Genomic DNA, 144,179 nt, shown 5'->3' with positions numbered 1-144,179 from the left:
AAAAATGTGGGACCAAATACACCACAATCATTGCAGTTGAGGCTACATTGAGATGCCATACCAAGACCAAATATCAATAGACATGGTTATCTGGTCATCCCAGGACCAAATGCACCACCACTATTCCCATCATATATGTATTTCAGTGAAGGTCAAGGACCAACCGTTAAACCAACTACAATAGGGTTACCTTTTGCAGAAAGAGTAGTAATCAAGAGAGAGTTCTGGGAAGACTCACTTGTTGTGAGACACTCATGAGGATATGAGCTAGAAGATGAAATCAAAGAGGAACCTAGGCATAGTAGAAGGCCTAAAAGCGAGAGAACGATTGGGAGAGTCTATTGTTAGACTTGTAGACAATCGATAAGTTAGACTGTCCCCAGTACAACCTATTCCAATAGCACCTACTCGACCCAAATACATTAGGGGGAATGCACCAAGTCCAGTACGAGTTTCAAGGACACAGCTTGTCTTAGGACAACAACATCCGCTGCCACATGCTAGAATGCCTATAGACATGAGATACACACCAATGCTGAAAGCATCTAGTAAACAAGCACTAGTTCCAAATGCAATGTACTATAACAACCAAAGTGGGTATTGCCCTTCAAAGCGATAGATGATGCGAGAAACACATGGAGTGGTGTGGCCGGTAGAACCTCCACCTGTTGCATTTTGACCTAAAGAAAGAAGGTATGAGATGGACAAAAAGACATTGTGGTTCATTGTGAATAGCGGCTTAGCTAGGTCAAAGCCTATTTACAGCCAAGAGGAAATGCAAGAAGAAGCTCCTCAACCATAAACAGATTGTCACAAAAGCTGTGACAACCACTTGGTCAAACAATGTCCTCAGACAGAGATCACTCAAGTAAATGCCTCATCAGGGGAATTTTGAGGTCACTTTTGTGCCCTGTAAGAATATGTAGAGAGAGAATATATACTTAATTTAAAAAATAGTGAAATGTTTGTAAAAAGGTGAGTTTGCGTCCTTTTTACCTCCGCCGAAACATGTCATTGTCAAATCTTCCTAGGATCTTTAGTAGTCTAAAAAAAACTCCCTCCAAAACTAACGAAAACGTCAGTTCTGGCCCAAAATTCAAAATTTCCAAAAGCTGAAATAAACCTTTTCTGTGTCGTCTTCTTCCTCGTATCTGCAGATCTTTTCCCTATAGTACTATCTCTAACAAATACTGCTAACAAACTTCCATGGAGAAGAGAAGCTTATACCATCTACACACTGAGCTAAATGAAGAATATTGTCCAGTGCGTAAGAGAAACAAATGTGCAGAGGTGTCCTCGTCCATATTTGAAGCAATTCGGCAAGATTTAAAAAAAACACATTGATCTATGGACTGATGGAAGATTGTATCCAGTGGACCCAATGACAAAGATCACTCCCCCATTCTCAAATTGTTCATCTTTGATAAAATTTGTGGGTGATGGTCAAAGAGGGTTGCTGGGTTATACACAGAGTCTTGCGGCAGAGAGAGATATTTTGAAGTTAGAAGATCATTTGGCCAAACAAATGATAAATACTCTTAAACAACAACTTCAGGAATGTAAAGAGAGTAACGGAAAGCTACAAACTCAGCTCAAACAAGCTAGAAGAAAGAATACAATGTTAGGAAACAGACAAAGAGAAAAGAAGTTAAAGAACATTGAAGCCTTGAGACGTGGTGGAGGAGTTTGCAGCAGGAGAATCAGAGCAGCAAGGTATATATGCTTATTTTATATTGTTAAGTTGCTACTATTCTTTGTTAATATGCTTAGGTTACTTTTCTTTGTTAAGTTGTATTATGATTCTTCTCCACATTATTATGCTTCTGTTAGGTTGTTAATCTTTTTGTTAGGTTGTTATTATGACCCTATTGCTATTGTTCTTTATTAAATGATTAATATTCAGTTAACTTTAATTTAGTTGATCACTGTTTGTTTATTTTGTTGGTGTCATTTGGACAAGATCAATAATCAGTTAATTTTGTACCTTTTGATTTAGGACTTTGCTACAACCAAACTCTACATCAAACATGGAAATGGCAGCTAAACATTATTGTGATTTTTTACCTCCCAAGATTGCCAAAAATATTTTCACAGAGAAGAAGTTTAAAAAGGCAAAGGAGCGGTGCATTGAGGGATTTTTCAGTGATCTTGCTTGGACAAGGAGGATGTGCAATATACTATGGATAAGGTAGGCATTAGCAGAGATGCTTATAGCAAGCTGTTCAGAAATATGAAGTCAAGGTTAAAGCAATGTAAAGTCGGGTCCTCTTTGCTTCCAAAGCCATCCATTGTGCAGCAGGCAAGGAAAAACATCAATGAGAGGATAATGGAGATGTTGGGTGAGCCTCACCACATTCATGGTACCTATCATGGTAAAAAGAGGGATCTTCAATTTGACGAGTTCAATAATATTTTCCTTGACTTGAAGAAACTTCACAAGGAGATGATCAGATTCTATGAGCTGGAGCATACAGAAGCAAATGGTGTTGTCAGTTTTGTGATAAAGCTTGATGAATGCGAGATTGTTAAGAACATAAAAATTGAGAGGATTTCCATAACTTTAATGAATAGAGCATTGAAACCGAAGGATACCAAGTACTTCAGCGTGCAATCGGAGAAGAATGTCTAGTGGCTAGGTGCTTTTGAAGTAGAGAGTGAAGACTTTGATGTTCTGGATTGGGTTTTCCATCAAACAACAATACCCGAAGTCATTAATGCACAAGAATTAGGGAAAGAGCTTGAATTTGAAGGGTTTGGAAGTTACAAGGTGGAATGGCACATGGAGGAGACCTTAAAACCCTTAAATGTATGTACAATGTCTCCAAAGGAGCTATGGCAAAGAGCCCTTTTCTGTATTGTATGGCATTAGCAAAAGAATGTAATCCTGCAAATTGGAACAAAGCACCCAATAGGCATACTCAAGATCCAAACTTCAAAGCAGTTTTAAATATTCCACTCGCTAATGTCCACATATGCACTCTACATGCTCTTTGCAGAATTGTGGAGAAAATTGTACATCTGTATGTGGGGTTTGCATGGAAGTTACAGCCAAAAGCAGCTAGAGATGCTGCAATCAAATGTATTGAAAGGGTTTTATCAGAAATTGGCCTTCACAGTGGTAAGGTTAAGATTGAAACAGACCTGAAGAGGTCTTCAAATGGAAACAATGTGCCTAGAAAGGTCTCTGTTGGTGGTGTGAAGTCCAGAGCTTTCCTAGGGTTTCATGGCAAACTAGGAAAGGTAAATGCCAAGAAGGGTTCATCCAATGTGAAGCATAACCAGTGGAAAGCTCTCCACAATGCCATCAAAGATCATGGTCTTGAAGGTACATCAAGAAATAAAAAAGCAGAGGTATGGGAATCGCTAGACAAAGTATTTTCCTACTGTGATAAGACATCCTGGGGCAAAAATGATCTACCAAATTTCAAGAAAGTGCTCAATAACTTCAGAAGTGCAATGAAAGATGCTTGGGATCAAGAATTCACACATTACATGGTAAGTTTTTTATTTATTTTCTTACCTTTTTAATATGTACATACTTTTAGTTTGGCAGCATATGATTAATCTCATACTTACTAATTATTGACACACTTTTACTTTGCCAGCATATAATTTACAATCACACTCCCTGGTTTGTAAAGAGATGGGGCTCCCTGTCCATATGGTCTACACAAGGCATGGAGAAATCCCATTATCAAGCAAGAACCAAGTTTTTCAAGCATACAAGACATTGAGGAGGTACAGTGAAGGCAAACAGCTTGCTTGAGGTTTTCCAATGGTTCTATAGACAAATATGGCATAGAACCAGATCAAAAATGACAAAGAAAGCACTACTGAACTCAGATTTAGCAAATGCCTTACACAAGAACAAGCAGAAAAGACAAAATTCATATAATAGTTCATCTGCAAATGAAAAATTCTTACAATGGCTAGCTACAAGAGAGAGACAAGGTAGAAAGTGGGCCAAAGTACAGGTTTGAGCAAAGTCAGTCTTCTTATGAAGGTACATCAACTTCACCCCTAAACTTCAGAAACTTTTGCTTATTGTAGCCTATCATTTGTCTCTTGAGGTCCCCAGAGTGGGCAAGCACATAGGATGCCATTGTGGCAAAATAACCAGCTCTAGAACCAGTAAGGCCAGGGAAGAATCCAAAAATTCTGGTGGCTTCCTCCTTTTCCACCAATATTAACTTCTCTAACCCTGGAGGAAGCTGATATGAACCAACAACCTTTGCAAGTGCTTTAATTGCAAGCATTGGCAGCAATGGTTCTCTTGTAAACTTGTTATGGAATATAATGACAGTCTCTTTGTTGAGCTTCCCAATAAAGTGTCCCAAGCTCTGGTTCCTTCCTAAATTTAAGGGTCTGGAACCCTTCCCCCTGCCAAGGAATTTTTCTGTGTCCAGTATTTCAATCTGCAAAAATATGTCTTGGTTAATTGTTCAGCACATTAATTAGACAAAGCAAAATGGTCATAAACATACCTTAGGAGACTCATCCTCCTCAAACAAGGCAGGTTCCCATATATCAATGGATTTAGTTGGCCTTACTTCATAATCTCTGGTCTTTTCCTCTCCCATATGCTCTATTTTAAGCCTTTTCTGGATCTCATTGAACTCCTCTTCAGAAGGTACACCCTGTTGCTCATATCTCAGAACAATGTCCTGCACATGCTTTCCAACACTTGAGCTGTCAATAAAAATTTTTGCCTCTGTGTCCAAGACTGCTAAGGGGCAAGGTGAGTAATCAATAAATCCTATGTCATTAGATCCCCACTCAGTCAAAACTTCCAAAGCATAATCTTCCCTTAGATCAAAAAGATGTTGAATGTCATTCAGCAAAACATATTCCTTTTTGTTAACTTTGTATGTGGGAAATGTTGTTGTGCAATGCAAAGGATCAACATCTTCATCCTCAATGTCAACATTCTCCACTTTAGTGATGTTTTCTGCTTTAAATTTTGCAATGTCCAGCATCTCAGTGCTTTGTAGTTTCTCTTCCTCTTCATGGAACTCCATCTCTATCTCCTCTTCCTCCTGGTCTTCCTCAGCCTGAGAAATTTGCTTTGGAATCTGTTTGCCCTCTGGTGTTGGGAGTACACTGAAGAAAATGATAAGTCCAAGGTCATACTCTACCAACTGGCAATGCATATTACCATGAAATTTGCAAGGCTTTATGATCTTTTGCCAGTCTGGATGAAGTCTTGACCACTTCTTTGCAATACCTGTCCTTGACAAGCTACCTGCTTTGCATATATCAACAAAATGAACAAGATTGTCAAGCATGTGATCTCTGGTCAATGTTGTATATATCTCTATCAAGTCACTAATTTGTGTGGAGAAGCCATCCACAAGTACTTGAAGATCAAAGGCAGCATTAAAAATCTCTTTGACACTTTGAAATCTTGACATAAGTTCATTAACTTTGTAAAGAAAAGACATCAGCCTGTCATCAGCGGTCTCTTGTATATCCTCTGTATCCATTATGACAATCCACAAATGTCTGAGAAAGAGAAAAGAGAAGTCCATCAAGACATTAAGAAATAGACATGACATGGTGTGTAAATTTCTTCTATGACTAAAATATATAAATAAACCACCCTTCCTTCATAATGCAAAAAACTAATAATGGTTTATAAACAAGTATACAAGTTGTAAATCTAAGCAAGCAAGAAAAAATTACATCAAATTGTGTCACTTGCTATGCGAGCTGTGAGGGTTAGGAGAAAGTCGGCACTCAATAAATTCGTGCACGGCGTGACACTTGGTACGCGAAATCCTAGTGCTATGAAGAGGTCGACACCTTCAGAATTCGCGCACGGGATGTCGCGGGGTGTCACTTGGAGGGATGGAGGCTTTATTTCTAAGCCTTGTGAAGCACAATAAGCGGAAAACGGGTTGGGTAAGTTGTTTATATGGCCAAAAACGCCGCCTCGAAGGGTGTGCGAAGCGGTTTCCGCCTCGAAGTGTGTGCGCAACGGCTAGTATGCGCCTAGGGAGAAGCGGTGCGCCTAGGGACTTGCACATAGTGCCCTATACAAGCCCAAGAAGCTCCTCAAAACCCAAATCGAGTGCATTTTGAAGGAGATTTTACCCGGTTCTAGCGGCGCTTCCACAACCCGATTCTACCCGCGCTTGGATCAACAGTCACCCCGTGCGCGATCTGTGTATGTGTGAAGACATTAATCCCTTCGTCATTTCGTGTATGGGGTGTCACATATAATGTGCACCCCCAAGTCCACAAGGAGGATTTTACCATGTGTTTGTATGCATGTGTTTGTATGCCTACAGCTTGTCACTCCGTGCGCGAGCCGCTTGGAAAGCTGAAAGCTTCCAATGCTATGGTTATCGCACACGGGGTGTCACCATCCATTATAATAGTAAAAATTATATATACATCTTTTACTTTTATTACTAATGTTTGTTGTTTGTTGTGCAGCAATCATTCCTATTCCTTTTGAAGATGGCAAGGACCAAGAAGACTGCAAGGAAGGTTGATGAGCCTCTATCCAAAGATGAAGAAGAAGTTCCTCAGCCTAGCAAAGCTTCAGCTATTACTTTACCAAACCAACCATCCACTTCCAAAGTTCCTAGCAAACCAACCTCTGCTGGCACAAAGAAGAGCACATCTCAAAGGAAGGATTCTTCTCTACCTGACCCTAAACCAAGCAAAAGGAAAGGTACACATCAGAGGAAAGCTTCCAAGCCTCTGCAGCTTAAGCCTCTCCTTACAAAGAGAAAGTTCAAGCAGGGGGTCAAATGTCTAAGAGAGATAAGGAAGTCCATAAAGGCCATCAATCTTGCAATTCCCAAACTGCCCTTCCAGAGACTGTGCAGACAAGTTGCAGAGGAGTACAAGATTTCCATGAGGTGGACTAGAACTGCATTGGCATGTATCCAGGAGGCTTTTGAGGACTTTATGATTGAGCTTTTCCAAGATGCCTATATCTGTGCAGCTCATGCCCATAGGGTTACTTTGATGGACAAAGACATGATCAGTCTCAGGAGGCTGAGATACAGGTTTTCAAAAATTTTGGAGCCTGTCCCTATGTATGATATAAAGGCATTCAATATTCTCAACATTCCTCCATGGAGGAAGCCCAAGGAGCCTAAAGTAGGAGTTGTTGATATTACTGAAGAAGAGTAAAAGGAAAGGAAAAAGAGAGCCAAGGAAGACAAGGAAATTGCAGAGAGAAAGGAGCTTGACCTGTTGGAACCTCAGCTAGTGCCCCTCTTGAGGAGTGTCAACCCTATTGGTTTTGTTGTCAGTCTATTCAGCGAGGAGGATCCTAGGGAGGATTACAATTCACTTGACTCTGAGACCTTGGAAATTCTCAAGGACTAGACCAAGGAGATCAATTCTCCACTCCTTATCACATGCCTCAAGTTGTTTTTGTTTTCCTCTGTATTTTTGTTTATAGCAAGAACTCTTTATACAACAATATCTTGTACCAGGTTAATGATGCATACATATGAGCAAGACCTTCAACAAAAGGTGGAATTTTTAGACCCTTCTATCTCCCACTTTCTCAGGACAGAGACAAACATTAGAGAGCTCACAAAGTGGTTGACTCATGTGGACTTGGAAATCTGTGAAATTATCTTGATTCCTTATCATGAGAGGTAAGTTTTCTACCTACACCTTGTGAAGAGAATTTGCTCAATCATGTTAGAAGGTTAACTGAGGCTTGTTTTTATAGCTCACATTGGAGTTTAATTGCAATTGATATTGTGAAAAGAAAATTCTACTTTGTCAATTCTCTTGCTGGAGTACATGGTCAAGCAAAATTGTAAGTATAGCAGCAGACACATTTTGTAAACCACAAGCACATACTTTTAGTAAAGCAGAACCTCATTTATAAAGAATTTTGGACAGTGCTGCTAGAAGATTTATAGAGACATTGGAGAATTGTCCACCCATGCCACAGATGCTGAATGAAATTCAATTTGAAGTTGTGAAGGTTGGAATTCTTTATGCTTTGTTCACTTCAATGGATTATCCTCAAAGATTTTTTCCCATAAATACATGTAATGAATTGCATGTTCCAATCCAGCCTGAAAGCCATTCATGTGGATGGAGGGTAGTGACAAATGCCAAGCTCCTCTCGGACTTCATATACTGCAATGACAATCAGGATATAGAAGTATAGCATATTTCATATTTTCTAGCTGTATTTTTTCTCATTTTATTGTTCCTAAAACTTGCTTTCTATTGCCTTGTATAGATCAACAGAGAGTGCTATAGTGAGAACCATGTATGGTTGATAAGAGCAAGGATTATCAAGTATATGATTGAAGCAAATGGACAACTGCAAGAGGTATTTAAAGATGATGATGTTGAAGAGAAGGGGAAAGCAAAGTTGGAAAAGGCAAGTGAAGAGGAAGAAGAGAGTGGTGAGCAGGAAAAGGCAAGTGAAGAGGAAAAAGAGAGTGGTGAGCAGGAAAAGGCAAGTGAAGAGATGGATGATAAGAGAAAGAGGAAGCAGCCTTCAAGCCCTCCTGCCAAAAGAGCCCTTTTCAAAAAGAAAATCTCCCAGGACAAAAGAGCCCACTTCAAAAAGAAAATCTCCTGCAAAAGCACCAACCCCATTAAGGAAGTCCCCTAGGGACAGGAAAACTCCTGGCAGAAAACTATTCTAGCTTATTGTAGCCCACTTGTATCAAGCTTATTGTAGCCCACTTGTATCCAATTGTCTATTCTATAGCCCACTTGTAACCAATTGGCCCTTGTATGGACCCTTGTATGGAGCCTTGTATGTAAGTGCAAATATTTGAAATTGAATACATTTTGATCACCTTGTTTTAAGACTCTTTTACAAAATCAAATCATTGAAGTAAAATCAAATCATTGGATGTTTGGAAAAGTTGCATTTCAATAACAAAATAAAGATCCTTTTAGATCATGTGATACAAAATAAGATCCTTGCAGGTCATCTGATACAAAATAAGATCCTTGCAGGGCATGTGTTACAAAATTGCCTTGAAGGATGTTTAAGGCACCAAATGTACAATGCCATCCAAGATGTCCTTGCACTGTAGCCTCTTTTCATTCCTTTTTGATCCCTACAAAAATAGTCCAAGTTAAATAAAGAACCAATAAAAGAACAAGAGAACCAATAAGATAACAGTTACCTTTCCACCATTTACTTGAAAGCAAAATGTTGTGGGCAGTTCAATTTCATCATTTTGCAGGTCCAATCTCAATTGTTGTAAGCTACACATGCCTCTTATCTTTACAATTGACAGATGCTCATTGTTTACCCATATATCAATGTCTTCTATTGGGCTGTCAATGAAGTCCTCCATGTCTTGATCAAGTGGAGTTAGTTGACCACCAACATAGTGCCATCTTCTGTAATAAAATGACATAATGAAGTTTTGTGTCCCTATCATGTATTTGCAATCAATTGAGCCAGCTTGCACATTACAAGTGATTCCATTCACTGTTTTGGTGTTCCAACCCTCATCCACAAATTCAAGTACATTTGTTGAGTCTAAAGTCTTCACTAAAAACATTGTTCTAGATTTTCTCACTTCAGCATTAGAGAAGAAGTCTACAAAAACTGTAATGGGCATGAATATAGAAATTCTACTCTGTTTTCTTGCTATGTTTGCTTTCAAACACTTTTGAATCTCACAAAACAGTTTGCACCTATAGCCCTCACTTGTATTTGAGCTAGGGAGTGACCATTCTCCACTTTTGAAATCAGGCAAGTCTAGCTTGGTTGTGGCTCCAAGTTCTCCAGTCCTTCTAGGTGGAACATAATAATGGTCAAAGAAGAATATTCCATTCTCTGCCAGTGAACCCTTAGTCCTTCCCTTGTATATTTCTTCACCAATTGATCCATGACACACATCCAGAATATTTATAACACATTCTACTGGCTGCCATTCCATAATGTTTGAAGGATACAAATCTGTACAACAAATAACCTTATACAACATGCATTACAAATAAGGATTTAAGTTAAGAGACTTACAGTTTGGTCTATGTAATGGCAAAGCAGAACTCTCTGAGTCAATACACAAATCTTTATGCATGTACACATGCTGCACCAGCACCTCTTTGATTGATTTTTTGTTGTCGCCAAAGCTGAAATCTTTAACAATACCCTTCCATCCCGCCAAGAAAGAGTTTTTGGTGGAAGACTTTATCCTCTTGTTCTGTTGCATCAGTATCCACGTTCCTTTGTGTATAGTTATTGGAATCCATTGTCCATTTTGATCAGTCGTGTTGTAAGTGACAATGGCTTCAATGGAAGTTCTTGGTCGTTTTGATCGTGATGAAGATTCCATGGTGAAAAAAGAAATGAGCAGAGAAGTTTAGTCTGAGTTCAAGAGAAGAATAAGCAGAATGTGCAAAAAACGGTTCAAATATGGAAAAGATCATGAGATAGAATCCAAACGTTGTTTTATGATGGCAACGTGCAAGACAATCATTAGGGGAACTTTGCACTTTTACTTGTTTACATTGCTATTTACCAACTCAAAGTTGCGGTAAAGATAGAATATTTGCTTTTTTTGTGAGTTTTCAAAAATAGAGGTTCCGTAACGGAAGCTCTTCAACCATTGGTTGAGACCACTCTCTCTCTACACGCTAAAAGGCACAAAAATGACCTCAAAATTCCCCTAATGATTGTCTTGACTGCAACATCATTCACTTGATCCCTAATCGTCCAAAAAACCCAAACCAAATCAAAAAGATAACAAAACGAATGTCTCGGGGATGATTCAGCTACCCAGTAGCTCAAAAAACAAAAACGATGTACCAATTCAAGTAGTTTACGAGAGTGCAAGCTCAAAAGGAAGATGATGAAAACCCAAAGACAGAAAAAAAAAAAAACGTGAGACCAGAGACGGATGATGAACCAAAGACTGGTGCACCTAGTCAAAAAACCAAGAGAAAATGGAATAGTTGGAAAGATGGAAAGGCTAGGATGAAAGCAAGTAGGAAATGAGAGAAAAAATCCGTAGCTAGGGAACTTACCCAAGCTAAGGAGAAGATAAGATAACATGAGAAAAGGGTTGCACTTTCTCTTACGTAGACGTCTCAACCTCTAGAAGAACCATCCATGGAAAGTAAACCAAGAAGTGCTACTTCAAGAGGATTAGTGTTGGTCAAGAAGGTTAATGAGTGATTAGATGACCTCTTGAAAGCCTATGAAGCGTGGCTTAAAAACAATCAAACCCAAGAGAAAAGATGGATGACATATACATATGCTAAATTAGAGAAACAGAGACTAGAAATAAACTAAAATTTAATTCAATCAGCACAAGTACTACAAGAACTTCTTACAAAAAATCCAAGTCCACACTCAGTCATCCCATCCGTGCAAGAGCCTACGCATCAAGAAAGGGTAACTCAAGTGGTGGAAAGAGTGCATGCGAGCGAGCTGACATGAGAAAATACAAATGATGAAAGACCAAAATTAGAGCCATAGGATCTAAGGATTGTTCCAAATATGACAGATCAATCTTTTAGGGACTTTTTGCCATATGTACCAGTAGTGGAGGACCACTGGCGAGAGGATTTATGGAGAGTAGTGACAGAGGCAAAAGATGGAAGCAACACATTACCTTCTGCTCCCATAGAATTGCTTCCACCACTATGAATGTGATATAAAAGATAATTTTCTCTTCCTCCTGTGTAAAGTTGATGTATTTACTACGATCTTCAAGAGCTTGTATGAGCAGATCTTTGAACTCTAGCTTATTCAACCTGGGTAGGCTCATCAAGTCCAAAATTTCATGACCTTCATAATTTAGGAAATCTTGGCCCATGCCTCCAGCTTCTATCTGAAGTTGTTGCCAAAAGTTTAACACATAAGTAGACAATAGACAAGGGTTTCTATTGCTTCCAACACCTTGGAAGAGAATAGATTTTGATAAGGACCTACACAAGATCCACATGTAGCAATATACAAGTTTTTCATCCATGAAGAATACCAAAAGCGTCACAAGGTGAGACTTCCATGCGCCATAGAACCAAATGTAAAAAGTTTGGAAACATCTATCGATCACCAAGCGTTTATGTTCTCCAAAAATCAAGAGGGTATGCTGTCCAAGATGAAAGGTATATGTGAAGAGAGGAGAGGTTGAATTTGACAATGTGAAACTCAATGTTAAGCCAGTTGGAGATTCAAAAGATTGGATTTTCTTGCTATGAGACTGTCCCATGAACGACAAGCCATCCACTGATACACCATTGGAGAGAATGATACCCTTTTGATAGTTTCCTTTTGTGATCTTGCTTTTTGCTACTCTCCCATGTTCTTCATCCACTTCTAAGCCCTCCCTTGGCAAAGTTGAAACTCCTCACATTGTACCACCTCAAAAGTTGATGGATTACTTGTCAAATCCTTAGCTTCTTGTATGGTAGGTTCTTCCATGTTTAGCACACGTGGGTCAGACCAAAGATGTTTGACACCATCGCACACTTCTTGAATATCATCTTCACATGAATTAAATTTACACTCTTCTAATCTGTTTTGGAGTAGGCAGTCCATGTCCACATTCTTTTGTCTATGATCAATGTAGTCCATGATGTCCCCAGTTTTAAGGTCCTCATTCTCCATAGAGTTACATTGCACAAAAGCTTTCTCTGCTCTGACTATAAATTGGACATTCAAAAGGTTGTATGTATCCATTATTGAATCATCCTTAAGACCACTTAACACCAATTCAAGAATTTTGGGAAAATTCAAGTCCCATTTTTAAAATTGGCACTTCCAAGTGGATACAATTTGCTATATACAAGGGTATGTGTCAATTTTCCAATATTATGTAACTCTTACATTACATAAAACTCTACTTTGGTCAAAATATATAGGGGCCAACCATGTAGTTTATGCACCAATTCCCAATTATTTTGTGATTCTGTTATATAGAAGTCTACTTTAATCAAAATTTTCCACATGCTGGATTATATATAACCACCAATACATGGCCTTTCTTAAAGATAAAATGATAGAATCTCCTTTGTTAGGAGTCAAATCATAGAAAATGCATGCTCTTGACTTATAGAAATTTGCAAGTGGGAAAAAAATTTCTTGCAAAACTAGTTCTAGGTTGTGAGTCATAAGAGAGTTCTATCATCTCAAGTATGGAAATCTTCAAAAATCCCCACCTAAAGATCTAGTAGTGATCCCTGATTTCTGCACCCAAAATGGGCATCAAGCTTGAACTTCAGTTCAAGCCTCCACCTCACTTATATAAATAGCAGACATGACGTTTGAATTTCCTAAGCCACCTTTATCCATTCGAAGTACTTTTTGCACTCAAAATAGACATGAGGATCGAACTTAAGTTCGAGCCTGCACCTCACTTACGTACATAGTGGGCATGAGGCTTGATCTTCTTAAGCCACCTTACATCCATTTTGAGCTTTCTACGCTCAAAAATGGCCATGAGGCTTGAACTTAAGGTCAAGCATCCACCTCACTTATATACATAGCAAACATGAGGCTTGAGTTTCCTAAGCCACCTCATATCCATTTTAAGTGCTTTCTACACTCAAAATGGGCATGAGGATTGGGCTTAAATTTGAGCCTTTACCTCACTTATATACATAGTGAGCATGAGGTTTGAGCTTCCTAAGACATCTCATATCCATTATGAGTGCTTTCTACGCTCAAAAATTGCCATGAGGCTCGAACTTAAGATCGAGACTCCACCTCACTTATATACATAGTGGGCATGAAGCTTGAGCTGCCTAAGCCACCTCATACAAGCTTGCTATGGGCATGAGAGGAGAATCCCCTTATTCACATATATACTAATGAGCATGAGGCTCAAACTTAAGTTCGAGCCATGCTTGCTAACAGGTGCAATGCCCGATACAAGACAACAACAAAGCAGTGATTGAGACCTACCTTAGAGAAAGAACATGGATGAGAGAGAGAGAGAGACGACTCCATTTAGAATTTTCCTTTGAGTGTAGCCTACACATCTCAAACCTTATTGGCAACCAAAGTTAGATCTAACTATATTGGTTAGCTTCCTTACTACGGCCTATCATGATGATCATCTTGATAGCATGAGGTGCCACCCGCATTTTGATGATTGTGTGGATCATTACTTATGGCACAAACACATTGGAATGGCGACAAACATGATGGTTGCAAGGGGTACACCCTCCTAGAGGTGGATGTGGGCAGCCTTGTGGGGTGACAAGATGACTAATAGGGTTGCGACCTCTTGCACATGCAGGATGTGGATGGGACACCATGAGGACAGAAATGATGACTCCTTGATGGATTGTCATGGATGGTAGGTTTTGGAAGGAAAAGTGACTCATGGATATTAGCTTGAGAGGATACAAAGTTGAAGAAGAAGCTTTGTGTTCAATATGTGTTCCAAAGAAGATGCCGATACAAAGCACAAAGGCAATCCTCCTTGAAGTATGGTGGATGCACAAAAGATGAGTACTAAAATTTATAGAAGATCAATTTGTGCCACCCGCACATAGGCCCCCCTTGAAGAATGGTGGATGCACACGGAAAACTTAGGAGGTGGTGCTTATGACAAAGATTTTGCGATGTGCTGCATGACATGAACATGCTAGAAGAACATGCAGGACACACACATGTCATGATGATTACGACAGAGGATTAGTGCCATAGCAAGACCACCAAGGTGGCGGTGATAGGAGGTGGGAGAGTGTTGAGGCAAAAGCAGAATGGGGTAAGTCTAGACGTTAGAAACCACATCGAGGTGAGTGTATGAGTTAAGAAGTGTGTGGCAGGTGCAACACAGAGGAACGGCATGTAGGGCAGTAGTGAGAGATTCAGGATGCCTCTCTATGCGATTGAATCCATATCATATACTCGGCTATAGGAGGCAAACATCATAGACTCCGACATTGACTCCATACAACTGCACCCCCATGATGGGGCTTTTCCTCCATGGTTATCTGAGCGTTATTGGACAAGGACTGCAATATGGGACTGGGCATCAACAACAGTGGACAACACATGATGGCTAGCAGGATCAGGACACCCACAATCTCAAAGCACACCATTGCGGAGGAGATGCGTAGCAAACGATGGAGGAATAGGAGGATAGGGGTGACGCCAGCCAGTATGGATTTCAAATTAAATTTCAAATTGAAATTCAAATTAAAGTGCCTAGCCCTTACTTTTATAGTTTGTCGTGACTTGTTTTGGGCTTGAACCTTCAAACTTATTTTGAAAGTTTTGAATGTCGAACGGCATATGATGCCACCTCCACTTGGTTTAGAGTTTTGAATGCTTGATGCATGGTGTTGCCACCCACTTGTTAATACTTTTACTACTCTTGTAGCCTCCCTTTGCTTCGACCTCAAGTTTGAGGCTTGAACATGTTTTTACTCATACATTTGGTTTTGTGCTTGGAGAGAAGCACGATGCACATCACTTTCTTTCACTACAGACTACATTGGGCTCCTAAATTTTTATGCATTTGTAAGGAGCCTCAATCCAAAGCTAAAGCTTCCATGTTTTTGGGATGGGGACCTATAATCTATAGTTGTTGCCCTCAAAGAAGCTTTTGAGACTCTTTCTTTTAGGATAAGCACACTTTGAAATGCAAGAATAGTCATCATTGAAAGGTTTTATATCCCTACAATTTTAGCCTCAAATACACACTTTGGATTTTGTGTTTTGGTTGGCATAAAGTGCATTAGGAAAAACCATAAATTCCACCAAAACTTTGAGCTATAATCTATGTCCAACAAAAAGTGCACATCTAGGTGCCTGTAAATATCTCTTTTAAAAAAAATGTGGGAGTGCATCAAGAAAACACTATAGATCATTCAAGAATTTGAGACAAGAGATATGTGCATTATGGATCATCATTCAACTTTCCTCAATCAGCTTTCCTAAAAACATGGCAACAAGAAGAATAGTCCCATTTTCATGTATTTTTCCCAAATTTCCTAAATATGTTAGCACCATAGATAGTAGAGACAATGAGTGTACGACTATTGGCAGTTTGTCAATGCATAAAGTGGGCATTTGAGGTGGTTCTGATGTGCATCAAAAGCGTCCAGCAAGTGTTTGGTGGTGTGTGTGTGTGTGTGTGTGTGTGTGTGTGTGTGTGTGTGTGTGTGTGTGTGTGTGTGTGTGCGCGCGCGCGCGCGCGACGTTGCTTGCCAGCATGAGGGAGATTGAGGGAGCCAGGCTAGACAACTATGAGAGAGATTGAAAGTTGTGTGTGTATTTCTCATATTTTATTTTTCAAAGTTCTCTTTTATTTTTGAGAATGTCCTTTAAAGGGAGGTTCCACAAGATTGGTGGCCAAAGTGTGTGACAATGTGCATGGCCATGGCCAAATCTCATGAGAGGGGGAGACGATGCACATAACCTACCTAATCTTGGCATGCATAAAAAAATTTAGGATGAAGTAGGCTTGCAAAGCTATATTACTTTGAACCCAAGTCTTCTAGTTTTAGATTGATCTATAAAATTCGATTGGACCATTTGATATTGCATCCACAAAAAAAACAAAAAATATATATACGTCCAAAATATATGCACAATTTCATTCAATCTTTATCCAATTGCAAATTTGTGTAGGAAAACACATCATGCAGTGGATCAACATAAACCCAAAGTAAACCTAAGATCTTTCATCCATTGGTCCACACTATTAACCCATCCTTTGCACGTATAGCTTGGATATCATTTTGTAATGCACTAATTCTTGCAAAAGGTTGATTCAAGTCATTAATTGTGTGATGCATTAACACTAAATGTGAAAAAAAAAAATTCCTTCTCCAATTGAATTTTGATTCTCCATCATTGCAACATAAGTTTTTGATGTCTAATATCCCTAATCATCCAAACCTCAATAGGTTTGTCATTTTGATTTGCAAGGCTACACGCTCGTGATTATGGCAATCTACAAATACATTTTTTTAAACCATGTCCAATTATTTTTTCATACATCACAATGATAATATGCATAAAATCATCCTCAATTGTGTATCATTTGAGTCACCCCCAATTGTGTATCAATTGAGTCTCCCAAGTCAATTAATCACACACACACACACACACACACACACACACACACCAATATTTAGGTCTTGCAATTATTATGATTAGTGATAGACACTAACCATTCATTCTCTTATTGGATATATAATGCCATTGAGTGGAATATACACCCAAATCTAGACCAAAATTTATGCAATTAATTCATCAATTTTCAGTGAATCAATACATTTTCTTACTTGATCAAGCATAAACAAATGTGTGCATAATCAATATCTCAAAAATTAATCTTAATTTGACATAATCAAGTCATGCACACGCTCCAAAAATATATCCTACACAAGTTCAAATTTTGGATCAATAAGTAATGTAGTTCAACCCACACACGATGATTGCTTGATGTACATTTCACATTTCAAAAAAATCTTGGTGTCCCAAATCGACCATCAATCATGAAATCAAGTGGTCTTAGTATGTGCACACACACTCACATTTTGGCCATGTTTCTTGGAAATTAGGCATAGCCAATGAGCAAATTTTCCTTGCATACACATCAATTAAGTGGTTACACACTCACATATGATCAATTACTTCAATTGCTTGGATTGCTTGGCATGCAAGCACTAAACATTAGAGGCACACACATTTGATTTTTGGAAGTTTTTTCCTTTTTTTGAGCTATACAAAGTATAACCATTGTGTACACAAATGAATTCTTGATAAAAAAAACCAAGCATTATGTTGTTACACACAAGAGTCAATCATCAAATTGAGAGTCAATTTGACTCCAAGTGAATCAAATTAGGTACAAAGTGTAGGTCAATTGATTTACACACCTAATTTTAGCACACATTGAACCACATTAATCAATCAAGAATTGAATAAGAAAGTAGTAATTGAAATCCAAACTATTCCTTGCTCCATGCAAAGGCTTGTAATTGTAGACACAAGTGTGTGCACTAACAATTTGGTTCCAAAATTGATCAATTTAATCCAAAAGTCAAATACTCAAATAATAATATTAGGCATAAATTAGCTCAAAAACATGATTAGAGTGATGAAACATCCTCTAATTAGAAGATTAAGCATACATTACACATAAAAAATTAGTGATTAGGTCACAAAAAATAGTCAAATGTTAGTAGAAATTACTATGAATGTTAGCATGAAATTAGTAAAAATAGGGTGAAATGGAAGCAAAATTAGTAATGGTTATTGTGAAATTAGTAGATAAAATAATTCCAAATTAGAATTTAGATCTTTCACACACATAATCAAATCAAACTAAATTTGAGTTACACATGCACTCAAAATCAATAGGATTAGTGATGGAATTACTCTTATTTTTGCATCCTATACTCACTAGCTTAGGTTATCGTCCATGAAAATGGTGCCAAAGATTGGGGTTATTGTAGCATAGACAATGGCACAACCCATGATCAATAAAAATGTCAATCCATGTAACCATAACCCAGTTAAGGCTGATGCACGAGCATCATAGTATGCATAGAATGAGAGGACTCAAAGGATCCTTCTACCCTCATAGTGGCAAGCCATGGAATAGTTTTTCTCTAATCAAGATAAAAAATCAACTTATCAACCTACATTGCACACATTATGACATTGAAGTTGACCTCTACCTTCATCCCGCTATCAATACTCTTAATCCTACTACACAGAAAAGTAATGCAGTTAACATACCTACTTTGCATTAGCATTGATGCAATGGTCCAACCACTCAATGCGCATCACATGCACAAACACTAATACCTATACTTTGTGGAGAGAGAGAGAGAGAGAGAGAGAGAGAGAGAGAGAGAGAGAGTAGGAAGGCATTGCCCTCACACATTCTTGCCAATGATATGGTTAGGAAATATGAAATCAAGAGAGATTGGAGATCTAGAATCAACTGATTTACAACTACACTTGCATACAATCAAAGCACAAAGTAGGTTAACAAGAAATAAAGAGAATTTGATGAAAAGAATCAAGAGTTAAAATAACATGGAAAGACCAAGGAACTCATAAAATTTATTCCTACAAAGAGCATAGTTCACCCAAGAATGATTTTCTCTTAGCATAGTGCTCTTTTATAGACATGGACTCCAAGGCTTTTTACAATACATTTAAATTGAGCCCTTGACCTATAGTTGGGTACAAATTGGATCTCAAATGAGCCCAAGGACCTCTACAATATGTGAGTGTACAATGCGTGTGGAGTGTGAGGGAGAAGAAGAGCAGAAACAGAGTTGGTGGAGCTCAGAGTGAGGATTAACCCCTCACCTCTCCTTATTCTTCTATATGATCAAAAGAATAGATAAGGCTAGTATGGTCGATATGATGGGTGTTTGGCTAGGTGGTTTGAACCCTAACAATATCCCACTTGAAGGCCAATGTGACCCACGTGGCCTATGTATGTACAACTTGTACAATCATGAAGCATCTAAGTGGTGTCACCCTACACCCATGATCTCCATGCAATGTGCAAACCATTCTAAGGGTAGGCTCTTTATGAGAGCATCTACATGGTTATCATCCGTATGAACCTTGGCTAGTTCAATGTGCTTGCCAGCCAATATGTCACATATCACATGATAACAGACTTCTATGTGTTTTGACTTGGAGTGAAACAAGAGATTATTTGCTAATGAGATAGTACTTTGACTATCGTAATGCAAAAAAATGGAGTCTGAGTAATGCCAAGATCCCCCATTAGCTGAGCTAACCATATATCTTCCTTGCTAGCATTAGAAACTACTCATACTCTGCATCTATGGTGGAAGATGATGTACAATTTTGGAGACATGATCTTCATGTCAAAGCTACTCCAGCAAATAGAAGAACATAGCCAGATGTAGATCTTAGACAATCCATAGAATCCGCATAATTCGCATCCCTGTAACCCAAGATGGATGCATTACTATTCCCAAAGCATAAGCACTTGTCTATTGTACCTTTCAAATACTCAAGATGTGCTTCACTACTTCCCAATGCTTTCTGCCAAGATTTGTCATAAATTTTCTAACCACTCCCACTGCAAAATCAATGTCTGGTCTTGTGGCTACCATGGCATACATAAGACTACCGACTGCTGAAGAATATGTCACCTTCGCCATTCTTTCTTTTTGAGCAGCAGACTTGGGAGAATTATTCTTGCTAAGTTTTACTTATACCTTCATCAAGATACTCAATGTAGCTTTCTCCCCTGCATATTAAAACATTACAAGACCTTGTGGATATACGTTTCTTGAGACAACTCTAGTATTCCACGTTTTCTATCCCTCTTAATACACATACTAAGAAAGTGACTTGCATCTCCCAAATATTCCATAGCAGACTGCATGCTAAGTGACTTCTTCAAGATGGAAATCTTGTCTTTAGACTTCCCATCGATGATCATATCCATTGTTCAACTTTCAAGGATACAAACAATGATCTTCTTGGCTCCCTTTATACCCTTGGGACTGCATGTACTTGTCAGACTTCATGTAACACTACCTTGAGCCTTGTTTTAGGACACACAATGCCTTATGCAATTTCTACACTAGTTATGCCCTCGTAGGCTTGTTAGATTTGACTTCAAATCCTTCTCGCTATTTCATGTAGAAATATTCTTCTAGATCCCTATGAAGGAAAGCCAACTCGACGTCCATCTGGACAAGCTCCATGTCCTTAGTTACTAATCCAAGTATAAGATGTAACATAGTCATCTTGACCACTCGTGAAAAAATCTCATCAAAATCCACGCTTTCTTTTGCTTGAAACCCTTACCATAATAGCAATCAATATAGCATTGTACTTAGGCTTGGGATCCTCTACCATGTACTTCTTCTTATACACCCATTTGCAAGGCAAGGATTGTTTTCCCTCTAGAAAATTTATCAATTTCCAAGTTTCATTAGCCACAATCAAGTTGTACTCAAATTGCATTTCCTTCTCCCACTTCATGCTATCTTCCATTTCAATAGCCTCTTGGTAGTAGGTAGGCTCTCTATAGTCTTTCACAATAGATAGTCTAATCCTGGCTGAAATTGCTCAAGTATACAAGAGACATGTGTATATCTCCTCACTGCATGTCTGGCTATTGGACTTTTCTCTCTCAAGAGTAGCTCTCTCTGGAGCACTACGAGCACTAGGTACATCACTAGTAGATTGAGCTATTTGCATAGTTGGACTTGAGGCTATGTCCTTCAATCATACTTTGCGATACTCAACATCTTTCACGGGCTGTTTGTGCATTTTTGATACATTGAAGATCACTTGTGAGCTATGAATAACTCTCCAAGATTTAGAGTGCCAGAGAAGATAACCCATCTCTCCATCTACACCATATCTAATAAAGATGCATATGTGTTGCAAGAGTGAATACACCACCTATAAAGTGCATGCAACACTACCTAGATCAACATAATGTCAATCGAGGACACAGATGACATGATAGGCACATGGAGGAAATCTCTATAGCTTGTCAGGCTGAGACCATCCCACACATACAACACTTTGGAAGGCCAACTAAATCAAAAATCAAGAATCTCATAGCTCTCAACTACACCACTCAACTACACATAAATCGAAGGAAACTCACCAAATCATACCATAATTGTATGAAACTTTAGGAACACCATCCCCTCACTAGAATACACCAACCCCAAAGCCTCTACACTCAAAATGCTCACTCCAAACCCATTTGCTGCAAACGCGTATGGAGACAGAGCAGAATTTTGAAAGTGCCGGGAACTGAAATCTATGAGTACTCATGCATAGATTATTTCACCACCATGACTCCAATAACTACTTGCATGTAGAAAATAGAAATTGTTTGATACACTTACAACCACAAATAGCTCGTAGATGTGTTAGTGTGTGTGCTCTGTTTCGCATGGAATGCTTGGCATTGTTGCGTAACTCTCTCCAAGTCTATCACAATGGTGGAGTTGGATCTCCAATGCAATGAGCAAGTAGGAAGTAGCATCAAGATGAATCTCACACTCTCTCTCTTTCTCTCTCACACACAGTCAATGACAACACAAAACCTTGATTAAGATTAAAAGTTCTCTTTACAAAATGACCTAGGTACCCTATATACTAAGGCTACCATAGGTTAAACCAAAAATAGAATTCAATGCCTGGTCAAATGGCTTTGTATTTACAATGTGGAAGTGCCATGACACCACGGTTTTTGCAACTAGAATAGCTACTCATTACAAATGATGTTTTTAGCCATAATCCACATCATTTCATAACTCTCAAAATATAAGAGTTTGGTACAAAAATTGAGTTATGCCGTACTGTTGACCTATGGTTCAATACTCCCCCCCTCCAAATTCATGTCGTCCTTGACATGACCTGATTGTCAATGTCGGTGTGGTCAGTGTTGTTGTTTTTGCTTTTTTTCCTCCACTACTTGTACATTGTCTTTTGGATGCCTCTATAAATTACTTACTAGAATCTCTTTTGATGTCCAGTGCTTGTCGACCTTACTATAACTTCGAGAATGACTTATTCTTCATCCGGATTATGGATTTTTTTCCATGTTTTTCTCAAGAAAATCTTAAAAAATAACTAAATCACTACAAGAGGCTATTCATATTAGCGACGCTCACACAGCGATGCTCAAAAAAAAAATCCCGACGTCGCTATGAGCGTCGCAAATTTCTTTGGAAATTTGCGACGCTGGAAATTTGCGACGCTCATAGCGACGCCGGCTGAGCTAAAAAAATAACAGAGCACGCCCAAAAACTCAGATCTCATATCTGAGTTTTTCGGCGCCCTCAAGCAAGGAGTAGGTAATGCTCTCCCCCTCTCTCTCTCTCTCTCTCTCTCTCTCTCTCTCTTTTTCTTCTCCACACACACACACACGAGGAGAGGAAGGAGAGCCAGGTATGCTCCTTCCCTCTCCTCACTCTCATGTTCCCTTCCCCTCTTTCTCATCTCTCCCTCTCTCTCTCTCTCACACACACACATACACACACACATAGTGTTTTTGAGAGAGAGAGAGAGAGAGAGAGTACAAACATAAACAAAAACGCACACACACATACATAAACAAAGAATGCACACACACATTGAGAGAGGAAAAGAGAGAGAGAGAGAGAGAGAGAGCATGCATAAACAAAAAACGCACGCATTGAGAGAGGAAAAGAGAGAGAGAACATGCATAAACAAAAAACGCATTGAGAGAGGAAAAGAGAGAGAAAACATGCATACGATCCAAAAAAACGCACACACATTGAGAGAGAAAGAGAGAGAAACTAATTTAACGTCGTAGGAAACTAATTAAAATTAAAAGACCTAAAGATCTAGCCGACGAGGAGTTGAACTCAAGACCTATTATTCAAGAGGGAAATGGCATAACCAATCTATCATACTTGGCATGGGTGATAGAAAAGTTATACCATTTATCTCTTTTTATTGGCACACACATCCACACACACGCACACACACAAGAAGAAGAGAGTTATAACGTCGTAGGAAACTATCCTAAAAGACGTTAAAGATTAGGTTAGATGTAGACTTACGTTAAATTAGATTTAGGTTTATTTAAGTTAAATTAGATTAGATTTATGTTTATTTTTAATTAGATTTACGTTTATTTATGCTAGATTTAGATTTACGTTATATTAGATTAGATTTAGGTCTCCATAGACTGCGATGCCTGCATGAAGCGGGTGAAGAAAGCCCTCAATGGAATATAGGGTATTGCTGCCTTCACTCATGGTGGGCTCCGTCGATCCAAAAGTACTGGTGAAATGTCTTCAGAAGATAGGGAAGAAGGTGGATCTTCAGGGCGGCAAGAGTCACTACATCCCCGACACAATGACCATCTAGACAACCTCTAGTCATTCAACAGCAACTTCAAAGTTAGTAACAAGAGCAAGAACGGTCTAAAGGGCCAATTGCTGTCGTCAGATGTGGATGGAGATGAGGCAGCGTCACCGCCGGAAGTTAACTCTCACATCTTTAGTGATGAGAATGCCAACTCTTGCCGAGTTATGTGAAAAATTATGTGTTAAATCAGTTTTAAGGTTCTTATAATCCCTGTTAGTTTAGTTCTTTGTTTTTAATATAACATAATTTACGTTAGATTTAGATTTATGTTATATTAGATTAGACTTAGGTTTATTTAGGTTTACCCACACACACACACACACACACACACACACAAGAAGAAGAAGAGAGTTTTAACGTCGTAGGAAACTATCCCAAAAGACGTTAAAGATTAGGTTAGATGTAGACTTACGTTAAATTAGATTTAGGTTTATTTTTAGTTAGATTTACGCTTATTTACGTTAGATCGAGTCCACGCAAGAATTACTTACGGTTTAGGGTTTAGAGTTAGACGAACAGTGAAAAGATCTACTGTGAAAAGATGTTAAGATGCTGTGAAGTGCTACAGCTAGAGAAGAGGCAAAGGGGTTTTGTCCACTACTCCGCCAGGAGCCACCCCACTCGACACTCCTCGCTTCGGGGCCCAGACGCCGGTGGAGACACCTGACGTCCGTACCCCCATCGACACGCCGCTAGAGACCCCTGCCGGGACACCCTGGTTCACGCGTCACCGGCCAGAGGGCTTGCCTTACTCCGTCGACTTCAGCGGCGGCATCATCATGGATGATGATGGCAAGAAGGTGATCTCACGCATGCGTGGTCTTTTCTCTCAGCTGTTTAGACACTGCATACTAAACAAATGGAGTGAAGTACCAAGTGATTTAAAAACAAGAGTCATCAGCATACTTCATGATGAGTTTCCCGTTCCAACACGGGATCAGCGCTTCAATGAAGACCTGATGAAGATTCAAATGCGCGAATACTGCAAACACAAGCGTTCCGAAGTGCAAAAAGCAATCAAGAATGGGTGGAACAGGCCAGATTGGCTGGCCAAAGAAGATTGGAAGAATGCGAAGAAAGTAGCGAGCGAGAATCCCGACAAGTGGAAGCAACAAAAGGATGCAGCCAGAGCGCGAGTAGAGGCAAGGAGCTCACACCACTTGGGGAGCGGTGAATGGGCATCATTTGAGGCCGATTTTGTAAGTGTTTTCGCATTGCTCTTTATGTTCGATAGTTTAGGGTTTATGCGTTTTTTAATTCTAACATAATGAAATCTTTGTATGTTTTGACAGTGGTCGATGACAGGATGTGATCCCACACCGTACGAGCGCGAGTACGCAGGCAGGAAGGGCTTAAACGCCCTGATGGACATTCTCAGTTCTCGCGGCGGCATGGTTAGTATTAGGGTTTACTCTTTTCTATTTTTTGTATTGTTTTATAAATGTCGTTATATGTTTATACTTACTGAAAGCTGTCTTATTGTCTTTTTTGCAGAATCCAACAGATACGCCGCTTGGACGCGATGAGACGTCTGACTAGACAACGTCAGTTTAGCCGTAGCTAGATAGCATTAGTTTAGGGTTTCTCATAGCTTATGTATCATGAGACGGATTTTATACGTCTTTTTGAACCATGTATATTATTACATTTGTCACCGCAGTTCCTTTTGCCAATCAATTCTTTATGCCTATGATGTTGTACAATTGTCATTATTACATTTGCCAATCAATTCATTTTGTCTATGATGTGTACAATTGTCAATTTTACGCTTGTCAATTTTGCAAACAATGCGTCTTGTAAGTGACTATTTTGGGTCTATTATCTACCCTTGCACTTTTTTTAAAAAGTGAATCAAGTACAATATGGTTGATGGGTGGCAGGGCATTCAATGCCCTGTCACCAAAAAAAAAATCTCTCGGGCGTCGCTATAACCGTCGCTATTTATGGCTCTGTAGCGTCGCTATGAGCATCGCTATAGTCTTCTGTGTAAACGTCGCTATAACCGTCGCTATGAGCGTCTCTATATAGCGACGCTTATAGTGACGCCTATAGCGACACATATAGCGACGCTCGTAGCGACGGTTTTAGCGACGCCGGGGGTTATAAAAACCCAGTGTATTTCCGTCGCTAACAGCGTCACAAGAACACACAACCTCTTGTAGTGAATAAAACCAAAACTCAACTCAACAAAAGAAAAATAATTTGAATAGAATTCTAAACGCTATGTACATTTTACACATGTTTCTAGGGGCTCATATATGGCTTTTGTCCCCGTACTCCTCTGTAATTCTATTATGAGGGCATATACTCTAAATTTTGTCAAAAAATTATCACAATCAAATGCAAAAATTCAATGTACCTAACAAAACATTGCCCTCTAAAATTCATAATATTAGGTCCGCATTTAGAATGCCTCCCCCCCTCCTGTTTGGAGTCCTCTTGGACAACAGGGTATCATCAAGGGTATGAGCTATGCTTGGGCAATTAAAAATTGTGCCAATGGAGGCCTTGTAATGTAGCCCTATTACGCATACACAGTCAATGCATGGAAAAAAATTATGCTATGCAAGATTTGGTTATAAGCAATTTGCTTATTGGCATTTGCTGGCGAGGCTTCCTATTCTAAGCAATGTGATGTTCTTTGAAGCTCCCGTGCCGTTTTCTTGATTGAAGATTATAGAGATTATTTGAAGGCTTACTTATCTGTTTGATGCTTCTTTGGGATCCATTTTGGCCTTGTTGTTGGTTTTCGTATTTGGCATTGTTCCTTAGCAGTGGGTTTTGGCTTGACCTTTAGTATCCATATGTATTCTTGATTATCCTATGCCTTGACCAACTTCTTTGGTAGCCAAATGTGCTTTGTTCTAATTTTTGGAGTCCAGTGTGATGACCTTGATAGCTACGTCTTCTTTAGAGTGGGTATGCATGACTGTGTTTGTTGACCGCTAGGTCAACAACACAACATAACTCAAGTTTCGTACCAAAGTCTTATCTTTTGCGAGTTATGAAATGCTGCGGATTATGGCTATAAACGTCATTTGTAATGAGTAGTTATTCTAGTTTTAGAAGCCGGGGTGCAATGGCACTTCCAGATTGTAAATACAAAGCCATTTGACCTTTTCAACCCCATTTTTGGTTAAACCTAAGGTAGCCTTAATTAGTATATAAGGTACCTAGGTCATTTTGTAAAGAGGACTTTTAATCATAATCAAACTTTAGCGCTGCCGTCTACTGTGTGTGAGAGAGAAAGAGAGTGAGAGTGAGCTTCATCCTCTCGCTACGCCCGGCTCGCTCAACGCATTGGAGATCCGACTGCACCATTGCTGTAGGCTCGAGGAGAGCTATGCGACAACGCCAAGCATTCCACGCGAGACGAAGCACACGTCGACGCATCTACGAGCTATTTGTGGCCGTAAGTGTATCAAACAATGTCTGTTTTCTGCGTGCTAGTAGTCTATAGAATGGTGGCGACATAAGCTACGCATAGGTATTCATAAATTTCAGTTTCGGGCACTTTCAGAATTCTGCTCTGTCATCCTACACGTTTTTCGCAGACGGGTTTAGAGTGTGGGTTTTGAGTATAGAAGCTTAGGGACAGGTGTATCCTAGTGAGGGGATGGTGTTCCTTAATTTTCGTACGAATCTGGCATGATTAGGTGAGTTACCTTTCGTATGTGTGTATGTGGCTAGGTGGTGTAGTTGAGAGCAGTGAGGTTCTTGATTGTGGTTTAGTTGGCCTTCCAGAGTGTTGTATGTGTAGGATGGTCTCAGCTTGACAAGCTAAAGAGATTTCCTCCGTGTGCCTATCGTGTCATCTGTGTCCTCGATTGACATTATGTTGATCTAGGTAGTGTTTGCATGCACTTCATGGGTGTGTGAGACTTCCCGTCCAACATTGGCGCCGCTGCCGGGGACACAAGGACCTAAGTAGGTTTCCTACTAACACTCGTGTGATGGTTGCTTGATTTAGTTTCGGCTAAAGAAAGCGTTTTTCTTAAGTGGATCCGGAAGAGGATATTCCGCGATCAAGTGGATAGCCAGGAAGCGTGTGTCTTGCCGAGGGTCTGCGACTAGATAGGTTTGGTTAGGATCTGTGGATTAGAGTAGTTGTTGGTGGTCGAGTGATTTGTGAGGTGATAAAAGCGTTTACTAGTTCGTGTGTGGCAGTGAAGCGTTTTTCTACTCATAGATGCAAAACCCCATATGACTTGTAGGAGTAGCTTTAGGTAAGTGATCCAATTCTGATCTAGAGCTATTCAACACTGACTTATTTGCTAAAGTGCTTGATTGCATTTGAAATCACGGAAAAGTGTGCTTTTGAGGGTAAAAATGCATTAAACAAGCTTTTGTGGATAGTTTTGTATGACTCATTGATGTTGTGCATATAAAAGGGCATTTGCAAGGGTTCTGTGAAGAAAACCTGCAATTCTGTAAACATAGACATCCTACGCGTAGGATGTCTCAAGGGGGTTCTGGAGACCAAATTTGAAATTCTGACTGCACCAGTGGGTTCAGAGGGTAGGTTTTACCCTAGTAACATATTGACTTGGGTGTTTTTCCCTATTTTTGTTGACCAAAAGCCAAAAGGCGGGGTCAGAAAACGTAAAATTTCAGACAAGGCTTAAATTGAGTGATTTTTGCATGTTTTTGCAATTGTGAAGCATACTTGCACTTGCTGAGAGCATAAGGAAGCATCAAGGACACTTCAGTCTGAAAAAATCAGTAGTAGACATCCTACGCGTAGAATTTCTACAAGGTGATCTGGTGGAAATTTTAAAAATCTGAGGTTACTAGTGTGTTTAGAAGGTAGGTTTTACCCTATTTTCACCTGGAAAGTGGAAATTTGACCAAATTTTCACAGATCAAAGCCAAAAGACAATAATTGCCAGATATCCTACCTAAATTGTGTCCAAGGCATAATTTTTGAAACCAAGCCATAGGATGACTCCAAAGGCATGTTCTAAATGTTGTATTGAGTGCATGTGATCAATTTCATCTCATTTGGGTCATTGAAAGGAAGATTGAACAAACTTTAGCACTTTTGACTGAAAAAGGCAAGAATAGCTTAAATCTGGGACTTTTGAAATCCAAACCAAAATCTAAGCATACCACTGTGTTGCTGACATCAAGGGGAAGCTGTGGGACAAGTCTGGGGTCAAACAGGCCAAAAAGACATCCTACGCGTAGTATGTCTTCTGTGTGATTTTGAACTCTAAACAAAATTCTGAGCATACCACAGTAATCAGCACCTTAAGGAGAGTCTGTGGTTCAAATTTGGGGCAATTCTGAGCATTTAGACATCCTACGTGTAGGATGTCTAAGGCATAATTCTGAAACCAAAGTTCTATTGTGACCATATTATGCTATTTCTATTGTTCTGGTCACAATAGAACTTTGGTTTCAGAATTCTGAGCAGTTAGACATCCTACGCTCTGGTCACAATAGAACTTTGGTTTCAGAATTCTAAAACCTTTCAGAATTATCAAGTGCTCTGGTCACAATAGAACTTTGGTTTCAGAATTCTGAGCAGTTAGACATCCTACGCGTAGGATGTCTAAGGCATAATTCTGAAACCAAAGTTCTATTGTGACCATATTCTGAAACCAAAGTTCTATTGTGACCATATTGTGACCAAGCCAAAGCTCTTAAGCCTAGAAATCATGTCTACCCTAGATTCAAACGCAGCTTACACAAGCTTGGAGAGCCCGACGATAGAGGAATATCCTCCCACAATGGATCTTCCAAACTTGCAATTGATAAAGACCCATCTTGTTGAGAGAGTTTGGATGATTGGTCATGAGAGTGAAGGACTATATAGATACATTGACGACAATGAGGTCAATCTTTATAGATGCTCAGATCCATACCTAGAAGAGATAACGGATTACAAGCTCTTATATGTCTACACATACGGAGTCAACTGTCAATGGAGATCTATAGTTGTCGACAAGTATGGACAAGAATACAGAGTTGTAGAAAACACAAATCCACAGACTGTACTAGAAAGAGGTGGATATTTGGTCAATGAAGGACCACAAATGCCTCCACCAAACATGAGAATTCCTATAGGAATTCCAAGAAGAGAGCCACCAGGATTCCCTTCAAGAGCGATAACGAGAGAAGGATTGGGAGAGTCTCTGGTTAGACTTATAGACAATCGACGAGTTAGACCATCCCAAGTCCAGAAATGGGTAAACAGAAAATACTCCGGAGATAAAGATCCGAGAGATCACGTAACGGCTTTAAGAAGAGTGATTAGAGCAGAGGAAGTTTCAAATTTTGCGACACAGTTTGCGGGATTTGGATTGACCCTAGAAGATGATGCAGCTACATGGTTCGATTCGGTGGAAAAATGGGATTTTGAGACCCTAGATTAGCTATTTGAGGAGTTTATTGAAGAATTCTCACCAAAAGGCATTGCTCACAACACGGTCTCGCAAATCCATAGATTCAAACAGAAAGAGGATGAATCAGTACGCAAAGCATCATTACGGCTCAAGAGATATGTTAAGCTCTGTCCGAGAGCAGAATTACCTACGCAAGCACGACTGATGCTGATCTTTATCCAGGGAATGAGACATGCGGGCCTTCAGAAGGATATACATATGATAAGGACGATGACGCTAAACGAGTTGATCAAAGAAGCTCTTTATCTAGTGGATAACTGTGAGGCATACAAAGAAAAGGACTTAAAGAGTCAAGGAGATGACACATCCTCTCAGCACAGTTTTTCACAGATAAGTGAGTCCATTGCCAAGCCAACGGCACCTATTGATCAAGAAAAGCTTATTGAAGACTTGGTCAAGAGGTTGATTCCTCTTGTAAGGTCTGATTCGGGAGAGCCGAAGTGGTGTGAAATTGAGAGAAAATGGACGAACCATACGGGGGAAGAGTGCTATTATAGCATGGAAAATGCTACGGAAAGGTATGTACAACCTGTTCCAGAAGCACCTATTCCACCTAGATACATTACAGGGAATGCGCCAAGACCAGTAGGAGTTTTAAGGCCACAGCTTGTCTTAGGACAACAACCTCCGCTGCCAGGTGCTAGAATGCCGGTAGACATTAGATACATGCCAATGATGGAAGCATCAAATAAACCAACACCAGTACCCGCTACAATGTGGTATAGCAACCAAAGTGAGTACTACCCTTCGGAGCAACAATATGTGAGAGAAACACATGGAGTAGTGAGGCCGGTACAACCTCCACCTCCTGGGTTTCAGTCGAAAGAAAGAAGGTATGAAATGGACAAAAGGACATTGCGATTCATTGCAAATAACGGCTTATCTAGGTCAAATCTTGCTTATAGCCAAGAGGAAATGCTAAAAGAATCTCCTCAACCACAGACAGATTGTCACAAAATTCGTGACAACCACTTGGTCAAACAATGTCCTCATACGGAGATCACTGAAGTAAATGCCTATTGTCTTGAGTGTGGCATCACTCACTTGATCCCCGATTGCCCGAAAAAACCAAACCAAATTAGGAAAATCACGACAAATGTATCAGGGATTGTTCAGCTCCCTAGTAGCTCAAAAAATGAAAATGTTGTACCAGTTCAAGTGGTTACGAGAACACAAGCCCAAAAGAAAGCTGATGAGAACCCAGAGACAAAGAACACGGAAGGTGACATGAGTCCAGAGACAGATGATGGACCAAAGACAGACGCATCTAGTCAGAAAACCAAGAGCAAACGAAATAGTTGGAAAGCTAGAAAGACTAGGATGAAAGCACGCAGGGAACGAGAGCAAAAATCCCTAGCTGAGAAGCTTACCGAAGCTGAGGAGAAGATAAAACAACACAAGGAAAAGGAGGCACCTTCTCTTACACAGATGGTTAAACCTCTAGAAGAACCATCCACGAATGAGAAACCGAGAAGTTCTAGTTCAGGATGATCTGTGTTGGCAGAGAAGGTTAATGAGACATTAGATGCCCTCTTGAAAGCCTATGATGTGAGGCTCAAAAACAACCAAACCCAAGAACACAGGTGGATGACATATCCCTGTACGGAACTAGAAAAGCAAAGGTTTGAAATGTGCCATTAAATGATTCAAACAACCCAAGCTTTACTAGAACCACCAGGTGCAAAACCTGAGGATGTGATCCGTGTCATGCCTACACAAGTAATTCCACCAAACCAGGAACTAAAAGAGCCAGATTCTAGTCATGAGCACATACCAAAACTCAAAGACCCAGCATTAGAACCAAGGATAGTACTAAATACCATGGATAACTCTTCCGAGGGATTTCACCAAGCTATACCTGAGGATTGTAAAGAGATAGATGGTCTTGACGAATTGTGGAAACAAGTCAGAGAGGCCAATGAAGCCGATGACCTAAGAAGACGAGTAGACAAGACTGGTGATGAACGAGGAGTGTTTCTACCACCAATAGAGGAATTTGAGACTGGATCTCAAATGAATCTAGACGTGCAATCGTGTTGGGACGACAAAGGATCTGTACAATCTATGGATATTCAACCCCATTCACTAAGAACACTACCGTCCTACATGGGAGAGTACGAGACCAAGTCAGATGTGGTTGCAGTCCCATCAAAGAGACTATCTCCCAACAAGGCCATCGATTCAAAGGGGCTAGTAGATATTCTATCTACCCGAGTCACCTGTACAATAATGTTAGCCGAGTTTCTCAGAATAAGACCAAACATGTGGGCTAATGTGGGTAAATGTCTAGAGAAATTTGGTGTAAAAACCCCAATGACTCAAATCGAGGAAGGCATCAAAGAGCTTGAAATGCCTCAACTAAATACTAGGCCAGTGCCATTAAACAAGGTAGGTGAGTATTACAAAGGAGAAGATGGAAACACCACCATTCCTGTGGAATTCAATGGTGTAAAAACCATGGCAATCCTTGACAATGGAGCTGGTGTGGCCATTGCAACCAAAGAGGTTTGGAAAAAATGGGGAAAACCTACCTTGAGATCCACATGAATGACCCTGCAGCTTGCAGACGGACACAAGGAAAAGCCCCTAGGACTGCTAGAAAAAGTAATTGTTACTTCTTGTGGCATTGAATATGAACACACTTTTGCTGTTGTTGACTTTGGCAAGAAGAACAACTATGACATCATTCTCGGAAGACCATTCATGCGACAATTGAAAATGGTCCAAGATTGGGGTTATGACCATATATACCTGAGACATATGGAAACCATAACAAAGATAAACTTGAGGGACCATAGCTATAGGGATGTGACGAGAACACCGGTAGAGGAGTTTGATTCCGCCACAGTAGCAGGATCAGAACTTCCAGCTTGGTTGGGTAAGCCTAACGAACTGTGGATGTGTGGAGCTTCACAATGTGGTAGCTTGAAACGTGAGGAATGTATCCTAGAGCGGGTTATAGAGGATATGGACTATATCCCAGAACCATTTCCTGAAGAAGAGTTAGAGCCTTTTGGATGGGAACACATCTTGGCTACTCTGGACGTGCGCGCCGTGGAGGATGCTCCCACAACAAAGTTTTGTGATGAAAATGGCTATGATGTTGTTCCTTATTTTGCTGTGAGTGTAATCCAGGAAAACGAAGAGAACCAGACATCAACAAGCTCTCAAAATAAGGAGCAAACAAGGAAATGTGGAGAATCAAAAGATGGAGAAGACGACGAGTTCTATGATTCTGTAGAACACTTCGAGCTTCAAGAAGATCAACGATCCGGGAATCAATGTCATCGCTACACGAATAAAGTGCATCAAAAGTGGATTCCAAAGTCCTCGGTGAAGACACAGCCACCACAAGCATCCTCATACATGGCTCCTAATAAGGATGCAAAGACTCAGCTACTAGGAGGAATACAACCAGAGCAACAAGCTAACAATGCTCTAATCAATGGGCTAAAAAAGTCCTCCAAGAAACTACCACCCACGAGCAAACAGATAGTAACTTTCCACTACCATCCAAAAAATCAAGGGAAAGTACAAGAAGTCAACCTTGCTGAGGATAGTAGCGATAGTGATGACTCTTACGACATCCCCTATCATCAACTCAGGCCATCACTATCACCAACCCCTTCAGCAACAACCATGACAGGTCAAAAGAACAGAACAACAAGTCAAAGCCAAAAAGATTGACAAATCTGGATACCAAAAAGCCAGATCGGCCAAAAACAGATAAGGATCAAGAAGACAAAGATCTCTAATGACAAATCACAAGATCCAACACCAAAACAAAAACAAGGAAAGCGTGCACGAATGGGTAAGAATATCACAAAGTCGCAAGCTTTCACAACTCAGGTTTGGGCTCCAAAGAAGTTGATTCAAGCACAAAAAAATCAGGAATTCATTTGGATTCCAAAACAACCACAGTATCAATTTTCAAAGCCTGAATCCCGTCCCCAACCAAGCGTACAAGGGCTGAAGCAAAGACCACTGTTGACTCACACAACAAAAAGTGGATCCCAAAGGAGTCTCTTCAAGCACAAACGAAGCACGGGCAAGTATGGGTTCCCAAACGAGAGCCAGCAACAAAACAGCCAGTAATCGCAAAGAAATGGGTCCCAAAGAAGAACAAAAAAACTACTGTCAGTGCATAGCCGCTTGAATTCTACAATTCTTCCTACGATTACAGTACAGTTAGAAGAGAGCAAGTCGCTTCAATCAAGCAACGATACAGGAGCTTCAAAGACCATTACATTGCTTAGAATAGGAAGCCTCGCCAACAAATGCCAATAAGCAAATTGCTTATACCCACATCTTGCACAACATAAATCTTTTCCATGCATTGACTGTGTATGCATAATAGGGCTACATTACAAGGCCTGCATAGGCACAACTTTTTGCCCAAGCACAACACATACCCTTTGCGATACCCTGTCGTAAAGGATGACTCCAAATAGGAAGGGGGGAGGCATTCTGAATGCGGACCTAACATTATGACTATTAGAGGGAAATGTTTTGTGAGATGCATTGAATTTTTGCGTTTTATTGTGATAATTTTTTGACAAAATTTAGAGTATATGCCCTCATAGTAGTGTTACAGAGGAGTATGGGGACAAAATCCATATATGAGCCCCTAGGGACATGTGTATAGTGTACATAGCATTTAGATTTCTATTTGAATGAGTTTTCTTTTGTTGAGTTGTTTTAAGATTTTCTTTGTTTATTATTAAGAAAAAAATTTAAAAAATCCATAATCCACATGAAGAAAAGACTGACGAGAGGCCTGAGCACTACAAAGAGAAGAAGGTACAGGAAAACGATGAAACTTCACGAAGTATGTCTCAGCAGCCACTACAACAGCTGAAGAACTTGTCACAAAGCAGTGTCAACAGGCAACCGACAAGTCATACAAGTCAGAGTCGATTAGCTAAGCCACAAAATGAGTGAGGTATTAGTCCCAAAGCTTCAAATAATATTCTCTGTGGTCTAAGCGTCTTAGCTATTCTAGGTACTGCTCAAGCTGGAAGAGTTGAGCATATTTACGTTGTGTCGCTCATGCTGGTATAGGTGAGCAAAAGAGTCGAAGTCTGAGTACTTAAGTCTGGTGAAGTCAAGGAGAAGGTCCCAAAGACACTCACGTACTGAGCAAAGTGAGATACGAGTGGAGAAACTTCTACGTCGACAACCCTTCTTGGAAAGGTGGAAGCTATTGAGACATCTTTTTATGTCACATGTGCTACATTTATTCCTCGAAACACCCATCATCTCCTTCTTTCACATTGCATGCTTTTGTTGACAAATTTCTCATATGCATATAGAGTGTCCCATAATTGGCACTTGCATCAGGCACTCTTTCCATGTTTCACCCAAGCACTCGCCTTTCATGAACATGTACTTCACGTTCAACTGCTCAACTCCAATAAGAGCGTATACCAAAGGCATTTTTTTCCCACCGGGTTTTTTCCCTTTGGTCATCCAGGTTTTAGACCCTAATCTAAGGACACCTATCACCATCCTCTTGTACATATTCCTTCTACATCAACAATAAGGAAATGCTACTCAAATCAATTGACAAATGAATTGGAGCACCAATTTCAGATCATAGCATACTTCTCCTCAATGGCGAGTCAAAGAATGGCCTACAATGACAAAGCTGCAGACAACACTAACAACATGATTGCACAGGAACAAAGAAGTCCCCACTGAAGAAGAGAAGACATAAAAGTAATCAGAGGATCTCAAAAGATGAATGGTTATGATGATAGATGTCCGCTCTAATGGATTATAGTTCTTGTTGTGGTTCGACAAAGATACAATCAGTCCTGGATTCAGCCTGACAGACAAACTTTGCATTGGAGTGCAACTTGGCCTAAAGAAGTTAAGGGTTTATCCATACAATTTCTACAAAATCCTTACAAAGTTGTCATTGGCTCACAAGATCAGAAACCCAATCACTCAATTCTACAGATTGTAGAAGTTGTTTCTGAGAATCACAAATAATCCAAATTGACAGATTTGCCGGAGCAAATGATGGATGGAGCTTTCTCTATCCATGATGATAAGAGTCAAGTTAAACGACATTGGGTTCTTTTTTAATTTAGATCTTGCAGTAGACCTATAATGACAGAAACAGATGTTGCAGCTCGGAGCGTGGAGGTGAAAGACATAAACTTCGTCATCAATTATGATTTTCCTGAATCATGTGAAGACTATGTACATCGGAGTGGACAAACAAGACAAGCTACTCCAAAGGCTATAGTCTAGACTTTCTTTCCAACAACAAAACGACAGCAAAGACCACATTGCCATCGACAATCAGGTCATGTCGGGGACGACATGAACGCGGAAGGGGGGAATGTTGACCGCTGGGTCAACAACACAACATAACTCAAGTTTCGTACCAAAGTCTTATCTTTTGCGAGTTATGAAATGCTGCGGATTATGGCTATAAACGTCATTTGTAATGAGTAGTTATTCTAGTTTCAGAAGCCGGGGTGCAATGGCACTTCCAGATTGTAAATACAAATCCATTTGACCTTTTCAACCCCATTTTTGGTTAAACCTAAGGTAGCCTTAGTATATAAGGTACCTAGGTCATTTTGTAAAGAGGACTTTTAATCATAATCAAACTTTAGCGCTGCCGTCTACTGTGTGTGAGAGAGAAAGAGAGTGAGCGTGAGCTTCCTCCTCTCGCTACGCCCGGCTCGCTCAACGCATTGGAGATCCGACTGCACCATTGCTGTAGGCTCGAGGAGAGCTACGCGACAACGCCAAGCATTCCACGCGAGACGAAGCGCACACGCCGATGCATCTACGAGCTATTTGTGACCGTAAGTGTATCAAACGATGTTTTTTTTCTACGTGCTAGTAGTCTATAGAATCCTGGCGACATAAGCTATGCATAGGTATTCATAAATTTCAGTTTCGGGCACTTTCAAAATTCTGCTCTGTCATCCTACACATTTTCCGCAGACGGGTTTAGAGTGAGGGTTTTGAGTATAGAAGCTTAGGGACAGGTGTATCCTAGTGAGGGGATGGTGTTCCTTAAGTTTCGTACGAATCTGGCATGATTAGGTGAGTTACCTTTCGTATGTGTGTATGTGGCTAGGTGGTGTAGTTGAGAGCAGTGAGGTTCTTGATTGTGGTTTAGTTGGCCTTCCAGAGTGTTGTATGTGTAGGATGGTCTTAGCTTGACAAGCTAAAGAGATTTCCTCCGTGTGCCTATCATGTCATCTGTGTCCTCGATTGACATTATGTTGATCTAGGTAGTGTTTGCATGCACTTCATGGGTGTGTGAGACTTCCCGTCCAGCAGTGTTGTAGGGTTGGCTTGTTTTTGGATCCAAATGTATTCGTGACTTTTTTGTTCTTGGATCACGTTCTTTGGAATCCATACATGTTTGTAAAATCCACTTTGCCTCAAAGGATTCATCTTACTTGTTTGAGATTTGGAATTCCTCTTTGGTTGCCTTTGGTTATTTTGATTCCAAGCTTTTCTGTGCATTCACTTTATCTCGTGATCCATAAGCCTTGTATAGCATGCAATGGTGAAGTGAGCGACTAGCTCTCTTCTGAACGTATTATACTAAAATTGTAGGAGGAATTGAAAGAACTCAAGTGGCGGTGCGGTGACAATAGTTTTATTGGTTTCCTTTGGGACCCACTTTTTTGTGATTACTAACTGTTTTGTTGATGATGCTCGTTTGGGAACCCATACTTGTGCCTGCTTTGTTTGTGTTTGAAGAGACTTCTTTGGGATCCACCTTGTCTTTATGTGAGTCAGCAATGGTCTTTGCTTCAGCCCTTGTACGCTTGGTTGGGGACGAGATTCAAACTTTGGGAGATGATAGTATAACCATTTTGGAATCTAAATAAACTCATGACCTCTTTGTGCTTGAATCAACTAATTTGGAACCCAAATTTGAGTTTCGAAAGCTTGCAACTTAGTGATTTTCTTAGCCATTCTTGCATACATTGATTCTGGGGGGGTGCAACCTTTAAGAAACAATTCATATAATGTGTGTTCAAAGGGTATTAAAAAAAACCCATTACTTTACATTCTTAAGGTAATAAAATGGACTCTATTTCTTCAAAAACTTATGGGTTTTTCTCTAACGTCAATTAAAACCCCCCATTTATTAATATAATCCTATTAAAATTTTAAAATTTTGGCAATTAAAAAACCCATTCATTTGAACTCACGTGGTAACGTACATGTCTAAGAGGTGAACCCCCGAGCTTTGATTGTTTTTCTTTTGGTGTTGGATCTCGCGATATTTCATCAAAGATCTTCATCTTCTTGATCCATACCTACTTTTGGCCTAATTGGCTCTTTGGTATCCAAATTTGTTGAATTTTTTCGCTCTAACTTGTTGTTATTTTCTTGTGGCCTTCCATGGTTGTCATGGAAGCTGCTAGTGATAGTGATCCATCTTCTTCTTGGCTGAGTCTTTTGTTCCTGTATAGGAGTCCCATATGAGGATGCTTGTTGCGGTTGTGTCACCACCAGGGATTTTGGAATCCACTTTTGATGCAATTTATTCTTGTAGCGGTGACATTGGTTCCTGGATCTTTGATCTGGATAATCATAAAATTGTGTATTAATTAAGGTGTCATTCATGTCACCTACTAGGTTGTCCAAATTTTTGTTGTCTGCATCCTCTTGAAGCTCCAAGTGTTCTATGGAGTCATAGAACTTGTCTTCTTCTTCGTCTTTTGATTCATGTCATTCCTTTGTTTTCTCTTTATTTTGGGAACTTCTTGATGCCTGGTTCTCTTCATTTTTGTGAATCACACTCAGTGCAAAGTAAGGAATAAAATCAAAGCCATCTTTACCACAAAACTTCATTGTGGGACCATCAACCACGGCACACACGTCAAGAGTAGCCAAGATGTCCTCCCATTCTAGTGGCTCTAATGCTTCTTCAAGGAAATGGTTCTGGGATATAATCCTTATCTTTGATCGCCCTCTCTAAAATATACTCCTCTCATTTCAAGCTACCACAATGGGAGGCTCCACACATCCACAGTTCTGTAGGCTTACCCAACCATGCTGGAAGTTTTGATCCAACTAAATTAGCTGAACCAAACTCCTCAATCGGTGTTATCGTCACATCCCTGTAGCTATGGTATTTCAAGTTTATCCTTGTCGTGGTTTTCATATGTCTCACGTAGATATAGTCATAACCCCAATCTTGGACCATTTTCAATTGCCTCATGAATGGTCTTCCTAGAATGATGTCATAGTTGTTTTTCTTGCCAAAGTCAACAATAGAAAAAGTGTGCTCATATTCAATGCCACAAGAAGTAACAACTACTTTTTCTAGCAGTCCTAGGGGCTTTTCCTTGTGTCCATCTGCAAGCTGTAGTTTTATCCTAGTAGCCTTCAGTGATGGTTTTCCCCATTGTTTCTAGATCTCTTTTGTTGCGATGGCAAAACCATCTCCAATGTCAAGGATTGCCATGGGTTTTACACCTTGGAATTCCATAGGAAGAGTGGTGTTTCTATCTTCTACCTCATAGTACTCCCCTACTTTGTTTAGAGGTACTGATCTTGCGTTCAAATTAGGTCTTTCAAGATCCCGGATCTCCTATCTGATCCTCATTGTTGGGTCTCTTACTCCGAATTTTTCTAGACATTCTCCTACTTTTGACCACATGTTTGGTCGGATTTTCAACAATTCTGCTAATGTGATTGTACAGGTCACTGATGCTAAAAAAATATTCACTAATCCCTTGGAAATTATGACCTTTGGTGCTAAATGTCTATGGGATATCACAACCTTGATGTTGGACTTTGATTCATAATCTCCCATGTAAGATGATAGAATCCTTAATGACTGTGGTCATCGATGGACAACAATACGAGCTACAAGTTTCTTCAACCGGATTTAGTAAGTGATTTCTTACCATACATTTCTCTGGGAAAGAAACTTCAAGATCTTTGATCCTTGGGGTTACTTATGAAAACGTTCATCTAATGAAGGGGTTTACTCAACCACTTTATTGCATCATGCTATTGGCTTTGGAGACAATCTTTCATAGCACACAAAGTTTTCTAATCATACAACACAAGTGCTTTTAGAAAGATGAAAGTAAACAAAGAGAGACGTTACAAGATCTACATGTTGTGCGGTCAAATAAATGGTACATGAATGTACCATTATCTAGAGTTTGTTGGGGGGGGGGGGGGGGGCTAATGTTAGCCATATTTTGGCAATCTGAAATTGCCATAGTGAGCTAGCTACCTCACGCTACCAACATCACCCAAACATTGTGGCTATCCCCACCTTTTCATTGTACATGGACATGTGTGAGTTAGGGGACTTTCCCCATATCTCCTTAAAAGCCTCAGCTAGCTAGTCATTGTGCTAGTTGAGCCAAATATATATATATATATATATATATATATATATATATATATTATGGTCCATTTATGTGTGAATAAATATAGGGCCTAAATATAGGGGTTTTTATTATAATTATTTTGTTATTTATATAAATAATATTATCTAGGTGTGTGTTATTTACCTAAACATGCTATATACATTGACTCATCGTTACCTAATTCTTTTACCACTATACATTCTCTCTATTCTATAAATAAACCTTTTCATCCAAGCCTCTCTAAATCTTGGTGTGAACCAAGAAAAAATCACAAAAATATATTTCACCCAGTCATTCTCTTTTACTAAATTACCATTTTTTAACATGTATTTTTCCTTACTTCTTGTAAACAGTCCTACATCATTAAAAACAAGTGAGGGTCCCGCATTTGATTTCCTATATTTTTATATTTTGTTTTTCCATTTTATATTTATATACAACTGACACTATTCTAGATTCCATAAATTTTGTATATACTAATCTATTTTTCCCATCATATCCATATATCATATTTGTAAATTATCCACATCCATGCTCACCATTATTCTCTCCTCTCACACCCATAGCTTTCTTTTGAAGCTCTACCTACATCCACCATCTCCATATCTCTCTCTATTACTTCCATATTACAATTTTATTTCACCTTTTCCAAAAAGCATAGAAATTTAGCAACCTAACAATGCTTAATCTCTGCAAAATGGAATTTTTTAATCAACAAAAACCCTCATTTTCTTTGGTATTCAACGATGGTGGTGGTGTGAAGAGAAGAAGAAGACCGACAATCACTTTCGACAATCCACACACGGGTGATTCCAAGATTCCTCAAGGATTCACCCATCTCATTCACCCCTCTTTCCTAGCCCATCAAGTCATCTACCCATTGTTATTATATTAGTAATCTTTATTTAGTGATTACTGACACTAACTGCTAACCCTCTCTTGTAAATTGCACCCACTCTATTCTACCTTGGAGTAGGCAACTTCACACAAAAAATCACTCACCTCTCTAGAATCTTCTCTATTTCCCATCAATAATTTTGTTCTCTTGAGTGCACATCCATGTGACTCGAGAGACAAGAGAGAACCACTCTCATAAGAACATATAAAAAAGTTCATAAACATGTATTTTTATGTAAATACTGATTTGGAGATAATCCTAATAAGGGCTCTTCTCACCTATAAAGAGAGCCCTGTCCCTTTGTAAAATGCATCATCTCTACACTATTATACACTACATTGAGCTTATAATTATCCACGTTAGTTGTAGGGATAGAGAGTGAGCTCTCTATACACCATTACTCGTGGCGCATAAAGAAGATTCTTTGAACTAGTTGTAGCATTGCAATGGAGTGAGTGATTCATAGCTTCCAATCAAGTTTGTACCTAATCTTGCACGTGAGTTGAATCAATAATTTGGGTGCAACGGTGATCCAAATCTCTCTCTTGAGTCTCTCCAATCACGCTTGGCAACCTCACCTCGTTTGCTTTAAGACGAAATGTTCTCATTTTGGGGTTCTTTTGTAGAGTTTGCTTGTATGTGACTCAAGAGATCTCATGTTTGTTTTGTTGCTTGGGAACACACTATAAGAGAGTTTTACGGTGACAGGGTTCCCGTAACCCTAAGATAATGTGTAGATCACAACATCGTCAAAATTAATTGTTTCTTGACTCTCCTCTAAGCTGTTTATATATCCACATCAATCATTAAAATTGAAGCTAAATCCTTGCACAAAATTTCTCTCTCTCTCTCTCTCTCTCTCTCTCTCTCTCTCTCTCTCTCTCTCTCTCTATGTGTGTGTGTGTGTGTGTGTGTTGGTGTGGATGTGTAGCATTGGTATTAGTATTAGTGTACACTTCCTTCTTGCTTGTATTGCTCAGGGATTCTCCTCGCTTGCATCCTAGTTCTCTCTCTAACTAGGTGGTGCCCCTTTACTTGCTTGTTGGCTATGGGTTTGTTGTTGTTTTTCTTGCTTGTGGTTGCCCTAGGACCAATTGAGCACCCTAGGACCAATTGAGCAGCACGGGAGCCTTAAGGGGTGTTTAAAGGTCACCTCTATCTTGTTGGCCGCCCCGGACTGCCTCAATTTTGGTGTCCCCATGGAGGAGGGCTCGTGTATGTTGTTGGAAATACTCGGCCTTTAAAGTAATCAAGTAGCTTGCACGAATTATGAAAATTTGTATGATCCCTTCATGCCCATTGTAAGACAAAAGGTACATATCATTGTTAGTACTAAGCTGCAATTTCAACATATAATTTGTAGAATTTTGGATCCTCTTAGGTTGGCCAAAATAGACACTTTAGTAAATTCTTTTATTTTGTCTCTCATTAGATACGACCTTAGTGTGGACATATATATTTTTTTTTTATTTTAAGCATTAGGTCATGCATAGATCATGGATAATGATCCAAGAATAGAGGGTTTTTCCTTCCATTTCACTCCACACATTAGAATAAATGCTGCAATACGTAGAAAGATCCATTTTCAACAATGTATGGTATTCATGTTTGGTGCCCAAAGGGTAGGAGACATTCTCACGTTTTCAAACCCTGTCGTCCTACCTCTTGTTGACTATCATAGATCATTTGATGTTCATATTTTTATCTTGTTTGAGATTGGATTGAAATTTAGCAAACATTGTTATTTAAATCTTTTAAGAAATCAAAGTCTTGTCACTTTGAAATTGTTTCAATGGAGGCCCATCGCCAAATGTCAGTATATCCTCTCTTTTTTGGAGATCCTGGCGAGGATGCCTAGTTATTTTTAGCAAATTTCTAAATGGATTGTCACATAAAAAGGGTGATAGGATATGAGGAATGCTTAGAAATGTTTGAGGTAGTTCTGAGAAAGGATGCTAATACTTGGTTTTCCTCTCTATCTAAGGAAGTTAGAGAGTGTTATATAGAGACTGTGGATCATTTCAAGTGATACCTTTTCAAACCCCAAAACACTCAAAAACTGTGGTAGGACATTGTTCCCCACAAGCAAAAAGACCTAGAAGACTACTATACCTACAAGCATGAGTTTCTACGTCTTTGGGCTCTATGTATAAGGAATATTTCTAACTTCGGGGATGGTGCAAAATTTTTAAAGAAGGAGAGGTTCATAGCGGGTTTAATTCTCACACGATAAAAGTTGAGGCGGGTGCACTTGCTACCTTTGATGCCGCTGAAACTAGGGATGCCTTGAACTACAGAAAATTAAAGTATATTCAGGGAGAGCTTTCAGTAGAGGTTCCTAGACCTAAGGAGACAACACAAGCACCCACTTCTAAACAGATGCCCGAGGTGACAGACGAGGTAATTGTTCAATGAATCCTTAAGCAGCTTGTCAATTCATATTGCACATGTTGTGGGTCCCAAGGGACAAACAAAGAAAGTTGAGGAACAACAACCATGACCCATATGAGTATTAAAATGTTGGAGTTTATGGAGAATCTGGGCATGGGATGTATAATTGTCATTGGCCCATGAGGAGCGAGGGAGACCTAACTTGAACTATCCAATGTTGAATGCAGGTGAAGGAACTAGTCAACAATTAATTCTTTTGCAAAGACCAAATGGATCAAGACCACCTCCACGAGGAGTGGAAGGAGTTTCACCTTTATTGGATCCAAATGTGCATGTGGTAGAGGTGAAAAATTCAAATGACGTGGATATGGAAGAAAATGGCATTAAGCATGGCTGTGGAAAAGGTAAGGAGAAAGAAGGAGTCACATCACAAAGTGACCATGGACGAGGCAAGAAGGTGAAGGATACCAACGAAACCAAGAGGACTCAATGTCGTGGAAACCTCCAATACTTCCCTCTTGGACATGGTATGGCTCATACAACCTATTGGAAGACATGAGAGGGAAGGGTCCTGATATCTCATGGCCTCAATTTCTTGCATTGAGTCCACAAGTTATGAGGGAGTTAATGGAGGCAGTTAGTACTAGGAGGAAGTTAAAAGACAATGTGCATGTTGTGAAGATTGTACAAGATGAAATGAATGTGTATGTTGTGAAGATTGTATAAGATGAAATGAATGTGTATGTTGTGAAGATTGCACAAGCTAAAATGAATGATGATATTAAACCTGTGCTAGATTGTTATATTAAAGGAAAATTGACTAGGAAAGGTCTAGTGTATGGGGTTGCACAAATTTTCATCGTGACGAAAGGTCTCATGCAAAGATTAGGCATGCACATCCATGAGACACCTGAAATCAAATTCAAGATGGCAAACAAGATGGCCAAGTGCTTAGGGATTTGTAAAAATGTTTTTATGGAGGCCTTTGGAATTAAGAAGGTTGTTGATTTCTATGTTATTTCTACCAAAGTAAATGGTTATCCATTTATCATAGGAAGATCATGGCTAATGAAAATGCGAGCTTTGCAGGATTGGGAAATTGGAAAGTTGATTTGCAAGAATGAAAATCATAAGAAGGTTGTCTTTGACATGAAGGTCCTATGTCAAGAGGAGCTCCATGAAGAATCATCTCAGAGTGAGACGAAGGAAGACTAGACCGATAGAACTTCAGAAGAAGAAAGTATTGGTAGCATTACTGAGGAGGAGTCTTCCATCAAAGTCATGGGGGTAAGGTTTAAGCCAAGCAACCAAGAGACCTCTTGCTGAGGCTTGGAAGAGGTAGGTCCTCAAAAGAACCAAGGTGTGTAAGATGAAGGGATGCTAGAAGGAATGTTGTCAAAAACACTTACAAAGTAAGAAAGGGAGGAGTTTAAATGTGTGCTAAGGGAGCTTCCTATGCTTTTTGCTAAAGACTACACCAACATGAGTGGAGTAGATGATGTTCAACACAAAGTTGAGTTAAAGCCTGAGGCTACACCTAAGGCACAGAAGCTAGAAAGGCTAGGAGTCATCAAGGAGCAAGCTCTGTTCAAGCAAGTAAGAAAGATTCTAGCAATAGGTTTCATTTATCTAGTGGAGAATTCAGAGTGGGTCTCCCAAGTTGCCCGGCTACTCCTAAAAAGAACGGGAAGTAGAGAGTACGTGTTGACCTACAGGCTACTCAATGAGGCAACCAAGATAGCTCCATTTCATTTCAAGATGAGATACTAAATGAGGTAGTTGGCCATTAGAAGTACAATGTGTGTGATGACTACTCTTGTTACTTTCAAATAGGGATTTTATTGGAGGACCAATTGAAAACAACATTCATCACTCCTTGGGGCTACTTTGTTTTAAGAGTCGTGCCAAATGACAACATTCATCACTCCTTGGGGCTGCTTTGTTTTAAGAGTCATGCCATTTTGCATGACAAATGCTCTGACAACTTTCTAACATTTCATGAACATGGTGTTTTATTCTTTGAAAAGTAAATTAGGGTGTTCATTGATGATTTTAACATTTTTAGCTCAAAATCAATTCACCTTCAGAAGGTAGAAGAAAGATTGAATAAATTGTACGACATGGGAGGTCAACTCAACCCTAACAAATGCCACATAGGTGAGGACGGACGAAGTGATCTTGCTTGGTCACAAGGTTTCCTTTAAAGACATTGAGGTGGATCCTTCAAAGTCAAAGGATCTTATTGCATTACAGTCACCCAAGAGTCTCAAAGAGGTCATCTCATTCATTGGAAAGGTGAATAATATGTCCCGCTTCATTCATTTAGCCTCGAATTTACTTCACCCTTTGCAAAGGTTGACACAACAAGTAGAATTTGCATGGTCTAATGAGCTTGAGGAGTAATTTTGTAACTTTGAAGTCAATTTGTCAGAGCTACCAACACGCATGCCTCCATGCTGGGAGTACACATTGAAAAGGTGAATAATATGTCCCGCTTCATTCATTTAGCCTCGAATTTACTTCACCCTTTGCAAAGGTTGACACAACAAGTAGAATTTGCATGGTCTAATGGGCTTGAGGAGTAATTTTGTAACTTTGAAGTCAATTTGTCATAGCTACCAACACGCATGCCTCCATGCTGGGAGTACACATTTTTTGTTAGCTCTAGTGTTGGGAAGGAAACAATTGGTGTTGTTTTGCTACAACAAGATTTCCATTGTACCAGGATGCCAGTCATCTACTTTGCTAGTAGGGTTATGAATGCTTTGGAGAGAGGCTACACAGAGGCAGAACTCATGATGCTTGCTCTCATGTTTGTAGTGACAAAATTTAGATCTTACTTGTTACCAAAACCCTTTGTAATCCTCACTGTAGAAAAATTGTTCCCTTGGGTGTCATCTCAAATTAACCTTAGTACTAGGATCTCAAAATGGGTTATGGAATTGTAAGAGTTTCAATACGCTTTCAAAGTAGAAGGTAGTGTACATGCACAATTGGCAAGGATTCTCACTTATAGGGTGCATGAGAAGGAGATTAAGGTGCCTCAAGTAAAGACCCTACCATTTCCACCACCTAAAGTATTCCTAATTCTTCTACCTTGTTCTTTGATGGAGCTTTTTGACAAGCCATAGGTAAAGCAAAGGGAGGGCTTGTGTTGATTGACCCATGTGGAGAGGTGGGAACGTCAATTTGCCAAGATCTACTAGCAACAATGAAGCAGAGTACAACATACTACTTCACGGTCTGAAGATGTGCATTAGCCAAGGTATACAATGTCCCATGGTAGAGGGAGATGCACTTGTCATTGTAAAGTAGATTTTTGGCATTTGGGCGTGCAAGAATGAAAGCTTGAGAACAAAAGTTCATACCATCTGTAGATTGTTCAATCAATTTGAAGAGGTATAATTACTTCATATTCTGCGGAAACAAAATGAGGATGTTGATTTACTTGCGCAACAGGCAGTTTCATGTGTTGAGAAAGAAGTGCAGGTCATCATGGTAGCAGTAGCTATCAAGCAACCAAGGTACCAGGGAATGGAGTCATTGGCTCCCATTATTGGCTACATTTTGGAGGGAGAGTTCCACAAGGCTTCACAAAGGCTCAGAAGAAGAGGCTCATAAAGAAGGCAAGTGTCTATCTCTTCCTAGAAGCCTCCCCCTATCAAAGAGGAAAGGATCGAGTGTGTAGAAGAGTACAAACAATGGAGGAAACTCCAACCATTCTAGAAAGTTTGCATGAGGAAGCATGTATTGGTCATTTTTCCCAAGAGTTAACTGCGAAGAAGGTTTTGTTTGCGGGGAATGTTTAGCCAAGTTTGCATGTGGATGCTCAACATTGATGTAGAAGATATCACAATTGTCAGGTTAATGGAAATAGAAATTGGTGCATGGTCCAAGGCAAATAGTTCTCACAAATGAACCCTTTGAAAAGTGGGACATTGATGCTATGGGTCCACTACATAGAACAAAAAATGGTAAACTCTACATTCTAGTGGTTGTAGACTATATGACTAGGTGGGTGGAAGCACAAAGTGTGGCAAAGGTAAATGAGAGGATAGTGAGCAAATTTGTCTACACTCACATTTGTTGCAGATTTAGCACACCTTTGGAAATTGTTTTTTGATAAATGGTCCAAGGTTTAGGACGGGCTTGCTCACTGAGGTATGTGAAGAAATTCATCGTCACATCACACCCTACTATCTCAATAAAATGGTTTGGTAGAGAAAGCTAATGCCATCATTGTAGGCATCATCAAAAAGATGGTGAAAAACAAAACAAAGTTGTGGGATGACTTCTTGGATTGGGCATTGTGGGCATATGAAACCACATACAAGGAGGCCACAAAGTTCATCCTTTTCATTTCGTCTATGGTCAAGAGGCTTTGCAGTCAATCAAGCTCAACATTCCAACAATACGGCTTCGCAAAAAAGGGGCATGAGCTAATGAAGAAGCATTGATGGATCGACTTCTCACATTAGTGGAGCTTGAGTGGAAGAGATACGTTGCAGCTTATGAGTGTTACAAGAGAAAAGCTACAGAAGGAAAAGAGAAGCATGACAAGAAACTAAAGGACAAAGGCATCAAGGAAGGAGATCTTGTGATAAGGTATGATGATCAACTTGATACTCATTTTGATGCCAAGTTTGAAAGTAGATGGCAAGGACCATACATAGTCAAGAAGGATTTCAATTCAAGTTACTAGCAGCTCATGGACTTGAATGGTAAAGAGCACTCCAAGAAGGTAAATGGGTATCAGCTAAAGCTTTATTTAAATTGCCTTCTACCAAAGGATCTACCAAAGCATTGTCAAAGAGTTACTATCTCGTGTAAGTTTTGTTCCATGATGCATGTATATAACTCAAGCCAAAGTGACAAGGAGCCACACAATGAAAATCTTGTCAAGATACCAACTATCACAGAGGACCCAGAACCACGATTCTTTGGAAAAGATGCTTTATGATGGTACATGAATGTACCATCATCTTGGGGGAGGGATGAATGATAGCCGTTTTATGGCTTTCCAAACTTGGAACAACAAGCTATTTCCCTTCATCCTTGCAATAGAACATATGCTCTCGAGTAGGCTATCTCTGCAAAGCAACAAATATTTTACTCAAGGCACATGTTTGAAAAATTCACCTTCTCTTCTCATTGTACATAGGGGTGTGTGAGTTACCGATTATTTCCAGAAAATTTAAAAAAAAAACTAAAAATATTATGGTCCACTCTTTGCGTGTAGATATTTCTCCTTACCTTGGGCCTAACTATATTATAATTTTAATTACTCTACTATATAAAAGTTATCTGTATACTCTTTTATGGAGCTTTTAGGTATGCCCTTTTACCAGGCTTAAGTAAGCCACTTCGTATTTTTACCATCCATAATATATTTTAATATCATCCATGTATACATTGCGTGCATTCGATGTTCGCACTTAAGCTTCCACTAAGCTAGGTGTGACTCCACTCTAGCAAAATCGACAAAAATCCTTTCACTCCCTCAAGATGAAATTTTTCTTACATATTATATCTTTTTTTTTACAATAAAAAATTAAATTCACAATCACCTACCATGCTAATCAATAATTGAGAGGCACTTATTTTATTTTATTAATTTTTATATTTTAAGATCTTTATCATAAAATCCTATCACAAGTCAATGCACTAGTTTGTTTGTTCTTCCCTCTTGTATATATTTTATTTCACCAAAAAATTCTCGTTCACACATGTATAAAGGGTATCTCAACTATCAATTTCATCATACAATGCATGGAGGGACACACTCTCGGAGCCACATGGAGGTTCAACCAAAAAGGGACCACAGAAGACTTTTGTAGTCATGAATCATACATGTTTTGGTGTGATATTTTGCATCCATCTCCCATTTGAATTTGAAGAAGTGATCAAAAGACAGAATGTAGTCCACAAGCTCAATAATCACCTCAAATTTTTTCATAATTTTTGAAGCTACCACCGGGGAGATATGATTTTTTTGGTGGACCTTAGTCTGCCAACTTTTCTCACAAGTCGCCCATAGTCTTCTCTCACCTCCTTTCACACTTCTACACACACATACACTCACTCCTCTCCATACCTCACTCAAACCTTCACCTTCCATGGATTCTCTCACCCTCCTCACCATTACCCTCCCCTCTCACACCATAGCTCTCTTTTAAAGCTCTACCTACATCCACCATCTCCATATCTCTCTCTACTACTCCCATATTAAATTTTATTTCACCTTTTCAAAAATGCATAAACATTCAGCAACCTAACCATGCTTAACCTTTGCAAATTGGAGTTTTTTTTCAACAAAAACCCTCATTTTTTTGTGGTGTTCATTTATGGTGGCGGCATGAAGAGAAGAAGAAGACTGACGGTCACTTTCGATAATCCATGCACGGGTGAGTCCAAGATTCCTCAAGGATTCACCGTCTCAAGGGTTCACCCATCTCATTCACCCCTCTTTCCTCAGCCCTTCAAGTCATTCTACCCATTGTAATTATACTACTAATCTATTTTTTAGTGATTACTGACAGTAACTACTAACCCTCTCTTGTAAATTGCACCCACTCTACCTCTTGAGTGCACATCCATGCGATTCAAGAGAAAAGAGAGTCCCATTCTATTAAGAACATATATAAAAATTCATAAACATGTTTTTCAATGTAAATGCTGAATAGGAGATAATCCTAATAAGGGCTCTCCTAATCTATAAAGAGAGCCCTTTCCCTTTGTGAAATGCATGATCTCTACACTATTGCACACTACATTGAGTGTATCATTCTCCATCTTAGTTGTAGAGATAGAGAGTGAGCTCTCTATACACCATTACTCGTGGTGCATAAGAAAGCTTCTTTGAGCTAGTTGTAGCATTGCAAGGGAGTGAGTGATTCATAGCTTTCGATCTAGTTTATGCTTACTCTTGCACATATTTGGGTACAACAACTGTCCAAATCTCTCTCTTGAGTCTCTCCAATTCACACTTAGCAACCTCATCTCGTTTGGTTTAAGGTGAAGCGTTCTCATTTTGGGGTTCTTTTGTAGCGTTTTCTTGCATGTGACTCAAGAAATCTTGTGCTTGTTTTGTTGTTAGAAACATATGATAGAGGGTTATACGGTGAGAGGGTTCCCCTAACCCTAAGATAATGTGTAGATTGCAATATCATCAAATTTAATTGTGTTTCTTGACTCTCCTCTAAGTTGTTTATACATCCGCATCAATCATTAAAATTGAAGCTAAATCCTTGAACAAACTTTCTCTCTCTCTCTCTCTCTCTCTCTCTCTCTCTCTCTCTCTCTCTCTCTCTCTCTCTCTCTCTCTCTCTCTCTCTCTCTCTCTCTTTGTGTGTGTGTGTGTGTGTGCACGTGCGTGCAAGTGTGTGTATTTTGGTGTGGATGTGTAGCATTGGAATTAGTGTTAGTGTACACTTCCTTCTTGCTTGTGTTGCTTAGGGATTCTCCTCTCTTGCATCCTAGTTCGCTCTCTAACCCCTTCACTTGTTTGTTGGTTGTGGGTTTGTTGTTGTTTTTCTTGCTTTTCGTTGCCCAACTCCAATTGAGCAGCACGAAAGCCTTGAAGGGTGTTTAGAGGTCGCCTCGCTTGTTGCCCGCTCGAACGGCCTCACCAGTTTGACACTAAAAGATAATGCTTATTTATAGTGTTTGTCGCTCAAGGAGATGGGCATCATGACGCATTCATGGGCTACCTTTCAAGGACGTGTTTAGAATGGAAATTTTGCCCACTAATGAGAAGGATAGAAATAGGACCACATGGGATAAGTGTTCTATGCGTCATCATAAGACAGTGCTTGAGTATATCTCACAACATAGAGATAGTATCCTCAACTGGAGGATTTAGATGCTTTCCAACAAGTGAGAGGATTCATTTGTGAGCTAAATCTTGAGCTTAAGAAGAAGATTAAGACACAATATTCCAAAATGTTTGAGGAATCCATAGTGCAGGCTCATATCCATATGTAAAAATATTGCATAGCACACACATGCATAAGCCTTCACATGCACATGCATCGAACAGCCATATTAAGAGGAAAATTGTCATCCAAAAATCTCAAGGTCCTCATGGCCATTTATCAAATGAGGATTTTGAAAAAGAAAAAGAGAATAAATTTTGTTTTAATTGCTTGGAAAGTGGACATGGCAAAAAGGATTGTCCCAAGGGAAAATCTGATACCAAAGGCAAAGAGAAAGATGTGCACACAGTGCAATTGCTTCCCCTAGAATCCTCTTCTTGATACTCCAAGGTGAAAGTTTAACACATACCAAAGTAGTGCATGAGTACTATATTACAGCCTCTATGTGGCAACCTACTTTTGGTCCACGCAAGCTTGTAAGGATGCATGGATATATCAAGGGTCACAAAGGTGATTATCTTGGTAGATGATGGTGCATTTCATAATTTCATTATCTATAAGTTTGTGAAACATCTCTATATACCACAGATCCCTAGTACCCACTACTACAAGGTAGCTATGATAAATGGCCATGATGGTGAGGTGGGGGATACACAAGTAAAGGGGGTACCACTTCAGACTTGGCAGTATCAAACAGCCTTGGATTTTCAAGTCATGAATATGGATAGAGCAGATGTGGTGTTAAGTCGAAAGTGGTTGCGTGGGTTAGGGTCATCATTACATTGTAGCTACTATGAGCATAAAATTGAATGTTTGAATCTAATGGTGTGCATGTGCCACTCTTGGTGAAAAGGATGTGCCTTCCTCACCATTTATTTGTACAATCGAGCTTATGAAACTCTCTTCAAAAAAATAAATAGAGGAACTATTTTTGTGTTACTCCTTGTGTCATTATTTATCTAACATTGGTAATCTTCAAGTATGGTAGATGATTCTTCAATGCCACATGCTTCTTCTTTTCTTCGTTCTCTTGCTACTTCCATGTCACCACAACAAGAAAAATATTGCAAATCAATCAACGGAACTTTTAATACAATACAAAGATGTATTTCCCAAAGCTTTACCTCAAGAGTTACCATTAAAGCGTTTTGTGCAACACATCATAGACGTGATTGTAGGTAGTAAAGCGCGCTATAGAATGAGTCATTTTGAGCCTATCATTGATGTTGGGGTATAAAGCCCAATATGGTCGCCCAGGTAAGTGGGCGGGCCACCAGGTATGTACACATATTCTTTTGTAAAAACCTAATAAGAACTCACTATGCTCTACACATTACAGTAGAGCGAGTTCACCATATCGTCGTGCTCTTCTTCTCGCACTCTCTCTCGCTTCGCACTTCCGCTCGTACTCCTTCAACTGGTATAAGAGCTCAGATCAAGGCTCGGGGCAGCACTACAGGAGGCTAGAGTTACCAGCTCAGATTGGAGTGAAATTCGACAGGCGAAGACACGGCCTCAAATCCTGTGGGCAAGCCCGAAGGGCTTGGTGTTCTCAAAATTTCATTCTAAGGTCATCTCGGTCACCGTTCGGCTTCGACAAAGTTCTGCGCATGCCATTTTCGACTACGTGGTCTCAGCGGGTGCAGATTCGACTCTGCAAATTTGGGGTTTTTGGCCTACGACTGCAGGTGCTGAGGATATCGACACTCCCAGAGTGTTGATTTGTGGCTGTCTACACATCGAAGGACGGCTCACAGTTCTTGGAGGCGTGTCACATACGACACGGGCGCATCTACACACAGACTGTAGGCGACATCCACTAGTTCATCAGGTAGCTTGTGTTTGCTGCTTGATATTCCAGATTTCATCCTGACATTGCAGGTACTTCCACATGGGATGTATTGTCAGAGATGATGTATGTCTGTTGAGGGTTTGTTGGCTGTGAGTCACACAGCAAACAACCGCCGCAGCGGTTATAGCATACAGTGGGAAATTTGTGGATGTATGACTTTGTGGGAAGTCTATGTACTGTCAGATTTACTGCAGCCTTTGTTGAGGGTCGAGTGAGGTTTTATTGAGCTGGGGGATTCTCGAATGTTGAGATCCTTTCGGTGATACAGGTCTTGGAGCGATCCCTAGAGCACCCTTAGATAGGCAGCTAGGATGTATTGACTGTGAGTTAGACAGTTGGGATTGCATCTTTGCTTTACTGCCGTTGAGGCATTGTCGCAGTCTATGCTTACAGGACAGTGACTGGACAGTCAGAGACAGTACAGGTGCAGGACAGGTTTACCCGCAGCTTACAGTGTCAGAGAGACAGTGTTTTTTGAGCTGTTTTTTGGTTTGTTTTTAGTACACCAGAGCCATTTTACAAAGGAGACTCTGCCAAAATTTCTATAGAATCTAAATCTTTCTTGGTTCATTTGACAGGTTGATATTGGTTCAGAGGTCAGTTTACAGGGGAAACTCTACCGAATTTTTCCCAGGAAAGTAAACTACTGTGAAGCGTAGCTATGGCTGGATCACAGGACACTGCTCTTTACAATATCAAGAAGCTGGATGGAACCAATTTCCCATTGTGGAAGAAGCAGATTTGGCACGTGTTGGTACAAAAGAAGAAGATAAAACCTATAAAGCTCAAAGGGATAAAACCAGAAGATATGGACGAAGATGAATGGAGTGAAATGGATGAATTGGCACTTTCTACCATTATGCTGACTTTGGCAGAAAGCGTTTACTTCAATGTAGCAGACGAGATGTCGGCTTATCAAGCATGGTTAAAGCTGAGTGATCTTTATGAGACGCAGAGTGCAGCTTCACAGGTATACTAGCTTAAGAAGCTTGTTGAATTGAAGATAAAAGAAGGGACACCTATGTCCAATCATCTGAATGAATTCAACACAATCTATAGTCAGTTGTCAGCTCAAGGTGTCAAGTTTGATGAACCTGTTAGAGCTATGTTCCTGTTGATCACATTGCCGGAAAGTTGGGACACTTTTTGCACAGCTTTGAGTAATTCTGCACCTCCAGATGGTTTGAACATAGCAGGTGTAGAAGGAAGTCTGCTTACTGAAGAAACCAATAGAAAGACAATGGACAAAGGCAAAGGAACAGCCTTAGTTGTCAGGGGAAGGACCAAAGAAAAGTACAAAGGTGGAAAGAGGAATCAGTATCGTAGCCTATGCCTAACCTATCTCTAGGGGGAGCTTCTTACTTTATGAAATTTATAGATGATTACTCGAGGAAAGTATGGGTTTACTTTCTCAAGCACAAGGATGAATCGTTTAGTGTTTTCAAAACGTTTGTGACACTTGTGGAGAATCAGAGTGGAAAGAAGCTTAAATGCTTACGCACTGACAATGGTGGAGAGTATGTTTCAAAGGCCTTTCAGGACTTTTGTGAGTCAAAAGGTATAAAACGTGAACTTACTGCTCCTTACAATCCTCCTCAAAATGGTGTTGCTGAGAGGATGAATAGGACCATACAAGAGAAGGTCAAAAGTATGTTGTCTAATGCACAGCTGCCAAATGGGTTTTGGGCTGAAGCTGTATCAACAGCTGTTCATCTTGTAAATAGATCTCCTAGCAAGGTTTTGCAGAAGGATTCAGTGCCAGAGATGGTATGGTCAGGCAAAATTCCCTCATACAAGCATCTCAGAGTCTTTGGCTGTGAGGCATATACTCACGTTCCAAAGGAATTTAGGAACAAACTTGAGCCAAAGAGTAGAAAGTGCATCTTTCTAGGCTATGGTAATTTTGGTGAGATGGGGTACAGACTTTGGGATCCCGAATCCAGAAAGGTTGTCCGCAGCAATGATGTTCACTTTAATGAATCCAAATATCATTCTAAACCAGAGAGGGTTGAGGAGATTAGAAGAGTTGTCTTCCAAGAAGATGGACCTGCACGTGCAAGACAAAATGTCAGGGCTCAAGAGGAGCAAGGACAGGATAGAGTGGAACCACAGGTTGTGGCTGAGCCTGAGCCACCTATTGTGCGTAGATCTAGACGTCTCACGCGACCTCCTGGTAGGTTTGTTCCATCTATGAATTATGTCATGTTGACTGATTGCATTGAGCCTTCATGTTACAAGGAAGCAGTGCAAATGAAGGACTCCGGGAATTGGCAATTGGCCATGCAGTCAGAGATGACAGCTCTGCATAAAAACCAGACATGGAAGCTAGTTAAATTACCACGGGGCAAAAAGGCTCTACCTTGTAAATGGGTTTACAGGTATAAGATCACCGCTCATGATAGTCAGCCAAAGTACAAAGCAAGGCTTGTTGCCAAGGGCTTTAAGCAAGAACAAGGCATTGACTTTGATGAAGTCTTCTCTTCGGTGGTCAAGATGACTACATTGAGATGCTTTCTTGCATTGGTTGCCATATTAGATTTGGTGTTGCACCAAATGGATGTCAAGACAGCGTTCTTGCATGGTGATTTAGATGTGGAAATTTACATGCAGCAGCCAGAAGGGTTTGTTGAGAAAGGCAAGGAAGATTGGGTATGCCAGTTGTTAAAGAGTCTTTATAGCTTAAAACAATCACCGAGGGCATGGTACCATAAATTCCACAAGTTTATGCTTTCTCAAGGCTACAAACGTAGTGAGTTCGATCACTGTCTATATACAAAGAATGCTAAGGATGGTAGTTGGCTGATCCTTATTTTGTATGTGGATGACATGTTGATTGCTGGAAAGCACTTGGAAGAAATTTCAGCTTTAAAGTCAAAGATGGCAAAATCGTTTGACATGAAAGACATGGGTGAGGCAAGTCATATACTTGGTATGCGCATTGAGAGAGACAGATCAAAGAAGTTGATTTGGTTATCTCAAACAGAGTATATTGACAAGGTTTTGCGACGTTTCAATATGGAGAAGGGAAAGGCACTGAGTGTTCCATTGCCACCATATGTGAAACTTAGCAAACAAGATTGTCCTGTGTCTGAGGAAGAACAGGCTGAAATGGATAAGATTCCATATGCGTCTGCAGCGGGTAGTTTGATGTATGCAATGATTGCTACTCGCCCAGACATTGCATTTGCAGTGGAAGTAGTAAGTCGATACATGTCAAACCCAGGCAAGAAACATTGGGAGGCAGTGAAAGGAATATTGAGATAGCTGAAAGCTACAAAGAGTATGCGTATATGCTATGGGAGTCAGGAGCTAAGTGTAAAGGGTTTTACAGACTCAGATTATGCAGGTGACTTAGACAACTGAAGGTCTACGTCAGGGTATGTCTTTACATTGGCTGGTGGAGCAGTATCATGGCGTTCTAGATTACAAGATTGTGTTACTCAGTCTACTAGAGAGGTTGAATATGTTGCAGCATCAGAGGCATGCAAAGAATCAATTTGGCTTAATCGACTAGTAACAGATTTGGGAATCAAAGAAGAGATGCCTGTGTTATATTGTGATAGTCAAAGTGGTATACAATTGGCTCGCAATCCAGTTTATCACTCAAAGACAATGCATGTGGATGTGAAGTATCATTTCATCAGGGAAATGCTCGAGGATAAGCAACTTCAGCTTGTCAAAGTTCACACCACAGAAAATGTTGCTGATCTACTTACAAAAGGACTTCCCTCAGAGAGCTTTGCGCATTTTCGCAAGCAATTAGGTGTAGGGTAGTACATCACTTCTCTACATCTCTTGTATATTAGCTTGTATAGTAGCTTCTCTCACACTTAAAGTACCACATTGGACTTTAAGTGGGAGGTTGTTGGGGTATAAAGCCCAATGTGGTCGCCCAGGTAAGTGGGCGGGCCGCCAGGTATGTACACATATTCTTTTGTAAAAACCTAATAAGAACTCACTATGCTCTACACATTACAGTAGAGCGAGTTCACCATATCGTCGTGCTCTTCTTCTCGCACTCTCTCTCGCGTCGCACTTCCGCTCGTACTCCTTCAATTGACATGTTTTGTGCAGCACCGCATAGATGTGATTGTAGGTAAAAAAAACCCATCACAAATTGCACTACAGAATGAGTCATTATGAGGCTATTGAGTTGGAAATCAGCTTTCTCACTACCTCAAGAGAGTGTTTAGTCAATCTAGCTCTTTGTCATGGTCCCTCTCCCATTTTTCTGGTGAAGAAAAAAGACGGTAGTATGCACATCTGTGTTGATTAACAAGGTTTGAATATAGTTACCCCTAACTCGAGATTGGTAACAGGACACTTTTATGTCTTTGGACACTTTAATGCCCTCTTAACCAACAATTTCCTAGAGTTATTACAAGGGATTTCAATGAGTTCTTGGAGTGTTTGATATCCACAAAGATAGATTATGAGCTTAAAAAAAACTTTGAATTTTTTTGGGTTAAGGATTCTAGGTCTAAAATTGTCTTCCATAAGCACTTTTTAACATAAACCGTGCCAAAAAATGTGTGCTACTTTTGCACATTTTTCATAAAATTGGGCATAGACCAGCCTAAAATGCTCCTTATTGAGTTCAAGGGGGCTAAATAAGTAGCATTCATCATTATAAAGGTTTTGAAATGATTCAATGCATGTATACTCTATGTATTTGAAGTTTTGGCCTATTTATGAAAATCTTGCCATGCATATTTATGGACAAATTTTACACTTTGATCAATTTTTTGGCAATGTATATGCAATAGAAATGCAAGTTTGCTGGTGCATATAAACTCATCAATATGTATGGCATCTTTCTTGAGTTTTGGGGAACCTAAGACCTCCAATAACTAATACAAAGCTAAGAAAGAAATGCATTTTACATAAATTGGACTCATTTTGAGCTAGACATATATTATGTCCAATATTGTTCAATTTCTTTAATGAACACGGTCAATTTGTAGCATAGGTCCAAACCTAAGCATACAATATCAATTTGTCTATAACTACATACTTCTAAAGGAGATTGAGATGGTCACAATGTGGAAACCAATTTTTCTATTTGTGCAGTTTTTGGGCTTGGTAGTTATGTCTAGAATTTTCATAAGAAAACATGTTTGGATGTTTTTTATGTTTTCTCGGTGTTAGTAAGAAGGTGAATTACCAAGGTGTATTGATATAAAGCATATATATATATATATATATATATATATATATATATATATATAAGTAAATATGGATGTAGTCATGCAAACACTGATGATAGGTGTGCATAGTAGAAAAAATGCAGCTTTTTTGTACTTAATTGTATGCACAATCAAAAAAATGTGGGGCTATAGTAGCCTTACACTTACATTAGTAACCGATTGAAGTTAATAAGAAAAATAGATTGGTTGTGTGAAAAAAATCTATATGTTGTGTAGCATTGGGTTAATTGTGAAAATGTGTTGTTTTTAGTCAAACGCAACACTACATTGGCTTTGGAAGCTTGTCATGACCTAGTAATCAAGAGATATGTATGATACTTATTTTTCCCATGTAGAATGGGTTCTTAGCATCAAGCTCATGTAATAATGCTTGAAACTTCACACATATACAAGGAGTAATGATTTTTTTTCCCAAAACCCTGAAAGGACCCTTTTATGTCCTATTACACTACCAAACTAGTGTTAATAATAAGTATTTGTTACCACAAGTGGATAAATTGTTTGACAAGCTCACCCATGCCTATATTTTTACCAAAATAGATTTGTGGCTAGGGTATCACTAAGTGTGCATTTGGCTTGCTGACATACCTAAAACTGCTTTTCAAACAAGGTTTAGACATTACAAGGTTTTGGTTATGCCTTTTGGCTTAACCAATGCACCAGCTACTTTCATGACACTCATCAACAATGTTTTAAAACCATATTGGACAAGTTTTTCATTGTTTTTCTTGATGAAATTTTAGTGTACATTGCATTTAAAGTAGAGCAATTACAACAATTGAGTTAGGTATTTGATTTGCTATAGCAACACAAATTATATATGAAGGAAATTGAGTGTGATTTTTTGAAAGAAGAGATTCACTATTTGAGACATGTAATCTCTACTATTGGATGACATATGGATCAATCCAAAGTGAATGCCATCCAAAATTGGCCTTCTCCAAAAACTTGGAAGAGCTTAAGATTTTCTTAGGCTTTGTAGGTTTTTATCTCGAAGGTTTGTTGAAAACTATGCCCAAATTGTTGTTCCTATGACGAAATAATTGAAAGAGAAAAGAAATGCACTTAAGGTCGCTCTAGTTATTGCACCCATTCTAGCTGTCGTGGATCCTATACAACCTTTTGTGCTCAAAACAGATGCCAATGATAGAGATATTGGGGCAATTCTTCTCCAAGAAAATGGACCCATTTCCTCTCAAAGCAAGAAACTTGATTCTGTCTAGCAATTTCTTTTTGCGTATGAACGGGGGCTCTATGAGAAAGTGTTTGCTTTGAAAACATGGCTACATTATTTGTATGCTACTCAATTTGAAATAGTGTTTGACCATGAAGGCATAAAGCGGTTAACACAACAGTTTGATTTGAAGGGTTGAAAGGCCAGGTGGGCTGAGATTCTTTAGGAGTATGATGCAAAGCTTTAGGATCTTAAAGATTGATAAAATGTGGCAGCTTATATCGTTAGACAAATGCTCAAGATCGACTCTCTTCTCTTCATAGAACTTAGAAGTGAGTTTTTGGAACCCTTGAAGGGTACATGTGAGCATGATGATGCATACTCTAAGTTGTGGAGCCATGTCAAAAAGAGGGATCCTTGTCACTCCAATGTTGGTAGTGTATCCATTTCCTCTGCACCCAGTTCTCCTCTTTTAAGTGATGAGCAGCAGATGAAAGCATTTTTCCATAGATGATGGGTACCTACTCTACAAGGGGAGAGTTTGTGTACCAATGTACGTAGACATTCGGCACCAAATTCTTTATGAGTGTCATGGAAATCGCAATGCAAGGCACCCAAGCATAAAGAAAACTTATGCACTTGTATGACAACAATTTCACTAGCTAGGTTTACATGTCTATGTTCAAAGCTATGTCTTTCATTACCAAAAATGTCAAGTTAATAAAGCAGAGTGCCTGAAAGCAAGAGGTCTCTTGCATCCTTTGGATATTCCCAATGGAAATTGGGAGAGTATCTCAATGGATTTTGTATTGGGCCTACGAACCACCATATGTGACATGACTTGTATGGGTGATTGTAGACCGATTAACTAAACTTTTTGAGTTTAGTCCGACCCAAGTCCACTATTAAAACTCCAGAGCTAGCTAATCTCTCTTTATAAATTTTATATTTTTTATATCGATTGCCCAACAACATTGTGAGTGATCGTGATCCCAAGTTTAATAGTCACGTTTAGAGGGTTGTCTGTAAATGCTTAGGAACACAACTCAATATCAATATTGGGGATCATCCAAAAATGGATAGGTAGACTGAACAAGTTAATCAAGTACTAGAGAATATGCAACGAGCATATGTTAGCAAGAAGTAGGCCAGCTGGAAAGCTACCTCCCTATTTTGGAGTTTGCTTATAATAGTGTTAAGCATGTTACAACATGTTTGAATCCTTTCATGCTTATGTACGGATTTCAACCTAGATCACTAGTTCCGGTGGGGTTGACTACTGAGAAAATTCAACAAGTTTATCAAAGATCATTGGGTATGCTAAAGATTCAGCAAATCAAGGACTTTATCCAAGATCATATTGATATACTAAAAATCGCTCATCAAAATATACAACAAGCACAAGATCAATATAAGAAGTATGTTGATGAGAAACATTGGCAAATCGTCTTCATCGAGGGTGAAGAGGTATTCTTATGTGTTCCAGAGCATTTGGAAATTCTGAAAATTGGACCAACACCTAAATTATCTCGTAGATATTGTGGGCCGTTTAAAATACTCAAGCTAGCGGGTGATATGGCCTACAAACTTTCTCTACATGTGTACTCTGTATTCATCCAATTTTTCATGTAAGTCGTTAACGTAAACGCTTGCATTGGGATGACAATGTAATTGATCATCAAATTTTGGTCAATTGTGTTGAACCTGCGACCCAAACGCATGAACCCAAGTATATTCTTGACTATTATGATTTATGAACTCATCATCACGTGTGTTGTCAAGCATTACTTAAGTGGAAATTTCGCCCTGAAGAAGGAACCATTTGGGAAAACATTAGTGTTGTTATGAAGAAATACCCCACTTTTGTTTTCGAGGAAGAAAACACTTCTCTAAAGGGGGGGAGTAATGTAAGACCACCAAGGGTAGTTGAGCTGGGTAAAGACCTAGTGGGAACTGTGCACTGGGGCTCGACCAACCTATAAAGGGGTTAAGGCATGTTGGGTCGAGTGTGTAGTTTCCAAAGCTCAATTGGCCTTATATGTGCAACATCCGTTGGTGTTGCCAAGTTGTTGGGACTAACCTCATTATCCTTCATTACCTGATCCCAAAATATTTTGGAGGTGTCATAGCTATTATATTTAGAGTACATTATTAGTATTTTTTATTTTGAATATATCCAAGAATGCTAATGCTATTAAATGCATTGTCATAAATTGTAGGTGATTTTGTTTATTTAAATCCTTAATTTATGGCTAGCTTTAGTATAAATAGTTGATTTGTAGATTTAAATGAATTAATTAAGCTTTATAATCATTTAATGTATAATTTTCCTAATGGCTCCAAAAAAATACATATACAAAGTGCATGGTGCAAAGAAACACTAAAGAGAAGAAAATGCCACAGGAAAGGAAAACAAGAATAAAAGTACAAATATATGAATGCACACTCGAATCACTTCTTTATATGGATATGATTATTTTTTTTTACTTTTCAATGTCATGGGGATTTTCATTTCCTAAGCTCACCGTTCACTTATTCACTTGAAATGTTTTGAAAGGATTTTTATTTTTTTTGAAATTGAAGGACCCTATTAACAGCCATAGGTATATATCTCATAATTAACTAAAATATCCTTGTAATTAGCATTTTAGGCTTCTCCTAATTATCTATGATTATTCTAACAAAGAACTAACACATCTAATTAGTGGTATGTTTTCTAGCTTTTAAAAAAAAAAAATAGACCTAATTTTAACATTATTTTAGCTAAAAAGGACAAAATATAATAATAACTAAGATTTAAACTTTTTGAAAAATTACAAAAATTTCCCAAGGTCCAAATACACCTCTAGTTACAAGGATTTCATCTCTAAAGTTTATATGAATAATTAATGTAATTTCTTATATCATATAAACTTTAAAGTAAGTAGAAAAACATAAAGTAAAAATCAAACAGCATCACTGTACCATTTCCCTTCCCAATACACTAAATGTTTGAGAAAACTAAATCCAACTAAACAATTTTCACAAAAAATAATTTCCCTTCTATTTTAATAGGTGAAAAATCAGGTGTGTGGCTAAAAATTGGCAATGAGTGTCTCTTAACCATGGAATAGAGAATCTAATTCTAAATTTACTTTTCCTAATTAAACTTTAATTTATTTAAGTATCACCAATTGAAATTAATTTTATCAATAACTTCCTTAATTATGAGTACGTACAATGCTTAATTAATAGATTAATGATGCATTATCTTTGCATTATGCTAAAGGAGACCATAAATATCATTTCTAATTACTCAATCAAGCTTACTAGACATGATTAGCATGCCTTAGCATGATAACTTTTTTAAATGCAAACAAGGTGATATGCAGGTGTTGTCTCCGTGTGTCTCTTCTTTTCTCTCCTCTCTTCTCTCTCATGTTATGGGTAGCACTCCAATATTGCACATGATTGCGGTTACAAGTATACAGGCGATGTTTTCCTCTTGTATGTGTGTTATATTATGTGTTTTGAGGGCCATCACATCTCCAGCTAGAGAAAAAATAAATGCCTACTTGGGCCAAAAACTAAAACCAACCCTTTGGGCAAGGGGAAAAAAGGGAAACCTTGGGAGGATGCTTTACAAATAAAGACTCCACACTTTCGACAAGGTAACACCTCACTTTGGCATTCTCAAAGAAGGTGAAGTCTCACTTGGCTAAGCAGATTAATAAGAAAATGCTAAGGGTTGAATATTGTACCTATATGTTGAGAAATGATTGATAACTTGCATTATCCAAAACAATAGTGTAATTACAAAAAAGATACCAATCAATCTTGGTCAGCACAATTTCCCCTTCACACGTGCTCATGAAACGAGCTGCCTTTTCTCATTACATGTGCTTTCATCTGCTTGTGATAAGAGAAATCAAGATCCATTTTCTTTCTCTGCTCTTCTCTTCTCTTCTCTCTCTCTCTCTCTCTCTCTCTCTCTCTCTCTCTCTCTCTCTCTCTCTCTCGATTTTTTAATGTACTTCTGTGAAGCTTTGAAGAGGAATGCAAGGAGTGCTTTGACCTCAAATGCCCTCAATGTAAAATGCTTGTATACGGACATAAATCTTATCACAATTTCATCCATACCTCAAGATAAAGAGGTCCGAAACAAGACACTTGGAAAAAGGCATACAAAAATGTGTGTGGCGCATGTGTGAATATGCATGTCAAGGAGAATGTGTGTACGCAGAGTCCAACCAATCAAAAGTGCAAAGAAACACATATTGTGCACAAAAACAAGGTTGAGATTGGAGAGAATTCAAGTTTTTGGACAAGTGTTGAAAACTTTGGACTCCAAAAAATACTACTCTTTTCTCCCTCTTCTTATAAAATTTTGCCCTATGGTTTCTCCCAAGTCGAACATTGTATACAAAGACCATTACGCTATAACCTATAGCTAGCTACAACCGACATGGGTCATCAATGAAGGAGTTCCCACAAGGGCCAAAAGGTGAAAGCATCCCTATGGCCATGCCCTTTGGGTAGGGGAAAAAAGGAACCTTGAGAGGTAGCTTTTAAAGTTAACTCCACACTTTCAATAAGGTGACGCCTCACTTCAGGTAATGAGACGTCTCATGGTAGCCCACAACACCAAGAATAGAAATGGTGAGTTTGAAGAATTCCATATTGAGAAAGGATTGTTAATTTGCATCGTCCAAAACAAAACGTAAAAGGAATATTCAATAGAGACCAATCAATCTGTATTGGCACAATTTGGTGCCTTTTTTCCTTTACATGCACTCATGCAAGGAGATCCCTTTTCTCACCACGAGTGCTCCCCTATTGCTAATAGCCTCTCATGGTAAGAGAATTTGATCTCCCTTCTCTTTATTACCTCTCTCTCATGCTTGATTGCTAGTTGTATTTCTATGAAGCTTTGGAGAGGAATCCAACAAGTGCCTTGATCTCGGATTCCCTCAACATACAAATCTTGCATACAAATGGGTTGCAAACTTAACACTCAACAAACAAAGTTCAGTTCGTCTACACCCAAAGATCATGAGTGGTGGATAGAGGTGTGGAAATAGGATAGTCGCAAAAAATGGCAGCCAAAATTATGTGTGGTGTATGTGTGACATGTGCCAAGGAGGAAATATGCATAGGTAGAGTGCAAAAAATATAAAGTGTGGCAGACAAACATATCGTGCATTGAATTGACAAATTTTGGGTTTGGAGCGAATTCAAGATTTTGGACTAGTGTTCACAATTTTGGACTCCGGCGCCATCTACAACACAAATTTTCCTCCTCCTTATAATATCCTACCCTACGTTTTTTTCCATTGTTGAACATTGCATACAGAGCCTACTCTTCCACACCTCTAGCTATAGCCTACCGGGGTCATCAATGCACCTAGGCATCAAGAAAATCAATGCCTACAAGGTCAAAACATGAAAGAAACCATGGCCAATCCCTTTGGGCATGAAAATAAAAGGAAAATTGGGAGGTAGCTATTAGATCATACTTTCAATCTTGTGTTCAACAAGATGACATCTCACTCAAGCATTTACAAACAAAGTGAGATCTCACAATGGCCACTAGAAAAAGAACAAAAATGGTGAGAGATGAAAGCTATCCCTATTTGCATTATCCAAAAAATAGTGCAAGGAAAATACTTACTAGATACCAATAAATCTCTATCAGCATGATTTACCAAGATTTTGTCACTACATGCACTCATAACTAATCTCCCATTTGTCACCGGTTGCAATCTTAGCTTCTCATGATAAGAGAACATGAGCTTGCTTTGCTTTCTTGCCTCTCTCTCATGTTTGGTTGCCAAATGTACTTCTATGAAGATTTGGAAACTATGCCCTTAGTGTACAAAACAACACCTATCAAAACAAAGTTTAGTTTGCCAGTAACTCAAGATCAAGAGCCATGGATAGAGGTGTGCAAACATGAAACTTGTCGAAAGACAGAAATGTGTCTAGTGTATGTGTGAATACATGTGTTAATAAGGAGGAGAATGCACATAGATAGAGTCCAAAAAATCAAAAGTGTTGCAGAAAAATATATCGTGCGTTGAATTGACAAAGGTCAAGATTGGAGCAAATTTTGAAGTTTCTGGACTAATGTTCACAACTTCAGGCTCTAAATGTCTCTGTGCAATGGTTTTTCCCAAGATTGAAGATTACAAAAAACAAGCTGCTTTGTTGCAACTTGTAGCTATTGCTTACAAGGGTCTTCAATGTGTTGTACAAGGGCAGCATGATACATGTCGACCATAGATGACCGTGACTAGGGGGCTTGTGGATTGTAGTAGCTAGCACCTTACAAGTTATGATGGAGTTAAGGTAGGGTATCATTGCACCATAACTCTTGCGTGCACATCGGGGATGTTACAAAGAATATTTTCCCCATTAGTAGATAAAGTAAAATTGTAGCCATCCACATAGACTCCACTTATAACGGCAAGATCAAAGTATGCATATGCCCCTTCTCTACTATTTTTTAGTAGACCAACAAAATGCAAAGACGGGGCACATTCACTAATCAAAGAAAGCCAGTTTTAAACATTAATATGCATTTCTCCCTTCTCCTCTAAGGCATGTTTTAGCATGTTAACAAGTGTCAAAGGTGGGCTCAAGATCAAGTGAGCCCATTTTTCATAGTTGGGTACTGAGAGTGGCATTTAACTTGCCCCAATAATTTGTGAATGTGGAGTCTCCACTATATGTGCTCGCATGGTCAACAAGGATTGAGAGGTTAGAAAACACAGATGACATAAAAATATCAAAATCCTAGCTTTAGTCTATTCATAACCTTAAGATCTACATCATAAGTAAGCAAAAGCAATGAAATTAATTGAAATGGGTGAAAGGTGGGCTTACAATGCTTAATGCCAATCAAATTTTTTCTTATGGATAACTTGCATTGAACACTATTATATATTTGAAAGCCATAAGCAAAAACTGAAGATGATGTTTATTGTAATTTATTGAAAATCATCTCGGTACTTTAATAGGCCAATATGTTCTTCATAGAGATCTATTAAAATATAGCTATAAAAGTTTAGATTTTTTAACATCGCTATATTCCTTATACATATATTTTGTTAAATGAGTGCATGATCTTGCAAATTGAGCTCTCCATCTATAGATATCTTTTGTAGAAGAATGAAAGTATAGCTAGTAAAGCATTTTAATGCCTTGCTAAATTGAGTTCTATAGATATCTTGTGTGGGAAATTGGAAGTATAATTAGCATATTATTTTAATGCCCCACTAAAAGTGGATACACCTACTAAAAGTCGGCATAAATCACTTAAAAGGGTTCACCTAATCTTGAATATATGCCACAATGGCCTACCTAAGACAATTAATAGTTAGCATACCTTGTATAAGGTGCCAAAAGAAAGATAATTTGCCATCATTAACTTGCCATTTGACTCTATCAACAAGCTTTATTCCATGGTCCACAATTGCTCGTAAGAGTTCCATGTCTGCTAAGGCCTTATGTAGATGAGACCATTATCTTTAGCCTTCATACTTTTAAGCCCCTCCCCAAGAACACATGTCCACAAACACTAAGAGATGAATAATCTTTGAGGTATCTTCCTTGAGGCGGGGTATTAGATGCTATGTTGACAAAGGTTTCGGATTTTTTATTCTCTGACACAGTGCATTTACGCAATATAGATGTACCCATTCTTTATTGTGCAACAAATCCCTAGTTTAGTTACAACAATGGTACAGGACATTGGCTCTTAAACAAACATCAAATAGAGAGGGCGAAAACCATTGCTTCCCAAGGTGAGGAGGGGTCAAAAGTGATATGGTGGACAACAAAGTTGCAATGCTTTTGAGCAACCAACAAGCAAGCTCAATGTCAAACAATGTATCGTTGCAATTGTTGTGCTGCCACCATTCTCATTGAACCCAGCCTATGGTGCTTTTTAAGAAACCAAAGAGAAAAGGTATCCACCATTGCTTTAAAAAACCAACCTTGTTTTAGGGAAAACTGTTGCAACAATTTGGATTCATACAAGTAAAGATATTTACCAAGATTTTTTTCTATTGCTCATACTTTGACCCCAAAAATCAAAGTATGCATTTTTCATTATCAACAAGTAATTCACACTGCAAATAGAGGGATATGAGCATTGGTATCCACATTTAGTTGCGTAAAACATCTACCCTGTTCATTGATACACCCAATTCAATATTTAGGTGCCTTTTATCCCCCTTTTTTTAAAAAGCAACAAAGAAATGTTTAAATGTATCTCCTATTCTTTCCCTTTTTAAGATATTCTACATAATATAAGGTATTCCTAATGGCTTTAAAAAAAATATATTCACTACTTATATAGTGCAAAGACATTGTAAAGAAATGAAAACCGTAAAGAGAAAATAAGCAAAGAAAAACACAAATGTGTCAAAGTGCACTCGATCATTTCTATTTATATGGACACAAAAAGTCTTTTGACTTTTCATTTCCTAACTCACTCTTCGTATGCACTTAAGATGTTTTGAAAGGATTTTTAATTTTCCAAGATTGGGGAGACCTAACCTTTCCCTATACAAATGAAATTCATCCCCCACCCACACAAAAATTTAACAAGACGTCTAGCTCTGTAGACTATGGCAATGACTATATAATATATATATATATATATATATATATATAGTAGAGAGTGTCATAGTCTACAGACTCTCTACTATAAAAAAATAAATATAAACTAAAGAGTCTGTAGACTATGACACTCTCTACTATATATATATATATATATATATATATATATAGAGTGCCATAGTCTATAGACTCATATATATATATATATATTTATACTCTCTAACTATTTCTTTCCACCCACATGGCACGGTTTGAGAAAAGCACCATGGGTGCCAAAAACCTCTTCATCAACAAGTCGTTTTCCTGAGAAGGCAGCACCAACAAAGGGTGCCTTATTTTCTGTCTAGGAATAGTAAAATTGAAACAATCAAACGTCAGTGATTTTGAAATTTTCAACATGCATTCGGAAAGAGACAATGATTGACAAAATGGTTTTTGTGATGCATTGACTTGTTGAAGGCCTGTAAGTGTTTATTCTAGCGCGCGAAATGTATTTACTGTGGTAGCACCACCCGCTTTGAAATTTCGACATGTCACTGTTTCTTATAAAATGTACCCAAGCTTGCCGCCTGGAGCTTCAAAAATACGACCTGCATGTTTGAGTACGAGAAAAAACTGACACTCTGTCTGAGAAGAAGCAAGAAATCACAGAGAGAGAGAGCGACCCAAGAGACAGATAGAGAGAGCAATTCTTTCTTTCGTTCCTCTAAGCAGCTTCTCCAAACAATTGAGCTGCTATGGCTGAAGAACAAAGCCTCATTTACACACCCACATGGGCCATAGCTTCCACTTGTGGAGTCTTTATCCTTAGCTCGCTTGTCGTAGAGCGGGCTGTGTACTTTATTGGCAAGGTTGGTACCTGTCATGAGCTCACAATTTCTGTTTTATACACTCAAACTCAAGCTGACAAGTCATGCCAACTGGTGCGAATGCAATAATTATGTGGTGTGTACTCCTCTGAGTTGCATTACAACTTTTGAAGCGAAGTATGGCATATTGCAATGTAGCATGCAACAATGTGCTCTTGCGGGGTTCAAACGCCTCGATTGGGCAGCGCTATAGGTGAGCGTCGGTATCACAGTCAGAATATACCGGTGCTCATACTGATGCTTATACCTATCCCGGTCGGTGACCCAAAAGGGTCGGCTACTGAGCATCGGTACCTATGAAGTGTCTAGTAGCTAGCTCTATGGTGATTCACACTTGGGTGATTTACCTTTGATTGGCACACTAGCTTTCGTATTTTTTTTTTTCCATTTGTTGAAGCAGATAAGAACATATACGCCTTGCATTGCAACATTCTGTTAGAGTAAACTTTGCATAATCTCTCATCATTAGCGTGCCAGATGTGTACTTTCAAAACTACAAAATCCCATCGATTAGGCTGACATGCCTGGTTGCAATATTTGGATACTTACCTACTGTTGAATTTTTCATTATCTTTTGCGCAGCTTTTGGTGAATTACAAGCTAAAAGCACTCCAAGCAGCCTTTGAGAAAGTCAAAGAAGGTGAACCTTCCTACACCAATCTTTGTGCAGGCTCATTTGCATCCCATTTACACACACAGTATTGATGATGTTACTTGCCTACAGAGCTGATGATGGTCGGGTTCATTTCACTTGCTCTCACACTTGGGCAGGATGGCTTCTCCAAAATTTGTGTGCCAACCAAATGGACTGCAACTATGCTTCTTTGCAACAAAGCAACCAACGACACCACCGTTGAAGAAAGGATGACCCTGGCCATAAGAGGACTTCAAGAAACTGAGCACACATCAGCGGTTGATTCTTCAATCTGCAAAGAGGTGAGCCTGTCACATCATTTTTAGATGCTTTTTATTACGAAAAAGCGTCAATATATATGTGCAGTTAACTGGCTGTATCTCATATGACCAACAACTATTTTTACTATCGAACTTCTGCATGAAAATTAGAGAAATAGCAAGTGATAAGTCACCCAACAAACATGAAAGATAAATATCCTGGGTAAAGATCAGGTTAGCAGGCTGTTATTCTTCAAAATATCCTGGGTAAAGATCAGGTTAGCAGGCTGTTATTCTTCAAAATATCCTGGGTAAAGATCAGGTTAGCAGGCTGTTATTCTTCAAAAGGGGAAGTTTGGCATCATTTGGTTTATGAGGATTGAATGCCATGCTTTGATGCATGAGTGGATGTAGAGTTTCTGGAGGAAGACCCATGCCAAGGATTAGGCATTTGAACGCCAAATTCCTTGCCAAAGTCTTCCTCTCAATAGACTATGCTGATGCAGAATTTGCATATGCAAATTCATACACATAACCTTGGATGTAACACTGGGCAACTGTCCATCAACTGCTGGGTCATTGTAAGAAAATACAAGTTGCAAATCATGCTGAATCGACATGACAATACCGGAAAAATCAGCAGAATAAGCATATTCAATCCAGTACCCCGCAGAGGAGGAGGATGACTTGCAAACTCATGCTGATTATGCTCTTGCATGATAACCACAATGTCAGCCCTACATGTAGGTTCGTTGAGCTAAGTTAGCCTCCATTTGTCATGATTGGATAACCCAAGCACATTGTATGTGAAACATTTCAAGGATGATGCAACACCCATACAGAGCAGAGGAGAAGAAATAACTAATTGCTGAGGGGGTGGGTTACTAGGTGGGGATGACAAGGTCTCACAAACAAAAGCTTCACACGTGTGCATTGTGTACGCGCGCATGTGTGCGTGCATGCAATGGACACATGTCATACAGACACACACCGAGTAAGCGTCCTCTAACCACAATCTGCTGGCAGGGCCCTAGGACTCTTGTTATGCAATCATGTCAGCATCAAATGTTTTAAGAGTTTGAAGTTATATTCTTTTGCAAAAGATTTACATATCAAGTTGAGATATCTCTGGTGTCGGTTTTGTAGGGTCATTCACCCTTCATGCCTTTGGAAAACTTACATCAACTACATATTCTGATATTCCTGCTCGTGACAACCCACGTTGTGTACTCTTTGATCATCGTTGCACTCGGAATGTGGATTGTAAGAAATCTGTTTTTTGACACCTTTATCATGAAGCATTAACACAAGGGATGGTTCCTTACTAGTTTCATTCTGGTTATAGGTCAGTCATTGGAAGGTCTGGGAAAGTAGGGCCCACATAAAAGCGGACTTGAGTGTTCATAGTAAGGCCAGTTTATTTTTCAAGAGCTAATTTGGTACACTTTTTGCACTTAAATTGTTCTAACATGAACCAGCAAGATTGCGTGGAAATGCTTCGTAGCTGTCATCAACCAAAGCCTCTCTTTCCAGCTACTTTGTTATGAAATAAAAATAATCTGTTTTTCTGAGAGGCAGATAATATTCAATCACGTTGGCAGAGCTGGTGAGCAGTAATTAGATGTATTGATATGGAACACATGTAGGGTTTTAAAAAATAGCCCTATAGAAGAGAGCCTTGCAAAGTAAATTTGAAGATTGAAATGAGGACTATACAAAAACAATCTTGCATTTTTAAGTACCCATCGATATAGCATGTCTGCTCATCCCTTACTTGCCTATAAATCGATATATCCATTCACTGCCAAGTGTTGATTTTGTTGCATTTGTCAAAGAATGAGACTAGATGATCTCTAACTTAGTTTTCAGTAATGAAACTCATGCCTTGTATTCTAACAGATGGCGTCAGACTTACAAGAGAGACAACCTTTATGCGGGCCCGTGTGTTAAACAAGTGGATGACAAATACATTCATTTCGTACGTGGTATGTTTGCTTCAGTTTTCTGTCTTTGTTGCTGAAATGCAGGCAAAGATTTTCAATTACCCTTGACATCAAAAGTAGAGGGAGTTAGACAGAGAGGACAAACAGCCTTGCTTTCCTTTGAAAAAGGAGGCAAGAGCCTAATGCATAGTCACATGGAACAGGAAAGGGAAACGTTTAACAAAAATGATATCAGAACACAAGGCCATCTAGGAAGCAAACAGCTTGCTCTTTGCAATGAAGCGGATCAGAAACGGCTTCTTATAGTTATATTCTCTATGAAATTTTGTTAAGGTAAAGCAAAAAGGGAATGAGAAATGGGTGATTTTGGAAACAGTTCCAAACTGATAGGCCCCGGAACGGTGTTTATGGCCTAATATTTATGTGAGCCTATAATTGCAACATGTGATATATGTCATCAAGTGCTCTATATGATAGATAGCCAATAGCTAGAGTATCTAATCTCCTTTTGCACACTGCATCTAGCTACCCTCGCAGCAAGTCGTAGAAAACAGCATGCATGAGGCTTGAGTGCATACTCTTTTCAAGCAAGACACTTGCCCTGGCTAGATGATGTTTTAAAACTCTTACTCTTATGTTTACAAAGGTTTTTTGACAATTTGTCAGTTATTGACATGATTTAACATTTATAACGAGCATATCATCAAACTTGCCTCCCATTGGAAACAAGGCTCTTCACTGTTTATTGCTCAATTGCATCCGTATATGCATTCCCTGCACAGACAGTGGACTCTAACTTCAGCACCTTATCAGTATTGTCTTAGTGACAAGGCTACCTGTTTTTATGTTTGTTTCAAGAGCACTACAAGAATCAAACCTTAACACTTCTTCTAGGCAATACAAACTTTGTATGTGGCTTCGCCTGGAGAAAAGTAAAAGATGATTGGTATACTCATTTATCCAATCATACTTATCGCACACAAAATGTAACCCCTTGCTCTTAAAAGAATAATTGTTTGAGACTGCCCTCCAACTCTGCTGCTGTAGTAAGCACTCTATGCTGCCTGCCCCTTTTCTTGACTTCACCAAAGGCTTGCAAACTTTGCTAGTTCATATTTCTTTCCAAATAGAGTGATCAAATGAAGTTTTTGTGTTGTAGTCGTCTGGCTGTCAAAAGCAAATGGCTTGTTGCATTTCTAGGTTTCCTTCTTTCGACAGTTTCACAACATAGTTCGTGAAACGGAATACCACACCCTTCGCTATGGATTCATTATGGTAAGACTCCCCCCCACCCCCCCCAAAGAGTGTTTTTGTGCTAGGGACATTGATTATTCATTTATCAAGTGAAGCTCTTCTATACTCTCGACTTGTGTGAGACTTGCGTTTAATTATTTGCAAGGTTGTATTTGATTCCTAACAAGCCTCCACAAAAAGAGTGTGTGTGTGTGGGCCTGCATGTGCACAAGCACCCACTGATGACGTTAGTGGGGATGTCATGGTATTTAGTCAATACTATGCATGATGGAGCTGATGGTTATATTGTCTTGTGGGTGACTACCATAGGTCTATACCTTGCACTTTCCTTTAAGGGTGATCTGGGCTTATCCTGGATTCATCTAGGTATGTATGGATGTATGTTGGCAAAATTTCCTCCTTTAGTTAAGGCCACTGGTCCATGTAATCCAGGTAGGCCTTCTGGAAAGTGTGGATACAGACAATATTACAATGAATTTCCTTAGAAAAGGTTGCTTACCTCAACACTCTAGTTTCAGAGAATTTCCTTAAAAAAGTTTGCTTACCTCAACACTCCCTTTAGAGTTCAAAGAGCCATACACGAGCAGTTGTTCCAGTGTCAAGCGCTTCTCTATGAAGTCACTACCTAGCCCTCTTGGAGCCCTAGCTGGTTCCAGGATTTTTTCTAATCAATCTTCCTGCTTCCAGTACACTCTTAGCCATTTAATGCAAATTTTTTTCTCACTTCTATAATAAATCGTTAACTGCACGGGAAAGTTTCTTGTGTTGTTTTTTCTTTCAATCCTTCACTTCAAAAAAATGATTCAAGTAATACAGATAAAGTATGCAATGATGATTCTTTCACTCTGATTTTCTTAGGTTGCAGAGTAATTATAAGATCAATGTCTATAGACAATGTTTATATTCTTTTTTTTTGCCCTTGATCTAGAGCCATATGCCACACAATGCTAGTTTTAATTTCCACAAATACATTCTAAGGTCTTTTCAAGACGATTACAAGTACGTAGTTGGCATCAGGTATGTGCCCCAAAATCTTAAACTAGTTTATTTCTAGGCCTGAGGCATAATGTTTCAATAAATGATGATTGTGTACCTATCTTAGAAGCTTCTATATATAGTCCAAATCATATATCCCAACATGAAGAAGTTTTTATTGATGCTTCTCACCAGGTTCGAGTATCATATTTTCAAGCTCATCAAGAGCCTTCTCGTGATAGTCTCTTGATCGGAAGGGATTGCAGAAGGCGATCTTCAGAGCCTCCCACCCAGTTAAGGGGTCCTCCCCAAACTGGCTTACCATTTGTTGGCAAGGCTATTTGGTGTGGATGGAAACAAGACCGAATAGGCATCTTGGCGGTTGAGACCTCAATTTCTGCATAGTGAGACAAACTGTCAGACATCACCTACTGCATCTTCCTTGGACTGTCCCTTGAATGTGGAAACTTGATTTTGAAACTTGCCAAGACAGAATTTAGGTCATCCTCCATAGTCGTATTTGAGGGCATAACAAGAGGGGGAACAAGTAAGCTGGAAGGTGATAGAACAGGCAAGGGAAAAGGGGAGGAGGTAATGGATGTAGAGAGGGGTGGGGGATGACTCCTAGGTGGAACAAAGTGTTGGCGCCTTCTGTGGTACGACTGTAGAGGACTCCTCAATGGGCTCACGAGGGCTTCCAAGAGTGCCTGGCATGGTGAGGAGGTATAGACACGGGACAATCTCTGGACCAAGACTAGTAGTAGACCAACTTGATACAGAGCAGCTGCTTGTCGCTTGAGGCCAACTTTGAGCGAGATTTCAATTGAGGTCCCACTGGATGTGTCAAAAATGAGAGCACATATAGAAGATCTGTGTCGTGCTAATGCTCTCTAGTGCGGGTGTTCCTCGCTGCAACGTGCACAAGAAACCCCTCTCAGAAGAGAGCCACAATGAACATAGCTAGCTACTGAATGACAACACAGTGGCAAGATAACAACAATTGAAAAACGGGAAATGGAAGAACTCAACAAACTCAATGCCCCTGTGAACTCTTGTACTCACATCTGCAGTGACTGGCTGGCAGCACTCTTAGCTCCAGACCAAGGATTATTTGGATACAAGGGGGTGTAGAGGCTCAAGAATGCAATGGGAATTATGCTCGTGTTAAGGCGCAACTATAGACTCAAGAACGCAAAATTCAATGATAGACCCGAAATTGATCATAGTTGTGGGAAACAGGAACAAGAACGGAAATGGAAATGAAACTGGAAACAGCCAAAAGTTGGAGTTTTGGGCAGTTTCCAGTAACTATAAGGAGTGAGGGAGTGAAAACGGGAACATGAACAGAAACGTGGAAACGTTGATGGAGGAAAAGACGCGGTGTGTACACTCATACACCAAGACAACTCAACACAACACAAGGAATTGACTTCAATTCCACCCCCATCACTCAAAAGCTCAATGAAAATTCCCCCCACAATCCCTATTCAAACTCCAAACACCTCGACCTACAAGCCCTTGCCTGCCCGCAGACACTACAAGGTGAGTCCAGTTGATCAACACTTGAAATCACACTTGATGGTGACCAAAATATACAAGAAAAACCAAAAGAACTCCAGCCACAAAAGGCCTCTCTCAAACCATTGCAAAACCTTCACCAAACTCCACTCTCTTGGACTCTTTAGTGTAGCCCCAACCCTAATGGCACCGATACAGGGTCACATAGTTTTGCAGAAAGCCGCACCTTCTTCCCTCAATTCCTCGCACACACACATCTATGGAAGCCTCAAAACTTCCATAGATTCTCCCAAGTGCAAAATTGAAGAGAAAAAGTTCTCATTCACTCCTCCACACACTCGAAAAACAGGACGCGAACGTGACGGGACTGCACTAGACTACCTGTAGGAACCTTGCTTCCTCCCACACATAGAGAGGTGAAAGTGATGAGTATTGGCTTCAAAAGTTCTCCTTCAGCTTAACACTTGCAGCACCGTGAGTGATATGGAAATTTACCCCCTTTCACACTATTTTTGACCATTTTTTGATTCTTTTTGACTCAGTTTTGGCCAATTTTGAACCAGGACGGGCATTTTGCGAGGAAAAAGCTCCAAACGGACTCCAAAATTCACCAAATTTTGTACGCTTAATCCTTGATACCCAAAGTCCTTTGCCACATCTCCACATTCAATTTTTGATCACTCCTAGGGCGGTGCACGCATCACTGCAGATCAGGCACCGTAAATAGACAATTATTGCATGTGTCAAACTTCTCGGGCGGGTCGAGGGTGCCCACACCTCCCACTTGCATTGTCACGTGATACATCCCAACCCTATGTGTCCGTGGACAAGCTACACCACAGCATGGTTTAATCAGTCAAGTCAAGTTTAGATTAGCAGTGATCTGACACTTTTTTGAGTCTATTCGTAGACCGTGTATGCCCAGTCACTTAGCATAGATGCATATCCTCCGGTTGCACACAGCATGATTATCGGAATTCCCATCAGAATCCATTAGCGTCAGTTAGGGGAATTTTCCAGTGCATTTAGTCTATTTTTCTATTTATTGGTATTTTCACTTATTATTTTTAAGTGACTTTCTAACAAAAGTAGGTAGGGCAATTTTGCTAAGTTTCTATATAAGCAAACCCAAGTTAGCACTTTCTGGCAGAAGAGGCAACAGGAGCACCTTGCTCAACAGGCAACTTCTCAACAAGGCCAACCTCCGCGACTACTCTGGCGTTTTCTCCACAGAAGACCTAGCGTTTTTGCATCAGATCAGCCTTGGCGTTTGGTGCACAGAAGATCAGCCCCGGTGTCATCACGACACAACAGATCAGCCTAGCGTTTTTGCATTTGCAGAACCCCGGCGACAGAAGGACCAATTTCAGCCCCTGGCGTTTTTGGATTTCAGCAGCAAATTAAGACTGGCATTATTCACCTAAAGTGTAGCAGATTCAGCTCGTAAGGACCATCAGTTTTCAGCCCTAAGAAACCTCATTTTTCAGCCAAGAAAACGCAGCCAAAACAGTCATTTTCAGCCACCGAAACAGTCTCGAAATTCAGCTATTAGAAGATCTCAGATTTCAGCCATCGTCGTCGTCGTCACCGTCGTCATCATCGGCATTGACCAAGTTGCATAGTCCATTGCATACACATTGTACACCTTTGTGCAATCAAAGAATAGACCACTCTCGCCGACGAGAGTGGGGCCTTCAGAGGAGGGTTTTACAACCTCTCGGGTGTCGTATCTCTTCTCTCTCCTTCTCTCAGTCTCATTCACTTGCACGCACAATATCCACTCACTTTGTTCGTGATCATAGCACTCTCCATAAGACGGAAATCTCTCTCTTTCCCTAAGAACTAAAAGGAACCTTGAGGTGTAAAGATCACTAATCTTGAGAAAATACAACATTCATTCCGTTGCACCTAACATTGGTATCAGAGCTTTGGAAGTGTTCTGCATTACTCAAGGAAAGAACCACAAGAACCACAAGAATTTTTTTGCTTGTTGCGGTTGCATGAACCCAAGTTTACGTGGGCGTGGCGATTCCTAATCGTGTTTTGTTGAAGAGTGACAGGAATCCCAAGAAAGAAGAGCTTGTTCAGCCTCCCCTTGTGTCTCTTTTCACTCATTGAGAGCGGATCGTGCACTTAGCGGCCGGCCAATCGACGTGAGGTGGAAAAAAGAAACCTTGGTGTGAGCGCAAGGCCGCCAAGGGGTGCGCCCGCAGAAAAGGGTAGAACTCGGATGAAGAGAAGATCCTTCTCAACGCGATTTGCAAGCGAAAGAAAACCTCAAGAACCTCAAGAACCAAGACCCTCAAGAACTCAAGTTCCTCGTGAACTTAAGAACCCAAGACCCCCAAGAATCCACAAGAACCCACGATTGCAGAATGATCATCACTCGAAGCGGAATGGATACTTCGCTTGGAGGTGATGAGCATGAGAGAGGCGAAGAAGAATTTTCCCCACTAGGAGGTTTTTCCGGCCCTCCCCCTTCACCATCTACGACAAAGATTGCACTAACTCCTATGGAGGAGTTAGCCCAAGAAAGAGAAGCAGAAAGAAAAGCCTACGAAGAAGACACGGCAGTCATAGAGCGCAAGTACCAAGAACGAAGGGCAGCTATAGATCGAGAGAACAAAGCAAGTCAAGCAGAATTTGATCGAGAGAACAAAGAAAGTCAAGCAAGATTTGATCGCGAGAACAAAGCAATACAGCAAGAGATGTTGCGACTCTTTTCTCAAATGCAAGCACAGATGCGAGAGGATCGGGAAAAGGAGACTCTCTCAGTCTCTTCTTCTCCCAAGCATGACACACAGGATTTGCATGATTGTGTGAAGCATGATGATGATGATTTGATTGATAATGATTTGCATGATGAATTGAATGATTATGAGAAGCATGATGAATTGAATGACAATGATTTGCATGACGATTTGAATGACAAGCATGATGATTTGGAGGAAAAAGATAAGCATGATGATTTGAAGCACAATGATAAGCATGATGATTTGAATGCCAATGATTTGCATAATGATTTGGATGACAATGACAAGCATGATGATTTGCATGATCAAGATGTGATTTCTCACAAGCATGATGAGTTGCATGAAGACGATGTGATTGTTCACAAGGATGATGTGTTAGTGGATGCTTTTCCTAGTGAAACTAACCTCGTTGTAGATTCAATCAATCACGAAGATCCGATCTTGGCTTTCGAGTCGAGGTCTAATGAACCTCCACAAGAAGATTCAATAGATTCCGAAGAAGCGATCTTGGCTCTCGAGCCTTGGTCCAAAGAACCCTCACAAGAAGTATTATGTGTTTGCATGATTGATACGCACGCATTGTTCGAGTGTTTCATTCGTGAAGGTTTCCTGTATTTTAGTCAGTATCGTTATGTGATCCCTTTTACTAGGCATGACATATTGTATGTTGAGCACGTTTCTCTCATGGATGAGCACGAATGTATGCAGATTGTTCATGAAAAGCTGAAAAGTTTGTATGTAAGGAAGTCGCATTCCATGTCTCTTCCTTGGCATGACATAGTTTCTGAACGAGCACATGATAGTATGAGCACCAAGCATGGGCATTTCCATTGTGATTTCCCACAGTTGATTGATTTTGATCAAAGAGAAATGATTCGATCGCATTGTTTGCATATGTTTGATGAACGGGTTGTCACTCCGTCTCTATGTTCATCGACATTGCATACATAGTCTTTAGAGAAGACATTTTTTTTCCTTCACTTTACATGGAATGGGTATGTTCATGGTTTTGTGTTGGAGATTGTTTCAAGAATTTTCAGCCATGGAGATTCTTGAAGATGGAAGAAGCACGACTCTAGACGAAGTTGAAGCAAGAAAGGAGATTCAGAAGACTTTGAGTCGCTTTCGGCGTTGCCCAAAGAAGCAAGCGTTGCAGACCTTTATGAAGTTCAAGTGCCGCTCGACCCACCCATCAGAGTGGGCCGGCGAAGAGTCCCTTCCAAGATTCCGGATGCTGTTGGCGATCTTCCTCGACGCCATACAATTCGGTACCAGTACCTCACTTTGAAAAGGAGGGGATGTCACGTGATACATCCCAACCCTATGTGTCCGTGGACAAGCTACACAACAGGGTTCAGTCAGTCAAGTCAAGTTTAGATTAGCAGTGATCTGACACTTTTGTGAGTCTATTCGTAGACTGTGCATGCCCAGTCACTTAGTATAGATGCATATCCTCCGGTTACACACAACATGATTATCGGAATTCCCATCAGAATCCATTAGCGTCAGTTAGGGGAATTTTCCAGTGCATTTAGTCTATTTTCCTATTTATTGGTATTTTCACTTATTATTTTTAAGTGACTTTCCAACAAAAGTAGGTAGGGCAATTTTGCTAAGTTTCTATATAAGCAAACCCAAGTTAGCACTTTCTGGCAGAAGAGGCAGCAGGAGCACCTTGCTCAATAGGCAACTTCTCAGCAAGACCAACCCCCACGACTACTCTGGCGTTTTCTCCACAAAAGACCTAGCGTTTTTGCATCAGATCAGCCTTGGCGATTTGTGCACAGCAGATCAGCCCCGGCGTCATTACGACACAGCAGATCAGCCTAGCGTTTTTGCATTTGCAGAACCCTGGCGAGACAAAAGAACCAATTTCAGCCCCTGGCGTTTTTGGATTTCAGCAGCAAATTAAGACCGGCATTATTCACCTAAAGTGTAGCAGATTCAGCCCGTAAGGACCATCAGTTTTCAGCCCTAAGAAACCTCATTTTTCAGCCAAGAAAACGCATCGAAAACAGTCATTTTCAGCCACCGAAACAGTCCCGAAATTCAACGATTAGAAGATCTCAGATTTCAGCCATCGTCGTCGTCATCACCGTCGTCGTCATCGGCATAGACCAAGTTGCATAGTCCATTGCATACGCATTGTACACCTTTGTGCAATCAAAGAATAGACCACTCTCGCCGACGAGAGTGGGGCCTTCGGAGGAGGGTTTTACAACCTCTCGGGTGTCGTATCTCTTCTCTCTCCTTCTCTCAATCTCATTCACTTGCACGCACAATATCCACTCACTTTGTTCGTGATCATAGCACTCTCCATAAGACGGAAATCTCTCTCTTTCCCTAAGAACTAAAAGGAACCTTGAGTAGTAAAGATCACTAATCTTGAGAAAATACAACATTCATTCCGCTGCACCTAACATGCATTATTTACATTCTAGAAAGATTAAACACATTTCCTAGAATCAAAAGAAGCCACATGGAACCATATCCAAGGTCTCGATACTCTATCTAGGCATGTACGTGTGCTCGGCTGTTGACACGCAAACTTAACTATTCACAATCTGTATACATCGCATCATGTTTCAAACCCAAAACAACTCTGCAAAGCTCTCAAATGCATGTATTTTATCTTTTTGTACATATGTCCATGCATATACACGCTACTCTGTACATGCCAAAAGCGGTCTATTATCATTGCCCACTCTTTAGGTGGAGCATTTATGCTCAACCAAGAGACTATTTGCATCTGGAACCACATCCCTTGCAAAATATTACTTAAATCTATAACCATTTTTTCTGTAGCGCAAGCGTTCACCAGACAATTTTTCCAACTCATATGTGCCATTAGAAAATACATGCTTCACTCTATATGGACCCAACTATTTGTCCCTCAACTTCTTTTGAAAAGTGAAATCCAATCGAGAGTCGTACTTCATCACTAGATCTTCCTTTTTAATCTCTTTCTCTGCCATCCTCTTATTCATTTTCTCCATCCTTGTCTCTGCTTGTTGAAGATAATAATCACTGGCTTTCTCTCTATTTATTTGCAACAACTCTAGAGCAAGAATTCTTTCCTGCAGCTTGTCATTATGCGCACCTTGCATTTGTACAACAACTTCAAGGCATCCAACTGCACTTGTATGGGCATAAGAGCTTCCTTTCCATAAACAAGCTCATATGGCGTAAACTGTGTTGACACTCTATACGCAGCTCCAAGTCCCACTCTTTCGGATGCTCTCTAGCATACTTTGATAGCATCTTCACAATTTGACCATTGCAGTTTTCAACCAGCCCATTGCATTGAGGGTAGTAAGGAGAAGAATGCCTATGCTAAATTTTCAATTTCTCCATGAGAGCACCAACAAGTTTTCCCCTGAAGCCTGGTCCATGTTCAGAAATGATAACCATAGGGGCTCCAAACCTGCAGCACACCTTTTCATCCAAAAAAGAGGCCACTCTTCCTGCTGTTACATCTTTTACAGCTCTTGCTTCCACCCACTTTGTCAAATAGTCCACAGCCACAAGGATATACTTTTTGCCATTGTTGGTCCTTGGCATTGGACCTACAACATCCACCCCGCATTCTGCAAATGCATCAAAAGACATTATAACTTTTTGAGGCTCGGCCAAAAGCTTTCTGTTTGCAAACACTTGGCATTCATGGCATGACTTGCACAAAAAATAAGCATCTCTCATCATAGAGGGCCAACAAGAACCCGCTCTCAAAATATGAAAGTGTAGCGTGGATAGTGTGTCGTGCTCTCTAGAGTGGGTGCTCCTCAGTGCAATGTGTGTGACATCTCACTCAAACAGAATGAAAACACGAGAAACAATAGAGAACAACAAATCAAGACAGACACAGCAGTAGACCAAAACATATGAACTCGACTATCTCAAGGGAACCAGTACAGACTCTGGCATGGCAGCACACCCAGCTTCAGCCCAGAACTCTCAGGTACAATGGGGGTGTTGAGGCTCAGATGTGCAGGGATAGTGTAGACATGCTATGTGTATAGAATCGCTACTCTAGACGACGACGCAGGACCATATATCAAGATGAAGATGACAATTCTGACCCAACAGCTACTACTCACATGTAAGACCATAAAGAGCCACCAACGGCTCATAAATGTTAGCCATCTAAGTCTATCTCCAGACTAAGTGGAGGTGGTGACCTGGCCACGATGTCCACTAGACCATCGTCCGTATCCCTGCCACGTGTCACTATCCAGCCTAGAGAGTCCGTCTAGTGTGAACCAGACCAGACCAACTGTACTAACTGTGTGTCCTGTGCAAGTGACACTATAGCCTGCTACAGGGCCCGCCACAAGACCGCTCACCGTCTCGGTGAGAGGAATACTGAAAAACTGTGAAAGAAAACCACTAGGTTATGCATCCGTACATCCTTCTCTCTTAGATAGGAGAAGCCTCCACATCTCGAGGCTTTGGATCAAATCAAGAGAGAGCTAGAAGGGATGGCAACTAGGTGAATGCTTGAAAGCCACAAGGAAACAGCCAAGAGGCTCTTCACCTTGCTCAAGGCTCTTCATCTTGCTCGTCTGTTGTGAAACACCAAAAGACCTGCTTCAGAAACTCCAAAAGCTAGTAGCCCTGGCAGAGCAGAGTGTATAGATTGCTTTCTTTTTTTTGCATTTTTTCTAGAGGGGAAGGGGTGGGTAGGGCTAGACAGGGGCGAGGTGGCTAGGGGGGCTAGATAGGGGCGAGGGGGAGATTGGGTGGGTAGGGGCGAGGGGGAAGTGGGTAGTAGGGGCGAGGGCAGTAAATGGCCGAGGGTGGGTAGGTAGTAGATAGGGGGCGAGGCCTAGGTAGGGGGAGGGCGAGGGCGAGGGGTAGGTAGGGGGCAAGGCCTAGGTAGGGGGAGGGCGAGGACGAGGCCTAGGTAGGGGGTGGCGAGGGCGAGGCCTAGGTAGGGGGAGGGCGAGGGGTAGGTAGGGGGCGAGGCCTAGGTAGGGAGGGGCGAGGGGTGGGTATGGGGCGAGGTAGAGAGAGGGGTAGTGGGGAGATGGAGCAGAGAGATCATGACTAGGGAATATATCAAGCTTGAAATCAACATGGTTTTTGTTGTATCCCGTCTTGAGGAAGCATTGTGAAGGGAGTTCGCTAGACACAGAGGAGAGCTTTGTTCTGGTCGGAGAAGCAGACACCGATGGGGCTTATGTTGAAGGTTGTTGGCCTTCTCTTTCTTTCTGCTTCTATGATTCTTCATATGCTCACCAGATCCAAAGGCTACCACCAAGGGTGCACCGGGAGTAGCTTCTATGACCTTCAACCTTTGTGCTGGCTCAGGTTGCCTATTAGGTTTAGTTACTGTGGAAACATTGGAAGAGGGTGTATCTTCAGGCAAAGAGTGAATAGAGACTCCATAACAAGGCATAGATTTGGTAGCGTCCAACCACTCCAATAGATCCTCATCTTTCGACCCATTAGGTGGAGCAAGCTGTTCCAATTCAAGGCTGGTTGCTAGGGACAAAGAACTATGTTGCATGACGGGATCCATGCCTCCTAGGTTAATGGGTTGCATCGGGGAGACAGGAGCATGTATCCACATGGCATCGTTTCCCCAATCATGAAGTGCTTTAGTGTGTCGCAACCATGGTCTACCGATGAGCAAGGGAAATCCGCCCTCCACTTGTGGAAGACGAATCACAACAAAATCTAAACTAAAAGTGAGATCTTGTACCTGCAGAGGCACCTTTTTCACTATGCCCACAGGGTATGCTGTCCTCTGGTCGGCCAATGTTACTATGAAGGGGACATGTTTAGTAGGCTGTAGGCCTAAAGCCATCATAGTGAACTCAAGCATCATATTGATGCAAGATCCACCATCCACAATTACTCTTGCAAATTGCTGCCCCAAGACGGACACGGTGAGATGAGGGCTTCTATAATCTGTGAGGGGAGCAGCGTCATGGGATATCATATAGGACTCGGATGGTTGCACTGGGAGGTGCCCGCCACTAGTACCTGCTCCGAGGTAAAGGGATTGAATAACTGCAAGGGTGTCACTTTTGAAATTCGCATCTAGCCGCAACATGTCATAAGGGACACTTGTTGAAAAGTGTTCTTCAAGACTGTCTCTGCTGTAAGCTTTTCTTGTTCTACTAGTGGTTTCTCTTGTACCTTGATCTTCTGTACATTTGAAATTGCTTCCAAGAAAGCTTCATCAATATCGGAGAGCAAAGATTTGGATTCTTGCTTGTCATTGAGTGAGGGCTTGGCGCCAGTTGAAGGCAGAGTATCCATTGTTGGGAGAATGTGTGGGGGAGTCGAACGTGTTGGAATACTAAGACCGAGAGCGGCTCTCTAGGCCCGGGTGAGGACGCCCGCTGGCTCCTCTACCAACTGCAACTTCTCTTGAGTGGTAACCACATGGGCGGAAGGGGGTGGTTGAGGAGTGGTGCTAACTGCTATCAAATTGAGCTTGGGAAAGGTGAACTCATTTTGGATTTGACTTGGGTTCGCGGCCGTTGATGCACGAAGTTTAGGGAAATCTTTATTGTAGTGATCTTTCGTTTCAGGGCAATGACGTGCGGCAGGGAGGGGGACCCTTCGGGCAGAGGGCATTTGCTTTGGTAATGACCATATTCCCTGCATCTGTAGCACAAAATGGGCCGATGCAATGGGCGAGTCGAAGGGCGAGGTGGTCCTTGCTCCTGGTGCATGGAGTTGGAGGTGGAGGCATAGAAGTTTTGAGGTGATGAGAGAGCATGGATATGATAAAAGCTCTGAGACGGAAACACACCTTGCATAGGAGGGGCTGTCAGCAAAGGTGGCATATGGTGTGGATGGCCACAGGGAGAAACCATGTTGGATGCAGGTGCTGGCTCTTGTTGAAGATTAGGACCAAGACTTTGTTGTATTTGTTGCAATCCCTTGCGGTAGTAGCAGTCCTTGTCCTCATACCAGACTTCTCACAGAAGTGGCAGTACACCCGAAGGGGGCATTCATGTGGAGGGTGTCCTGGAGAGCGGCATGAGCTACACCAAACCATAGCCTTAGTCTCTTGCTGAGACTTGAGCTCTTCTAGCTCGCGCTTGATCTGTTCCAATGCCTCGTGATGTGGAGGCTTCTCCTGTCTGAGAGAGAAGGACCTCTCCTCTTGAAGAGCTCACTGTAACTTTAGGGCTTCCAGTTCCCTGCGTAAAGAAGTTAAAGGATCAGAAGGAATTTCCGAAAACAATGAGGGGGTCTCTACCTGAGGAGAGTTGGTGAACAGCTTCCTAGACCTAGCTCCCTCTATCCTAGTAGCAGCCGCGACAAACTCCTCCAGAGTGGCGTCAGGTCGGAGACTCTCTCGGAGTTTTTGTTGAGAAGTTTTGGGAAGAGCCTTCTCCACCCACTTCTCAACCATAAATTCCCCTGGTTGCTGAGGAAGCTTAGCAACCAAGAGACTTGGTTTTAGTCATGAGTTCTGCAAAAGTCTCCTCTAGCTGGAGCACCATATTGGCCAACTCATCCAAAACCTTTTCCTGGTAGTCACTTGGCTTGAATGTTGCATAGAACTGTTGTCTTAAGGCTGCCCAAGTTGCAAAATGGTTCTTTGCAAACTGACTGTACCACATGTCTGCTAAGCCATCCAATGTTGATGGAAACACTACCAAATAAGCATCTTCTCTATGAAGACCTCGACCTCTACAGAGAGATACAAACCTCCTTGCATGGTCGTCTGCATCTTCTCGGGAGAGTCCCTTGAAAGTAGGAAACTTGATGTTCTTGGCCAAAACACTGGTCAACGCCTCCATGACCTCTTGCTCAGGAGCCTGTTGCTCAATAGCTTGCTGTAACACAATGGGAGAGAGCTTTATTGGGGAAGGTGACCAGGAAGATGTAGAACCGGATGAAGGAATGGATGATGCCGTATGTGGAGGTATGGGTGATGAGGTTGGTGGACTTCTACTAGGTACCAAGGGTTGACGTCTTCTGTTGTAGTGCTTCAGAGGACTTGGTAGTGCGCTTTGACGCTCAAATGACCGCCTTGTATATGTCATGCAATGACCACAAACCCAACCAAACTGTGGGCAAGAAGACCTTTAACTGACTGAATGAACACAGGTCTAGACTCTCTAGACCAGGACAAGTGACTAGACCACATGGTCTAGGACCAGGGCAAGCGACTAGACCACCTAGCCGGACCAGAGACGAGGAAGGGCTAGACCAGGGACGAGGACTTGGTTGGACGAGGGTGAGAGAGGAACAGACCTGAAGGGCGAGACACTAGGTCAGCTAGAGTGGAAACCCAGCTAGCTCATGGATTTGCACCTCGACAAAGAGTGAGACTTCAATTGAGGTCCCACCGGGCGTGCCAAAAATGAGCACCTGTAGCGTGGATAGTGTGTCCTGCTCTCTACAGTGGGTGCTCCTCAGTGCAATGTGCATGACATCTCACTCAAACAGAATGAAAACACGAGAAACAATAGAGAACAGCAAATCAAGACAGACACAACAGCAGATCAGAACATATGAACTCGACTATTTTAAGGGAACCAATACAGACTCTGGCGTAGCAGCACACTCAGCTCTAGCCCAGAACTCACAGGTACAATGGGGGTGTCGAGCCTTAGATGTGCAGGGATAGTGCAGACTTGCTGTGTGTATAGACTCGCTACTCTAGACGACGACACAGGACCATATATGAAGACGAAGATGACAATCTTGACCCAACAGCGACTACTCACATGTACCACCATAAAGAGCCACCTACGGCTCATAAATGTCAGCCATCTAAGTCTATCTCTAGACTAAGTGGAGGTGGTGACCTGGCCACGATGTCCACTAGACCATCGTCCATATCCCTACCACGTGTCACTGTCCAGCCCAGAGAGTCCGTCCAGTGTGAACCAGATCAGATCAACTGTACTGAGTGTGTGTCTTGTAAAAGTGACACTGTAGCCTGCTCTACAGAAAGACAATTTGATCCTTACCTTGATGACCTATTTCTTCATGGCAGTGCTTCAAAATCAAGCTTATTTCTTCTTTGTACAACACTTTTCTCAGAATGCTATCTTTGCCATAAAGCATGAGATCCTCACCTACCAATGTGTAGTTTCTTGCTTTTGCAACTATTCTCTTACGTCGAACCTTTGACATGTCCTCTGAACATTGCCTTTTACCAATAAATACTTCTACATCTTGCAATGATTCCCTTCCTGCATACAAGGCTTCCTTAACCTTTAAAGGAACTACCAAGGCGTCCAACTTGTCCCTAGCCAACTCATCAGCTTCTTTATTCTGCTCACGAGGAACATTCTTAAACTGTATCTTTTCAAACTCATGCAAAAGCTTCTTGATACCATAGAACCACTTCTTCAAATTGTCTTCTTAACATTCCACAAACCAAGCAACTGATTTATGACTAGCAACGCATCCCCTTTTGCAATGACCCTCTTCAATCCAAACTCAACACACTGCTTCAATCCAAGGAAAAGCGTGAGATATTCGGCCTCATTGTTACTTTCAGTTTCATCAAGATCGTAAGCTCTAGAAAAGATTACATCGCCTTTTGGGTTCTTAATGACTACCCTACCACTTGCCTTTTGAAGAACTTTCATGTATTCACCATCAAACATCATTGTATATGCATCTATAATATCTACTTTCTCTTCATGATCATCCTTGTCAACCCTTGGGTAAGATGGAAGCTCTCCTCCCTTGTGTACCACTATGTCCCCCAGGTGAGCTTTAACAGAATGATCCACTTTAAACTCAAACTCATACTTTGAAGCTCCATAGTCCACTTTAAGATGCGCTTGCTAGGCTTCAAATGTTGTACTACATCCTGCAAAAGGTTTGATGTGATGAGCACATAGAACTTTTGGAGCAATAGATATGTTTTGAACCTGCGACAAGCAAGAACCAAGGCGAATACCCATTGTTCCATTTCTGTGTAGGAGAACTCTCTAACATTCTTCATCTTGCTCTCAAAGTAGACTAGCTTGAAGTTCCTTCCTTGATTTTGTAAGAGCACCGACCCAAAAGCTACTGACCTCACACTAATAGATACATAGAAAATCGATTGCAGGTTAGGAGAACTCACTGCTGGTAGAACACACAAAACTTCCTTGATACCATCAAAAGCCTGTTGCATATCTTCGTTTCACTCAAACCCTTGAACTCTTTGACTCAATTTTTGGAGAGGATACACATATTGACATAGCATCCAAAAAAAACGCGACAAGTACTTGAGATTATGCACAAATGATGCCAAATCCTTTGTATTTCTCTGCGGATCCATAAGCCTTAACTTTCACTGGGTCGGCTTCTATTCCATTTTGGGAAACCACATGTCCTAGCAAATGGACTCTGGCATGAGCAAACTTACACTTCTTTGGGTTGAGTTGCCCACCCTCTTATTGAAGCCTTTCAAAACTAACCTCAGCTTCTCTAAATGTGTGACCTTGGAGCTATAACATTCAATGTTATCCATGAAAACTCGAATGAACTTACCCAAGTAAGGACTAAACACTCTATTCATCCACCCTTGGAAGGTAGCATATGCATTAACCAACACAAAAGGCATTATTTTGTAGGCAAAACAACCCCAAAGAGTAATGAAGGTCGTCTTCAATCGATCTTCAATCGCTATCAAGATGTGAAAGTAGCGAAAATCCATCCATGATTGAGTAGCGTTCATGACTTGCAACCTAATTGAGGATTTCATCCAAGAAGGGTAGTGGATAATGATTCCTTTTTGTGGCAGCATTCAAAGGTTTGAAATCAACACATATCCTATATCTTCCATTCTTCTTGGGCACAATAACTACTGGAGAGACCCACTCAGACGACTCCACTCGAAAGATGAAATTTGCTCTTCACGAAGTGCCCTCTCATGAATGACCCCCAACCTCCTAAGCTTTTGAACCTTTGGCTTTGCACCTTCTTTTAGATTGATTCTATGCTCGACTCCTTTAGCTCTTTGCAACTTTGTATATTCAGTGGCAAATAGATTTGGAAACTCCATAAACATGTCTTCATACTCCTTTTCTTTCTCTGTCAAGTCCTCTTCTAGCATGCTCCTTGCGTTCACTTTGGCAGGCTCTACAATTGCTTTTGGATTCTCCTTCTTCTCCTTGACCTCCACATCATGCATTGATGCTTCCTTTTCGACACTTATCCCAAATAGATTTTTTGACACTTATTTCAAATAGATCAGGACATAATTGCATCAAGCCTTCCTCTACACTTCTTTTGATGACATAGACGAAGCATCACTATCGTATACGTAGTTTCTTTTGAATCCGTATCTTGCATCTCCAATAGGGGTTGTGTATGGCTCTCGTGGGTCTTCATGTTGTAGACAATGGTCCTTCCTTTCTCTTGGTCGATGATTGTAATCAAGTACGTGCCCCAATCCTGCTTAGCACCAAGGGTTATAAGCCATGGCCTCCCTAAAATGATCGGATAAGCATTCTCACCTGCTTGCATCACATAGCAATCAACAAGCACTCAATTCCCAAGACTTTTATCTTAACATCTTCAGCTATCCCAAGACACCTTGCTTTTTTGTGGTTGGCCATCCTCATACGAATCGAAGCATTCATTGACATCTTGACACCTGCTTCCTTTATGATAGCCTCGGTCATGACACACACCTGGGCGCCACCATCCACATATGCTTTCACCTCCGTCTTCTTTCCTAACATGGCTTCAACTATTGGCACCATATCGACCGGGTGACCAGCCCTCAAGGATGACACCATGCTTTGATGATTTCCTTTTTGGAAGGAAGCCGTGTACTCACACGGCTTTGATGATTTCCTTTTTGGAAGGAAGCCGTGTACTCACACATTTGGTCCACTGTCTCCTCAATTTAGCATTTAAAGCCACCAGTTGATCAAAAGATATATTGGCCTTTTGATTTGTATGTTGTCAACAATATCATAGTCTTTGACACCTTGGCCAAAAAGGTAATCCTTTGGACCTATTTTTCTTCGTCGCCGTCTCTTGCTACTCTCTGGTTGGTCTTCTACTTTGGCTTTCCCCTTCCTTGCTCTTGTTTCCCTCTCTTCTTCTGTCTCTTTCTCCCTATCATGCTTAGCTCTCTTATTGGCCAAAACATCCACATCTTGATGCTTGAGGGTAATGATGTTGATAGCCCTACCTTCTCCATTTGCAGGCAATGGTTGTGGTTGTTGTTGCGGCGGTGGTGCTTCTGGTGCCCGCTCTTCATGATTTTCTTCTATTCTCCCTCGACCATGCCCATATAAGGGGTACATCCCTCCTCTCTCTTCTGGGGTTCAGGAAAATCAAGGCGTAGTGATCCTCTTCACACAATTGTAGCATCTACCTTGTAGCCTTCGTCCCTTGCCTCTCCTAGCTGGCTGCTCTTCTCTTTGGTTTCTATCCATTATGTTAATCCTTAATTCTTGCAACTGACTAGTAAGATCATGCAAAGCCTTGGTTGTATAACAGGGTCGGGACCTTGAACTTGAACCATTCGTTCCATTCTATCATCCGCTGCCATAGGAACCATTGGTTGCACCACCGCTGGCTCAACATGTGTCACACCTTGCTCCCACCTTCACTTAATCTTTTTGCTCTTGGCCTCGGTAATTTACACAACTCTTTCAAATGTAGCAGGCTCGTCTTGGTTGACCTTCTTCCTTACACTTGGATGGAGACAATCCATAAATTGATGCACTTTAAAGAAATCCCCTAGTGGTACTTGGGATGCCGCCTCTAATTGCACCCAAATTCCCTTTGAAGTGTTGCAAAAACTCTTGAAAGTTAGCATGAACATCTTGCTTCAAACCTCTCAATTTTGTCGTTGCTTCTGTTACGATTAGTCTCTTTCCAAACCTGTCAAAAATTGCTTGCTTCACCTACTCCCATGTTTGCTTTGCTTCATCATTCACAATGTGCATACCAAGCGTATGCCACTCGAAGTCAGCAATCTAGTCTTTCACACCTTCCTTCCTTGTGAACACTCGCCGATTATACGCAATCCCTTTGAAGTCGTTTCTCCCTTGCGTGAGTAACTCCACAAATTTTGAAGTCTTGCACCTTAACCAAACCACCACTTTTCTTCAATGATTCTCAAACTTCACAGCAAAACCGCTTCACCTGATGCACAACTGGAAAATTTCCGCTCCCCAGTGGGATCGCCAAAGGATGATGGAGCAAAAGACGTCGTGAGACAACTCAACACAACACAAGGAATTTACTTAAATTCCACCCCACACACACCACCACTCAAAAGCTCAATAAAAATTTCCTCCACAATCCCTATTCAAACTCCAAACACCTCGACCTACAAGCCCTTCCCTGCCCGTATACACTACAAGGTGAGTCGAGTTGATCAACCCTTGAAATTACACTTGATGGTGACCAAAATATACAAGAAAAACCATCAAAAACTTAAAAAACTCCAGCCACAAAAGGCCTCTCTCAAACCATTGCAAAACCTTCACCAAACTCCACTCCGTTGGACTCTTTAGGATAGCCCTAACCCTAATGGCACCGATACAGGGTCACATAGTCTTGCAGAAAGCCGCACCTTCTTCCCTCAATTTCTCGCGCACACATATCCATGGAAACTTTAGAACTTCCATAGACTCTTCCAAATGCAAAAATTGAAGAGAAAAATCTCTCAATCACTCCTCCACACACTCGAAAAATAGGACACGAACGCAACGGAACTGCACTAGAGCACCTGTAGGAACCTTGCTTCCTCCCACACACAGAGAGGTGAAAGTGCTGAGTATTGGCTTCAGAAGTTCTCCTTTAGCTTGAACACTACGACACCGTGAGTGATGTGGCAATTTATCCCCATTTTTTTGATCCTTTTTGGCCAATTTTGACCCAGGACGGGCATTTTTTGTAGGAAAAACCCCAAACAGACTCCAAAATTCACCAAATTTTGTACGCTTGATCCTTGATATCCAAAGTCCTTTGCCATATCCCCACATTCCATTTTGTACGCTTGATCCTTGATACCCAAAGTCCTTTTGCCATATCCTCACATTCCATTTTTGGCCACTTCTAGGGCGGTGCACGCATCATCGTAGATCAGGCACTATAAATAGACAATTATTGCATGTGTCAAACTTCTCGGGCGGGTCAAGGGTGCCTACACCTCCCACTTGCATTATTTACATTCTAGAAAGCTTAAACACATTCCCTAGAACCAAAAGAAGCCACATGGAACTTTATTTTAAGGCCTCGATACCCTATCTAGGCATGTACGTGTGCCCGACTGTCGGCACGCAAACCTAACTATTCACAATGTGTACACATCGCATCATGTTTCGAACCCAAAACAAGTCTGCAAAGCTCCCAAATGCATGTATTTACATCTTTTTGTACATATGCCCATGCATATACACGCTACTCTGTACATGCCAAAAGCGGTCTATCAACGTGAAAAAAAGGGAGTATCAATAACTTTCACGTACTTATGATATTGATAGCCCCAACTAAAATCTCTAGACTGATACATACAATGATAAAATATCTCCCACAGGGGGTGAGTAGGTGAGGTAGACCTTGTAGGGTGTGACTAATGATAGACCAGGTAGGCACTAGGCCATGCTGATGGCCTTGCAATTGCTCAAAACCAAGGACTATTAGGATATGAGGGGGTGGAGATGCTCCACCATGCAATGGAAATTGTGCCAGTGGTAAGGTGCCACTCTAGACTCAAGAATACAAGACTCAATCGTAGACTTGATATTGATAGCCCAAACAAATATCTAATCTCGCTCCAGCTCTAGACCAGGGACTATCAAGATACAAGGGGGTGTAGACTCTCAACTGTGAAATGGAGACTGTAGCAATGATAAGGTGAGATTCTAGACTCGGACACAAGACTCAATGATAGACCCGATATTTATAGCTCCAACTGATTACTAGACTGATATATAAATGATGAAGTATCTCCCACAGGTGATAAGTAGATGAGGTAGAGCTTGTAGGCTCTGGTCGAGGATAGACCAAGTAGGTGCTAGGCCACAGATGGCTTCGCTACACTCGTCCACTCCCGCATCTCAAGTCACCAGGTCAGCATCTGAAGCAGGTCCACCCAGTCCAACGGTCTAGACTAAGATTCTGGCACACATCCTCCTCATATGCTGACACTCTACTAAGAGAATACGAGCAATGCAACGGGGCTACAAATATATGGCTAGATTATGAACACCGAGAGATATAATCCCGTTGTATTTAAGGCATAGAAACAACGGAATGGGGATGGGGAATTAGGCCTAGAAACGGGGAATGGCCATTCCTGGAATAGGATGGTTCGGAACCGAATGGATGGCCGGATGCTTGAATGGCGGGGTCACAGGGGATGCCATTCCGAATGGCGTTCGAAACGGATGGCTGTCCGGAACGGGACAAGGACCGGCCAACATATATATTTTTTGAAAAAACGGGCAGATGTTTTGAGAATATTGTAACACCCTTTTAGGGTCCTTTTCACCATGGCTTTTGGGCTCCTTTGGGGTCACTTTTGGAGGCCCCCATAGCTTAGAAAAGGAGGGCCTCAAGGTTGGCCTTCTCAACCTTCATTGTGCGAGGCTCAAGCTCCCTCTCTACTCTTATAATTCATTGCCTTGAGGCTTGGTTGTTAGCTTTATGGGACATATGTGAAAATCGAAAAAATAACGGTTTTGATTTTTGCTGTTCCGGGCACTGACCCCATTCCCTAACTTTTGCCATCCCGACCCCGACCCTGACCATGACCGCTTATTTTATGAACGTAGACTTTTTCCCACTGAGAATTCGTGATCCAAGTATTCCTCAACACCTGTCTCACTCTATAAATGCCCAGCTTGGAGAAACTGTATGCGAAAACATATAGCTTTATATTGCTTTTATGCAATCGGATGAAGTATAACTATACTGTACTGAGTCACACCTCAAGGATCATAGAGAAGACTTTGTTTGATATCTCGGGTTTAGCTCTTTAATGGTGGGTGATTAAAGCAAACCATTTGTAGAGTTTTGTGTGTACCTTACGGTCTATACCTCTTTGTGGACAGACCTGGACTATGGGTTTATTCGCTTATATGGTTGCTGCTCAATGTCGATGGTGAGTGATTTCTTGGACCCTTTGGTATGCACTACTGCATGTAGATGTTAAAGTTTAAATGCTTGACCCGGTTTACATCCACTTATCTTTCAGGTTGGGAGAGTAATATTATATTCACCACCGTGCCCTTGATTGTGAGCTCTCCAGAAAATGTGGTAGTGATTTGTTATTTCTTGTGATGATGAAATCCTTACTTACTTGAAGCTTTGGAACAGCTTGTCCTCGCAATAGGTACAAAATTGCAGCATATAATTACAAAAATGGGAATTCATTTCATTGATGCACACCCGTTAACAGTGGGGATACCGAATGTTGAACCAAATAACAAGCTATTTTGGTTCAACCGTCCGCACTTTATTCTCTTATGCATCCATTTTATACTACTTCAGGTTTACACATAAAACCTTCTTAGCTTTGCTCACTACATTGCGTTAAATTAAGGAATGTCTGCAATTCTATGAGGTTTTTTTTCTGATGACAGAATGCATTGGAGATTTCTTTTGATATTTGGGCTGCAGTAAGTGTTATGAATCTCTTGTAGATATAATAGCATTAAGAGATACCTTGTAGTAGCCTCATACATCTCTTTCACATACAAACGTGTGCTAGTCTCTAAGAAAACTTTTGATTATCCAGATCACATTTCCTCCAGATAACTGTGTGTATCGACAACCAAGCTTGCTTCTAGGTCGCATTATTATCGGGTAAGTCATAAGTAAACCAATACACATTGAATTATGCACATCACTTGCCAATTCATAAACTCTGTGGCTACCTCCAAACAATAATTTCAACTGGAGAACTTATTAAAGTTGCCCTGGCTAAAATGCAGGCTTGCTGTACAGGTGGTTTGTGGACTTATTACCCTACCGAATTATGCACTTGTATCCCAGGTGTTACTTATGCTGTTTTTCCTTGTCATCATCTTGCCATTATAGATTGGTGGCAACATAAACATTTGATAGTTTGAGACATAAAGTTGTGCATGACTGTGATAAGGAAAATGATGATTGTAGGTCTTAACTGCCAGAATAGGAACTGCAGTACAAAATTAAGCTATTCTTAATGTATGCCGAAAGTCCGAAGGGCTGAATTTTATCTGACAATAGGATCTGGTAGATGGAATTTGCAGGCTTGATGTGGCCCTTCCTTTGAAATGAAAAAAGGCCGCTCATTGCAACTGTCACAAAGTGATGACGTGGCTTGCCCAACTGGAAGAGAAATGGCCGAACGGACAAGAGGATCTGAACCGAGAAGATGGGCTGAGGGGCCTACCAACTTAAAGAACTGATGAAGTATTGACCGAGGGGCCTAAAACCCTAAAAATCCCAAAGCTGTTGGGGTATAAAGCCCCATGTGGTCGCCCAGGTAAGTGGGCGGGCCGCCAGGTATGTACACATATTCTTTTGTAAAAACCTAATAAGAACTCACTATGCTCTACACATTACAGTAGAGTGAGTTCACCATATCGTCGTGCTCTTCTTCTTGCACTCTCTCTCGCGTCGCACTTCCGCTCGTACTCCTTCAACTGGTATTAGAGCTCAGATCGAGGCTCGGGGCAGCACTGCAGGAGGCTAGAGTCACCAACTCAGATTGGAGTGAAATTTGACAGGCGAAGACACGGCCCCAAATCTCGTGGGCAAGCCCAAAGGGCTTGGTGTTGTCAAAATTTCATTCTGAGGTCATCTCGGCCACCGTTCGGCTTCGACAAAGATCTGCGCAGGCCATTTTCGGCTACGTGGTCTCGACGGGTGCAGATCGGACTCTGCAAATTTGGGGTTTTTCGGCCTACGACTGCAGGTGCTGAGGATATCGACACTCCCAAGAGTGTTGATTTGTGGCTGTCTACACATCGAAGGACGGCTCACAGTTCTTGGAGACGTGTCACATACGACACGGGCGTATCTACACACAGACTGTAGGCGACATCCACTAGTTCATAAGGTAGCTTGTGTTTGCTGCTTGATATTCCAGATTTCATCCTGACATTGCAGGTACTTCCATATGGGATGTATTGTTAGAGATGATGTATGTCTGTTGAGGGTTTGCTGGCTGTGAGTCACGCAGCAAACAACCGCCGCAGCGGTTACAACATACAGTGGGAAATTTGTGGATGTATGACTTTGTGGGAAGTCTATGTACTGTCAGATTTACTGCAGCCTTTGTTGAGGGTCGAGTGAGGTTTTATTGAGCTGGGGGATTCTCGAATGTTGAGATCCTTTCGGTGATACAGGTCTTGGAGCGATCCCTCGAGCACCCTTAGATAGGCAGCTAGGATGTATTGACTGTGAGTTAGACAGTTGGGATTGCATCTTTGCTTTACTGCCGTTGAGGCATTGTTGCAGTCTATGCTTACAGGATAGTGACAGGACAGTCAGAGACAGTACAGGTGCAGGACAGGTTTACCCACAGCTTACAATGTTAGAGAGACAGTGGTTTTTTGAGCTGTTTTTTGTTCTGTTTTTAGTACAACAGAGCCATTTTACGAAGGAGACTTTGCCAAAATTTCTGCAGAATCTGAAGCTTTCTTGGTTCATTTGACAGGTTGATATTGGTTCAGAGGTCAGTTTACAGGGGAAACTCTGCCGAATTTTTCCTAGGAAAGTAAACTACTGTGAAGCATAGCTATGGCTGGATCACAGGACATTGCTCTTTACAATATCAAGAAGCTGGATGGAACCAATTTCCCATTGTGGAAGAAGCAGATTTGGTACAAAAGAAGCAGATAAAACCTATAAAGCTCAAGGGGATAAAACCAGAAGATATGGACGAAGATGAATGGAGCGAAATGGATGAATTGGCACTTTCTACCATTATGCTAACTTTGGCAGAAAGCGTTTACTTCAATGTAGCAGACGAGATGTCGGCTTATCAAGCATGGTTAAAGTTGAGTGATCTTTATGAGAAGCAGAGTGCAGCTTCACAGGTATACTGGCTTAAGAAGCTTGTTGACTTGAAGATGAAAGAAGGGACACCTATGTCCAATCATTTGAATGAATTCAACACAATCTATAGTCAGTTGTCAGCTCAAGGTGTCAAGTTTGATGAACCTGTTAGAGCTATGTTCCTGTTGATCACATTGCCGGAAAGTTGGGACACTTTTCGCACAGCTTTGAGTAATTCTGCACCTCCAGATGGTTTGAACATAGCAGGTGTAGAAGGAAGTCTGCTTACTGAAGAAACCAATAGAAAGACAATGGACAAAGGCAAAGGAACAGCCTTAGTTGTCAGGGGAAGGACCAAAGAAAAGTACAAAGGTGGAAAGAGGAATCAGTCTCGTAGCAAGTCCCGCAGTGCTAAAGGCAAGAGTGACATAGAATGCTACCATTGTGGCAAGAAGGGTCACATGAAAAGAGACTGCAGAGAATGGAAAGCAGAAAAAGGCAAAGAGAAAGCTGAAGACCATGGTGAGAAGAACAAGTCCTAAGTGAAGATTCAAAAAATAAATGTGACAAACACTGTTGCAGAGGATGACAGTCTAGTGTCAGGAGACATCTACTTTTTGAAGAATACAATGGACTCAGCTCTTCTTACAGCATCTGATGGAAATGCACTGAGTGATTGGATTATAGACTCAGGGGCATCACTTCATGTGTCTCCAAACAAGGAGTGGTTTACCTCTTATGTGACCACTAAAGATCATGTTTGGCTAGGCAATGGGCAGACATGTGAGATCTTAGGTGTTGGAGATGTTCAATTGAAGTTTCAGAATGGCTCTTCTTTCACGCTGAAGAATGTGAGACATGTTCTCGCAATTACAAAGAGCTTGATCAGCACAGGTTTACTTGATGATGCTGGCTACGTCACCACTTTTGGACAGAACATGTGGAAGATATCCAAGGGTTCTATGACAGTAGCACATGGAGTAAAGTCTGGAGGACTTTACATGATTTATGTATCAAATGTCTCTAAAAATGTAATCAATGTAACCGAGCAGCCGAATGTTTCTTTGTGGCATAGCCGGTTAGGACATATGTCCAAGAAGGGAATGGAAATCTTGTCTCGTTCTGGTTATTTGCCTGGCTTTTCATTTAATGATTTTGAATTCTGTGAACATTGTCTGTATGGTAAGCAAACACAGCAGCCACATAAGCATAGAAGCAGTAGAAGAGATACACAGTTGGCACTTGTTCATAGTGATTTGTGTGGACCTATGCCTAACCTATCTCTAGGGGGAGCTTCTTACTTTATGACATTTATAGATGATTACTCGAGGAAAGTATGGGTTTACTTTCTCAAGCACAAGGATGAAGCGTTTAGTGTTTTCAAAACGTTTGTGACACTTGTGGAGAATCAGAGTGGCAAGAAGCTTAAATGCTTACGCACTGACAATGGTGGAGAGTATGTTTCAAAGGCCTTTCAGGACTTTTGTGAGTCAAAAGGTATAAAACGTGAACTTACCGCTCCTTACAATCCTCCTCAAAATGGTGTTGCTGAGAGGATGAATAGGACCATACAAGAGAAGGTCAGCAGTATGTTGTCTAATGCACAACTGCCAAATGGATTTTGGGCTGAAGCTGTATCAACAACTGTTCATCTTGTAAATAGATCTCCTAGCAAGGTTTTGCAGAAAGATTCAGTGCCAGAGATGGTATGGTCAGGCAAAATGCCCTCATACAAGCATAATAGAGTCTTTGGCTGTGAGGCATATACTCACGTTCCAAAGGAATTTAGGAACAAACGTGAGCCAAAGAGTAGAAAGTGCATCTTTCTAGGCTATGGTAATTCTGGTGAGATGGGGTACAGACTTTGGGATCCCGAATCCAGAAAGGTTGTCCGCAGCAATGATGTTCACTTTAATGAATCCAAATATCATTCTAAACCAGAGAGGGTTGAGGAGATTAGAAGAGTTGTCTTCCAAGAAGATGGACCTGCACGTGCAAGACAAAATGTCAGGGCTCAAGAGGAGCAAGGACAGGATAGAGTGGAACCACAGGTTGTGGCTGAGCCTGAGCCACCTATTGTGCGTAGATCTGGACGTCTCACGCGACCTCTTGATAGGTTTGTTCCATCTATGAACTATGTCATGTTGACTGATTGCAATGAGCCTTCATGTTACAAGGAAGCAGTGCAAATGAAGGACTCCGGGAATTGGCAATTGGCCATGCAGTCAGAGATGACAGCTCTGCATAAAGACAAGACATGGAAGCTAGTTAAATTACCACAGGGCAAAAAGGCTCTACCTTGTAAATGGGTTTACAGGTATAAGATCACCGCTCATGATAGTCAACCAAAGTACAAAGCAAGGCTTGTTGCCAAGGGCTTTAAGCAAGAACAAGGCATTGACTTTGATGAAGTCTTCTCTCCGGTGGTCAAGATGACTACATTGAGATGCTTTCTTGCATTGGTTGCCATATTAGATTTGGTGTTGCACCTAATGGATGTCAAGACAGCGTTCTTGCATGGTGATTTAGATGTGGAAATTTACATGCAGCAGCCAGAAGGGTTTGTTGAGAAAGGCAAGGAAGATTGGGTATGCCAGTTGTTAAAGAGTCTTTATGGCTTAAAACAATCACCGAGGGCATGGTACCATAAATTCCACAAGTTTATGCTTTCTCAAGGCTACAAACGTAGTGAGTTCGATCACTGTCTATATACAAAGAAGGCTAAGGATGGTAGTTGGCTGATCCTTATTTTGTATGTGGATGACATGTTGATTGTTGGCAAGCACTTGGAAGAAATTTCAGCTTTGAAGTCAAAGATGGAAAAATCGTTTGACATGAAAGACATGGGTGAGGCAAGTCATATACTTGGTATGCGCATTGAGAGAGACAGATCAAAGAAGTTGATTTGGTTATCTCAAACAGAGTATATTGACAAGGTTTTGCAACGTTTCAATATGGAGAAGGGAAAGGCACTGGGTGTTCCATTGCCACCATATGTGAAACTTAGCAAACAAGATTGTCCCGTGTCTGAGGAAGAACAGGCTGAAATGGATAAGATTCCATATGCGTCTGCAGTGGGTAGTTTGATGTATGCAATGATTGCTACTCGCCCAGACATTGCATTTGCAGTGGGAGTAGTAAGTGGATACATGTCAAACCCAGGCAAGAAACATGGGGAGGCAGTGAAAGGAATATTGAGATACCTGAAAGCTACAAAGAGTATGCGTATATGCTATGGGAGTCAGGAGCTAAGTGTAAAGGGTTTTACAGACTCAGATTATGCAGGTGACTTAGACAACCGAAGGTCTACGTCAGGGTATGTCTTTACATTGGCTGGTGGAGCAGTATCATGGAGTTCTAGATTACAAGATTGTGTTACTCAGTCTACTAGAGAGGTTGAATATGTTGCAGCATCAGAGGCATGCAAAGAATCAATTTGGCTTAATCGACTAGTAACAGATTTGGGAATCAAAGAAGAGATGCCTGTGTTATATTGTGATAGTCAAAGTGCTATACAATTGGCTCGCAATCCAGTTTATCACTCAAAGACAAAGCATGTGGATGTGAAGTATCATTTCATCAGGGAAATGCTCGAGGATAAGCAACTTCAGCTTGTCAAAGTTCACACCACAAAAAATCCTGCTGATCTACTTACAAAAGGACTTCCCTCAGAGAGCTTTGCGCATTTTCGCAAGCAGTTAGGTGTAGGGTAGTACATCACTTCTCTACATCTCTTGTATATTAGCTTGTATAGTAGCTTCTCTCACACTTAAAGTACCGCATTGGACTTTAAGTGGGAGGTTGTTGGGGTATAAAGCCCAATGTGGTCGCCCAGGTAAGTGGGCGGGCCGCCAGGTATGTACACATATTCTTTTGTAAAAACCTAATAAGAACTCACTATGCTCTACACATTACAGTAGAGCGAGTTCACCATAACGTCGTGCTCTTCTTCTCGCACTCTCTCTCGCGTCGCACTTCCGCTCTTACTCCTTCAAAAGCTTGCCCTTGGAGCTGATTTCCATAAAACGCGCTAACATATTGATGTGGCAACTTGTACGGATGTTGATGTGGTAGGGCTGTACGGAATTTTTGCGAATTGCGTTGGCTGTACCACATGGAAAATTGTATGGATTTCCGCAAATTTTGCTGGCAGCTTTTGGCAATTTCCAGCGCTAGATTTTGGGGTTTAGTGCTTTTGGGCAAACCCTTGTACACTTTATAAGAGCCCTTGGGGCCTCACTAATATTTGGACGTAGAGTCGGAGAGCAGAGGACCCTTAGGAGTTGTTCTGTTGCAACTCGTAATAATAAAGAAGTACTGGAGTTTTCAGTGATGGCTCGTTGCTGCTCCTGCGCGCTCCCCTCCCCCCCCCGCCTGCTCCTGCTCCCCCTCGCCATAGCCCCCCTTCTCCTTCGCCCTCGCACTGCCCCCTGCCTGCGCGTTGTCTGTCCGCGAGCGCTGCAGAGCTTGCACCCAGCCTGCGCGCAGCCCTGCCAGAGTGCAGCCCCGCCCGCTGCCCCCCTCTTGCTCGTTGCCCGCTGCCCTCGCCTTTCTAGCCCCTTATCCTCACGCCCCCCCCCCCGAAGGCCTCGCTTGAATTGCCTGGCAGTGGATTCTCAGTTGGATTCTTCTTGCCGAGCTCTCAAGCGTTAGCCTTCTCGTCCGCCCTTCTCCTTCAGAGTAGCAGACACTAATGGAGGCTCATGCTCCACCTCAGAGGGACTCCTCCGAAGCCCCCTCGCCCGACTCCGCTGAGCCCACCATTCGACTTGCTCTTTCACCGACAGAGCAAGCGAGCCTAGCTGCAGAGGTAGAGCGTTTGGCAGGCGACCTCGGTCATTTGCAAGATTCTCGACACCCGACCCAGTAGAGGAGAGCTGCGTGACCTTCTCCAGGCCCGCCTTCTCGCAGAGGTGGGCAAGATCTTGGATGTCCAGATTCTTGGACGGGGGTACTACCAGATCGAGTTCGAGACCTCAGTGATGGCTTCCAAGGTCATAGCTATGAGTCCACTGGCCATCCGAGCATCACGTGCCCACTTTCGACAGTGGCGACATGGTTTTGACCCGACTTCGGATGTGCTAGTAGAGGAGGCAGACATCCCCATCTCAGTCTGCTTTCCGGGTTTACGGAGGGAGTACCTACCACTTCTCTCCAGATTGGCTCCGCCATCGGGACTGTCCTGGAGACACCTCGTACGGCAGCATCAGTAGCTGCCAAGGCGGCTGGCATCCCCTCAGTTCGAGTTTTGGTCAGAGATACCCACACGCTCCCGAAGGTCATCCTTTTGCCTCGGGTGAGTGGGGGTTGGTTTAGACAGAGTGTGGAGTACTCGGGTCTCCTGAACCAGTGCTTCATTTGCACACAGATGGGCCACCTAGCGAAGGCCTGTCCATGGAGGAGGCCATGACCTGCACCTCAGCCTCCGCCCCAGCCTGCCAAGGCTGGGCCGCAGCCACAGCCAACGGCACAGACCACAGATTCAGAGTCACCCTCCGAGCCTGGGGCTCCAGCGGAGGAGGGGTGGCAGCACGCCTGTGGCCGTCGACTCCAGGGGCCATAGCAATAGCTTGGCACTCAGAGTGGCCCTCACGTGCCTACTGAGCAGCAGTGGGTTCCCACGGGGAACCGCTTTGGTCCTCTTGAGCAGGAGGAGCCCCCTACGCCAGCCTCCACCTCCGCTTCACCCTCGCTAGCCACCCCCCCTTGAGAGTTCCCCTCCTCCTCCTCCTCCCCCCCCCCCGCCCTCTGCTCTCGTCCACTCCCCCCCACCTCGCCTCTCTACCTCTTTCGCCCCACTCTGCTTTTCCTCCCCTCCGCCCCCTCCAGCTTCCTCTCCCTCCCCTCCTGCTCCAGTTCCACAGTCGACTCAGGAGACTGGTCCCTCGTCGGCGGCTAGGAGATCTCTTGGAAGCGCCTTTGCCAGGAGTCGCCTAGCGAGAGAGGGTCAGCCCTTCTTGCGGCCCCCTCTGCAGATTCAGACATCTTCCCTTGCAGCTATCCCTCGTGGTCTGACGAGCATTGACCTCCGACGCCGCTGGGATTTCTTCGACTACGGGTTCACTCGCTTTCTCGGCGGTTCCGCAATAGGCCATGAGGCAGCCTGCTTCAGGGTCCATTCTTTGTTCCTCGCTGCTAGGGGGACAAAGGCCTTGGACTCAGCAGTTGGTTTCTCCTTTCCCCTCTGTGGTAGGATTGAGACAGAGTGGTCCCTTGACTCAGTGGTGGGATGGCTGCATACACAGGTTCTCGAGTTCTCTCACCACATGGGAGAACTTGGAGTTACAGATTTGCTGCAGACTTTGTGGCCACTGGCCAAGTTTGCGGTGACACCCCCAGACTCAGCAGTATGTAGGCACATTGTGGTGTACTTTTTTGCTGATACGCAGTGTTTGCCTTGCTATGTATACATTCATGAGGACTCCTGGACAGAGGAGGTTGCTTTACGCACGGCTCGCTCTGCTTGGGCTTGGGCTAGGCACTCACTACAGTCTCGCCTATCTAGAGGACTCTCGGATGCAGATTACTCCCCATCCAAGCCAGTCTCGAAGATAGCCTGTCTTGCTGCTGCGGCAACATTTGTTCTCTCTCGCTCCCCATGAGGATCGTCTCGTGGAATGTGCAGGGACTAGGCGGGCCCCAGTTTCAGCGACAGCGGGGCCGATTGCGTCAGGAGCTTCAGCGTTGCCTTGTGGGAGGAGAGATTGATCTCCTTATGCTACAGGAGCACCATCTGTCTGAGAGCCGCATTCGGCGATGTGGTCAGATTTTGCGTGGACGATATGATACCTTTTGGTCAGCTGCTTTTGGACCTGGAGGCATCCAGGGTGGGGTATGTATGACTATTGCGGACTCATTGCAGCCGGCCATTGTGGGCAGAGGGATTATTGTGCCAGGCAGGGCTTAGTGGATTACTATGCAGGTTCAGGGTGGCCTTGTGGGCTTCTTGAACATCTATGCGCCCAATGTGGCGACTGCTGGTGCAGAGTTTTGGTCACAGATTGTTGAGTCTTTGCCACAGGCTGACCATTGGTGTGTAGGAGGGGACTTCAACATGTTGGAGGACCCTTCTGACAGGATTGGAGGTAGCCATGCTACTGTGCATAGAGTCGAGTTAGCAGCCTGGGAGAGGTTGTGTATGACTTTGAGGGTCTCGGATACATGGAAGCACTCTGGCTTTGTGAGGCCTCAAGAGAGTCTTGCCTTCTCTAGGTCGGACCGCAGAGTGGGAGGAGTGAATCTATCGCGGATAGATCGCTTCTACACTAGTGACCACTTCAGTGACTTGGGGGGATCAGTGGGCATCCTGGCAGGGACATCCTTCTCGGACCATGCACCAGTGATCCTCATAGTGGCAGACAGGCAGAGGAGTGGGAGCACGATGCTTCGCATCCCAGAGCGGGTCTTGTTGGACTCAGCACTCAGAGAGAGGGTAGAGGTTCTTTGGACAGAGGGCATGGACAGCCAGGCTCTACCTTCAGACAAAGTGGCCTTAGGCCTAGCTCAGCTTAGCCACTTTTTTCTCCAGGAGTCTCTGGCTCGACGGGCTGCAGTGAGAGAGGAGCAGCGTCTCAGACGAGGCATTGCTTCACTACAGAGGATGCAGGAGCAGCTTCCAGACAGTCCATGGTTGGAGGAGCAGTTACAGCAGGCTCGACAGGAGCTTGCTTGCATAGAGGAGAGACGTCATGAGTTTGCCTTCCACCGACAGGCATCTCAGTGGACTCAGGTGAGATACAGAGTGACAGGTGCTTTTTTTGAGACAGTGGGACCTCGGCACTTGCATGCCAAGGTCAATCAGTTGAGGAGACCCGATGGGTCAGCTGTTTGTGAGCTCGAGGATATGCGTGCAGTTGCTACTGACTTTTACCGTGAGGTACTGTCGGCTGAGCCCCAGTCAGAGTGGCAGGATGCATGCAGGGAGCAGGTTTGGGCACAGATGCCTTGTCTTGTGACTGAGGAGATGCGCCAGAGGCTAGAGATGTCTCTTCAGCTTGAGGAGCTGCACACGGCTCTTAGGGCCTTCCCTCGTGGTAGCTGTCCAGGTGAGGATGGGCTGACTCCCAGCTTCTTCTTGGAGTACTGGGATCTGCTTGGCCCAGATCTTTGTAGTGCCTTTCAGTACATTCTGCACACAGGAGTGATGCCGGATAGCATGAGTGAGGGCCTGATTTACCTCATTCCAAAGGAGGGTGGCTCCTTGGATGAGATTCGACAGTGGCGCCCCATCACCATCCTCAACTCAGCCTACAAAATTCTTGCCAAGGCTCTGAGTTTGAGGATTCAGCCACTTTTGGAGAGCCTTATACATGGGACTCAGACAGGTTTTGTCAAGGAACGCAATATCCTTGACAACATCTTCACTTTTTGGGAGGCTTTTGCCCTAGTACGGCTCGGTGGGGAGGACCTTGTGATTCTTCTTCTCGATTTTGAGAAGGCATACGACAGAGTTGACTTGGACTTTCTAGAGGGCACTCTACGCAGGATGGGCTTCTCAGATGCTTGGATCAGAGGGGTGTCAGCTTTGTACAGACAGGCTCACAGTCAGGTGCTTTTGGCAGGAGGTAGAGGTGAGCGCTTCATGCTCACACGATCGGTCAGACAGGGTTGTCCTCTTGCCCCGCCCCCTTTCTCTTTCTGTTCTATGCGGAGGCGATGAGCAGATTTTTGGTGTCACAGAAGGTTGGCCTGAGGGGCTTAGCACTCCCTATACGGGGAGATGAGCTTTTGGACGCTGAGTTTGCCGACGACTCAGCCTTGTACTTAGAGGGCCAGGAGGCCAATCTACACAGATGTGAGCAGGCTTTGGAGACCTTCTGGTGTGCATCGGGCGCACTGATCAACTGGAGAAAGACAGTGGCTTTCTCGGTTGGCAGTGCTCCTGTGCCAGATTGGATGCCAGGAGAGGGTTTCAGGTGGATTCCTCCAGGGACTGCAGTTCGGTACTTGGGTTGTCAGGTTGGTGTGGACTTGTCCCCCGAGCAGCAGATTGCTCCTCTTCTCCTGTCCATCAGGAGAAAGCTGTTACATTGGAGCTCAGCACGACTTTCGCTTGCTGGTAGAGTAGTAGTTGCCAACTAGGTGTTGTTGGCGACTATGTGGTACATCACTTCTTGTTGGATCTTCTCGAGTTCTTGTATCAGCCAAGGAGAGAGGCTGATCAGGAACTTCCTTTGGTCAGGTCGTGACACTCAGATTGCCCGAGCCAAGGTGGCTTGGTCGGTCATCACACTTCCTTGTTCTTAGGGAGGGCTTGGGATCACTGATCCAGCACAGCAGAGCAGAGCTCTTCTTGGGAAGTTCGTCGTCAGAGGACTTCTTCCAGGCGAGGAGCCTTGGAAGGAGTTCTTGCTGCAGAGGCTTCGTGCCAGGGTGCCTCAGTTAGGAGGCCCTTGGCAACCTTCGACCAGATGGATCTTTACAGAGTTGCACCGAGTTGGTTTGAGCATGAGACTGGAGGACCGATTCGCTGTGAGTTTGCTTCGATCTTGGGAGCTCTTACGGCGTGGCCTAGAGCAGAGACAGCGGACTTGCACGGAGGAGCGCCTACGATAGCCCCTCGTCTGAAACCCCATGGTTAGCACTCTGAGAGGCCACTTGGTTGGGAGTCGGCCTCATGTTTCTTGGGGTCCCATGGTAGCAGGTCCAACGCGCTCTCTAGGTGACTGGCTAGAGTTCACAGGTTTGTCAGAGGAGGTGCAGGGTGTCCAGCTACTACAGGGCATGCGAGGGGTGCAGAGCATGTGTCAGGACATCTCAGAGTCAGTTCCAGCTGAGTGGCTCACGCCTCTCGAGCCAGTAGCACCCCGGTGGATGGGAGCCTTCACACGACTGGAGGTTCTTATTTCAGTCAGGGCCTGCTCAGAGACTGTCCCAGCCCTGTTCTTCGAGCTTCAGGGTGGAGGACGATTATAGCGAGTTGCAGTAGAGGCCCCGCAGGTAGCAGAGTGCTGTTTCTAGAGGATCCGAGTTGTGGACATTTGTGGGAGGACTTGCGTCATAGACCTTGACCCAGCAGCTCTTGAGACTGGACACTGGAGGCTATGGACTTGGGAGTGTTGTCCACTAGCACGAGTACAGTGGGATCCTGGTGAGTGGCTATGGAGGGACCCCTTCTCTTCTGCAGACCGCCCAGGAGTCCCCTTCTTTCAGTACACTGTTCGGCTTGGACGTCATATACTTGCAGCACAGAGAGAGGCCCGCCCCGGTGTAGCACGTCATTGGAAGGAGGAGGGCCTCATAGTCGAGTTCTTGGCAGCCTTTTGGCAGAGGCTGTGGGACTCAAAACAGTCGAGGCGCATCACTTTGTTCCAGTGGCTGGTTGCACACAGAGCCACAGCAGTAGGTAGCTGGCTTGTGCATAGTGGTCTTTCGGCCGCATGTGCAGCCTGTGACCAGTTGGTGGAGAGTCAACGTCACTGTCTTTGGGACTGTTCCTCGGCCCAACAGGTGTGGCTACGAGTTCTTCGGCTGATGCCTGCCCTCTCCACTGCTCGACAGTACACTTGGGGGGCAGTGGCTTGGTCCACCCTCACGGGCCTGGCACTTCAGTTTGAGCTATCTTCCACCAGTAGGATGATAGTGATGCAAGGGGGGCGACCTACACTCCAGCCTGCTACTACAGAGCTTACTCCACAGGAGTGGTGCAGTGAGAGAGAGGAGTGTTGGGAGCTCATCAGTGGCCTAGCTCTCTGGTTCATCTGGCGGGCACGCTGTTTCCGCATCTTTGAGGCTCGCCCTGTGCCACCAGCAGAGACTGTTCGTGACTTTTGGCTTGAGCTGATCCATACTCTCAGAGGACAGCTTGAGAGACTACAAGGCAGCTCCGACCGCATGCGGGAGCGCCGCGAGGCTTTCCTTCGACTCTGGCGCCCTAGACCTTTCTACACCATAGTCCAGGGGGTGCTCAGATGGCACTACTGTCCACCTGTGTGGCTCTTCCCTCCTCCCATCTCTTGATTTAGCCTCATTGTATATATGCTGCTTTTTCATTGGGAGAGTCTCCCCATCATGCTTGTTGTAGCTCTCTCTTGCAGAGGTGGATGTAGCCCTATGGGCAGTTTTCATTAACTAATAGAAGGATCTTTTTCTCGGAAAAAAAATAAAATAAAGAAGTACTGGAAGGGGGAGTGCATCTGAGCGTGGAACTTCATCGTGCCGTCTCTCTCTCTCTCTCTCTTGTTATTTATATCTTGTTATCCCTAGTCTAGTTTAATTTATTTTGTTAATCTGACTTGATATCAGATACACCGCATTGTAACTTCCTGGTCTCATAGGTCACTTTGGCCTTTTGAAGACGTTAATATAACATTTCATTTCATTTCATCTCTCTCTCTCTCTCTCTCTGTGGGCATACGGGCACCTGGGCAGGCTGGTTTCAGGAGGGGTTTCTCCACACTGGATCATGTCTTTACACTCAGAGCTATCATTGAGGAGGGTCGAGCACATGGTAGACGGATATATTGCAGCTTTGTGGACTTCCGCAAAGCTTTTGACACAGTAGCGAGGGTCAGATTGATGAGCCGACTTATGGAATTGGGGGTACCCACAGAGCTGATATGGGGGATTATGGCATTGTACTGTTCAGTGATGGGTCATGTACGCACATCAGAGGGGATTCTGACATAGTTCACTCCAGTATTGGAGTGAAACAGGGATGCCCATTGTCCTCTACTTTATTTGGTATGTATGTTGATAAAGTCTCGGATTATATTGACAGAGGAGGAGATAGAGGTGCTCAGCTCGCAGGGACATGGATCCCTCTTTTATTGTATGCTGACGATATCGTGTTGATATCGGACTCACCAGAGGGTATGCAAAGACATTTGGACGCATTGCATAGTTTTGCAGGGGATAGTGGATTGTCTGTCAACCTTGGTAAAACCAAGGTCATGGTATTTAATACCACGCCACAGTGGGTTAGGAGATCAGCACCTACATTCACATATGGTTAGGACAGTATGGAGACCAGGACAGTATGGAGTACATTGATGCATACACATATCTTGGGGTGGTCTTTAGTGGACCGAGGTTCACATTGAAAGTGGCAGCAGACACTAGATTGACTCGTGCCTATGTAGCCCTAGGCGGTTTAGAGAGGATTTGTTCGTAGGTTCAGTTCCAGGAACCTCGAACAAAGCTCTGGCTTTTCGACACTTTGGTCGCTTCAGTTATGCACTACGGGGTTCAAGTTTGGGGACCATTTGTTGACAGTGCTGGATGGAGTAATATGGAGAGGCCCTTGGTATCTATGATTTCTAGGCTGATTAGAGCCAAGGCCTCAGTTCCACATGACATCATACGAGCGGAGCTGGCTGCCCCACCTATGGAGATTGAGGCACTCACATGATCAGTATCATTTGTACACATCTTATGGGACACCACCAGGGACAGATATGCTAGGCTTGCTCTTGAGTCATCCAGACAGTTGGCATTACAGGGAGATACATCATGTCGGTATGCACAGATGAGCTCATGGTTTCAGAGGCATGGTTTCAGCATGGTCAGGCTGCCCCCTTTCCAGTATTCTCTTGATGCACCATCTTTAGCTCTTACACGGATGGAGATTACTAGACTCATTCGGCAAGATCTTATCCAGCTTGATAGCAGGAGGACATGGATAGAGCCATCACGGGAGTTGGGTACGAAGAGGGCTTTCTATAGAGAGCATCTTCTCCAACTCACAACATACGGATTTGTCACACGGCCCAGCTACATGGACACACATCTATCTCATGGGTTACAATGTGCCATAGGCCAGATTCGCACATCTTCACACCAGCTTGGGATTGAGACAGGTAGATTCAGAGGCATACCAGCAGACAGTAGGATATGTCAGTTATGCCATGCAGAGCCAGAGACAGAGTTTCACTACATATGTCACTGCATAGTCTACTATGAGATATGGGGACGCTTTCACTGTTTATTCAGAGATGGTTTTGACTCGTTAGATAGAGTCATGAGATATCAGGATCAGAGATGTCTCGCATTATTTCTACTTGAGATACAGAGACATAGAGACTCTCTATTGAGAGGGCATAGACAGAGACAGCCCCAGAGACACATCTCAGATTTCTTCAGTCTGAGTACCATAGAGGCAGAGGGGACACCACCATCACAGAGCTCGGTTCCCACCCATACACACCAGTGGTACTCTCATTAACCGAGCTATAGAGTTGGGGAGATCGAGACGACCGCAACTGAGGAGGGGAGCCACGCAGCACCGGCGGAGATTGCGACAAAGGATTCTAGCACGACACGCAGAGTGTCGATCAGGATAGGCTTCATGCTACTGCTATATTGTATCATGGTGACACTTATCCCCACTTTGTACCTTTGTGGCATGATACCATTGCTCAGCCTACCAGCCACCCATAGGAGTCGGTAGCACTCCTATCTCAGTTTTTTTTTCCCGAGAAAAAGATCCTTCTATTAATTAATGAAACTGCCCATAGGGCTACAACCACCTCTTCAAGAGAGGACCACAACAACCATGATGGGGAGACTCTCCCAATGAAAAAACAACATATGTACAATGAGGCTAAATCAAGAGATGGGAGGAGGGAAAAGCCACACAGGTGGTCGGTACTGCCATCGGAGTACACCCTGGACCATGGTGTAGAAAGGCCCAGGACGCCAGAGTCGAAGGAAAGACTCTCTGTGCTCCCGCATGCAGTCGGAGTTGCCCTGCAGTCTCTCAAGCTGTCCTCTGAGAGTGTGGATCAGCTCTAGCCAAAGATCGCGAGCAAAGACTAGCCAAAGATTGCGAACAGTCTCTGCTGGTGGCACAGGGCGAGCCTCAAAGATGTGGAAGCAATGGGCCCGCCAGATGAACCAGAGTGTCAGGCCACTAATGAGCTCCCAACACTCCTCTCTCTCACTGCACCACTCTTGTGGAGTAAGCTCTGTGGGCAGGTTGGAGTGTAGGTCGCCCCCCTCGCATCACTATCATCCTGCTGGTGGAAGATAGCTCAAACTGAAGTGCCGGGCCCGTGAGGGTGGACCAAGCCGCTCCTCCCCAAGTGTATTGTCGAGCCGTGGAGAGAGTAGGCATCAGCCGAAGAACACGAAGCCACACCTGCGGTGCCAAAGGATAGTCCCAAAGACAGTGACGCTGACTCTCCACAAGATGGTCACAAGCTGCACATGCGGCCGAGAGACCACTATGCACTAGCCAGCTCCCAACTTCTGTAGCTCTGTGTGCGACCAGCCACTGAAACAAGGTGTCTCACCTCGGCTGTCTGGAGTCCCACAACCTCTCCCAAAAGGCAGTCAAGAACTCAGCTGTGAGACCCTCCTCCTGCCAATGAGGTGCTGTAGCGGGGCGGGCCTCTCTGTGTGCTGCTAGTATGTGACGTCCCAGTCGAACAGTGTACTGAAAGAACGGGACACCTGGGTGGTCTGCAGAAGAGAAAGGGTCCCTCCAAAGCCACTCTCCAGGATCCCACTGTACTCGTGCCAGTGGACAGCACTCCCAAGCCCACAGTCTCCAGTGTCCAGTCCCAAGAGCTGCTGGGTCAGGATCGATGACACAAGTCCTCCCACAGATGCCCACTCCTATCTCAGTTTTTAGTTTGTAGTTTTCTTTGTTTGTACCCAGACTTGGTACTAGACTCATCATTGTAATCAGTTGGTCTCAAAGGTTATTTTGGCCTTTTGTAGACGTTAATATATCATTTCATTTCTCTCTCTCTCTCTCTAGCGTCCAGCCATCAGTTATGATCATCTTCAGCCAGAGATACCAGTTGGGAGTTGATCGCCATCAGAACCTAGCAGCCTAGCGTTGAGTTGATGCAGTTCCAGCGTTGGGAGAATTCAGCCCTAGTGTTTTCTGCACATCAGCCCTAGTGTTGGCAGCAGCAGTACCCTCAGCATAGCAGACCAGCATCATCAGCAGTAGTACCCACAGCATAGCATCAGCATTCAACACTAAGCCATTGCATCAGCATCCAACATCATTTTGAACAAACTGCAGCGCTGATGGCCACCTGTTGCAAAGAACGCGTGCAGAATGCCATGTACAATGAACTCGCGAAGGTTTCAGTGGTGCGTAGGTGTTGAAAACCGCGTAAATCTGAAGTTTGTGCAGGTCATTGGGCGAGCAGGAGCAGTTCGGGCAGGGGTGGAGCTCTCTCTCTCTCTCTCTCTCTCTCTCTCTCTCTCTCTCTCTCTCTACTTGAGATACAGAGACATAGAGACTCTCTATTAAGAGTGCATAGACAGAGATAGTCCCAGAGACGCATCTCAGATTTCTTCAGTCCGAGTACCACAGAGGCAGAGGGGCCACCACCACCACAGAGCTCGGTTCCCACCCATATACACACCAATGGTACTCTCATTGACCGAGCTATAGAGTTGGGGAGATCGAGACGACCACGACAGAGGAGGGGAGCCAGGCAACACCGATGGAGATTGCGGCAGAGGATCCACAAGATTCTAGCACGACACCCAGAGTGTCGATCAGGATAGGCTTCATGCTACTGCTATATTGTATCATGGTGACACTTATCCTCACTTTGTACCTTTGTGGCATTATACCATTGCTCAGCTTACCAGCCACCCGTAGAAGTCGGTAGCACTCCTATCTCAGTTTCTAGTTTGTAGTTCTCTTTGTTTGTACCCTGACTTGGTACTAGACTCACCATTGTAATCAGTTTGGTCTCATAGGTCATTTTAGCCTTTTGCAGACGTTAATATATCACTTCATTTCATCTCTGTGTGTGTGTGTGTGTGCGCCCGCGTGTGAGGTGCTCCAGCCAGCCCATCGCGTGGAACTCCAGCAGCTCTCTCACACTTCGCAGTAGCTTTGGCGTGGGATTGCAGTTCAGCCCCTTGCGCATCCAGCCCAGCCAGCCCATCGCGTGGAGCTCTCAAGCATCATCCATCACTCCACTGTTTCCAGCCATCGCATTCTATTTAGCCAGTGTGGGTTGGAGCAGCAAAACCCCATCAATATTCAGTAGTGTTAATAAACACGAGCAGAACTAAGGGCCTGCGCAACAGGGTCATGAGCGCTTCACCAGTTTGCAAGTCCCGTACGAAGGCAACCTTCATGCTTACAAACAAGCGGATAACACAAGTGGAAAGGGAGATGAAGGAATGGAAAGCAGAGATAGGAAGGATGGTGGAAGGAGAAGGCCAACCTTCTTCAAATGTTCCTCAATGAAGGCACGCAATGGAAGAAGGAGAAAGAGGACCTACACGCAGAGATACAAGCACTTAAGGCGGATTCACAAGCACTCATAGAAGAGGTCTCAGCCCTCAAGCAAGAGCTTGTTGATAGAGCAAGTAGTGGACTAGAGGAAGGTGAATTCCAGCCCTCGGTGATAGAGAAAATCAAGGTCATCAAGGAACAGGTACGGATGATCAAAGAGGAAGAGAAACAGAATGTGGCGAAGACGTCTTTGTGGGTGGATGTAATCACGAAGACATAGAAGAAGGCGGATGAGGCCGAGAAATGGATAGAAGTTGCTAAGAAAGGGAAAGGGAAAGAAACCACATCTATCCCCACTCCTACAATCATCAACATGACTTTAGAAGAAGAGCAGCGAAGGAAGACTAGAGCTCTGCATGTACGAATAACCGGTCTAAAAGACCAAGATGATGTGGAAGGGGAAGTCAAAGAACTTCTCCGCATGATGGGTAGTGAGGCTACTCATACGAAGGCATGGAGGGTAGGGAAGAAGACACAAGGAAATGGGGAGACTTCAAAGGAGAGAGCTCTAATCATGCGTTTCCCATCCATGGAGGCAAAGGACTTCTTGAAGAAGCGTCCGAAAACGAGCATATTCCTTGGAGATGACCTCACACTCTCATAGCTTGCTCATATGAAAGAAGTTATGCCCGAGATAATGACAACTCGAGAGAAGGGGAAAGTGGCCTTCTACAGTGATGGATGAGTGGTTATTTTGGAGACAAACTCCTTATGAAGACGTTAATATTACATTTTCATTTCATTTCATTTCTAGTAGCGGAGCACTTTATACATGCTAGGGATATGCAGATGGAGGTTCTTACAGTGTTGTTCAATCGTGCCATGTGTGAGGGGTTACCTGAGACTTGGAGGTTGTCTACTATTGTGCCTATCTTCAAGGGAGGGGATCCTATAGAGCCTGGGAACTACCGCACTATTATGGTTGGACACACATTGGCACGGTTGTATGCATCCATTCTTGAGCAGCACTTTGAGTATTTGGGCACATGAGGGGGTACGGGCAAAGGGTCAGGTCGGTTTCAGGAGGGGTTTCTCCACTCTTGATCATATTTTGACACTCAAAGCCATCATTGAGGAGGGCAGGTCACATGGGAGACGGATTTATTGTAGCTTTGTGGATTTCCGCAAAGCATTTGACATGGTATTGAGAGCTCGATTGATGCGCAGACTACAAGAGATGGGGGTGCCCATAGAGTTGATCTGGGGGATTATGGCTTTGATCAGTGATGGGACATGTACACACTCCGCAAAGGGTATCTGATTTAGTTCACTCTGCTATTGGGGTGAAACAGGGCTGCCCATTGTCTCCTACTCTATTTGGTATATATGTTGATGAGGTGTTTGATTACATTGACAGAGAGGGTGACAGAGGTGCCCAGCTGGCAGGGACGTGGATCCCACTGTTGTTTTATGCTGATGATGTTGTGTTGATATCTGACTCACAAGAGGGTATGTAGCGACATTTGGATGCACTACTCAGAGGATAGTGGATTGTGTGTAAACCTTGGTAAAACCAAGGTTATGGTGTTTAACACCACACCACAGTGGATCAGGAAATCTACTTTCACATATGGTCAGGAAATTGTGGAGTATACAGATGCGTACACCTACCTGGGGGCAGTCTTCACTGGGCCGAGATTTTCTTTGAGAAGAGCAGCAGAGACTAGACTAACTAGAGCTTATGCGTCTTTGGGAGGACTAGAGAGGATGTGTTCGCAGGTTCAGTTTCAGGAACCTAGGAAAAAGCTATGGCTCTTTGATACTTTGGTTGCATCTACTATGCTATATGGGGTGCAGGTTTGGGGACCTTCTGTAGGCTAGGATGGTTGGAGACGTATGGAGAGGCCCTTGGTATCTATAATCTCTCGGCTGATTAGAGCCAAGGCGTCCATACCACATGATATCATTCGAGCGGAGTTAGCTTCCCCCCCCTATGGAGATTGAGGCGCTTACCAGATCAGTCTCCTTTGTACACAGCCTATGGGATACTACCAGAGACAGATATGCCAGGCTGGCCCTAGAGTCCTCCAGACAGCTAGCTCTACAGGGAGATACATCATGCTGGTATGCGCAGATGACATCATGGTTTCAGACACATGGCTTCACCATGGACGGGCTGCCTCCTTTTTAGTACTCTCTACAAACACCCTTGATGTCTCTGACACGGGTGGAGATTACTAGAGTCATTCGTCAGGATCTGATCCAACTGGACACGAGGAGGACATGGATAGATCCGGTACAAGAGTTGGGCACAAAGATGGCTTTCTATAGAGAGCATCTTCTCCACCTCACAGAGGATGGGTTTGTGATTCGACCTAGCTATATGGACACACATCTTTCTCATGGCTTGCGTTGTGCCATTGGCCAGATACGCACATTCTCACATTAGCTCGAGATTGAGACTGGCAGATTCAGAGGGATACTAGCAGATAGCAGGATATGCCGCTTATGTCATCTAGAGCCAGAGACAGAGTTACATTACGTATGTCATTGCGCAGTGTACTATGAGATACGAGGCCGTTTTCATTGTCTATTCAGAGAGGATTTTGGGCCTCTATCTAGGGTCGTGAGCTATGAGGATCAGAGATGTCTTGGACTGTATCTACTTGAGTTACACAGGCACAAAGACACTTTACTGAGGAGAGCTGGAGAGAGACGGTCCCAGAGACAGATTACAGATTTCTTTACGCTAGGTATTGGACCCCCAGAGGAGCAGCCAGAGGAGCAGACACCATTGCAGAGCTCTGCCCGCACTCATACTACCGCTACTGGCATTCTCATAGACCGAGCATTGGAGCTAGGGAGATCTAGACGCCTACGATTGAGGAGAGGAGCTACACAACAACGGCGAAGACTACAACAGAGGATTCGAGCCATACTCTCTCGACGTCCAGAGTGCAGATGAGGATGGATCTCCATCATATCTTCCCCCCTTCTTTCATTGTACTACACATTGTATTTTGTTTCAGTTCTTTTTTATTCCTTTTTGATTCCGGACATGGTATCAGATTCACTATGTTGTAACGGCTTGGTCTCACAGGTCATTTTGGCCTTTTGAAGACGTTAATATATCATTTCATTTCTCTCTCTCTCTCTCTCTCTCTCTCTCTCTCTCTCTCTCTCTCTCTCTCTCTCTCTCTATCAGATTCACCACATTGTAACTTTCTAGTCTCATAGGTCACTTTGGCCTTTTGAAGACGTTAATATAACATTTCATTTCATTTCATTTCTCTCTCTCTCTGTTGTCAAGTTCAGTGATTTTGCAGTTTTTGTTCGTGTGTTGCTATTGATTTCTCTCTTGGAGTGTCAATGCTTGTAACAGTGGTATCAGAGCTCAAAAAGATTCTTTTTCTATGGAGGATCCAATCCCTTCTGTAGGACGCATGGGTTCTTGTGGAAATCTGATAGAGACAATACCTTTTAGCAAGGTGGTGAAGAAAAGTGGAAACCCGACTCAGGAATTGAAGAAATCAACGAAGATTTAGGCAAATTTTCGGTAGGGAACTTCGCCAGAGCGGAGTACAAACGTCAACTGCAGATTGATAAGTGCGTAAAAAGATTGATGAAGTACTCCTAGAACCCGAAATATTTGAAGCATCTGAAGACTTACCCTGTAACAGAATTGGACACTCCAAGTCGAGAATCTACCACGACACCACAAAATAATCACTTCAAAACAGTTCACAGTTCACAATTGATTCGACACTGGCCCGCCATGCCTAGAGATATTGGCCCCAAAGACTGGCGCCCCTTTCAGTATTTCTTTTCTATTAATCTGTGTTCAAAGTACAAGAGTGCAGGCAGGCGCTCACACTCAGACTCTGCGTCCAGATGCTCTGAGTTACGAGAGACCCTGCCTGCTTATTTTAATAGTACAAGGGATGCTAAAAGCAGAGCCCCAAAAGCTGCCTCAAAAATAGGCCTACAACTTTAAAGCATCTTTTAAAAATTAAAGCTCTTTCTCTCTCTCAAGCTTGCGTAGAGAAAATAAAGCAAGACTTAAGAAAAAACTGCCAGCGTAAGCTTTCAGCCCTGTTGCGTAAAATAAAGCAATCCAAAAATTGCGTAGCCTCCGTACGTTGCTGCCCACGTCAGCACCGCTGGTCTGCTTTCCGGAAATCGCGGAATCTGTACAGCCGAATGTTAGTACCGACGCACTAGGAACACACATCTAACACATGTACCAATCGACAGTCACATCACACGACATCACAGGACATCACTAGACATTAGAGGACATCACATGACATTCAACATTCATTCGAATCTTAGACCATGATTATCGGCAATGTAGTTAGCAATCGCATCTAGATCCAGTTGGGACCTCATAGATGCCCGATTGACTAACCCCTTTTGCAACCATGTCTATTTGAGATCATTTAGACCAAAATGCTACAATCATTTCGTCTATCAGTTCCTGCACTTACAAACAAGTCAAGAACAAATCAGTTTCATATTCCGGAATTCCATTTCATAAAGTCATACAGCAGAATATTGTCAGCTCTCAGTATCCCTGAAGCTCAAAGAGACATCAGTGACTCTAGTATTCTAAAAATCAAGGCATATGTTGACAAAGGAGCATAGTTACCCGGAACGCGGAACGGGAACGGCGACGGGATCCCCCGTGGAACGGGGGAACGGTGAGCGGTCCGGAACGGGAACTGCGTGGAACGGGAGGCATAAAAACACCCAAATAATGCAATTTTAAGCTCTGTGTGATTGAATAATAGTAGTGTCAGAGTCCTTTGGCTCTAATACTCACAAAAAACTTGATTTGAAGACCATTCAACCTTACTATGGCCAACGTATGTCGTATAGGCTTGAGAGCTTGAGGGGGGAGGGACGCACAGAGAGAGAGAGAGAGAGAGAGAGAGAGAGAGAGAGAGAGAGAGAGAGAGAGAGAGAGAGAGAGAGAGAGAGAGAGAGAGAGAGAGAGCTTAAAAGTGGGAGACTCGACTCTCGAGAGAGCTTGAGAGAGAGGGGGAGAGGGAGAGAGCCTTGCCGAAGTCTAGAGTCTAGACTAACAAGGCTAGAGCTTGAGAGTCAAGACTCGAGACTCGAGAGGGTAGAGCTTGAGCTTTCACCCTTGAGAGCTTGTGTGCACTGTGAAGGTAAGGGGTGGGGGGAAGGGCATTTAAGAAGGGGGAGCCTCACAAGATAAAGCTCAAAAATCTGAAAATCTGCCATTCCCAGCCGTTCCGGTACCAAAAACCCCTGCGGAACGTCTGGCCGTTCCGGGCCATGAAAACCCTCCGGAACGCCGTTCCGGCGTTCCCAGCCCATAGGGAGGCGTTCCCTGGTAACTCTGCAAAGGAGCGGAGTAACTCCCCTCTTGTGCAACCCACTGCACCAGATCTTCAGCCAAGCTGAATTCGGGGTTCCATTCGGAGTAGACTATGCTAAACCAAAAGCTTCAAGGTAAAGGTTCACAATCTGAGGAGTATCTGCTAGGTCCTCCTCCTTCATCCACTTCGCATCCAATGCAGGATAGTTCTTGAATTTAACCAAGAACCGCCTTCGTACTTTACCCTTATTCTTTTTGTCCTTATGTGCCAAAATTCGTTCAGGAACAAGGATCTCCTCGTTTTCTTCCACTTCGGGTTGCTCATCGGGCTCCTCATCTGTGGACACATCACCTTTAAAAGGTTTCAAGAGACTCACATGAAATGCATTGTGAATCCTCCAAGTGTCAGACAGTTTCAGTCGGAAGGAGACATCATTGATCTTTTCAGAGATCTGGAAAGGTCCATAGTATCTCATATTAAGCTTTGGAAAAAGCCCCTCCTTTACCTTCTTCTTTCTTAGGCGTGTCTTCTCAAAACGTAAGAGCACCCAATCATCCTCCTTTAATTTCAAATCGTGATGATGGCGATGCGCTGCCTTTTTCTCTCTTTCCTGAGATTTCTGCAAAGCCTTGTGGACCTTGGCAAAAGCCGTGTCTAAGTCGCGCGTGTACTCATCAGCTTCAAAAATCTCATCTTTCGTGCTTAGGAAGGGTGGAACCTTCGCAGCACCTTCAATAATCTCAAATGGCTCCTTCCCCATGGAAGAGTGTATCATGTTGTTGTAGGCAAATTCCACCAAAGGTAGATACTTTTCCCATTGAGTCTTCTTATCTGAGATATAAGACTTCAATAAATCTAAAACCATTGAATTGGCAATCTCAGATTGCCCGTCAGTCTGCGGGTGGAAAGATGACGAGAACTGCAACCTCGCGCCAATGTTCTCCAAACATGCCTTCCAAAACAAACTCGTACATCTGGGGGTCCCTGTCGGAGACAATCGTCTCGGGCATGCCATGTAATCTGAAAATCTGGGCCACAAACACTCGCTAAGTGATGCGGCTTGACTATTTTCTTCACTGGAATGAAATGAGCCTGCTTGCTAAATCTGTCAATAACAATCCAGATACCATTGTGACCACTCTATGTTCTTGGGAGATCAAAAATGAAATCCATTGCAATACTTTCCCAGGGGCGGGTGGGTAAAGGCTGTAACAATCCCTGTGCTTTATGCCTGTCAAACTTGACCTTCTGGCATACCAAGCAACTACGCACAAACTCGTCCACATCCTTCTTGAGTCTCGGCCAAAAGAAGTATCTCTCTACCCCTTTCATGGTGGTAGCAATGCCGTGGTGACCCATAAAAGGCGAACAGTGACATTCAGTCATAACCTTCAGTCATAACCTTTTCCCTCAATGGCTGTGTAACGCACAACATGGTTTTCCTCATCAAGTAGCCATCCGGAATGGAATATCCCGCTACTGTCTCCCCATCCCGTATCCGTGTGAAAACGTCAGCAAAATCTGTATCCGTGGCTTACTGGTCGACCATATCCGATAGCTGCTTCTCTGACAGAAAGTAGCATAAACTCTGATGGTTTGTAAAGAGAATAAAATCCGCTCCGAGTAGGTAGTGCCGCCACTGAGTAAGAGCATGGATAACCGCCAAAAGCTCTTTCTCATAAATCTGTGTTGTCAATTTTGGCCTTGAGAACAATCGGCTCTCGTAAGCAATGACGTGGCCTTCTTGCATTAAGACCGAACCCAAACTACGACCACAAGCATCACAATATACTTCAAATGACTTCTGCAAGTCTGGCAAAGTCAAAACTGGTCCCGTAGTCAATTTCTCTTTCAATGTCTGAAAGGCAGTCACCTTTGTGGGTCCCCACGAGAAAGGGACTCCTTTCTATATTAAGATATGCAAAGGGGAAGCAACCTCTGCAAACTTTCGAATGAACCACCTGTAGTACAAACACAATCCCAAGAATCTTCTCACTTCATGGACATTCTTCAAATCGGGCCAATCATGGATAGTCTCCATCTTGGCCGGATCCATCTGCACTCCTACTCTGCTGACACAATGTGTCCCAAAAAGTGTATCTCTGGTAGGAAAAATTCACTTTTCTTCACATTAATCACTAACTTGTGATCTCGTAATGCTTGAAAGACTTGAAGCAGATGATCTCTATGTTCTGCCTCATCCTTGGAAAAAACAATGATATCGTCAAAGAAAGTGCCAACAAATAGCCTGTACTCTCGAAAAATCTTATCTATCATTTGGTTAAATGTCGCAGGAGCATTAATTAGGCCAAACGGCATCACAAAAAACTCAAATAAACACCAAAAGTCATCAGAAAGGCCGTCTTGTAGACGTCTTCCGGTGCGATTCGGATCTGATGATATCCACTTTTCAAGTCGATTGTGCTAAAGCACGAGGATCCTTGAAGTCGGTCAAGTATATCATTGGTTCTAGGAATCGGAAATCTGTTTTTGATGGTAATTTTGTTGAGAGCTCTATAATCGATGCACATTCTCCAAGATCCGTCTTTTTTCAAAACCAACAACACTGGAGAGCAATACGGTGAAGTACTAGGCTGTATAAGACCCTTTTCCAAGAGGTCTTTCACTTGGTTCATAATCTCTTCGTTCTGGGCTCGGCTCACACGGTAAGCTGGCCGGTTTGGTGGTGTGCTTCCAGGTATTAGATCAATAGGATGATCTTCAGGACGAGCGGGTGATAACTCGCTTGGCAGGCCCTGTGAGAAGCAATCGGCATGAGAGTGGAGAAAATTTGGCGTTCTTTATCAAGTTCAGACATATTTTTCCTATCCTCATCACTCAACTCTTTCATAAAGATCGAGTAAACAAACAGACTGGATTTCATAACTTTGAAAATGGCCGAAGCCGATACAATAGAGACAGACTCGCCCTTAAGTTTAATATCAAGTACAATGGTTCTGCCCTTCTCTGTGGTCAATGCCGCTTTCCTCGCCCGATAGTCAACCCCGGCGTTGGTTCTTGTGGTACCAAGGAATTTCCAAGAGAACATCACAACCTTCCAAAGGCATTATATAAAAGTCCTCATGTCCCAAATACCCCTGACAATGCAACCGAAGTTTTCCAATGACAGGTGTAATGACTACGTCCCTGTCGGGTGCCGCTAGAACCTCTACAAGTGGTCCCATCCGATCGAGAGTGATCTTGAACCGCGCCGCCAATTCCGATGAAATGAAGTTGGCCTTGGCTCCTCCATCAAAGAAGATCAGGGCTTCTTGGTCTTTCACTTTGCCCCAAGCTCGGCAAAGTTCTGTACTCTCGTCCATCGTGCTGGGATTAGTATCCACGGAATCTGAAACGAGTCCTGTTTTCATCTTGCCTTTTCTTCCGCGTTGCTCTCGAACTCTCAGGCCTTTCGTCGTCTTTGTCGTTCTGTTCTTTCTGTGCCTTTTTAGGGCACTTCGCGGAGATATGTCTAGTTTCCCCGCATCCAAAGCACTTTCTTTCCTTGATGTAGCGAGCTCTCTCCTGAGGAGTAAGCTTGGGTCGTGCATCTTTCTTTTCTGGGTTGCTTTTCCTCTTTCTACTTTCATTTGTCGAAGTCTGTTCGGCTCTTTGTGTCATGATCTCATCGGTGGGGTAGGTCAAACTGCTAGAGTAAATGGCGAAACCCCGTTGCGCATGACTCATCAACTCCTGAATAGAAGCTGACTATTGCTCCAAGCAGTGATCTCGGATCTTTGTAGGAAGATCCAAGGTAAACCGCTCAATCTGTTTCCTGAACGAGATCTTCTTAAATGAAGAGGCGGGTAGAAAAGAGCTCCAGAATCTCTCGCAATAAGCGTCCACTATATCCTTCTGGGTCATCGGAAGATGGTTCCAAGCAGTTTGTATATCGCGTTCATACTCTTAAGTCAGCTAAGAAGAAATAAAAAGCCTCTTGAATTTCAACCATTTAACTGGCGCAGTCTTGTTTAATAGAAGCGTGGACCACCAAGTTCGAGCATTCCCCTTAAAGTAAGAGGCAGTTCTCCGAATCTTAGAGTGCTCTGAGTACACCCTCCCACGAAAGCGATGTCAAACTGCTCTACAAAAGACAAAGCCTTCGAAGCATCTCTATAATCAGAAAACGTGTCAAATTTAATTGACTGTCCACCTTCCTTAAACTCTCGGACTTTCTTGCTTTTGTCTTCTAGAAAGTCATACTGGTTGGCTTTGTAAAAATTCTCTGCTTTGCATAAAAGCTGCTGTCATCAAAGTCCGAACTATCTGCAGACGAGTCCTGTGTACAACTGTCAACCACGGAGCGAGATTTAGACTTCTTTGCCTTTTTCTTGCCCTTTCCGAAGCGTTGCTTTTTGCTTCGCTTTTTGCCTTTTGCCTTTTTTGTCTTCTTTGCTCGAGTCAGCTGAGCTAGAAGAACTGCCAGAAGAAGAAGAAGAAGAAGAGAACTGGGTACTCCTTCAAATCGAACACGCTTCTTCTGTTTCTTTGCCTTTTCAAAAGTAGACTGACGACCCAAATAACCTGGGAAGTCAGTGCCTTTCTTCTGCTTTTTGTTGTGCTTTTTAACTTTGTTTGGCGCGTCAAAAAGATGAGCAATTTGTGCATCAACCACCTCTTCTAATTCTTTCTCTGTATACCTCTTGGGAGTAGGAGATTTCTCGAGAGCGGGTTTTCGGGGTGGTTTTGTGGTTTTCTGCCACTGCGTGTGCACCTCATTGAAAGAAGTCTGGCTCATATATTTTGCAAATTTCGGGTCCTTTGCAAAATTAAGCATCATCTTTGTTGCATCGCGAATCAATTGACGACGCTCCATCTCCTGACGCTCCGCCTGAGTAGGCCGGGGCGGGCCATACTTCTTGCTTGAATCTTGGTTATGATCCCTTCCCGCATCTCCGGATGCAGAGGGAGTCGACTAATCTTTGCCTGAAGCCATAGGTGCCGTGGAAAAAATTTAGGGATCTGATTTCCCGTGGAAGAGAAATCGGCCATGCTCTGATACTACTGTAATAGACTTGGACACTCCAAGTCGAGAATCTACCGTTAACACCACAAAAGAATCACTTCAAAATAGTTCACAGTTCACAATTGAGTCGACACTGGCCCGACGGAGTTCCGTGCCTAGAGATATTGGCCCCAAAGACTGGTGCCCCTTTTGGTATTTCTTTTTGTATTAATCTGTGTTCAAAGTACAAGAGTGCAGGTAGGCGCTCACACTCAGACTCTGCGTCCAGATGCTCTGAGTTATGAGAGGCCCTGCTTGCTTATTTAAAGAGTACAAGGGATGCTAAAAGTAGAGCCCCAAAAGTTGCCCATAAAAAGCTGCCCCAAAAATAGGCCTACAACTTTAAAGCATCTTTTAAAATTAAAGCTCTTTCTCTCTCTCAAGCTTGCATAGAGAAAATAAAGCAAGACTTAAGAAAAAACTGCCAACGTAAGTTTTTCAGCCCTGTTGCGTAAAATAAAGCAACCCAAAAATTGCGTAGCCTTTGTACGCTGCTACCTACGTCAGCACCTGCCTGCTGGTTTGCTTTCCGGAAATCGTGGAATCCGTACAGCCTGGCCACGTGGAAGCCCTGCCGTACACAGCCAGCCACATCAGCAGTGCCACGTCAGCAATTTGGTGTGTGTGTGGGTCTAGCGGGCAGCCAGGCGGGTATGTGTGTGTACCGGCAGCAGCCACGTCACCCATTTGTGACATACCCAATGGATGATATTCTCTCGAGATGACGAGAGGCCATTGCTTCTCCTCTCAGGACGGGAAGAAAGCTGAAAGGAATGACAAGTGCAGAAAAGTGGAAACTGTATTCGCAGAAAGAGCTAGAGAGATCTCTTGATGACAAGAAGATGAATCATTAATGAAAGGCTTGAAGCACTCTGGGAAGAAGACGAAATTGGCGCATTTCCCTGGTTATTTGGGTCAGAAGTCGACTTTTAGGTGAAAGAAAACTTGTTCCAAAAGTTTTAGGCCCAAAAATTACCAAAAAGCAGCTAGCATTATATTTGGAATTCCATACAGTATGCCACGTCAGCATGTCAGTGCGAAAAGCGAAAATCCGTACTGCTGGTCCACATGGCATGTCAACGTGAATTTCGGGTGTCCTACAGTTGACACATCAGCATGCCGTACAGCGTGTCACACCATCTGTTGCCGTAGTGTCCTGTCCGTACAGAGTGTCCACGTTATCCTTGTGGGCAGCACTGCCACGTCATCATTTTGTGACACTGCTTCTTTTGCTTCTTCCACGACTTGTGCTTTGCCTTTGGAATCTCTAGGATTCTTTGGATTCTTTGCATTATCTTTGAAGAAACATCGGTTGGGTGCATGTCCCTTCTTGTTGCAATGTGGGCACCGAAAGCAATCTTGTGATTTGTGGTTGCTTTTGTCACAATGTGAGCAATTTTTACCATTCACAACAAATGCATTACTTTGAGACCTTGTGTAAGTGCCAATTCTTTTTTCTTCCTCTAGAAGTGAATTGATGACAGCTTCAAGTGCGGGAATGGGTTCTTTCTCCTTGAGCACAGCTACAATGTTATCAAAGCTTCTTGGTAGGGCTTTGAGAAGCATGGCAATTTTATCCTCATATGGAGCTTGTACCTCGGCATAGACAAGTTGAGTTGAAATACTCTTAAGTTTGTTGACAAGGCTAGCAACATTATCTTGCTCTTGCATAGTGATACCATAAAGTTGAATTTTGAGTGCTTATCTCGAGCACCAAAACGACGCTCTAGGGTTTGCCAAGTGTGAAGCGCGGATGTAGCGTCATCTATGTGGTGAATGAAGTCGTCTTCATGTCACGAAGTCATGACGTAGCATGACCACCCGGGACAGAAGCTGATGACGTGGCGGACAGTACAGACAGTTGTATGAAACTTCACAAATTGTGATGACATGCTGATGTGCCAGCAATACAGATTTCCACGTTTTGCGTTGTGCCAGATGGCAGGGTGTACGGATTTCCACGATTCATGTTGGCTGCATTTTGGGCTAGTAGCTTTTGAGTTTGCAAGCTTTTCATGTAATAGCTTTTGAGTTTGATCGCCAAGGGCCTTTAAATAATAACCCAAGGCCACTCTTTCCCTCAGTTAGCTGACGAGCTTCTGAGTAGAGATGGCCCATGGGAGTTGTAACTTTGCTCAAGCATTAATATAAAAATAAATACCGAAAGGGGCGTCATATTTTGGGGCCAATACCTCTGGGCACGGAACTACGCCGGGTTGTGTCGACGCTATTTTAAATTGTGATAAAGTTGTGAAGTATTTTGTAGGTCCTAGTGGCGGGCACCTCCCATTGCGACCATCAGAGTCCTATATGATATCCAATCCCGTTGCTCCCCTCACTGATTATAGAAGCCCTCGCCTGACAGTGTCCGTTTTGGGTCGGCAATTCTCAGGAGTGATAGTGGATGGTGGATCTGGCATCAACCTGATGCCTGAGTTCACTATGTTTAGCTCTAGGTCTACAGCCTACTAGCTCTGCTCCCTTCACAGCTACATTGGCTGACCAACGGACAGTTTACCCAGTGGGCATAGTGGACAATGTGCCTCTGCAGGTACAAGATTTTACTTTTAACTTGGATTTGTTGTGGTTCGTCTTCCCGAGGTTGAGGGCGGATTTCCCTTGCTCATCGGTAGACCATGGCTGCGACACACTAAATCACTTCATGATCGGGGAAACGATGCCATGTGGATACATACTCCTGGCTCCCCGATGCAACCCATTTGCCTAGAAGGAGGCATGGATCTCGTCGTGCAACATAGTTCTTTGTCCCTAGAAACGAGCCTTGAATTGGAACAGCCTACTCCACCTAACGGGTCAGACGAGGATCTGTTGGAGTGGTTGGACGCTACCAAATCTATGCCTTGTTATGGAGTCTCTATTCAAGCTTTGCCTGAGGGTACACCCTCTTCCAATGTTTGCAAGTAACAAAACCCAATCAGCCACCTGAGTCAGCTCAAAGGGTGGAGGTCACAGAAGCTACTCCTGATGCGCCCTTGGTGGAAGCCTTTGAATTTGATGAGCCTATGAAGAATCATAGAAGCGGGAAGAAATCTCCTCTACAGGAGTTCACCACCCCTCAAACATCAACCCCATTGGTGTCTGCTTCTCCAACCAGAACAAAGCTATCCTCTGTGACTAGCGAACTCCCTTCACAGAGCCCGTCTTGCTTGATGAATTCCCTGCTCATTATAGGTGTCTGCTCCCTCCTCGCCCCTATCCCCTCAACCCTACCCTACCCTTCCCCTCCCCAACTCGCCCAACCCTCTCCAAACTCGCCCCTCCCCCTCCCCAACTCGTCCCCCTTCCCCTCCCCAACTCGCCCAACCCTCTCCAAACTCGCCCCTCCACCTCCCCAACTCGTCCCCCCGTTCCCCCCAACTCCTCCCCCTTCAGCTCCCAAACTCGCCCCTCCCCCTCCCCAACTCGTCCCCCTATCCCCTTCCCAACTCGCCCAACCCCCTCCCCAATTCGTCCCCCCCCCCCCCCCCCCCCCCCCCCACCCACCCCTCGCCCCTACCCTCCCCCTAGTACCAGCCCTCACCCCGCTCACCAGCCGTCGCCCCCCCTACCCACCCCTTGCCCCTACCTAGTCTCCCCCCCCCCACCCCCCCCCCCCCCCCACCCCACCCCCCACCCACCCCCTATCCACCTCTTGCCCCCTACCCACTTGGTCTCGCTCTCACCTACCCTCGCCCCTGCCCACCCTCCCCCCCCCCCCCCCCCCCCCCCCCCCCCCCCCCCCCCCCAAGCACCTCTCTGTGTATTACTTCTCCGGGCAAGCAGGTTCGGTTATCCCTAGGTGGCTTTCCTTCTATCGGATGCTTGTTGTAAGTCTAGCTATTGTTGGTCGTATCTCTTGGGTGGCTAGATTGTGGGCAAGGCCTTTTGCTGCTCTAAAGTGAGAGCTCGCACAAATGCTAAATCAAAGAGGTTAGATTGATTCGACAATACGCATTACATTGATCATGTACATTTTGAGCTCTTCCGGATTAGTAGAATCTTGGGCCTATCCCCTCTCCCCTCCCCTACCTACTCCTTCCCGTCTAGCCACCTGCAACTAACTGCAAATTCCTCCACTTCGGGTGCTTTGTGGGCTTTGTTAATCTTGGAAGTCTTTAGTCTTCTGTTGTCGCTTTTTGGTCAGCGTACCTCATTGCGCTCATGTCATTACTTCAATATATCTTGCAAATATCAACATTGCTTCATTGTTACTTTGTCTTGGGAACTCAAAATCTTCTCAAACATCACCCTCTTCAGTCAGAGTGTACTGTGTTTTTTTTTTTTGGTGTTTCACTATTCTCTCTAGTTTCACTGGTCCTCTCACCGAGACTGCGAGCGATCTTGTGGCGGGCAACCTGTAGCAGGCTACAGTGTCACTTTCATAGGACACACAGCTAGTACAGTTGGTCTGGTCTGGTTCACATGGACGGACTCTTTGGGCTGGGCAGTGACACGTGGGAGGGATACGGACGGTGGTCTAGTGGGCATCATGGCCAGGTCACCACCATCACTCAGTTTGGAGATAGACTTAGATGGCTGACATTTATGAGCCATTGGTGGCTCTTTATGGTGTCTTTATGGTGGGACATATGAGTAGTGGGTCAGCATTATCATCTCCTTCATATATGGTCCAGCGTCGTCGTCTAGTGTAGCGAGACTGTACACACAGCACGTTTGCACCATCCTTGCACATCTGAGCCTCGACACCCCCATTGTACCTGTGAGTTCTAGGCTGGAGCTGAGTGTGCTGCCACACCAGAGTTTGTATCGGTTCCTTGAGATAGTCGAGCCCATATGTTTTGGTCTGTTGCTGTGTCTCTGTGTTGATCAGCTGTTATCTATTGTTGCTTTGTTTTCATACTGTTTTGAGTGAGATGTCATGCACATTGCACTGAGGAGCACCCACTGTAGAGAGCACGACACACTATCCGTGCTACACTTTTGGAAATCAATTGCTTTTAAGTTTGAAAGATTATGGGGCTCTGCTTTGGGCATCCTTTCAAGAATAATAAGCCCAAGGGCCTCACTTCTCAGGCCATCTGGACGCAGAGACTGAGAGCGAGCACCCGTGGGCTCTTTGAACTTTGCACACAGATTAATAAATAAAAAAATACCGAAAGTGGCGCCAGTCTTTGGGGCCAATACCTCTTGGCACGGAACTTCGCCGGGCCGTGTCGTCTCTTGTGAACTATTTTGAAGTAAATCTCTGTTGTGTTGCGGTAGAATCTTGACTTTGGGGTGTCCAAGTTTGTTACATTCAGTACCAAGCATTTACACCAAGTACCCATCAGCATGTCAGCATTTAGGACCATTGTATCGGCATTGTGCAAGTAAATAAAGCAAGTACTTGCTCTAGCAACAGAGCAAGGGGGCTCTTGAGGGTGGTTGGGACCCAACATGTAGTGTATCAGATTCACCAGTTGTAAACCCTTTTGTCTCATAGGTCACTTTGGCCTTCTGAAGACGTTAATATATCATTTCATTTCTCTTTCTGTCTCTCTCCTTCATTGTGTTCAGTTCAGTTTCTCTTTTCTAGTGAAGTAAAGTAACCTTGTGTTTGTATGGAGTACTAGATCCGAGCTCAAACCTTAAACACTCCTGCTGCACCTGACATTGGTATCAGAGCTCTGTGCGTGCTTCGGCTTCGCGAACTCAAGGGCAGAACCATCAAGAACGCAAGTAGAACCAAGAACCCAAAGAACCTCTGTCAGCTTTTTTGCCCCAAAGAAGCTTCGTGTCTTAACCCCAGAGTTATTAGCCACTCCCACCCTTAGTCCATCGCGCATTGAGCGTGCTCGTGTCTTCATTGCTATGCCTTTGAACAAACATCGACATCGGATACACAAAAATCTTGATCTTGCATACCAAGATTTGCTTGCCTTGTATGCGGATATGGAAGGAATTGGAGAAAGGATCCCTAACCCTCTTTTGTATTTGCATTTGCATGTAGCATGCATCCACTTCTGTCGACATGGAACCATTGGAAATACCTCCGAGCACCCTTACCTTTCATCGTCACCCGCAATGTTTTCATGACAAGACTATTCGAATTGAATTACTTGCTCGCAAGGCAGAGTCAGCATCAAGGCTAGTATTTTGCGACAGTAGTAAGGCTGCTTAGTAACTCGTATGGTCGGTGTTTACATCGTTGCAGTACCTACATCTGCAGTATCCACAAGTTTGGAGAAGTTTTCAACAGCTTATGCATCCACAAGTATCAGAAGCACTCATCATCAGAAGTCCAGGAAGTATCCATAAGTAGAAGTTCGGAAGTTGTGTCTCCTCTTTAACAAGGGGGGATGTCACGTGTGCATTACACTTGAGCCACGTGGACAAGCTACTGCTACAGTCGTAGTTTAGCTTATGATCTATGCTGGCGCTTTCTGAGCCTCCAGTACGATGTACATGTTCAGGCAGGTTGTAGTTGCATACCCTCTCTTGCACAGTATCCGCTCGGCATATAGGCATAGGAACAGTCTCTTAAGTCAACTTATTAATAAGTGACCCAAGCATTATTTTTAACAGCGTGGAGGCTAAATAAGTGACTGCTCGACCCAGCACTAAACTCATATATACGTGACCTTAAGGGTCACCTCTCAAGGCAAGAAGTAGTACTCTCAGCACCATACCCAGTACCTGCAGCATCAGTAACCAGCGTTTCAGCACTTGCCAAGGCCAGCAGCAGAATGATTCAGCCTTCAAGTCTCAGCACCAGCGTTTGACAACCTCAGCACCAGCGTTTTTCGGCTAGCATCGCCAGCAATTTCAGCCAGTATCGTCAAGGATTTCAGCCCCAGTCATCAGCGTTTTCAGCCCTTTGTCTTCAGCATTTTTAGCCATAGCAGATTTAAGCCTTCGTCACCAAGCAGAGCACCTTAGTGTTTTCAGACTTCAATCTGTAGCCTCTCAAGTACCATCAGTACCAAGCATATACACCAAGTACCCATCAGCATGTGAGCATTTAGGACCATTGTATGAACATTGTGCAAGTAAATAAAGCAAGTACTTGCTCTAGCCTCTGGCAACAGAGCAAGGGGCCCCTTGAAGGTGGTTGGGACTCGACATGCAGTGTCGTCTCTCTTTTCAAGTGAATTAAAGTAACCTTGTGTTTGTGCGGAGTACTAGATCCGAGCTAAAACCTTAAACACGCCTGTTGCACCTTACAAGAAGTGCTGGATTGATGAAGTATGGTGCATGAGTACATAGAGCCAGTGTCTACTGAAGAAGGTTTTTGTTCTTTGGGTGTTTTTGCAGGTGTAGAGAGCGATTACAATTCTTTCAAGAGGGGGACTGTCACAAAGTGATGATGTGGCATGCCCTAGTGGAAGAAAAATGGCCAAGCGGACAACCTAGAAGATGGACTGAGGGGCCTACCAACCTAAAGAATTGATGAAGCACCGGTCGAGGAGCCTAAAACCCTAAAAATCCCAAAGCTTGACCCTTGGAGCTGGATTTCCGTATTTCGTGTTGACATGCTGACGTGGAAACTTGTACGGATGTTGACGTGGCAGAGTTGTACGGAATTTCCGTGGATTGCGTTGGCTATGCAACGTGGTAGATTGTACGGATTTTTGCAAATTTTGCTGGCAAATTTTGGCAGTTTCCAATGCTAGCTTTTTGGAGCACATGCTTTTGGGGTTTAGTGCTTTTGAATAAAGTGCTTTTGGGCTCTGCTTTTGGGCAACCCTTGTACTCTTTATAAGAGCCCTTGGGGCCTCACTCTGGAAAGCATCTGAATGCAGAGTCCGAGAGCAAAGGACCCTCTGGAATTGTACTGTTGCGACTCATAATAATAAAAGAAATACCGGAAGGGATGCCAGTCTTTGCGGGAGTGCGTCTAGGCGTGGAACTTTATCGTGCCATTTCGACTCTCTCTCTCTCCAAAAGAATACAACCACGTGTGGCTCTAGTACAGTGTTAGGAGAACATAAAGATAAAAATAAATGAGGGTACCTAGAGTGGGTAGGTATGCAAGCCTAACCTATATCCTCATCTTCATCAATGTCCTCATCACATAATACATCAACTCAAAATATATGGGGAGGGGATACAATCACATGAGAGCTAATGAGGTGCACAACGGGGGAAGTAGACAATGGTGAAAGATCATCCCATGAGCTCTTTCATGGGTCTGTACAATATGGCCTCAATGTCCTCTATGGTTAGCTCTCTGGGGGGGGGAGGGCGTGCTCGATGTCGCTCAATGATGCTCCGTAGCCTCAGATGTAGACCTCGTCTACGGTGTGAAGATCCTCGCATCCTTGGCATCGTGAATGGCCAGCCACTCGTTGGCCAAGCTATATGTATCTATACTTGAGCATGAGTTGAGTAGATGGGCAGAGAGATAGGGTGTACGAGCTTCAGGGTATGCTGGATTCAAGAGGGGATTCTCTACATTTGATCATATCTTCACGCTTAGAGCGATCATTAAGGAGGGTAAAGCACATGGGATAAGGATTTATTGTAGCTTTGTGGATTTCCGCAAAGCCTTTGAGACAGTCCCGAGAGCCAAGTTGATACATCGACTACATGACTCGGGAGTCCCACAGGAGCTTGTACGGGGTATCATGGTAGTATATGAGATAGTTATAGGGAGAGTACAGACAACAGAGTTTCTTTCAGACCCTGTTCACTCTACTATTGGGGTGAAGCAGGGATGCCCACTTTCTTCAACTTTGTTTGGATTGTATATTGATGAGATTGTTGACTATATTGAGATTGTAGGGGATAGAGAAGCATAGTTGTTAGGTACATGGATACCTCTATTGCTTTATGAAAATGATATGGTGCTTATTTCAGACTCTCCAGAGGGTATGCAAAGACATCTAGATGCGTTAAATGCTTATGCACATGACAATGGGCTCTCCATCAACCTTGGCAAAACTAAAGTGACGGTTTCAATACTACAATGCAGTGGGTCAGGAGATCAGCACCTATTTTTACATATGGATAGGAGATAGTAGAATATGTAAACTCTTACACATATCTTGGTGTTGTATTTAGTGGACCTACTTTCTTTATGAGAGGTGCTTCAGGGGCGAGATTGACGAGGGGATATGCAGCATTGGGAGGACTAGAGAGGATATGTTCACATGTGCAGTTTCAGGAGCCACGCAGTAAGCTGTGGCTACTTGACACATTGGTCACTTCCATCATGCTTTATGGAGTGCAGATATGGGGGCCTAGCCTGAATCATCATAGTAGATTAGGGTGCACATATGATGGATGGAGATCCATGGAGAGACCTCTCGTATCCATGATCTCCAGGCTGATCCGGATGAAAGCCTCAGTGCCACATGAGATTATCAGAGCTGAGATGAGTGCACCACCAATTGTAGTGGAGGCTCTTGCTAAATCATTGTCTTTCATTCATAGTACATGGGAGCTACCACGCAACAGATATGCACGACTAGCACTTGAGTCATTGCGACAATTGGCCAGTGAGGGTGATACTTCATGTTGGTTTGCATATTTATCATCTTGGTTTGAGCTACATGGATTTAATATGGATAGGCTGCCCCCTTTTCAGTATTCCCTGGATGTACCCTCCCTCACCCTCACACATTCAGAGCATAGCAGGATTATCAGACATGATGAATAGCCAGCGAAAGTGGCCTTGTATCTCATAGTATACCGAACAATGACATATGTGATGTAACTTTGTCTCTGGCTCTATATGACAACTTGCAAATCCCGGCCTCTGTTGGTACTCTCCTAAATTTGCCAGTGTCAATCTCTAGCTGATGCGACAATGTGCGCATCTGACCACAATCATTATCTCTTATGCACTTCTACACCTAATCCACACTCTACTATCCACTTCACACGAGAACTAGCACCTATATACTAAGCAGAGGTTCATGGGCCTTTGTCGGCTCGATCCATCTGCACCATTGTTCACACTTACCTCCCAAATCTCATTTGTCTTACACACATCAGTCCTTAGCTCCTTTCCACACACGAATCACACCAGACATAACCCCCCCTCCCCAAGGTCTATGCCACACAACCATTGGTTTGATGATGAGTGCAGAGGGCTTTACCGCACCCTACAAGCTTAGAGAACTCTTGGGAAGATTACATACCAGGAGGCCAGACAACACATTGAGAATCTCACCCGCAGCAAGCGGTGAGCTTTCAAGGGGGCAGAGGAGCTTGAGCTTTACCACGTATTCATGGGAATGGATAGTGCGACAACATGGCGAGATCTTTGAGAGCCCCGCCCAACCACACCCATAGAGGACCCACAGACATGGCATGATTATCAAAGAGGTCGTATGAACCTGTGGGCAGCCTCCGATCCCAGAGCCACTCGAGCCATGACCTGCCATCTCCACTTTCTTCACCACAGATATGGTAACACTAGCCATTCGCCGACTACGGTACCACAAATCTGCTTACCACACAAGACTATAGAGTGAGCACCTCGTTTACACAGCCGACACCATAGCTGCGTTGATTGCACACCTAGGGTTATGGCGGAGGGCTTCACAGAGGAGTGGACTAGACACACTATTGCTTATCCATAAGTCTGGCGACACCTTGGACCAAGGAAATTACAGGACCGTGATGATTGGCCACACCATGGTCAAATTTTACAGAGCAGTACTTGAGGCAGAGCTCAGCTCATATGTAGAGAGGGAGGTCATGCAGGTTTCATACGTGTTTTCTCTACTATAGATCACATCTTCGTTCTTTGCTGCCTCATTGATGGGGCAAAAGCGCGGAAGAAAAGACTACACTGTTGCTTTGTGGACTTCCGCAAAGCATGTACAATTCCAGGGAGAGACTTTTTTAGCACCTCCAGAGCTTGGGCGTACCTTCAGAGATGACTTGCGTTATATTTGCTTTATATGAGCAGGTGACAGGGAGAGTACGATACCTCAGAGGCTATCATACCCTATAACTAGCACCATTGGTGTGAAGCGAGGATGCCCACTCTCCCCGACCCTCTTCGGGATCTACGTTGATGAGATATTACATACTGCGAGCTTGCAGACCTTGGAGTATCCCAATACATATCATGCTTTATGCTGACGACATTGTTTTGATCTCTGAATCATAGGACGGCTTATGACACCTAGAGGCTCTTGACGACTTCTGTACACAGAGGATTGACAGTGAGCCTTTCATACTTTGTTCTTTGAATCATAGGATGGCTTATGACACCTAGAGGCTCTTGACGACTTCTGTACACAGAGAGGGCTGACAGTGAGCCTTTCATACTTCCAGGGAAATCTTTATGGCTGTAGGCGGACAGGTAGATGTGGTGGAGTCTTAGTCACCTTTGCCAGCCCACCTGGATGCTGCACCATGGCAAAGGCGGCCATGATAGAGAGTTGTCATCAAACACACTTTTAGGAGCCCCGCACCAAGGGGTGGCTCTTCGACACTTTGGTCACCCTAGCTTTGATGTATGTTGCAACAATATGGGCTCCTGGACTATCAACCACCTCATGGACACAGATTGAGAGACCACATATGTATGATATCACGTTTGTTCCACAACAAGCCCTCAATACTACACGACATTATTAGAGTAGAATTAGCCACTACACCTATGCTAGTTGAGGCTATTTTCTAGACAGTTTGCCTTGTTCAAAGAATGAGAGAGATGCAATCAAATAGACTAATACACAATCTTGGAGGCCTTTAGACAGATTTCAGAGTTAGGTGAGCACGAGTCTTGGTACTCACAGGTGAGAGAGTGGTTCGGAGCACGTGGACTAAACATGGATAGATTAGCACCCTTCAGTATGATCGGGACTCACCTCTCATCTAGCTCTCATACAATAAGAGGAACACAATACTCAGACAAGATCTATGGCAGCTCTACATCAAAGAGACATGGATCGCACCCAGACAGCATCTTCTCTTGAAGTTGCCGTACTACAGTGAGCACTTCTTGACCATCCTAGACGAGGAGTTAATTCAAAGAACACGCTACATGGACACATTTATGCCACATAGCTCACGGGTGGTAATTGGTCAGCTCCAACTATCATCACACTGGCTAGAGATTAGAGATAGAAAGAGCTGCCCACACCCCTCGAGCTGAGAGGTTTTGCCAGCTTTGCACAAAGAGGGTGATTGAGGACAAGGAGCACTTTGTCTGCAGATGTAGAGCATATGAGAGCATCAAAGACAGATATGAGGCTAGTTTCACAGGACAGCCCACCATACAACACATCATGGAGTCCAGAGATTGGCCGTTTTTTAGTGGAGATGCATAGACATAGAGAGACTGTTGGCACATGTAGCGGCACCAGAGGGTGGCAGACTTCTTTCAATGCCACCCTTCACACAAACACAAAGAGGGGTCACTCTACAGCAGGCTGCGACGGTCAGAGCTAGGAGACTTCCGGGAGCTCCAGGATACACGACTCTGAGACTGCATCGTACGGAGATCCAGATTCGCCACCACCAGGCAGCCCAGCAAAGATTTTCTCTAATGCTGGCAGACGCGGCACACTTCATGATTGTACCTCCGTGAGCATATAGATGTGCACCCATACCCCCTAGAGATACCACCACCACCGCCGCGCCCCCCCCCAACACACACACACACACCATATACCATGTAAATTTGCATCCTAACCTCCCATGGATCACCCCACCCCTTTCCACAGGACCATGTTTTGTTACTTTGTACTTTTGTCCTTTCCTGATGGAAGACACACATGTACATTTGACTTGTCTCATAGGCCGACTTCAGCCTCTAATATATGAAAAAAGATCTTTCTTTCTTCTTCTCTTCTCTCTCTCTCTCTCTCTCTCTCTCTCTCTCTCTATATATATATATATATATATATATATATATTTCTCCAACATACTTATTTGTCTTTCACCATTCTAGTTATCCACATACTTAGATGTCTTTCACCGTTCTAGTTGGAGGCACTCGTTGGTAAGCGCAAGAAAAGTCAAATCATCCATAATGGTAAACTAGGGTAGAGTAAGCATTTTGTTAAGTATTGTAAGCCAGAGCAAAGGTAGACATAGAAAATCTTTCTTTTAGAATTTAGTAGTATCTGACCTAGGTAGTATAATGGCCATTTTAAGGTAGCTAGAGCACTGGATTTGCTTGCAGATGTTATGATAAAAGCATCCATGTGGACATAGATAGAAATGCATGTGAATAAGGTCAAAGTCATGTTGGCAACTTTTAGTGCATGTGGATGTCTGAGTATGATCAAATCCATATCATTGCTTAAGGTTATGTAGTATTGAATTGTTTGCGCTTTTGTGTAAGGAAAGATGTGAGCAACTGAAAAATTTGTGTGTATTGGATCTTTTACAATTGAAAGCATGCCTTCTAGGCCATGTTACTAAAAGAAACCCTGGATGGCTTTGTGAGCATAGATGGGCTCAAATGTGAATAAGACAATCTTTGAGGAACACATTCAAAAGGCTGTAAGGAAATGGCACAAGCGAGCCAAGGCAAGGATCCAGACTGCAGCACAAGACATTGGTGAAGGTAGCTCTTCAAGGTCCTCACATGCATGACAAGCTATGGAGGACAACCCTTCTCAAGAGGATGCTTGTTCTATTGAAATGGTTGTTTATAGCCTCTAGATTTGAGAAAGCACCCTCAATTCTGATCGAGCTGTTTTCCGACGCCAAGGGCAAGGCTACAAAACCATATTTAAACCTTGCCATCCACACACAGCAGGGAGTTATGGGGGAAGCACTACCTGCAAGAAAAGCATGTGTAACAGATTCTTGCAAAAACTTTCAACATATTGTTTTTGTACAATAATAGCCTTTGTAAATTGAAAAGCATTCTTTACGCCGCCGCCCAGAATAAGCCAGACATTTTGCAAACAGTGATTTGATCTCCATTTTTGAAAAGGCTGTAGTGGCAATGCTGGGTCGTGGCTCATATTGCCGGGTCTAGCCTTTCTATAGCATCACCTAGCTTTTGGCATAATGATGTGCATCCATCCATCAATATAGATGGCCACCTCAAGCTTGGTTGGAAGGTTTTTTTGCATGCAATTTCCCTTCTAAAAACGACCCTTGGGATCGACGGCAATAAACACAAAGCCAACCATCTTTTGGCATGCTTTAGCCTTGTTGGTTTGTGCACTAGATGCCCACCTTTGGATAGTTGGTAAGCTACCTAATAGAAAGGAGGGCACATCTTTTCGTGGTGAACTATGATCGTGGCACATTCAATTTATGATCGTGTGTGCCTGGTATTGTAGGTGTACTATAATGACTAATATTTAACATGCATAATGAACCAGATAGAGAAGATCAGTCGATAATATTGTTTATGGTATGTGTGGCCATGATATGGTAGTGAAATGCACAAATAAACTTACTACTTTTCCCCCCCCTCAAGATGTTTTATCATCGGCTCGTGGATATGCCCTTCATTCTAGGGCAAGCATTCTATTTCTAGTAGCACACTCAACAATACTACTTCCTTGAATGTGTGCTTTTAAGCTTCTCCATTTGCATTTGTGCAACCCTAAATTCAACAACTGGTATCAAAGAAGACTTTGGCATCCTTGACAACCTAGTAGCACCTTGGCTCACTTTCTAGATTGAGGTGATAGTTTGTGAGCGTCCGCATAGATTTAGGGCTTTGAATTGGACTCATTTTGACTCTTGTTTTTATTACGGGTAGTATGGTTGCAAGTTTTTGACAATGCAAATTCCTTTAAAAGAGGCACTTTGTAATCTACTATGAGTTGTACGATATACTACTAGCTTGCACAAATTCTTTCTTAACATAGGCAACTTTTGCATTAGGTGTAGTCATTGGCCATGGTCGACAACAATGATGTAAAATTGGATGGCGACAATTGTCCATACTGTACGCTTACATGACGTAACATGTTTGCTTTTTGTTGGCGTATGGAACAGTGTGCTTGATTGCAATGTATGGCAATTCTCTTTGGATAGAGCTTGTGGATGTTGGTGTAAGTTGTAGTGGTTCTCTTGCTAGAGTGTTTTTTTCGTGGTTGACAAATAACTTTTGGATGCTAGAGATGCACAAGTCATGCATTGATTGGACTCATTGTTAAGCATTCCATCACTTTACACGTTCGTTAGCGAAAACAACAAAAGAAGCATTGTCTAGCTCCTTTGTATGTGGGACGTAGTTAGGCGAGCATTGTGTACATGTATAAGAAGTTAGAAGCAAAGATTATGCAGGAGGAGAATGGTATAGTTGTATTCTTTGGGGAGATTGAAGCTCTTAAGGAGCAATTGATTATTGTTGCAGGTGAGGTTATTGATGACTCTCTTGTGTGTATAGTTCTCGATGCATACCAGATTCTTATGAGACTTTTGTCTCCAATTGGAGACTTGTAATAACAAAGACCATACCTAATGCTTTAAAGCTTGATGGTTTTATCTCTATGTTGTATAAGCCTCATCCTAGAAAAAAAGGGGGACTAATAAGTAGTGTGTTGTTGAACGAACATGTGGCTACTCAAAAAAGTACTAATGTCACCATAAGCATTGCTCTTTGTTCGAGTGACAACCCTGTGACTGCTCATTTGAAAAATAACAATAAGTTTGAGAAGTCTAGTGATCAAGGCAAGAAGAAGTTGAAATATGATCATTGTTTAAATCACGTCATTAGGAGTTCCTCCAAGTTTAAGGCTAAAGAGGCTTCTATGGTGTGAAAACACAGCACCAGCTCATTACGTTTGTATTGCAAAAGATAATATCTCTACAAGGTGGCTGTTGGGTCCATCCTAAACAAGCTATACACCATTTTTCTTCCGTTGGTACAATATAGTACTAGGTTGCATACACACCTTGTTAGGCTTAGGGTAAGATCAGGCGGCAAGCCAAGGGCCAGGATGGACATATGGTCAAGGGAGCTCTATATATAGGGCATGGTCATATGGAGAGTTGCATGCCCCAGTTCTCTCATACATTGGTATGAGAGTTGGGGGACAAGAGAGCTATGTGGGAGGGGTTCTCTCATACATTGGTATGAGAGTTGGGGGACAAGAGAGCTATGTAGGAGGGGAAAATTGCCTTGCACGGCTTTGCATGTTCTCTCTCTCTCTCTCTCTCTCTCTCTCTCTCTCTCGTCGTCAAACCGCCATGGCATGGGCATGGCCCCTTGGTTCGAGCAAGAAGGGCGGGCACGCCGTTTGAAGACAGGAAGAAGAGCAGATCAACTTGCACCGAATCGTGCACGGTTGGGCTCGTTTGGAGCGCAAGGAGGTGAGTAACACTTTTCGCTTCTTGCAATGCCTCTCTTGAGCACGCTATGCTGCGCAGTACAAGAAGCTGCTTGCAGCGCTTGCCGCCGTTGCCATAATCTGTGCAACGACGATGTTTTCAATTTTTTTTCCAATCCAGGCCACTCATGTCAAATTCGCTAAGGGGGTACAAGGGAGCGTGCCCACCCTGGACACACCCCTCCTTCATCGAAACGCCAACAACATGCGACGCAAGGGAGGTTGGCAAGGCCGACACGGAATGGCAATTACAAAAAATTGATACATCAATTTTTTGCAAGTTTTGATAACCTATGACCCTCGATGGACAAGCATGGATTGCAGCAAAGGAGTGACGGTCTACCGGATTCAACCCAACAATGAATTCAAAAGGAATTCAAGTCAAATCCCATGAGCAAGTACAAAGAGCTGCAAGGGCTAGTTTTGCTCAAATTTTTATGCTGCATGCAATGGCTGAGCAAAGGCAAAATACAAAGATTGATTACCTCAATTTCTTTAAAGTTTGTCTCAACTTTCATTATGGCGCACATAATCAAGCATTGCCTAGTGAAGGACGACCCAATTGGTCGACATGGTCGCAGATAAGTAGGTTTATTCTTGTTAAGCTTGATCTTAATTGTGTTTTGCAAAAATACTCTATGAATTTTACAACGATAGCATGGCTATCTTTACAAGCAATCTTGACATTTTCAAAACATGGTCATGTCTTTTTGACCCAGTTTGCATACATGCAAGGCATGTGTTTATGTTACCCAAAGTGAGCTATAACGTCAGAGCTTATGCTCAACTATGACATGCAAAAGAACGGATGGCTAGCAATAAAAGCAAGTCAAACATGACTGAGACGACTTGTTCCACAAAGGCAATCGGCAAGGTCAATCATTAATTTTAACTATAGTAAACCAGATACATGCAAGGCCTGTGGTTTGTAAGGTGAAGATTCTCGATAGGACCGACGACTTGTTACAGGGGTTTCTCTATTTTTGTGTTTTGGATTTGCATTTTTGCTAGGACACGGTTCCTAGATAAAGTTTTCCAGAGTTTTCGTCGATTGAGACAAATCTATATGGTCAATGACAATAGTAATCAAGCCAAGCAGGTACGAGCTACATACCTTGCAAGTATTCTTTTGCTTTTCACTATGTACAATTCAACAAGGTCAAAAATCAAATGTACATCACAGTACATGTTTGATCTACAAAGCACAACTCCATCAATTTAGTTGGCCATTGATTTTGTTGTCAAGTCTCTCTTTGATATGTCCTCTTTGTGCTCCCAAGCGGAGGGGAAAAACAAGGCTTTCATGAGCACGTCTCCATGCATTGGGTGCATACTCAATCCATAGTCATTATAACTTTATAATCATGCCACCAAATATCTAGACTTTCAAGGCCAAGGGTAGAGGTTACAAACAATCTATAAGTACCTTAAATTTTAATTTCAATTTTGAACTTATTCACTTTTGCAAGATTTCTACAATGCCAACTTGACAAGCAAACGTTGCTTCGGTCAGGTAGAAATTGGCAATAAGATACACTTTGATAGCTAAACTTCATGAGCTATCAATTTCAAGATTGGAAAATCTAAGGATTCTCAATAAATTGTATGCTTCGGCAAGGCCGGTTTTCTTTACGAAAGCTTGACAAGGTCGACACTTTTTGCTTTGATTGACACGTGTGTCACCAGTGGTACCCGTTAGCTATGAGCACTCATGGTGCATTCTGTTTCATGTTTTTGATGAACTTATACGAAGGAAGGCTTCACTTAGGGCATCTTCTTGGAAAGAAGTTTCCAAAGTTTGGAATATGTTATTAGCATACAAACTTCAAGAATCTTGGCATCATGTCTATTTGATTTTTCTCTTTGAGGTCGTTATGACCCAAGCCATGATGGCATGTAGGGTACATCCGATAGCTCTAAATTTCTCAATCTTAGATTGGTATCAGAGCTAGGTTAAAGCGACAACCACTCGTTTCACAAGAGCGACAAGGTTAGTAAATTTCAAGTTATACTTGTTTCTCCTATAATTTAACCTTTCATTTGAAAAAGATTTCTTTACTGTGAAAAGCAAAGTGCTCTGCCAGACTTCATGTGAAGGAAGGATTCTCTTATGTGCCAAGGTAAGGATAATGGTCACAGTTTGAGTTTGGCAACGACGCAGTGTGATGTATCTATGTCAGTGTAATCGTGCAAGGCACGTATACCATGGTTTCATATGGTTGAGACTGTCATTGAAGCCAAGGGCTTATTATTCTATTTTTTTGATATGTATGCATGGCGTACTAGTAAGATGGACGTAAGATACCCCATTATTGTATACACTTCTGCAATACCATCAGCTACTCTATCCAAGAAGAATCGAGGTTGGTAGATGGGCTTTCGATCATTGTACATGTACACAGTGGTGAGAACTTTACATCATTGGCTCTATGCACAAGGTGCAACCAATCCCAATGACGGATTTTATAAGTAGCAAGTAGACATGACCTAACTATCAAGCAACTGATTCATGGCACCACATGAATAGATTAAGAGAGCCTCCATGTAGGTAATCTCTTGTGTAAACACCTAAAAAAATCTAGTATGACTATTTTCTTTGGAGGATTTGACATCTTTTTCCTCTATTCATGGAGGGGAGAGAATCAAGATTCTGTCACGACTTAGTTATGAATAAGATTCCAACTGAAGAAGATATGTTGCTTAGTTGCAACACGGATTAGGAGTGGCATTTTCAGAGGTATGACTCCGCTAATACACAATCAATCCATAGGTGTTGAGAGTCATGATTCGAGCTTAGCACAGTTGTACTTTCAAGAAAAGAAGTCCGCAATCTATCAAGGCGTAGTGGACAAACTCAACACTATAATGGATAAACACAAAGCTAACCAAGGGGTTTGGATTGCAAAGGCAACACCCAGAGTTACCTGTTTCTCTTGTTTGTTTTTTCTAATTGTTTCTTTTAGGTTTGCAAATGTGCACGTGACTATGGATCAACGAACATTCTGTTCAACCTCCATATATGCATATGTTTTGGTTTTAGTCCCTTTTGAATATGCTTGCTTGACTTTTTCAAGTCGGATGAATAAGATTAAATGTTTTTATCCATTTCGCTCTTCAGAGACATGACAAGTTCATGTAAGAGCAAAGCATTTTTGGGCCGCAGTGTCCCAAATATATTTTTATATTATGCAGTTATGGACCTATATGTAGGGTTTTCTTTGGCACATGTGTCACATAGGATACAACATGGTCTAGGAACAAGGAGTTCGGTTTAGCCAGTGTGGAGCAAGGTTAATATTAGAGTCCCTCTCACTCACGCTGTAGAGTGTTTGCAGTTACCTCTACGCACAAGTACGTCTTGTACTTGAAGGACGTTCTTTGTACGAAAATCCTTATCCGAAACATATTCCATATTTGGAGAATACGGGTCTCTGAGAACCACATTGACGTCCCCTGTTTCAATTATATGTCGCGACAAAGTCCCTAAGTACTCGCCAAATCCATTTTATAGACCATTTTGAGCACGTAGTATCAGGAACAATTTTAGTGGCCAAAAATTATCAAACACTTACAACGACTTGTTAAGGTTACAAGTGCTTCTAAACAACATTAACAGATGGTTGTTTATGTACATAGCAAGGCTATGTGTTGTTAATGAAAATGTTTCATTCTTTATAACTAGAAGTGACTTATGTTTTACATTCTATTATGGTTCAAAAGTTTCAGCAAGGCTTACA

At 42.5% G+C, this 144,179-nt stretch overlaps 1 protein-coding gene across 2 annotated transcripts; it reads left to right on the top strand.

The window, feature by feature from the left end:
- The first annotated feature begins 69,036 nt into the window (after nt 1–69,036).
- Nucleotides 69,037–138,458, top strand: LOC147432351 (MLO-like protein 9). Of its 2 annotated transcripts, XM_086491564.1 has the most exons (15): nt 69,039–69,437; nt 70,038–70,095; nt 70,180–70,391; nt 71,496–71,612; nt 71,695–71,755; nt 72,249–72,334; nt 73,493–73,567; nt 74,475–74,563; nt 94,794–94,843; nt 94,937–94,977; nt 95,059–95,232; nt 95,325–95,360; nt 95,480–95,547; nt 95,676–95,736; nt 137,594–138,458. In XM_086491564.1, exons 1-15 carry the CDS (start codon nt 69,324–69,326, stop codon nt 137,735–137,737), a joined length of 1,386 nt encoding a protein of 461 aa, XP_086347690.1. In that variant the 5' UTR covers nt 69,039–69,323; the 3' UTR covers nt 137,738–138,458. The 2 variants fall into 2 exon arrangements, with proteins under 2 accessions (XP_086347691.1, XP_086347690.1); XM_086491565.1 differs by lacking the exon at nt 137,594–138,458 and having other exon boundaries at nt 69,037–69,437; nt 95,676–95,781.
- The last annotated feature ends 5,721 nt before the right edge of the window (nt 138,459–144,179 follow it).

Source organism: Adiantum capillus-veneris, chromosome 20, assembly GCF_014529385.1.
Source record: "Adiantum capillus-veneris isolate H3 chromosome 20, ASM1452938v2, whole genome shotgun sequence".
In the NCBI taxonomy this organism is placed as follows: domain Eukaryota; kingdom Viridiplantae; phylum Streptophyta; class Polypodiopsida; order Polypodiales; family Pteridaceae; genus Adiantum; species Adiantum capillus-veneris.
The sequence above is the reverse complement of the archived record's forward strand: the minus strand, read 5'-3'. Positions and strand labels throughout refer to the sequence as shown.

Coding starts and splice junctions, on each gene's coding strand:
- LOC147432351 (XM_086491564.1), top strand. CDS start 69,324: ATGGCTGAAGAACAAAGCCTCATTTACACACCCACATGGGCCATAGCT. Junction 74,564..94,793: donor AAGTACGTAGTTGGCATCAG/GTATGTGCCCCA, acceptor CTTTGTGGACAG/ACCTGGACTATGGGTTTATT. Junction 95,233..95,324: donor TCCATTTTATACTACTTCAG/GTTTACACATAA, acceptor TTCTGATGACAG/AATGCATTGGAGATTTCTTT.